Genomic DNA, 144,179 nt, shown 5'->3' on the forward strand with positions numbered 1-144,179 from the left:
TAGATCTACTCTTGTACTACCCATATCATCAATATTAATCAAGCAGGACGTAGGGTTTTACCTCCATCAAGAGGGCCCGAACCTGGGTAAAACTTCGTGTCCCTTGCCTCCTGTTACCATTCGGCCTAGACGCACAGTTCGGGACCCCCTACCCGAGATCCGCCGGTTTTGACACCGACATTGGTGCTTTCATTGAGAGTTCCGCTGTGTGATCGACAAAAGGATCGATGGCTCGCCTGCAGATCAACTGCGGCTTCAGCATCTTCGTCACCAGCTCGACTGGTCACCTTGGTTCGACCAAGAATTGCGCCCCGTGTTCGGATCACCATGTTCGGACGAGGGCCTTTATCAAACATCAACTCCGATCTCTATCAAGATCACGGAGGAATCATCTATGGAGCTCGGGGGCTCAACGTCAACATTGCCCTCAAGCGACCGTGCTGTTTTTTTTGGACAACAAACTCGTATCTGCCGCCACCACCTCCTCGAGTATCGCTTTGACAATCGCTTTGGTGGAATTGTGCGGAATTGAGTCTATACCAACCCTGGAAAATTTCGTCGAGTTCCGATGGAGGAATCTCTGGCAATCCACGATATACCGGAGCCCTGTCAAATCTGAACGGGAATTTGGATGTGTTTAGGGCATGGTGTCCAGCTTCTAGCTCGGACGTCCTTTGGAAGATCCAACCGTTGATTGGCTGCGGAATTCCTATATCTACTACCTCTCAAAATTTCAGCTCGATCCGACCGTCCAAACTCCAGGAACCTTCCGATTAGTGCATCACTTTTCGGATCTATTTTCTGCGTGAAAACGAATCCGATCCGAGTTCATCTTTTTTATGAACGGGATTTCGGACATCCCTTTTGAAGGAAGTTCTGTATGGGGTATTGTGTTTTGTTCCCGAACACATCCCACTAACTTTAAAATCTTTTGAAAATGATCTTCAACATCATGCTGGTGTCAAACTAGTCAGGCAATATCACTCCACGGCTGCCGACCTACGCTAGATACGGCGTCACTTTGTTGAGCCGAGCTCAACTTCTTCGGATCATCATCTCGGCAAGCCGAACAAGTGTCCGGCATCACGAAGGATAAATCATCACCAACATCGCCGCCCCACGGATTACATGGAGCGGGCATACCGGCATCGCCGCACGGTCGCTTCATCAAGCCGGCATCGACCACGTTACGACCTGCATCGGCAGGGCCGCACTATTGCTTCTTCAAGCTGGTGTCCATCACACCGACCTACTTCGACTCATCGGCTGACATCGAGGCTTCGACATCTCGGCTGGACCGGGGGTTTCGCCATCTCTTCATCGACCTAATTCGGACACTTCGGCGTCACTAGCCGACCAGCTCCGTCACGTTAGCTGGGCCGAGGGCTTTGCCTCGGTGAGTCAACCTTTACCAGCATTGTCATGCCGTCGTTTTATCGCCCATCAGACAATGGGTGTGCGGAGCGAGTTCCAATTTTGGGAATCACCTTCCTTCGGATTGCTACAACAAATAAACTAGTTTCCGTACATAGTCCGGTGAACGCCGCATCCGGAGCTCGGACCGACCTGTGAATTCAGACTTTGCCACGCCTTTACCGCATCACGCCGACGCCCTGCATCGACATTGACTTCGGCGCTAGGCCATATTTCTTTTATTACTCACTTTGCATAAATTATTTATTATGCAACGATTTTTTTAATTATCATTATTACTATTATCTTCGGTTTGCACTATTTTTTATGCACAGGAAAATGATCCGGGGACTTCGGCATCACTCTGCCGGTCCGCATTGACTGTGCTATGTCACCACTTCGGCGTGTCGAGCTCTCTGCTCCGCCACCTCGGGACCGGCTTGGGGGATGGAACCTTGCCCCGCATCAAGCTCGGACCGCGTCATCAATACCGAACACATTAACCAGCTAAGTCGCTTTCATACTCAAAGATTTAATTTCTAACTTGTGCTCGGTTCGACCAAGCATTATACTTTTTTGGAAAAAAGTTGCTTGTAAAAAATTTCCTTGTCCAAACTTTGTTTGTGACGCATAAATTCAAATACCCCGTTTACTTGGGGGCTTCCTTTATGAAGCTTTTCCTGTTGCATATGATTATACTTGTACGGCTTCGTTCCTTGTTCGTGTATTACGCCACAATATGCACCATATTGACTTAAGCGATTTGCAAGCTGGGTTGCCTCGCTCCTGTGTTTACCCCTATGTTCTCGATTGTTCGGCTAGGGAGTAAAGGGAGCACCTCTGCGATTATCACGATCGGGTCACCCGAGCCGGACCTCAGACTGGGTGAAGCCGAAAGCTAGCGCTCTTATAGTTTTCAATGATGGTCGGCACACAATGGAACTCATGAGTACAAAAAATCTATTGCACAAGTCTCATAATAACAATGAGCACCGAAGAAAGGTATCAGTGGGGGTACTATTTTCTTTGAAGATGCATTCTTACACTTCGCAGTAATATAGCATAAGTTCCCTGAGCGCGCTTTGTCTGTTACAGCCTTATGACCTGATTGCCTGGTTATTGGAAACACCGTCGATATTCTCGACAGATGGAATACATAACACTTTTCGGTCCTTGACCGAAGAGGGAGAAGCCGACGGTCGGTTAAGACGCGTTTGAAGTTCGGTTGAACATAGATATGATATAAGTACTTCGGTACATGCAATCATTATTTTACCCAAGTCACTTGGGGGCTCTTAAATTTATTTGAGCCGTTTTATAATAAGTGTTCTTCTTCTTAGTCGTTGCAAAGTTTTATTATTATTATTATTATTATTATTATTATTATTATTATTATTATTATTATTATTATTTATCACTCCTTTTTCGACGCGAGTGTGCGGTCACTAGCCGGGGAGCCTAATTTCTCTATCCAAGCCGCTAGAGTTTAGTTTGCTAAACTAGCCTAATGAGAAGTACTCCGCCCTCAGGATAGGAGGTTGAAGCCGTAGGCTGACCCGCTCGAAGTCTTGAGATAGGATGTATCATGTTAAAGCACGACAGAAGCACTTCCTTTTTCTAAGACCAATTTTTGGATTGGCACCGAACACTTGCTCTTGTTCGGACGTCATGTTTTTACTGACGTTTCTTGGTTTTCCAAGCTTTTTGGCACTTTTAAACTATTTGTGATTTTCCAGCATTAGTCTCGCAGTGCAACGCCGGACACCTTTAGGGATTTGGCAAAAACATTCTCAGATATTGCTATATATGCATCGGTTTCGAATTGTGTCTTCGGTCAATAGTTGGGTTGCCCGGCTCCTGCGCTTGCCTCCTACGTTCCGCTTTGTTCGGCTAGGTGTGCAAAGGGAGAACCACTGCGATTGTGCTTCCAGCTCACATGGTTAAGCACCTCAGTGGAGAAAGCCGAAAACTGACTGTCACAATAAGCGTAAACTGGTCAGTGATCCGATGACGGTGTTAAATGATGGGCCATTCATAACAATGGCCGAAGTGTTTACGTCTTCACCTCGACTGTCGCCGAACACTACCGGGGGCTAGTAACTGGCCTCCCACACTAAAATCCTCAATATTTTGCTCTTATGTTAGAGCTGAGGTTTCATGATCATGCTTAGCATGACAACCCAAAGAAAGGGACCGATAGCGGGACTATTTTCTTTGGAAGATATTTCTTATGTTAAACAGTAATATAACATATCTCTCCACGTACCTTTGTTTATAAAACCGTATGGCCAGATCGCCTTGTTTGTCGTAAATCTTTGCCCTCATAAAGGCTTTGTAAAGTAAGACAAACACTCCTCGACTACTGGCCGAGGAGGTGGAAGCCGATGGTCGGTCAACAAAGTTTTGTACAATGCGGATCCGAGCATTAAATGACGTAAAGTACTTGGGTACATAGAGTCATTACACATAATTTGTGATTTTACTACGGATATTGATCCTTAATTCGGCCACCCGTGCCCGCATTAAGTCTCGGGGGCTACTGGGCTTCGGGCTTATTATTTACAAAATTTAAGGGGCACATCGATCCCCTGATCTGGTGTTGCCACCCGACCAGTGTCTCGGGGGCTACTGCATTGCTTGACCAATGCAGAAAATTTTATGTGCAATATAGTTTCCGAGGAGATTTTGATCCTCAGGTTGGTCGGCCGCACCCAACCTGAGTCTCGAGGACTGAGCACACCGCTTTTAGTGTCCCGAAGTATTCTGCCGAGCTTGGACTTGATCCTCAGGCCGATTTTGCAAATCAACCTGAGTCTCAGCGGCTACTGGGATCAGCGGTCTTACGTCATCCTTCAGGTGCATCTCGGGTTTTAGACCGATACACACCTTGAGGGCTACTGGCTATATATCTCGGCAGAGAATAAATTGCACCAATAAAAAATATTCACAAAAATCGGCCCACATTCGAGGTGGTGCACCACCTCGGAAGAAGCCCGGCATAAAGCTCGGGCGCTAGTGGCTGGCTCCATAGAGGGCATTTCCGGCATTAAGCTCGGCTAAACTCCTTCAAACTTCTTTGAACCAAGGTGATTTACGACACCTCGGATATAGTCCGACGTTGGAGCTTGGATATACAGTCCGGCGTTGGACCTCAAATACATAGTCCGGTGTTGGAGCTTGGATACATTCCGGCGTTAGAGCTGGGAAGCGGTCCGGCGTTGGTGCTCGGTTGCAAAAGATACCTCGAATACAGTCCGGCGTTGGAGCTCGGACGCAAGAGGACGCTGTCGCCCGGGAACAACTTCAAACCCGAGGTGTGGCATAAAAATAACAAGGCATTGATAAAGGCCGGAAACTTAAAGGGGCTCCTCGGATACCCGATGTGTAAACCCGTCGAATGCATTTCGGCAATCCTCAAGATCGAAGAAGATTTGTTGAACCAGTTTTCAAGACCGATGACCGAAGATGAAGAACAGTTCGGAAGAATCGAGGAGCGTCCCTAACTTGAAGACCGGTTCAGAGGGCTACTGACGGTGTCCTGGACTAGGGGGGTACTCAACACGTCATCTCCCGATCTGATAGATTGGGCCGAGGACCCCCGTGGCCATATACTCATGGGCCAGTTCGGACAGCTGCCGCATATAAGGAAGAATCCACAAGACTTGGCGATCAAGACAAGGACTTCTCCCCACCGGCGTATTCGGCTAGGACTCTTGTTAACCTAGGCCTCTCGTGCATTATATAAACCAGGGCCAGGCTAGTCGATAGATCATATATACAGAACAACAATCATACCATAGGCTAGCTTCTAGGGTTTAGACTCTCTGATCTCGTGGTAGATCTACTCTTGTACTACCCATATCATCAATATTAATCAAGCATGACGTACGGTTTTACCTCCATCAAGAGGGCCCGAACCTGGGTAAAACTTCATGTCCCTTGCCTCCTGTTACCATCCGGCCTAGACGCACAGTTCGGGACCCCCTACCCGAGATCCGCCGGTTTTGACACCGACATGTACCCAATAGTTTCTTTAGGGTATCCTATGCAGACGGACTTCTCCGATTTAGGTTCGAGCTTATCAGGCTGAAGCGTTTTGACATAAGAATCGCATCCCCAAACTTTAAGAAACGACAGCTTAGGTTTCTTGCAAAACCACATTTCATACAGTGTCGTCTCAACCGATTTAGACGGTGCCCTATTTAACGTGAATGCGGTTGTCTCTAATGCATAACCCCAAAATGATAGTGGTAAATCGGTAAGAGACATCATAGATTGCACCATATCTAATAAAGTACAGTTATGACTTTCGGACACACCATTATGCTGTGGTGTTTCAGGTGGCGTGAGTTGTGAAATTGTTCCACATTATTTTAAATGAAGGCCAAACTCGCAACTCAAATATTTGCCTTCATGATCAGATTGTAGAAACATTATTTTCCTGTTACGATGATTCTCCACTTCACTCTGAAATTCTTTGAACTTTTCAAATGTTTCAGACTTGTGTTTCATCAAGTAGATATACCCATACCTACTCAAATCATTTGTGAAGGCCAGAAAATAACAATACCCACCACATGTTTCACACTCATTGGACCGCATACATTGGTATGTATTATTTCCAATAAGTCATTAGCTCGCTCCATTGTTCCGAAGAACAGAGTTCTAGCCATCTTGCCAATGAGGCATGGTTCGCAAGTACCAAATGATTCATAATCAAGTGATTCCAAAATCCCATTTGCATGGAGTTTCTTCATGCGCTTTACACCAATATGACCTAAACAGAAGTGCCACAAGTACGTTGCACTATCATTATTAACTTTGCGTCTTTTGGCATCAATATTATGAATATGTGTATCACTACGATTGAGATTCGATAAACCATTCACATTGGGTGTATGACTATAGAAGGTTTTATTCATGTAAATAGAACAATAGTTATTCTTTGACTTAAATGAATAACTATATTGCAATAAACATGACCAAATCATAGTCATGCTCAACGCAAACACCAAATAACATTTATTTAGGTTCAACACTAATCCCGAAGGTAGAGGGAGTGTGCGATGGTGATCGTATCAACCTTGGAATCACTTCCAACACACATCATCACCTCACCCTTAACTAGTCTCTGTTTATTATGCAATTCCTGTTTCGAGTTACTAATCTTACCAACTGAACTGGTATGAAATACCCAGGGGCTACTATTAATACTAGTACGCTACACATCAATAACATGTATATCAAATATACATTTGTTCACTTTGCCATCCTTCTTATGCGCCAAGTATTTGGGGCAGTTTTGTTTCCAGTGACCATTTCCTTTGAAGTAGAGGCACTCAGTTTCAGCCTTGGGTCCAGCTTTGGGATTCTTCATGGGAGAGGCAACTTGCTTGCCATTCTTCTTGAAGTTCCCTCTCTTTCCCTTGCCCTTTGTCATGAAACTAGTGGTCTTGTTAACCATCAACACTTGATGCTCTTTCTTGATTTCTACCATCGCCGATTTTAGCATCGCGAAGAGCTCGGGAATCATTTTCGTCATCCCTTGCATATTATAGTTCATCACGAAGTTCTAGTAGCTTGATGATAGTGACTAGAGAACTTCGTCAATCACTATCTTATCCGAAAGATTAACTCCCACTTGATTTAAGCGATTGTAGTACCTAGACATTCCGAGCACATGCTCACTGGTTGAGCTATTCTCCTCCATCTTGTAGGAAAAGTAGTTGTCAGAGGTCTCATACCTCTCGACACGGGCATGAGTCTGAAATACCAATTTTAGCTCTTTAAACATCTCATATGCTCTGTGGCGTTCAAAACATTTTTGAAGTCCTGGTTCTAAGCCGTAAAGCATGGCACACTAAGCTATTAATTAGTCATCATATCAAGCTTGCCAAACATTCATAACGTCTGCATCTGCTCCTGCAATTGGTCTATCACCTAGTGGTGCATCAAGGACATAATTCTTCTGTGCAGCAATAAGGATAATCCTCAGATCACGGACCCAGTCCGCATCATTGCTACTATCATCTTTCAACTTATTTTTCTCTAGGAACATATCAAAAATAGGGGAGCTATATTGCGAGCTATTGATCTACAACATAGATATGCAAAAATTATTAAGACTAAGTTCATGCTAAATTTAAGTTCAATTAATCAAATTACTAATGAACTCCCACTTAAATTAACATCCATCAAGTTATTTAAGTGATACATGATCCAAATAAACTAACCCAGGTCTGATCATCACGTGAGATGGGGTAGTCATCAATGGTGAACATCTCTATGTTGATCATATCTACTATATGACTCATGTTCAACCTTTGGGTCTCCAGTGTTCTGAGACCATGTTTGTACATGCTAGGCTCATCAAGTTTAACCCCAAGTATTCCGTATGTGTAAAACTGTCTTACACCCATTGTATGTGAACATAGAGTCTATCACACCCGGTCATCACATGGTGTCTCGAAACGACGAACTTTAGCAACGGTGCATACTCAGGGAGAACACTTTTATCTTGAAATTAAGTGAAGGGATCATCTTATAATGCTACCGCCATTCTAAGAAAAATAAGATGCATAAAAGATAAAACATCACATGTAATCAAAATACGTGACATAATATGGCCATAATCTTGTGCTTTTGATCTCCATCGCCAAAGCATTGTCATGATCTCCATCGTCACCGTCTTGACACCTTGATCTCCATCGTAGCGTCGTTGCATCGAGGTTGTCATGCCAACTATTTTTTCTATAACTATTGCTAACGCATAGTAATAAAGTAAAGAAATTACATGGCACTTGCACTTCATACAATAAAGAGACAACCCTAAGGCTCCTACCGGTTGTCGACATTACTGAGGGAGTCCTGGATTAGGGGGTCTCCGGACAGCCGGACTATATCCTTTGGCTAGACTGTTGGACTATGAAGATACAATATTGAAGACTTCGTCTCATGTCCAGATGGGACTTTCCTTGGCGTGGAAGGCAAGCTTGGCAATATGGATATGTAGATCTCCTCCCTTGTAACCGACTCTGTGTAACCCTAGCCCCCTCCGGTGTCTATATAAACCGAAGGGTTTAGTCCGTAGGACAACAACAATCATACCATAGGCTAGCTTCTAGGGTTTAGCCTCTACGATCTCGTGGTAGATCAACTCTTGTAATACTCATATCATCAAGATCAATCAAGTAGGACGTAGGGTATTACCTCCATCAAGAGAGCCCGAACCTGGGTAAACATCGTGTCCCCTGCCTCCTGTTACCATCCGCCTTAGACGCACAGCTCGGGACCCCCTACCCGAGATCCGCCGGTTTTGACACCGACATTGGTGCTTTCATTGAGAGTTCCACTGTGCCTTCACCGTAAGGCTCGATGTCCCCTTCGATCATCGGTAACGATGCGGTCCAGGGTGAGGTTTTCCTCCCTGGACAGATCTTCGTATTCGGCGGCTTCGCACTGCAGGCCAATTCGCTTGGCCATCTGGAGCAGATCGAGAGCTACACCCCTGGCCATTAGGTCAGGTTCAGAAACTTAAACTACACTGCCGACATCCGCGGAGACTTGATCTTCGATGGATTCGAGCCCATGTCAGGTGCGCCGCACAATCACGACGAGCATGATGTAACTCTGCCGTCGGACAGTGTTCGGGAGATCGCAACTGCAACTACGCCGGCCTTCAATCCGGAGCAAATTGCACCATCCGAGGGCGGAGGGATAGACCCCGCCATGGAGGACGCACTCTCAGTGGCGATGGAGCCGGATACTGACTTCACCCCTTACGAGAGCCGTATTGCCGAACCACTGGATTCGTCTCCGGCCACGGACTCTGAGCCGCCTGCATCCGTGCCTATCGAATCTGATTGGGCGCCGATCATGGAGTTCACCTCCGCGGATATCTTTCAGCACTCGCCTTTCGGCGATGTGCTAAATTCATTAAGGTCTCTCACCTTGTCAGGAGAACCTTGGCTGAACTATGTCCAGCTAGAATGGGATGCGGACGACGAAGAAATTCGCTGCCCACCCACCACCCACTTAGTAGCCACTGTCGACGATTTAACCGACATGCTTGACTTTGACTCCGAAGACATCAACGGTATGAACGACAATGCAGGAGACGAACAGGAACCACCGCCCACAGGGCGCCGGACCGCCACCTCATCATATGATTTATACATGGTGGACACCCCCAAAGAAGGCAATGGCGATGAGACAGCGGAGGATGACCCCTCCAAGAAGCAACCCAAGCGCCGATGTCAGCGGCGCCGCTCTAAGTCTCGCCATAGCAAAAGTAGTGATACCGGCACAAGAGACAATAACACTCCGGATAGTGCTGAAGACAACAACAATCCCCTGCAGCACGATGTAGAGCGGGAGGGTGAACAAGCTAGCCCTCCAGAGCAGGCAACAGATGGAGAATCGGAGGAGGATAATTAAATGCCTCTCTCTGAAGATGAGGTGAGCCTCGACGACGAAGAATTTATCGTGCCTGAGGATCCCGTCGAGCAGGAGCGCTTCAAGCGCCGGCTTATGGCCACATCACATAGCTTGAAGAAAAAGCAACAACAGCTTCAAGCTGATCAAGACTTGGTAGCAGACAGATGGATCAAAGTCCTTGCGGCCGAGGAATACAAACTCGAGCGCCCCTCCAAGAGTTTCCCAAAGCGCAGGTTGCTACCTCACCTCAAGGAGGAAGCACTGAAACCTACATCACCAGTGTACGATGCGGCTGACCGGCCACCTCGTGGCCGAGCCAGAGAGGCGTTTCAGCCTGAAGTTCAGCGTGCACCCCGCCGCCACTCAAACAAAAATACCAAGGCCCGGGGCAACACACGGGACCCGCGAGACGTATTGGAAAACAAGGCAAAACATGCAAGATCGATCTAGGATCACGGGGGCATGCACCAATACGCGACGATGATCGTCACGCCGGATACACTAAAAGCAAATCCGGCCGAGCCGAACACGGCAGACAAGACTCGTATGAATTGCGTCACGATATAGCCCGGCACAGAGGTGCCGCACACCCCTTATGCTTCACTGATGAAGTAATGGATCACGAATTCCCAGAAGAGTTTAAACCCATAAACATCGAATCATACGATGGTACTACAGACCCCGCGGTATGGATAGAAGACTTCTTCCTCCACATTCACATGTCCCGTGGGGATGACCTACATGCCATCAAGTATCTCCCGCTAAAACTCAAAGGGCCGGCTCGGCATTGGCTCAATAGCTTGCCGGCAAACTCCATCAGAAGTTGGGAGAACCTGACAGAGGCATTCCTGGATAATTTCCAGGGCACTTACGTGCGACCGCCGGATGCTGTCGATTTAAGTCATATAACTCAGCAGCCAGGGGAACCGGCCAGGAAATTCCGGACCCGGTTCCTAACCAAGAAGAACCAAATTGTCGACTGTTCGGATGCAGAGGCCTTAGCGGCATTTAAGCATAATATCCGTGACGAATGGCTCACCCGGCACCTCGGCCAAGAGAAGCCAAAATCCATGGCAGCCCTCACGACACTTATGACCCGCTTTTGTGCGGGCGAAGATAGCTGGTTGGCTCGTAGCACCAATACAACAAGCAATCCTGGCATATCAGAAGCTAGTGATAGCAATGGCAAACCATGACGCAACAAACACAAGCACCATAAATATGGTGAAAACGCCAAAAATATGGAAGTTAATGCCGGGTTCAAGGGCTCAAAGTCCGGTTAGCGGAAAGGGCCACCCAAAAATACAAATCCGGGTCCATCCAGTCTGGACCGCATACTCGCTCGCCAATGAAAAATTCATGGCACCCCAGAAACGCCAGCCACCCATACCAACAGAGAATGCTGGGTCTTCAAACAAGCCGGCAAGGCAGGCACCAAAGACGAAGAGGGGTCTCAAAGCGACGATAGCGACGAAGAGCCCATATCACCGAACACATGAGGGCAAAAGAAATCCCCCCCATATTCAATCGGTGAATGTGGTAAATACCACCCAAATTGCCAACTTGGACCAGATATGCACCCTTAGGTATGGCGGCTCAACAGAACTAGCCGCCCCACAATATAAGCTAGGGCCGGTCACCTTCAACCGCACGGATCATCCGGTTAACGCCAATCAGGGCAATCCAGCCGCACTAATAATCGACCCAATAGTAGACGGGTTCCACCTCACTCGAGTCCTTATGGACGGAGGTAGCAGTTTAAATCTGCTTTACCAGGACATAGTGCGCAAGATGGGTATCAATCATTCAGCGATCACGCCCACTAAAGACACTTTTAGAGGCATCATACCAGGTATGGAGGTTAGCTGTACATGCTCCATTGCCCTCGAGGTAATCTCCGAATCACCAGAAAATTACCGTATCGAAGAGTTAATCTTCGAAATCGCCCCTTTCCGCAGTGACTATCAAGCACTGCTCGGGTGAACCGTGTTCGCTCGATTCAACGCGGTGCCACATTATGCCTACCGTAAGCTCAAAATGCCCGGTCCACGTGGCGTCATCATGGTTCATGGCAAGGCCGAACCTTCCTTCGGGACCAACAAATACATCACTGCCGTAGCAGCAGAAACAATGAGCAACACCTTGCAGCTGAACCTCGAGTCAACGTCCAGGCTCCCGGACACCGTCAAGGGGCTCCGAACTACTTCGCGGAAGGATACCCCGGCTCGTCCAGAGCTCAACTAAAACACTCCGGCGAAAGGCCATGACAGGCCGAACTCAGTGGTTCAACCGCCCTCCGGCACGCAAACATTTCTTATATTTCCTTCGTAGGTTCACCTTTGCACCGGCCAGGACGGACTCCACGGAGGCAGCTTGAACGCGTCAGGGGATCCTTAGACATTCCCCGTAGTGACCGTCCGACTATAATACGGATCCGCACTCAACCTCTTCCCCCTGGTCACAGCAGGTTCTGCTATCACAACTCCTTTTTTATCACATTACTTGTACCCATATGCATAGACGTATTATTCAAATACAACATGTGGATTTATATGACGTTTACCTGCTGATTATTTCTTATCGAAATCATTTCGTCAAGTGGCATCCGTACACAACGATATGCCTTAAATATGCCAGGGGCTTCGTTTGTACCGTAACAAGGCAATAAAAGTCCAAACACCTTCATGGAAGTTCGTCACCCCGAACCTATAGCATTATATGCATCAGCTCCGAATCATGTCTTGCGTCAATAGTTGGGTTTGCCCGACTCCCATGTTTTGGTACCTTACATTCCGCTATATCGGCTAAGGTAGCACTGGGAGAACTACTGTGATTGTGTCCCGGTTCTTCCGGATGAGCACCTCAGTAGAGAAAGCCGAAAACTGACTGTCATGATACGACGAGAGCTGGTCAACTGTTCGAGCGGTCACAAAATCTTTAAGAATTTCTCCCGCATAATGCCATAACCAATGCAGTGTGCGATGGATCGGCTTTTTCTCCGATCAGGTGCTTATAGAGCCCCTAGTACGGTCTTCCGAACACAAGGGGCTGCACCGACCATACTAAAGCTCCTATGGCTAAGTGAGAATGATAAAGCCCTATAGTCCGATTTCCTGGTTCATTGTGCTGAGCACCTCCTTCGGAGGACCCAAAACTGGGATAAAGAGTGCTCAGGTTTATCCTGGACACCCCCGTACTTCTTACGTGAGGGCAGAAGCCGACGACTGGCCAACTCTCAGTTTAACATAAAAACAACCACATAGGAGGGTAAACTTTTATATAACAAGCGACATATAAACGACCTTGTTCAAACATTACAAAGGACAACATGATCGGCATTCATGGAAATATAATGTCCTTGGTGCATAGCTCCGCTGCAAGGTAGGATCCTTTCAGGACACTCTTATAATATAATTCGGGCTTGCGGTGCTCCTTCTCCTCTGGCGGTCCCTCAGTCACTAGCTTTTCGGCATCCATCTTCCCCCAGAGAACCTTTGCGAGGGCGAAGGCCATTCGCGTTCCTTCTATACAGACCGACCGCTTGATGACGTCAAGTCAAGGGCATGCGCTTACATGCCGCCTCACGAGCCCGATGTAGTTGCTTGGAATCGGCTCGGCAGGCCATAGCCGGATAACCATATCTTTCATGGCTAGTTCGGCCGCCTTATGCAGTTCGATCAACTGTTTCAGTTGATCGGCAAAAGGCACCGGATAATTCGGTGCCAAATACTGCGACCAAAAGAGCTTATCAGCGGTGTTCCTTCCTTCGGCTCGGTAGAATTGAGCAGCATCTGATATGCTGTGAGGTAGCTCGGCAAATACACCTGAGAAGTCTGGATTCACAATTAGAAACATAGTTTTCCCTTCAAATACTTGCTTTACATGGGAAAAGCCTTACCCGCCACGATCTTCCTCACCTCTTGGATCCCCTGCAGGGCGCTATGGGTTTCCCCCCAGGCATCGCTCGTGGCTTGACGTGCCTTGGTGAGTTCGGACTCTTTCTCCGTTAAACTCTGCTCCAAGGTCTCACATTTACTTACGACCTCTTGCAGCTCCTGCTCAGCTTTAATAACTCTGGCCTCGTGTTTCTCACGAAGAGTCCGCTCCATGGCCTCCTTTTCCTCGGCCTCGGCAATGGCCCTTTTGAGGGCCTCGACTTCGGTCATAACGCCTAGCACAAATTATGCGGCTTATTTCACACTGAACATTTATTTCACAATAAATGCGCGCAATGCTTGTGCATACCTTGTTTATCCCTCAACTGCATTTTCAATTGGCCAATTTCTTCTATGGCCCGCTCCAGACTTTGATTCAGTCTAGAGATCTCCGCAGTACGAGAGGCAGCAGCCGCTATAGGTATCTGCTTGAAACAGAAGAGAAATCAATATCATTCAATGAGTCTTCCTGTGATCATCAATGCGATCCCCTGTCCGGTTCTTTCTTTCACCGAACAGTGTATCAGGGGCCACTATCTATACTATGACACTCTTCGGCAACTTATAAAACATACCTCAAAGCCTCTTATAAGGTTGATACAGGCTTTGTTCAGTCCACTCTCAGTTGACTGAATCTTCTCAATCACCGCACCCATAAGGGCACAGTGTTCGTGAACGATGGAGGCGTCTTGTAATGCCACCAACAAAGCATCCGACACCTCTAGATGGACAGAGGTCGCCGGCGGAACAGGCACACCCCTCCAGCCGAAGGAGGCTGCCTTCTTCATTCTGGAGCCGTATAGGCCTCTGGAATCACATCCGGTGGGGAGCCGAACTTAGGATCGCCCCCGCCATCAGACCCCATGGGAATCTTTTCCCCCATGTGTCCGGCCCCTGCGGTTTGACCTCCAGGCGCCGCCTTCACGGTTTCTTCCTTTCCTCCTTGGTCGGGGTCCTTCTGGGACAAAGCCTCGGTGTTATGCACCTTTTTGGAGGAAGGGGCCTTTGGGGGCGTCCCGCTCTCCATAGCATTTGAGCTCAGCAGGTCCTCTGATGAGGATTGTTTGGTACGGGACCTCACAGTACTACCAAAAAATATGGCTTAAAGGTTAAAATACTAAGCCACGATGAGTCCGGACGCTTAAACGTACTCGGATTTTATATACTTACGAGTTCACCAGGGGCTGGGCCCTGGGATCCCATGCCGAGCCGCCGTCGGCGGCGGCAGTGGACTCCTCTGGAAGAGAAGCCCTTCCCCTTTTGGGCAGTTCGACCTCCAAGGGTGTGGAGGCTGTCCTCTTCCTTCTCCCCCCACAGGGGATTCATCTTCCTCCTGCTTTTCATCCTCTTCGGAGGCGGAATGGGCATCAGAGCCTTCGGGTATTGTGTCCGAAGTGCCGCGACGACAAAGGCCGCCCCGGGTCTTTTTGGCCTCCTTCTCGGCCGTCTTCTTCGACACCTTGTAAGGCGTCGGGACCAGCATCTTCGTCAGAAGTGGGATGGCCGGGTCTTCGGGCAGCTGGGCCAGACAATGGATCCGCTCCGCCTTCTTCGTCCAGCTCTAGGAGAGTTGAATAAACACGTGTTAAGCGCTTCCTTTGGGTCATGCGGATAGAAAAGTTTGATAAACTCACCGAACTTGCAGGGCGAGACAGTTGGTACCCGCGGTCTTCGGCGGAGTCCGGCCATGATTTGCTGGACTTGAAAAGCACCTTCCAAATGTCCTTGTGCGAGGAGCTAAAGAACCCTCGCAAGGTTTGGTGCCTGGCCGGATCGAATTCCCATAGATTGCAAGTCCGGTGTTGACAAGGCAGTATCCGGCGGACTAACATCACCTGGACTACATTGACAAGTTCAATGTTCTTATCTCCCATATCTTTAACGCGCGTCTGGATCACCGACAGTTCGTCGGACAAGGACCAGTCCAGGCCTTTCTTGACCCAGGATGTAAGCCGCAGAGGGGCGTCGGATCGAAACTCGGGCGATGCGGCCCATTCCTTGCCGCACGGCTCAGTGATGTAAAACCATGTTGTTGCCACTCCTTGACAGAATCATTAAAGGTTCTCATTGGCCATATGATGTTGGGCATCTTGCTCACTATAGCGCCACCGCACTCGGCGTGCTCGCCGCCCACCACCCTGGGCTTCACATTAAAAACCTTCAGCCATAAACCGAAGTGCGGCGAAATGCGGAGGAAAGCCTCGCACACAACAATGAATGTCGATATGTTGTGGAAGGAATTAGGGGACAAATCGTGAAGATCGATCCCATAATAGTACATGATGCCACGAATGAACGGGTAGAGGGGAAACCCTAGCCCACGGACAAAGTGAGGGAGGAATACAACCCTCTCGTGGGGTTCCGGAGTGGGGACGATCCGCCCCGCCGTCGAGAGACGGTGGCTGATTTTCTTGGCCAGATATCCGGCCTCCCGAAGCTTTTTGATATCCTTCTCTCGGACGGTAGAGGCCATCCATTTGCCTCCTGCTCCGGATCCGAACATCTTTGGTAGGCCTTTTGTGGGCAGAGAAGGTGAACGCTTGGGTGCTGGAGCCTGAGCACAAGGGAATGAACCGAGAAGAAGGCATGGGTGAAAAGAGTGAATCCTTGTCCCTTTATAAGGGCAGAAGAGGCGGTGCGCCTCCCCACTCACCTGGTAAAACCTCTTATTCCCCAAGCGCCGTAATTGATGGCGCGGTTGGGTTACCCACATTTGTATTGATGAGAATCTCGTGATAGGGGGACACGATCTCTGCTTTGACAAGACGTGTCAAGAAAATCGCCTCACGATATGTGCAGTGTTGGTTGAGAAAGACGGTTCGAATAATGACCGGGCCATGACATGTTGTCATGTTGCTAAACGTGTCAACAGATTCGATTTGTGGAAATATTATTCTCTCTACGGTGGTATGTGGAACTTATTTTGCAGAGCCGGACACTATCCTCGTGTTCAAGATCTTCTATGGAGTATTCGGAGGAAGGACCCACCTTGCAATGCCGAAGACAAATCTGGGCGCCGGACTCATCGTCATTGAAGCCTGGTTCAGGGGCTACTCAGATAGTCCTGGATTAGGGGGTCTCCGGACAGCCGGACTGTTGGACTATGAAGATACAAAATTTAAGAATTCGTCTCGTGTCCGGATGGGACTTTCCTTGGCATGGAAGGCAAGCTTGGCAATACGGATATGTAGATCTCCCTTGTAACCGACTCTGTGTAACCCTAGCCCCCTCCGGTGTCTATATAAACCGGAGGGTTTAGTCCGTAGGACAACAACAATCATACCATAGGCTAGCTTCTAGGGTTTAGCCTCTGCGATCTCATGGTAGATCAACTCTTGTAATACTCATATCATCAAGATCAATCAAGCAGGACGTAGGGTATTACCTCCATCAAGAGGGCCCGAACCTGGAAAAACATCGTGTCCCCTGCCTCCTGTTACCATCCGCCTTAGACGCACAGTTCAGGACCCCCTACCCGAGATCCGCCGGTTTTGACACCGACAATTACAAAACATGATCATCTCATACATCAACATATATCACATCATATCTTGACCATATCACATCACAACATGCCCTGCAAAATGAAGTTAGACGTCCTCTACTTTGTTGTTGCAAGTTTTACGTGGCTGCTACGGGCTTCTAGCAAGAACCGTTCTTACCTACGCATAAAACCACAATGGTGATTCCTCAAGTTTGTTGTTTTAACCCTTTTCAAGCACCGACCACAGTCAAATTCGATTCAACTAAAGGAGGAGAAACAGACACCCGCCAGCCACCTTTATGCAAAACTAGTTGCATGTCAGTCGGTGGAACCGGTCTCATGTGCGTGGACATGTAAGGTTGGTCCGGGCCGCTTCATCCCACAATACCGCCGAATCAAAATAAGACATTGGTGGTAAGCAGCATGAAAACTCTTTGTGTTCTACTCATGCATATCATCTATGCATAGACCTAGCTCGGATGCCATTGTTGGGAATCGTTGCATGGGGAAAAAGTTCTACGCACACGCAATGATCTATCCATGGAGATGCATAACAATGAGAGGGGAGAGTGTGTTTACATACCCTCGTAGACCATAAGCGGAAGCATTTCACAACGCGGTTGAGGTAGTCAAACTTTCTTCGCGCTCCAACCAATCTTGTATCGAACGCACGGGATCTCCGTGTTCTCCACACGTTCATCTTGGTGACATAGTCCACCTTCTTGATCTAGCAAGATGGCAAGGTAGTAGATGAGTTCCAGCAACACGACGGTGTGATGATGGTGATGGTGAAGTGATCTCTGCAGGGCTTCGCCTAAGCACTTCAAATATATGACCGGGGGTGTAAACGGTGGACGGGGGGGGGGGGGCTGCACACGGCTAGGCAATTGTGTGTTGTGTGCTAGGCTCCCCCTCCCACATATATATAGGTGGGAGGGAGGGTGGAGAAGCCAAAGGAGGCGCCCAAGTAGGACGAATCCTACTTGGGGTCCCTCCCAAGTCGCGCCCCTTTCCTTATTTGGAGTGCGGGAAAAGGCAGGGGAGGATGGCGCCCCCTCTTTCCTTTCTCCCATGAGAGGGACAGGCAGGAGGGGCTAGCCCTCCCCCTTTTCCTTCCCTAGGGCTGGACAAACAAGGGAGGGGGCTCACCACCCCCCTTGTGGGCCGGTCTGTCCCCTCCTTTGGCCCATAAGGCCCATAACTTGCCGGAGGGTGCCCGGAACCCCTTCCAATGACCCGATTCCTTCTCGGTACCTCCCGAAACACTTCCGGTGTCCAAATACCATTGTCCTTATATCAATCATTACCTCTCGACCATTTCGAGATTCCTCATCATGTCCGTGGTCTCATCTGGGACTCCGAACAATATCCGGCCACCAAAACATATAACTCACATAACACTATATCGTCAACGAACATTAAGCGTGCGAACCCTAGCTACGGGTTCGAGAACTATGTAGACATGACCGAGACACCTCTCGGGGCAATAAACAATAGCAGAACCTGGATGCCCATATTGATCCTACATATTCTAGGAAGTTCTTTATCGGTCGAACCGTTATGACAACATACGCAATTCCCTTTGTCCATCGGTATGTTACTCGATCGTCGGTACCTTCATACCTAGTTCAATCTCATTATCGAGAAGTCTCTTTACTCATTCCATAATACATCACCTTGTGACTAACTCCTTAGTCATTTGCTTGCAAGCTTATGATGTGTATTACTGAGAGGGCCCAAAGATACCTATTCGATACTTGGAGTGACAAATCCTAATCTCGATCTATGCCAACTCAACAAACACCCTCGGAGATACCTGTAGAGCATCTTTATGATCACCCAGTTATGTTGTGAAGTTTGGTAACACACAAGGTATTCCTCTGGTATCCGGGAGTTGCATAATCTCATAGTCGAAGGAATATGTATTTGACATGAAGAAAGCAATAGCAATAAAACTGAACGATCATTATGCTAAGCTAACGGATGGGTCTTGTCCATCACATCATTCTCCTAATGATGTGGTCCTGTTATCAAATGACAACACATGTCTATGGTTTGGAAACCTTAACCATCTTTGATTAACGAGCTAGTCTAGTAGAGGCTTACTAGGGACACATTATTTGTTTATGTATTCACACATGTATTTAGGTTTCTGATCAATATAATTCTAGGATGAATAATAAACCTTTATTATGAATAAGGAAATATTAAATAATAACTTTATTTTTGCCTCTAGGGCATATTTCCTTCAATTAGAGCACGCGATTGAGGAGTTAGGGAGGGGATTGAACACATCGGGGCTGGAGGATTGCCATCAATCGATTCTGCATCGACGACTACTAGGGTTCATAGGTTATTTGTCGATTACAACGGGGGTGGGTATTGGGGTACAAACTTTCTTGTCTAGCCATCTCAAAAAAAAACTTTCTTGTCTAGCCGCGGCGACCCTGGAGTCGCGTCGAGCGGCTGGGGGCGTAGCCATCTTCTTTTCTTCCTCATCGTCTTCTTCCAGAATGATGGGTCTTGCACGGTCACCTACCGCCAGCACCCTGGCCACCATCTGCATCTCGTCATTGTCGGCGTCCAGCACCCCGAACGTGCGACTCTAGTATGCCGCAGCACGCTGGTCAGGAGTCAGGACCAAACCACTTCTACAAGGTTATCCTTACTCCAAAGCTGGAGAGTCTGCCATTGCCTCTGGACTTCACGAAGTACTTCCCCGCCATCCCTACAGAGTTTGAGGTCAAGACGAACACGGGCTACGCATGGAGGGTGACGATGAGGGTGATCAACGGCAGGGTCACTGTCGGTGTCAAAACCGGCGGATCTCGGGTAGGGGTTCCCGAACTGTGCGTCTAAGGCGGATGGTAACAGGAGGCAGGGAACACGGTGTTTTACCCATGTTCGGGCCCTCTTGATGGAGGTAAAACCCTACGTCCTACTTGATTTATTCTTGATGATATGAGTATTACAAGAGTTGATCTACCATGAGATCGGAGAGGATAAACCCTAGAAGCTAGCCTACAGTATGATTGTCTGTTGTCCTACGGACTAAAACCCCCCGGTTTATATAGACTCCAGAAAGGGCTAGGGTTACACAAGGTCGGTTACAAAGGAGGAGATATACATATCCGTATTGCCTAGCTTGCCTTCCACGCCAAGTAGAGTCCCATCCGGACACGAGACGAAGTCTTCAATGTTGTATCTTCATAGTCTAACAGTCCGGCCAAAGGATATAGTCCGGCTGTCCGAAGACCCCCTAATCCAGGACTCCCTCAGTAGCCCCTGAACCAGGCTTCAATGACGATGAGTCCCACGCGCAGTATTGTCTTCGGCATTGCAAGGAGGGTTCCTCCTCCGAACACACCACGGGAGAATTTGAATATAAGGATAGTGTCCAACCCTGCAAAATAAGTTCCAGATACCACCGTAGAGAGAATAATATTTCCAAAAATCTAATATGCTGACTTTTTTTTGGCAACATGACATTATGCCATGGCCCGGTGATTATTCAAACCGTTTCCTTTAACTAGCCCCGCACATAACGCGAGGCAGTTTTTTGACACGTCTTGTCAAAGCAGAGATCGTGTCACCCTTATTACGGGATTCTCATCAATACGGGCATGGGTAACCCAACCGCGCCATCGATTACGGTGCTTGGATAAGTGAGTTTTACCAGGCTAGTGGGGGTGCATAGTTTCGGCCGCCCTTATAAAGGGACAATGTTTAACCTTTTTCTACCCACGCCTTCTTCCTCCTTGCTCATCCATTCTTGCCCACTCGAGCTCCAACACCCAAGCCCACATCCTTCCCCTCAACCTTCTCCAATCATGTCCGGAGCGGGAGGTAAATGGATGGCTTCCTCCGTTACGGAGGGACACATCAAGAAGCTGCACGGAGCTGGATACTTGGCCGCGAATATCGCGCATCGGCTGCCCGCTGCGGGGTAGATCGTTCCTACCCCTGAACCTCACGAGAGGGTAGCCTTCCAACACCACTTCCTCCGCGGACTAGGGTTTCCCCTCCATCCATTCGTCCATGGTCTTATGTTCTACTACGAGTTGGACATCCATGATCTGGCCCCGAACTTCGTCCTCAACATTTCGGCGTTCATCGTCGTGTGTGAGGCTTTCCTCCGCATCCGGCCCCACTTCGGCCTGTGGTTAAAGACCTTCAATATCAAGCCGAAGGTAGTGGGCGGCCAACAAGCAGAATGCGGTGGAGCCATGGTGGGCAATATGCCCAACGTTATATGGCTTGAAGGCTCCTTCATGGAGACCATAAAGGGGTGGCAATCGGCGTGGTTCTACATCACCGGGCTGCGCGGCGCCAAATGGGTGGCTGCCCCCAAGTTTCGATCTGGAATCCCCACGCGGCTCACCTCCTGGAAAGAGAAGGGCCTGTCCTGGGGTTCATCAGTGGAGCTGGACAGACTCCAGAAATGTATCCAGAATATGGCAAGCAAGAAGCTCAAGCTTGTCAACATAGTCCAGGTCATGCTCATCCGCCGGATCCTCGTGTGTCAACAACGGGATTCCAACTTGTGGGAGTTTGACCCGGCCCAGCACCAGACTCTGAGCGAGCTCTTCAACACGACGCACAAGGATGTCTGGAAGGTGCTGTTCAAGGGCGCTGAGGTCCCTCCCTCCCTCACCGAGGACCGCGGGCTAAGCGCAAAGTGCCGAGCGCATTCGGTGAGTTCTATACATCCGGTAGGATATTTTATTTCCCCTAGCTTAATCATGTGCGGGGTCTGATCTCCATGCCTTTGACATGATTGGGTGGAGACGTTGGGGCAGATTAACTGTCCGGCCAATAACTCTGCGACACACTCCTCCCCCGAAGACGAGGAGGAGGAAGAAGATGATCCCCCTTCAGTTGGGGGAGACAAGAAAGGAAGGCCGCCCCAACCGGGGGGCCGAAGGGTCCAAGAAGGGAAGGACTCTCCTTCCGGACTACTCCACCACCGCCGTCGAAGGCGAAGGCGAGTGGCTGCTCAGGGCCAAGCCCCTGGCGAAGTCGTAAGTATTCGGATGCCAGAGTAACTCATAGCATACCTTTGTCGCACTGCTTCTCCCAACGCCGAATTATGATTATGCAGACCGCCACGAGCCCGTATCGACGTATCGTCGGACGGCTCCCTGGGCTCGTCGGATATGGATAGCGATCTACTTCTGACCGCCACCTCCCCTAGCCCTACGGACAACGCCGAGGTATTGTCTCAAGAGGCACCGGGTCGAGGGGAGACAGTCCCGGAGGCGTCTTGAGGCGACCTCCCGGATTTTGGGAGCAGAGGGAGCAAGGCTCCAGAGGGCTCCGAGTTCGGCCCTCAGCCAAACACCGCGCCGGAACCTCCAATGGTTCCGGACTCAGGCAGGCGACCTCCTTCCAAAAGGGGCAAGACGCCTATGCTGGTGACCCCTGTCCATCCAGAGGCACCGGGCAATCTGCTGAGAGCGCTTCACAGCGCTTCCATCGACAAAGAGCACCACACTATTATGAGTGCGGTGGTCCAGAAGGTTCAGTACGCCAAGAGCGGACTGGCTGAAGCCTGTGCCAGCCTTCTAACAGGCTTTGAGGTAAGTTTTTGAAATATAGGAAAAATATTACCGCATAGACAGTAGCCCCTGATGCTCTGTTCGGTGTTCAAAAAGAAAAGCCGAACAGAGGATCAAACAATATCGCAGGAGTCTAATATAAGTATGTCTATATGCGTATGCAGGCTTCGCTGTTGGCCTTTGCCGCACTGACTGCGGAGGTCGCCGCACTGAAGGAGGACCTTAAAGGGTCCAAGGACGAGCTCGGCCTTGCCAAGAGGCAGCTCGAGGAGAACAAAGGTAAGTAGTACCTAGTCCATGGATATGTATAAAAAGAATGCGATTGCAAAATTACAGGATCATCGTAAATTTGCCAGGGGCCACAACCGAGGTGGCGACCCTGAAGCAAGCGCTATCCAAGGCCGAAAACAAAGCGGCCAAGGAGCGCACCGAGCGGGAGAGGCATGAGGCTCGGGTGGGCGAGGTGCAGCAAGAGCTCCACGCTCTCATGACAAAGCACGAGGCGTTGGAGCTTGACTTGAAGACGCGAGAGTCCGAGATTGACACGGCCCTAGAGAGTGCAAAGAGTGCCAAGGCCGAAGCCCAAAAGGCCCTCCAGGAAATTGATGCTATGAAGAAGATTGCGGCGGGTAAGGCATTCTATATGCAAAGCAAGCATGTGAAAGTGAATTACTTGTTACTTACCCGAATCCGGAGCTCTCCAGGAGCATTCGAAGATTTTCCCCGCAGCGTGTCAGATGCCGCACAGTTTTACCAGGCCGAGGAGGGAAGCTCAACGGAGAAGCTGTTCTGGTCTCAGTATACTGGGACCGAACACCCGATGCCTCTGAGCGACCAGCTGAAGCAACTGGTCGAGCTGCACAAGGAGGCCGAACAGGCCATGAAGGGCTTTATAGTCCGGATGTGGCCTGGCGATGCCCTTCCCAACAGCTACTTCGGCCTGGTGAGGCGGCTTGTGGATGCCTACCCACGGCTTGAAGTCATCAAGCAGTCCGTCAGCATCGAAGGTGCACGCCGGGCTTTCGCCCGTGTGAAGGTGCAATGGGCCAAGATGGACGCTGTGAAGCTGGTGAAGGAAGGGCCGCCGCAGGGCAAGGAGCATCGCCACCCCAGGATGTACTATGAGGGTATCCTGAAGGGCGCTCGTCTCGTAGCGGACGAGTGTACGAAAGATATAATATTCGAGTAAACTCGCTTGTGCAATCCTGTATTTATGAAAACTTGTTCATATGCGCTATGCAACGCTTGTTTGAATTTAAAATATTACCTTCTGTTCGGCTGTTTATCAAATCTGAGAGATGGCTAGTCATCGGCTTCTGCCCCCATGCCGCGAGTGCTGGGGTGTTTGGGATAAACCTGAGCACTCTTGTTCCCATTGTTGGGTCCTTTGAGGGAGGTGCTCAGCACAATGAACAAGGCAATCAGACTATAATGTGTTATCACTCTCACTTAGCCATAGAATTCTATAATTTTAAATTTTGGCGAAGCCCCTAGTATACGGAAGGCCGAATTCGGGGCGCGATACACGCCTTAAGCCGGACAGGGCCGACTCCTCGCTCTAAGCGGCATAAGTCTTTAGGGACTCAAAAACCTCTCGAACAGCGACCAGTCTCTCGCCTTATCATGACAGTCAGTTTTAGCCTTCTCTACTGAGGTGCTTAGCCCAGTAGAACCAGGGCACAATCGCAGTAGTTCTCCCAGTGCTACCTTAGCCGTTATAGCGGAACGTAAGGTACCAAAACATGGGAGCCGGGCAAACCTAACTATTGACCCGAGACATGATTCGGAGCTGATGCATATAATGCTATAAGTTCGGGGTGCCGCACTGTCGAAAGTGTTCGGACTTCTCACGCCGTATTATGGGGTATGCTTAAGCCCCTAGCGTATTGGCCGTACCAGAGTGTACGGGTGCTGGATGTCATGAATGAACATATATATATATATAAATATAAAAGAAGAATGCAATAATAGTCTTAATGCTATGCATTTTTATTCAAAAATGTGCGTTAAAGCAGAATGATACAAGTAGTGCGATAAGTAAAAAGTAGGACTGTTTAACATGTCCCTTCCAAGGGCAAGCTGAGGAATAGTATTAAAACAAATATTTCACTCGTTATGGTAATCCACCTGGGAGTTCCGAGGTGTGACGTAGCTTTCCGCCTCCTTGGTTGCTGCATCATGGGTTCGGCAATCACGCTGCCAGACAGGGTTTCCAGAGATTAAAGTCCTGAAAGAGAAAAATAACAAAGCCTGAAGACCCTAGTGCGGTTTAAGCCGGACTTGGGGTGTGCCGCCGTCATGCCCCCATCCCCGCCTGTGCCCATGGTATTTTTAATGCGTAATTATGTACGCGTGGCACGGATTTCGCTGTTTGGCTGGGGCCGGGATGGGGGCCGCATTGCTATGTGAGCTCAGGACGTGCCAGGCGGTCCAGTTGCCGATTACTCCGGGCACGCTTGAAGTTGTCCGGGTCCTTAATCATTGAACTAGTGGATTGCCTTAAGAGGCTGCTTTGCGCTTCTCCTGCGAGGGCCGCAGTGTGCTCCTCCATGCGGAGAGAGCGCTCTGTGTTTCCATTGACTGTGATGACCCCCCGAGGCCCTGGCATCTTGAGCTTGAGATATGCATAATGCGGTACCGCATTGAATCTTGCGAATGCGGTTCGCCCGAGCAGTGCATGGTAGCCACTGCGGAATGGGACTATGTCCAAGATTAACTCTTTGCTTCGGAAGTTATCCGGAGATCCGAAGACCACTTCCAGTGTGACTGAGCCTATGCAATGGGCCTCTACACCTGGTATGACGCCTTTAAAGGTCATTTTAGTGGGTTTGATCCATGAGGGGTCTATACCCATTTTGCGCACTGTGTCCTGATAAAGCAGGTTCAGGCTGCTGCCGCCATCCATTAGGACTCGAGTGAGGTGAAATCCGTCAATGATTGGGTCTAGGACCAGTGCGGCAAATCCGCCATGACGGATGCTAACGGGGTGGTCCCTGCGATTGAAGGTGACCGGATAGGAGGACCATGGGTTGAACTTGGGGGCGAGTCGGCGACTGGCTCCAACGCATATACATCCCTGAGTGCACGCTTCCGCTCCCTCTTGGGGATGTGGGTTGCGTATATCATGTTCACCGTCCGCACTAGTGGGGGGAACCTCTTCTGTCCTCCGGTGTTCGGCTGCCGGGGCTCCTCCTCGTCATCTCTATGTGACCCCTTATCTTTGTTTTCAGCATTTAACTTGCCGGCCTGCTTGAACACCCAACAGTCGCTGTTGGTGTGGTTAGCTGGCTTCTCGGGGGTGCCGTGTATTTGACACGAGCGGTCGAGTATATGGTCCAAACTAGACGGGCCCGGAGTGCTTCTTTTGAATGGCTTTTTCCGCTGACCGGGTTTAGAGCCTTTGAATCCGGCATTGATTGTCGTATCCTCGGTATTGTCGCTGTTACTGCGGCACTTATTCTTGTTGCGACGTGACCTGCCATTGCCGTCCTTTGTATCCGAAGTACCATGGTTCTTTGATATGTTATTACTACGAGCCAGCCAGCTGTCTTCTCCCGCGCAAAAGCGGGTCATGAGTGTCGTGAGGGCTGCCATAGATTTCGGCTTTTCCTGACCAAGGTGCTGGGCTAGCCACTCGTCGCGGATGTTGTGCGTGAAAGCTGCTAGGGCCTCTGCATCCGGACAATCGACGATTTGATTTTTCTTTGTTAGGAACCGTGTCCAAAATTGTCTGGCCGATTCCTCTGGCTGCTGAATTATGTGGCTCAAGTCATCGGCATCTGGTGGTCGCACATAAGTGCCCTGAAAGTTGTCAAGGAATGCGGCTTCCAGATCTTCCCAACAGCCAATGGACTCTGCTGGCAAGCTGTTGAGCCAATGCCGAGCTGGTCCTTGGAGTTTGAGTGGGAGGTATTTGATGGCATGTAGGTCATCACTGCGGGCCATGTGAATGTGCAGGAGGAAATCCTCGATCCACACCGCAGGATCTGTTGTGCTGTCGTATGATTCTATATTTACGGGTTTGAAACCCTCTAGGATTTGATGATCCATTACTTCGTCTGTGAAGCATAAGGGGTGTGCAGCGCCTCTGTACTGGGCTATATTGCGATGCAGCTCGAATGAGTCTTGCCCGCTGTGTTCGGCCCGGCCGGACTTACTTTTTACTGTATCCGGCGTGACGATTATCGTCTCGCATAGTGGCGCGCCCTCGTGATCCGTAGATCGATCTTGCATGTTTTGCTTTATCCTCCAATACGTCTCGCAAATCTGGCGTATTTCCCCCTGCCTTTTTATTTGAATGACGTCGAGATGCGGGCTGAGCTTTTGGCTGGAATGTCTCTTTGTCGCGGCCACGAGGTGGCCGATCAGCCGCGTCATACACCGGGGATGTAGGTTTCGGTGCTTCCTCCTCCAATCGGGGTAGCAACCTGCACTTTTGGTAACTCTTGGAGGGGTGTTCGAGTTTATACTCCTCGGCCGCCAGGACTTCAGTCCATCTGTCAGCTAGCAAATCTTGATCAGCTTGAAGCTGGTGCTGCTTTTTCTTGAGGCTATTTGTCGTGGCTATAAGCCGATGCTTGAAGCACTCTTGTTCGACGGGATCCTCCGGCATGACGAATTCATCATCGCCGAGGCTTGCCTCGTCTTCGGAGGGAGGCATGTAATTATCATCCTCCGCCTCTCCATCTGCCGCTCTCTCAGGAGAGCTGGCACCTCTATCCTCCTGCTCTAAATCCTGCTGGAGGGGATTGTTCTTTTCTTCGGCACTGTATGGAGTGCTATTATCTCCGGTGCCGGCATCACCACTTTTGCCTTGGCGGGACTTAGAGCGGCGCCGCTGACGTCAGCGCTTGGGTTGATTCTTGGAGGGTCATCCTCCGTTGTCGCGTTGCCATTGCCTTCTTTGGGTGTGTCCACCATGTATATATCATATGATGAGGTGGCTGTCCAGTGCCCTCTGGACAGTGATTCCTCTTTGACTCCCGCATCGTCGTCCATACCGTCGATGTCTTCGGAGTCAAAGTCGAGCATGTCGCTTAAGTCATCAACAGTGGCTACTAAGTGGGTGGTGGGTGGGCGTCGAAAGTATTCATCATCCGCATCCCAATCCTGCCAGACGTAGTTCGTCCAGGATCCTCCCGACAAGGAGAGAGACCTTAATGAGTTCAGTATGTCGCTGAAAGGCGAGTGCTGAAAAATATGCGCGGAGGTAAACTCCATGATCAGTGCCCAATCGGATTCAATAGGAACGGGCGCAGGCGGTTCGGAGTCCGTGGCCGGAGAAGGATCCGACAGTTTGGTAACATGACTCTCGTGAAGGGTAAGGTCGATAATCGGCTCGACCGCCGCTGAGGGTACATCCTCCGTGACGGGGTCTATCCACCCGTCCATGGATGGCGCAACTGGCTCTGAATTGAGGCTCGGAGCGGCTGCCGGTGCGATCTCCTGAATACGGTCCGATGATAGAGCTAAATCGTACTCATCATGACCGCGCGGCGCATAAGGCAGGGGCTCGAATCCGTCGAAGATCAAGTCTCCGCGGATGTCGGCCGTGTAGTTTAAGCTTCCAAACCTGACCTGGTGGCAAGGGGCGTAACTTTCGATCTGCTCCAGATGGCCAAGTGAGTTGGACCGCAGTGCGAAGCCGCCGAACACAAAGATCTGTCCGGGGAGAAGAGTCTCACCCTGGACTGCATCGCTATCGATGATCGTAGGAGCCATCAAGCCTAACGGCGACGACACAGAGGAACTCTCAATGAAAGCACCAATGTCGGTGTCAAAACCGGCGGATATCGGGTAGGGGGTCCCGAACTGTGCGTCTAAGGCAGATGGTAACAGGAGGCAGGGAACATGATGTTTTACCCAGGTTCGGGCCCTCTTGATGGAGGTAAAACCCTACGTCCTGCTTGATTTATTCTTGATGGTATAAGTATTACAAGAGTTGATCTACCACGAGATCGGAGAGGCTAAACCCTAGAAGCTAGCCTACGGTATGATTGTCTATTGTCCTACGGACTAAAACCCACCGCTTTATATAGACACAGGAAAGGGCTATGGTTACACAAGGTCGGTTACAAAGGAGGAGATATACATATTTGTATTGCCTAGCTTGCCTTCCACGCCAAGTAGAGTCCCATCCGGACACGAGACGAAGTCTTCAATCTTGTATCTTCATAGTCTAACAGTCCAGCCAAAGGATATAGTCCGGCTGTCCGGAGACCCCCTAATCCAGGACTCCCTTAGTCACCCTTGATGAGGGTTGGGCCACCATCACCGACATTCATCAGATCCTGATCAGGTACATGCTGATGTTCAAGCTGCAGACGCCCAACACCATGAAGCTGATCATCTTCAACGACGAGGGTGTGGAGGTGGTCACAAAGTGCGAGGAGCATGACAACACCTTCACCGCGACCACTTGATCTCCTATTGCCCATTCGTTGTTGGTTCTTGCTTTAAGACTTGAATTTCGTTTAAAATTTATCACACTATGTTGGTTTAAAACTTGTGATGCGTGGTTAAGACTTGTGTTTGTGCGTAAGATTGTTCTGTTCCTTCTAGTTTAGTTATTAGTAGTTCATGTGTGCCTTTGGTAACCTCACCACGTCGAGGAGGTGGTTACCACACAAATGTCCTGGATGTAACCAAACAACCGGACTTGTATTTACCCTCAAACAAGTCCGCAACCAAACATCATGCCTTCCGTTTATGTACATGCATGCTAGAGGGGATGCAGGAAACCAATCAATATGCAGATGTTGGTTTTTTGTGCCTGCATATGCTCATCCAGGCCCAACTGGGACAAGTATGCGAAGTGGAAAAAACGATGCAGGTAACCAAATGCGTCGATAGAGTTTCGATGCTTCGCGAATATAGGTCTTGAATGGACATACATAGGATGAAAACCTCTACTTTAGCCCAATTAACATTATGGCTCCTGCCAAAAATAAAAGTAGCTAGGTGGTGCACAGAGAGAGTCGCATGCGAGAGTTCTAGCTTCCCATTCAGCTCTAACTTAGAGCTGATAGTTGAACGTTTCAGACGACGGGGGATGGCTCTCTCCTCCCACCTCTCCTGCCCTCTCGCACCTCCCACCAAGCTCCATGGCGATTCCTAAGCTAGATCACTACGAAGGGCCTATTGGATTGGGATTTTACACCAGGCCTAGCCCTGGCCGATTAGGTGAGAAGAAGGTTTGGCTCCACAATCCATTTTTCACCATCTCGAGACTCCAAGGAATTCTTTTTGGTGGTCTCTTTCTCCTTGGCTTCATTTTCTCTTTCTGTGGATTCGGTTGGCATTGCTCTCCAATGCTGCATTGGAGGTATCAGCTCTGGGTTTAGAGTGCACCAACTTAATTCTCGTTCTCTTTGGTTCTCGGTGGCCAATAACAAAGTGGGTCATTTTATCCATCGTCTGAGAGACCGGGTCTGGCTAGATTTTGTTTGTCATTTCCATCTCTTTAATGGCCATTTTGCTCTAGCACCTATTGTTGACTCTTGTTGGCATGCTGATGAGGAACTAAAGGTTTTATCATGTAGATGCCCTGTGGCTATTAAATCTTCGCTCGAATTCTTGCATTCGGGCTCACAATTGAACTCAAACTCTGAGAAGGTGTTGTGCAAGTTTGGCTTGACTCCTATTCAATCCATGCGGGTTTCCAAGCTGAATGCAGCAGAAACGTCCACCTCCATATTGGACAAGGACATGGATGATCAACATCCTACATTACCTCATTCATATTATTGTTCCTCGGACTCTGGTTCTTTGGATAATTCTTCACGATGATTAGTTCATCCGATTTCAGATAGCAATGATTGCGCCACATTAATTGCACATTTTTTTGAGTCAGACACAATTAGAGGAATCGCAGCAGGTTAATTATATTAAATCGGGTGCTTTTAAATGCCCCCTATTTGTCCCTTATCCCCCGCTGCTCCAGTGCTTCCTCACGTCGGCTTTCAAATATGCCCCCTCGCATGGATCTTGGCCCGCAATGCTCTCGGCCCGTCACAAAACTGATCTGGCCCAGGTGCATTACTCCACGGCAGAAATAATGGATTTATCCACTAATTGGGCGGTTTTATGCTCTCGTTGCTTACAATGGGGGTCATCACAAGGTTTCTTGCCAAGCTAGATTGATTTGCATTAATAACTCAACCCCTGGTCACAAGGCCGCAGATTGCCCATTATTTGCCAAGTCTGAAACTCGCCCTAATTTGCACACAACTTTTGGCAACAAACATCCTCAGGTCGAACAAATTGCGCTTTCCATTTCTAAGGAAAATCAACACAAACACAAGCTTGTCATTCGATGCACTGCATGCGGGTTCTATGTCTACGTGGAGCAATCCTGCAACAAACGTTGATTCAAAGCAAAATGGCAGTGGAGGCCAAAGAATACTCAGTCTTCCCTTTTTACCCCTCACGCTCCATCTTCCACCTCGATTTCTCCCACACCACAGCGCTGCCCAGTCATGTCACCTCACTAGCCACCATCATTTCCCTCTGCCATCTCCCCGACCATGGTGAACTACCCGCTCAATCCGGTGCCATTCCTCCCACCGGGCTTCACCGTGGAGCCCGGTCCAACAGATTGCCTCGTGCACAGTGGCATGGTCGTCGGGCCCATTCCGCCGCTCAACCACGACTTCCTCGCCATCGCAAAAGCCAGTCACTACGTTCCTCTGCATCGCCACGCGGCCATCCGCACCATGGTTGAAGGTCCGCTTCATGAGTCCCAACTTTTACCACTGAATCTAGCGATCATCCTTTCGGCATTGCAATATTTGGATTTGTGGATTCTTCATGAAGGGATACCGCGGTTGCTACTCCTCTTGAGCTTGAAGATGAAGATCTACTTATCACGTTCGTGCGGCACAATGAAGCCCTCAACCGCCGCACCACTTCATTTGGTCCCGAGGTCTGGCTCATGTTCTTTGGATTTCCATACGACGACAGACGGACTACTACATCACAAAAGCCCTAGGTGGTTACAGCTCTCTCGTCAACTGGTACAATCCAAGACAAGATAGAAGGTACATTCTACTCAAAGCCCGTGTCCTATGTCTTCATCTGATTCCGAAGAGCTTTGTTGTTTGGCAATTGGGTGGCGCGAGGGACTGCTGGACTGTCCAGATCACCATCTTGAGAAGCAATGATTGGAATGGTTTGCTTACTGATGTTCTTACTGCTGGTGAAGTACCCCCTGATGCCAACCCGCACCCCCAATTTGGCCCTGAACTTACTGTCGACGAGCTCTATCAGTAGCAGGTCCATAACTGGTTGGTTCAGAATGGTGCCCCTCCTGCTGGCAATGCAAACCAGGGCAATGGACCTCCTCAGAACAATGTTGGTTGGGGGGCATGGCCAATTCCTCCTTCTCCTCCATTTACACCCCTCCCCCACACCTTGTAAACTATCAAGCTTGGTTGGCTGCTCAAGGTCTGACAGTCCAACATAGTCTCGTACCAGAAGATAACATCTCTGATAATGTTATGGAGGCCTGGAATGACACCTTTTCTGCTTCAGATGACAGCTCTGCTTCAGCTGGGGATACTTTGCTTCTGCTACCTGTTGCTGCACCCGCTTACCAGCAGCCTGAAGCACAACATTCAGTTGCAGTTTGTATCAGTCTGAATAACCAGGACATACAGTTTGGCCTTCCTATGCAAGGTTCAGAGTTCATCAACCTCCTCTTGTCATACCCAATACCTAGACAACAACCGAATACCATCATATTTCATGCTATACGCCCAGCAATGGCTACCATTGGCCCTTGGAGCAATGGCTACAGTATGCGGTCCCCCAACATGGAAGTTTCTGTCTTGATCTCCTCTGACACCAATGGCATCTCTCTCTCTCAGCTATCACTACGACCCACTTCTTCAGTGGTGCTAGAAGAAATCCACGACAACCCTCAGCAGATCTTGCAGCCAACATAGCAGAACATTCCTGATCCTACACCAACTGAAGATACGTCTCCAACTGCTACTCTGTCACTTGGAAATGCCAGCTACAACCCTCTTCAGTTGGATGGTCACAACCCCAGGCTTGCACAGGACACGCTTGGCCTCACTGCAGTTAGCTCCATCACAGCGCCTGCTAGCCTTGTTGTGACCTGTGGCCATCGTGCTCATGCCCCTGCTCCCATTTCCACAACTGAGGTTCGTCGTAGTAACAGGTCCAACAAATATAATGGCTTCAAGATAAATCAAGTGACCGACACTCGCCCTACCATCTCTCGGGTGAAACCACGGCTGGCGCCTTCCATTGGTTCTTCCTCCTCTGCCCAAGAGTTACAGTCTGATGAGGTACCACCCACCCCAGTCCGTGTCCTTCAGGAGATCGATATCAATAGATGTGTTGTCCCTGCTATCGAACTAACTGAAGAAATCTTCAATGCGACTCCTGAACCTGCATCTACATCGACCTCTCGCACAGGTACATTGCTCACTGGTGATCAGGCAGGTGAGGAGGACAATTCCAGGATCTAGCTCCTCTTTACCCCATGCCCCTTTTGCGTAGCTAGGAAGTACTTTGTTCAAGCATTCGTGGGTTAAACTCTGAAGATAAACAGTTAGCCCTAAATAATGCCATCTGTACTAGTGGTTGTTCGGTCATTTACCTGCAAGAGACCAAAAACCTCTTTTGAGTTATCTTTCATTAAATCCTATTGCCCTATACAATTTGATCAGTTTGCTTATGTTTCCTCTGAAGGTGCTTCGGGGGGTTTAATTACTATTTGGAAAAGCTCTATCTTCTTAGGCAATGTGGTTTTCTCGTCTGATTTTGCCCTAGTTACTAACTTTTCTAGCACGCTCTCATCACATTCTTGGACGCTAGCTAATGTATACGGTCCATGTTCTTGTGATGCCCGTGTTACGTAAACCAATTAGCTATATGATCTGGATATTCCTAGCACGCAAGATTGGCTCTTAATTGGCAACTTTAATTATATTCGTGCTCCTGATAATCGCAACAAGCCAGGGGGTGTCCTCATGACATGTGCACATTTAATGACATTATCCGCATGCAAAGCCTTATTGAATTACCTCTAAAAGGTTAGTCTTATACTTGGAGCAATATGCAACAAGACCCCCCCTCCAAGAACAACTCGCTTGGTTCTTCACGTCTTTGCATTGGACCAACGTATATCCTAATACACTGGTTAAACCCCTTGGTAAGCCCATTTTTGATCGTGTGCTATGCGTTGTTTCCATCCAAACTACCATCCCACCCTGGAAGATTTTTAGTTTTGAACCCTTCTGGATTTTGCACCCTAGTTTCATGGATCTTGTCCAAGAGGTTTGGAGCAGACCAGTTAGATCCCAAAATGCTGCCACCATACTCTGCCACAAATTCAAAGCTCTTCGCCATGCTCTGAAGATTTGGAGCAAAAACCTCTCTCGTCTATCGGTGGCCATTGCTAACTGCAACGAGACGCTAGCCCACCTAGATGAGTTAGAAAACAGCCGAAAGTTGACCATCCCAGAGACAAATTTTCGCAACATCCTCAAGAAACACCCACTGTGCCTTCTTAATTATCGAAACCAGTAATGGAAAAAACGTTGCACCATTCGATAGATCAAATTTGACGATGAAAATACAAAACTCTTCCAGGCAGTTGCAACTGAAAGATACCGCCATAACAACATTGCTAGTTTTAGAAGGGAGGATGGAGATATTGTTGATAATCATTCTGGTAAAGAGGCACTTCGGTTTCAAACTTACACTGATTTCCTGGGCACCTCGAGACCTAAAAAAAATGAAATTTAACCTCCCATACATTATACAACGTCATGACAATCTAGAACAGTTAACAGACCCATTTACACATGATGAGATTAACATGGTAATTAAAGAAATGTCGGCTGATCGAGCACCTGGCCCTGATGGTTTTAGTGGAGCTTTTCTCAAAGTGTGCTGGCCTATCATCAAACAGGACTTTTACAATCTTTGTGAGAAGTTTCATCAAGGTGAATTGGATCTCACAAGTATAAATGATGGCCTGATAACCCTAATCCCAAAAATCAACTCACCGAAAACTATGAATGACTACAGAACGATCACGCTACTCAACTGTTGCCTTAAACTGATCACTACATCGATACTGTATGCGAGAAGATGCAGCTGATCCAAGACAGCCATTTGTCATTGAAACCCATCCGCTTCATAATGGTTAACATGGGTGTGTGCTCAATTGTATCGAAGGCTTTGGCGAAGTCAAGTTTGAGTAGGATAATCTCCTTCTTTGAAGTGTGACATTGATGAATGTACTGGAAGGTCCATGCCAAGCAGTCATGTATCGTTCGACCTTTGATGAAGCCGTAATGGTTCCTGTGAATGATCTATTCCATCGGGCGCTCATCGGTTTTATTAAATGGAGTCCCGGGGCATCAATTCCACTGCCGCACCGGGATGAGAAAGGGCGACCCACTGTCACCCCTGATCTTTGTGATTGCCGCCGATATCCTCCAAGCCGCCATCAACGATGCTTTCAGACAAGGCAAGATCCAACTGTCGTTTCCTTGCGCGGGACAAATGGACTACCCGGTAATCGAATATGAGGATGACAAGATCTTGGCCATGCCAGTGTGCCCTCGTCAAGCAGCCATCATAAAATAGATCCTCACCGACTATGCGTCCTCCATTTGCCTCTGGATCAACTTTCATAAGTCCACGCTCATCCCTACCAACCTCTCTGCAGAATCTGCCTTTGCCTTTGCGCGCTTATTTGGCTGCTCGGTTGGTTCTATGCCTTTCACCTACCTTGGGCTACCCCTTGGCACGTCCAAACCCACTATCATGAACCTTATGCCGCTTGTTTGCAGTGCCGAATGACGTCTCACCTCTACGATCGCCATGATGTCCTACGGTGGCAAACTCTCTTGGCTTAATGCAACCGTCACATCCCTCCTCATCTATGCCATGTGCGCGCTGAAGTTTCCGCCCAAACTAGTTGAGATGCTTGACAAAATTAGAAGAAGATGCCTTTGGACCCAAAAAATTGAACATGGTGAAAAATGCAATTCTCTTGCTGCCTGGAAATGGTTTGCAAACCCAAGAAACAAGGAGGGCTTGGGGTTATCAACAACAAACTGCAGAATGATGCACTGCTCATGAAATTCCTTCACAAGTTCTACAACAAGCTCGTTATCCCATGGGTTCATCTTATATGGGACACGTACTATGCGAATAAAATTCCTCACGCGATGAACCCTGTTAGATCATTTTGGTGGTGCGACATTCTGAAACTCACCCCCACCTTCCGTGGCATCACGCAAATCCAAGTGGCCTCGGGCACATATGCTCTTATTTGTAAAGATCTCTGGGCGAGTGACGTATGAGGGAGTCCCGGATTAGGGGGTCCTCGGACAGCCGGACTATATACTTTGGCCAGACTGTTGGACTATGAAGATACAAGATTGAAGACTTCGTCCCATGTCCGGATGGGACTCTCCTTTGCGTGGAAGGCAAGCTTGGCGATTCGGATATGTAGACCTCCTTCCTTGTAACCGACTCTGTGTAACCCTAGCCCCTCTGGTGTCTATATAAACCGGAGGGTTTTAGTCCGTTGGACAACAACAATCATACCATAGGCTAGCTTCTAGGGTTTAGCCTCTCCGATCTCGTGGTAGATCAACTCTTGTAATACTCATATCATCAAGATCAATCAAGCAGGAAGTAGGGTATTACCTCCATCGAGAGGGCCCGAACCTAGGTAAACATTGTGTCCCCCGCCTCCGGTTACCATCCGCCTTAGACGCATAGTTCGGGACCCCCTACCCGTGATCCACCAGTTTTAAAACCGACATTGGTGCTTTCATTGAGAGTTCCACTGTGCCGTTACAATCAAGGCTTGATGGCTCCTTCGATCATCGACAACGATGTGATCCAGGGTGATGTTTTCCTCCCCGGACAAATCTTCGTATTCGGTGGCTTTGTACTCCGGGCCAACTCGCTTGGCCATCTGGAGCAGATCGAGAGCTACGCCCCTGGCCATCAGGTCGGGTTTGGAAGCTTGAACTATACCGCCGACATCCGCGGAGACTTGATCTTCGACGGATTCGAACCCATGTCAGGTACGCCGCACAGTCACGATGAGCATGATTTAACTCTGCCATCGGACAGTGTTCGGGAGATCACACCTATAACTACTCCGGCCCTCAATCTGAAACAGATCCCCGTCTGAGGATGGGTGGATGGACCCCGCCACGGAGGCCGCACATTCAGCGGCGATAGAGCCGAATACTGACTTCACCTCCTATGAGACCTGTGTTGCCGGACACTCGGATTCGTCCCCGGCCACAGACTCTGAACCGCTCGCGTCTGTGCCCATCCAATCTGATTGGGCACTGATCATGGAGTTCACCTTCGCAGATATCTATCAGCACTCGCCCCTAGGCGACGTGCTAAACTCACTACGGTCTCTCTCCTTGTCAGGAGACCCTTGGCCGAACTATGTCCGGCTCGAGTGGGAAGCGGACGACGAAGAAATTCGTTCCCCACCCACCACCCATTTAATAGCCACTGTCGGCGACCTAACTGACATGATCGACTTCGACTCCGAAGACATCGACGGTATGGACGACGATGCGGGAGACGAACAGGAACCACAACCCACAGGGCGCTGGACGGCCACCTCATCGTATGATATATGCATGGTGGACACCCCCAAAGAAAGCGACGGCAACAAGGCAACGGAGGATAATTCCCCCGAGAAGCAATCCAAGAACCGGCGTCATCGGCGCCGCTCTAAGCCCCGGCATAGCAAAAACAGCAATATCAGCACAGGAGACAATAACGCAACAAATACTGCCGAAGACAAAGACAATCCCCTCCAGCCAGGCCTTGAGCAGGAGGATGGGCAAGCCAGCCCCAAGGAACATGCAGCAGACGGAGAATCAGAGGATGACGATTACATGCCTCTCTCTGCAGACGAGGTGAGTCTCGGAGACGAAGAATTTATCATGTCTGAAGATCCCATCGAACAGGAGCGCTTCAAGCGCCGTCTTATTGCCACAGTAAAAACCCTGAAGAAAAAGCAACAACAGCTTCAAGCTGAGCAAGATCTGCTAGCAGATAGATGGACTGAAGCCCTGGCAGCCGAGGAACACGAACTCGAGCGCCTAATAAAAAGTTTCCCAAAGCGCAGGTTGCTACCCCAACTTGAAGAGGAAGCATTAAAGCCTGCGCTTCCAGTGTATGATGCGGCAGATCGGCCACCTCGTGGCCATGACAAAGTGGCATATAAGCCCGAAGTCCAACCTGCACCCCGTCGCCAGTCAAACAAAAACAACAAGGCCCGGGGTAACACGCAGGACCTGCGAGACGTATTGGAAAACAAAGCAGGACACGAAAGATCGATCTTTGGATCACGAGGGCGCACCCCAACACATGACGATGACCGTCATGCTGGATATACCAAAAACAAATCCGACCGGGCCGAACACAGCAGACAAGACTCGTACGAACTGCATCGTGATATAGCCCGGCACAGAGGCGCCGCACACCCCCTATGCTTCACTGATGAAGTAATGGATCATGAATTCCCAGAAGGGTTCAAACCCGTGAACATCGAATCATATGATGGTACACTAACCCCGCGGTATGGATCAAGGATTTCTTCCTCCACATTCACATGGCCCACGAGGATGATCTACATGCCATCAAGTATCTCCCGTTGAAACTCAAAGGACCAGCTCGACATTGGCTAAATAGCTTGCCAGCAAACTCCATCGGAAGTTGGGAGAACCTAGCAGACGCATTCCTGGACAACTTCCAGGGCACTTATGTGTGACCACCGGATGCTGATGATTTAAGTCACATAACACAACAGCCTGGAGAGTCAGCCAGGAAATTTTTTACTCGGTTCCTATCCAAAAAGAACCAAATTGTGGACTGTCCGGATGCCGAAGCCCTAGTGGCCATTAAACATAACATCCGTGACGAGTGGCTCGCCAAACATCTCGGCCAAGAGAAGCCAAAGTCCATGGCAGCCCTTGATACGTCTCCAACGTATCTATAATTTTTGATTGCTCCATGCTATATTATCTACTGTTTTGGACATTATTGGGCTTTATTATCCACTTTTATATTATTTTTGGGACTAACCTATTAACCGGAGGCCCATCCCAGAATTGCTGTTTTTTTTGCCTATTTTAGGGTTTCGAAGAAAAGGAATCAAACGGAGTCCAAACGGAATGAAACCTTTGGGAACGTGATTTTCTCACCGAGCATGATCCAGGAGACTTGGACCCTACGTCAAGAAACAAAGGAGGAGGCCACGAGGTAGGGGGGCACGCCTACCCTCCGGGCGTGCCCTCCACCCTCGTGGGCCCCCTGTTGCTCCACCGACGTACTCCTTCCTCCTATATATACCTACGTACCCCCCAACGATCAGATACGGAGCCAAAACCATAATTCTACCACCATAACTTTTTGTATCCACGAGATCCCATCTTGGGGCCTGTTCCGAAGCTCTGCCGGAGGGGGCATCCATCACGGAGGGCTTCTACATCAACACCATAGCCCCTCCGATGAAGTGTGAGTAGTTTGCCTCAGACCTTCGGGTCCATAGTTATTAGCTAGATGGCTTCTTCTCTCTTTTTGGATCTCAATACAGTGTTCTCCCCTTCTCTTGTGGAGATCTATTCGATGTAATCTTCTTTTTGCGGTGTGTTTGTTGAGACCGATGAATTGTGGGTTTATGATCAAGGCTATCTATGAACAATATTTGAATCTTCTCTGAATTCTTTTATGTATGATTGGTTATCTTTGCAAGTCTCTTCGAATTATCAGTTTGGTTTGGCCTACTAGATTGATCTTTCTTGCAATGGGAGAAGTGCTTAGCTTTGGGTTCAATCTTGCGGTGTCCTTTCCCAGTGACAGTAGGGGCAGCAAGGCACGTATTGTATTGTTGCCATCGAGGATAATAATATGGGGTTTTTTATCATATTGCATGAATTTATCCCTCTACATCATGCCATCTTGCTTAAGGCGTTACTCTGTTTTCATGAACTTAATACTCTAGATGCATGCTGGATAGCGGTCGATGAGTGGAGTAATAGTAGTAGATGCAGGCAGGAGTCGGTCTACTTGTCTTGGACGTGATGCCTATATACATGATCATACCTAGATACTCTCATAACTATGCTCAATTCTGTCAATTGCTCAACAGTAATTTGTTCACCCACCGTAAAATACTTATGCTCTTGAGAGAAGCCACTAGTGAAACCTATGGCCCCCGGGTCTATCTTCATCATATTAATCTTCCAACACTTAGTTATTTCCTTTGCTTTTTTACTTTACTTTTATTTTACTTTGCATCTTTATCACAAAAACACCAAAAATATTATCTTATCGTATCTATCAGATCTCACTCTCGTAAGTGACCATGAAGGGATTGACAATCCCTTATCGCGTTGGTTGCGAGGAGTTATTTGCTTTGTGCAGGTATGAGGGACTCGCGCGTAGCCTCCTACTGGAGTGATACCTTGGTTCTCAAAAACTGAGGGAAATACTTACGCTACTTTGCTGCATCATCCTTTCCTCTTCAAGGAAATCCAACGCAGTGCTCAAGAGGTAGCAGCCCTCACAACACTCATGACCCGCTTCTGCGCGGGCTAGGATAGCTGGTTGGCCCGTAGCAACAACACATCAAGCAACCCTGGCACATCGGAGGCCAGAGACAGCAACGGCAAGCCACGTCGCAACAGATACAAGCGCCGCAACAACAGCGATAACGCCGCGGAAGTCAATACCGGATTGAGTGGCTCTAAATCCGGTCAGCGGAAAAAGCCGTTCAAAAGAAATTATACAGGCCCGTCCAGTTTGGACTGCATACTTGACCGCTTGTGTCAAATTCACGGCACCCCCGATAAGCCAGCCAACCACACCAATAGAGAATGCTGGGTGTTCAAACAGGCCGACAAGTTGAATGCCGAAAGCAAGGAAAAGGGGCTTCATAGCAACGACGAGGAGGAGCCCCGGCCGCCGAACACAGGAGGACAGGAGAAATTTCCTCCCCAAGTGAAAACGTTGAACATTATATACACAACCCATATCCCCAAGCGGGAACGAAAGCGTCCACTCAGGGACGTCTACGCGATGGAGCCAGTTGCCCCAAAGTTCAATCCATGGTCTTCTTGTCAGATCACTTTTGATCGCAGGGACCACCCCACTAGTATCCGTCATGGCGGTTCTGCCGCATTGGTCCTCGATCCTATCATTGACGAATTCCACCTCACTCGAGTCCTTATGGACGGTGGCAGCAGCCTGAACCTGCTTTATCAGGATACGGTGCACAAAATGGATATCGACCCCTTGAGGATCAAACCCGCAAAAACCACCTTCAAAGGTGTCATACCAGGTGTAGAGGCCTGTTGGACGGGCTCAATCACACTGGAAGTGGTCTTCGAAACTCCGGATAACTTCCGAAGCGAAGAGTTAATCTTCGACATCGTCCCCTTACGCAGTGGCTATCACGCACTACTCAGACGAACCGCATTCGCTAGATTCAATGCGGTACCACATTATGCATACCTCAATCTGAAAATGCCAGGACCTCGCGGGGTTATAACAGTTAACGGAAACATAGAACGCTCGCTCCGCACGGAGGATCACACGGCGGCCCTTGCAGCAGAAATGCAAAGCAGCCTTTTGAGGCAAACAACCAGTTCAGTGATAAGGTCCATAGACACATTCAAGCGAGTCCGGAATAACCTGCAACAGAATCCCCAGGTGCGTTCAGTGCTCGCCTAGCAATTCGGCCTCCGTCCTAGTCCCACTCAAGCGACGAAATTTACACCGCGCGTACATAACTATGCACTAAAGATACCATGGGTATAGGCGGAGGCATGGCTATGGCACGTCCCACAACGCGGTTCAACCGCCTCAGGACCAGTATATCTTTATCATTCTCTTCCTTTCAGGACCCTATTCTCTAGAGGCCCTCTCCGATAGCTAGATCATCGGACCCATTACGGGAGGGAAGCACCAAGGGAGCAAGAAGCTTTGACGTACAAGGGAATACCCAGGTGGTTTCTCATACCGATCGTTATACGTGTTTTACTTACCCGCACGCAGCTCGCCCTCGGATCAGACATGTCAGATAGTCCTATTTTTGCTTATTGTACTACTTATACACATACGCTTTGACGTATCCTATAAATAACAATGCACAGTGTCAGCTTATTATTACATTTCTTCACCTTCTTTTTTTTTCTTTGTTTGTCTATTCACGATAAGTTGCTCCCATACATTCTGGTACGTTCAGTATGCCACGGGCTTCAGTGTACCCCATAACACGGCAAGAAAAGTCCGAACACTTTCGACAGTGTGGCACCCCAAACTTATAGCATTATATGCATCAGCTCCGAATCATGTCTTGGGTCAATAGTTGGGTTTGCCCGGCTCCCATGTTTTGGTGCCTTACGTTCCGCTGTATTGGCTACGGTAGCACTGGGAGAACTACTGCGATTGTGTCCCGATTCTTCCGGACGAGCACCTCAGTAGAGAAAGCCGAAAACTGACTGTCATGATGCGGTGAGAGCTGGTCGCTGCTTGAGAGGTCCCAAATCCCTAAAGATTGTTTCCGCGTCAGGCGAGGAGTCAACCTTGTCTGATTTAGGCGTTCATAGCGCCCCAAGTCTGGCCTTCCGAATACTAGGGGCTTCGCCAAAATTTAAAATTGTAGACTTCTATGGCTAAGTGAGAGCGATAAAGCCTTATAGTCCGATTGCCTGGTTCGTTGTGCTGAACACCTCCTTCGAAGGACCCAAAACTGGGATAATGAGTAATCAGGTTTATCCTGAACACCTCAGTACTAGCTACATGGGGGCACAAGCCGACGACTGGCCAACTGAGGGAGTCCTGGATTAGGGGGTATCTGGACATCCGGATTATATCCTTTGGCCAGACTGTTGGACCATGAAGATACAAGATTGAAGACTTCGTCCCGTGTCCGGATGGGACTCTACTTGACGTGGAAGGCAAGTTAGGCAATACGGATATGTATATCTCCTCCTTTGTAACCGACCTTGTGTAACCCTAGCCCCCTTCGGTGTCTATATAAACCGGAGGGTTTTAGTCTGTAGGACAACATACAATCATACCATAGGCTAGCTTCTAGGGTTTAGCCTCTCCAATCTCGTGGTAGATCAACTCTTGTACTACTCATATTATCAAGAATAAATCAAGCAGGACGTAGGGTTTTACCTCCATCAAGAGGGCCCGAACCTGGGTAAAACATCGTGTCCCCTGCCTCCTGTTACCATCCGCCTTAGACGCACAGTCCGGGACCCCCTACCCGAGATCCACCGGTTTTGACACCAACATTGGTGCTTTCATTAAGAGTTCCTCTGTGCCGTCGCTATAAGGAAGGATGTCTCATCTCGTTTTTTAAAACAACATTACCGCCGGGGGAGCCCTGGCTGTCGGCCAAAATCTCCGGCTAGGCAGTTTCATCATGACCGCCTGTTCGGCTGCTGCACCGACGATGACTTCTCGGGTCATCGAAAACAGCCTCCACATCGGCTCGGAATTTTCTGAGCAAATAGATCCAATGGAGCTCTCTTCCCTAAACGAGCTCTTGGATCGCATTGCGGCCTTGGGAGTTGCTATAGACTATGATCGGATTGGGCTTAAACCCGATCAAAGGGAGATTAACTCTCCGCCGGTCACCCATCATGTTGCGGTGGTGGAGGAACAATGCAGCGATTCTTCCTCTATCCTGAGGACTAACTATGTCCGGATTCCTGAGCTCTCCGAGCCGGATACCCGTTTATGGGAGGACAACACCCAAGCCCTGAACCTAGAGTCAGGCAGCGGACCAGACTCACCGGGCAACATCCCAAAATCCGAACTTCCAAGATCGGAAACTCCCCGGCCCCTGGGCCTCAGATCGGGTAGGGGTTCGGACTCAAACACACCCACCCACCCAGACATAAACAATCTTTCCCACATCAGGCAAGAGCCCCATGAAACAGTACATCATTATTGGGCCAGATTCCTCCTTGTGATGAACAAGGTTAAGGACTGCCGCGAGGAAGGCGCAGTCTCACTTTTCTGCAATAACTGCACGGACAAGGGAATCCTTAACACCATAAGTCGCCGTGACATATCACGCTTCGCCGACTTGGCGTCCATAGTACGAAAGTACTGTGCGATGGAAAGTGCCTGGAAAACCGAAACAAAATTTTGGGATAATCCGGCTCCGAATACACACCCAGTCCGAAGTAAAAGGGTGCACTATCATAAGACACCTGAGTTAATTACAAAGAAGCAAAAACCCTCTACAGGGCGTGGAACCGTATTGGAGGGATGGCTCAACGGACCCTGCAAGATCCATAGTACAGTGGATACCATACCAACACACAACCTTAGAGCATGTTGGATACTCCGGCAGGTGGCCAAAAGTGGTGAGGATCTTCTCATCCCAAATGCCATAGAGCACCATCCCGTGGATAACAATACAGTATTAACAGTCTTCGAAACCTTTGCATCAAATAATAGGCGCAAGCGAACACTCCGCAGCCTCGCCGAAATCTGCCATGTGGCAGTAATGAATCCATGGAGTGACACGGCTATTACCTTCAATGCCAGTGACGAACCTAAATTCCGAACTACCCGAGCACCAGCTACACTGGTCCTCAGTCCATTTGTGGACGGCTTTCGACTCACCAAAGTACTCATGGACGGCGGCAGTGGATTAAACCTCATCTATGAGGAAACTCTTCAAGAAATGGAAATAGACTGGAACCGCATTGAGCAAAGCAGCACAACCTTCAGAGGAATCATCCCTAGTAGGGAGGCACGCTGTGCTGGGAAAATCACACTTGATGTGGTATTCGGCACGCCGGAGAACTATAGGTCCGAAGAAATTACATTCCAAGTGGCCCCGTTCAGTAGTGGATACCACGCCCTTTTAGGACGGGAGGCGTTCACGATCTTCCAAGCCATACCCCATTATGGGTACATGAAGCTCAAAATGCCCGGGCCCAACGGAATCATCACTCTTGCTAGTGATCTGGACACAACACTCCGTGCCGAAAACGAAACAGCCGCATTGGCCCTCGAGGCAATATCCGCAGCCCTCTCGGCCGAGGAATTAACTGCGCTACGCTCCACGGTGGACAGGGACGACATAATACTTGACAAGAGGTCCAAGTCCACCTCTTTTAAACCAGCGGACAAAATAGTCAAATTCCATGTCCACCCAATGGACCCTACAAAAACAGCCTCCATCGGGGCACAATTAAACCCCGCCATGGATGCCGCACTACGAGAGTTCCTGCGCGAGAATTGGGACATATTCGCCTGGCACCCCTCATACATGCCAGGAATCCCACGCAGGCTGGCCGAGCACAGCCTCAATATCCTAAAGGGATTCAAGCCGATCAAGCAGGCTCTTCGACATTTCTTTGAACCTAAGAGACACGCTATGGGAGAGGAACTAGCCAAGTTATTGGAGGCCGGATTCATTAGAGAAATAAAACACCCGGACTGGCTAGCAAACCTGGTGATGGTACCAAAGAAGGACAAATCCTGGCACCTATGCGTCGATTTCAAGGACCTCAACAAGGCTTGCCCAAAGGATCCCTTCCCCCTCCCCTGCATCGATCAAATTATCGATGCTACCGGAGGACACGAGTCATTGTGTTTCCTCGACGCATACTCCGACTACCACCAAATCAAGATGGTGGAGTCCGACCAAGCCGCAACGGCATTTATCACACCATACGGCCCCTTCTGTTTCAACACTATGCATTTTGGGCTTAAAAACGCCGGCGCAACATATCAGCGCATGATCCAGACATGTCTGGAGAAACAGATCGGCAAAACAGTAGAGGCATACATAGATGATGTGGTCGTTAAAACCAAACACGTCGACTCCCTAATAGACGACTTGAGGCTCACATTTGACAACCTCCGAACATACGACATCAAGCTCAATCCGGAAAAATGCGTTTTTGGCGTACCAACCGGAAAGCTCCTGGGCTTCATTGTCTCCAGTAGAGGAATTGAAGCTAATCCGGCCAAAATCCGAGCTTTGTCACAGTTGGCTACCCCAACAGACCTCAAACAAATCCAGAAATTAACTGTATGTGTGGCGGCTCTAAGCCGCTTTATCTCCCGCTTAGGAGAAAAGGCATTACCCCTTTATCGCCTCCTTCGGCGCACCGAACACTTCGAGTGGACGGACGCTGCCACAGCCGGATTGGAAGAAATAAAATCCATACTGGCAACCAACCCAGTCCTGGCCGCGCCAAACATTGGCGAACCAATGCTATTATACATTGTGGCAACTCATCAGGTTGTAAGCGTAGTGCTCGTCGTCGAACGAGAAGCGGACGGACATAAATTCCCTCTTCAAAAGCCGGTATATTATGTATCCACTGTCCTCACTCCATGAAAATCACGGTACCCACATTATCAAAAGATAGCCTATGCGGTATTCATGGCTTCCCGGAAGCTGCGACACTACTTTCAAGAGTGTTCAATTACAGTAGCCTCGGAAGTGCCACTTAATGATATTATAAACAACCCTGACGCCACGGGCCGGATTGCCAAATGGGCCATTGAGCTCCTCCCGTTCGACATAACATACAAACCTCAGCGAGCAATTAAATCGCAAGTATTGGCCGACTTTGTCGCCGAATGGACGGAAGCCGAACTCCCTAAAGAGTACGGCGCATACTCCAATTGGATCATGCACTTTGACGGCTCCAAAATGCTGGCTGGTCTAGGGGCTGGCATCGTCTTGACGTCCCCAACAGGAGATACAGTTCAATACGTACTGCATATACTGTATACAGACTCCAACAACACAGCCGAATACGAGGCCCTGTTACATGGTCTCCGGATGGTAGTTTCCATGGGCATTCAACGCCTGGAGGTGCGTGGGGATTCGAACCTCGCAATATCCCAAATAAATGGAGACTTTGATGCCAAGGATGTGAAGATGGCGGCCTATCGAAACACCGTCCTAAAGATGTCAGCTCAGTTCGAGGTGCTCGAATTTCACCATGTGGCTCGGGAAAACAATCAGGCGGTGGATATCCTGGCCCGCATCGGCGCAAAACGCGATGCGGCCCCCCCAACATCTTTTTGGAGAGGTTATTCAAGCCATCCGTGGTATGGGAAGGGGACACCGTTAACAATAATCCGGACCCGGACAAAAGGCCCAAAACCGAACACTCTGACACAATCGGAGGCTCTACCACCGAAATAACACCTTCAGCCCACGTAATAATGGCCATCATTGCCCCGTGGACTGAACCATTCCTGGCTACCTAACTAGGAAGGAACTTCCCAAGGACCAAAATGAGGCACGCTGCATAGTGCGGCGATCTAAAGCCTACAGGGTCCACGAGGGAGAGCTGTATAAGAAAAGCACTACTGGAGTCCTTCAAAGGTGTATCTCCGAGGAGGAAGGGCGGAAGCTTTTGGCAGAAATTCACGCAGGACTTGGCGGCCACCATGCCGCAGCCCCGGTCCTCGTAAGCAAGGCCTTCCGTACATGGTTTTATTTGCCGGCGGCCTGGGCAGACGCACAGGACTTGGTCCAACGCTGCGCCGGTTGCCAGCTTTTTGCAAACCAAAGCCACCTGCCACCCACCACCCTCCAAACAATCCCCATTACCTGGCCCTTCACGGTCTGGGGGCTTGACATGGTTGGACCCCTTAAAGGGGGAACCCATAAGAAAAAATATTTACTGGTCATGGTGGATAAATTCACCAAAGGGATAGAAGCCAAACCTGTTAAAACAGCTGAATCCGGACCGGTGATAGACTTCATATCCGGGGTTATACACCGTTATGGCGTCCCCCACAGCATCATCACTGACAACGACACGAACTTTACGGCCGATGAGGTAAAACTCTGGTGCAGCAACATGGGCATCAAGCTCGGTTATGCTTCCGTCTTCACCCACAAACCAACGGCCAAGTTGAGCAAGCAAATGGTCTTATCATGAGCGGAATTAAACCCAGATTAGTGTGGTCCTTAAAGGAGTCTAACACGCACTGGGTAGAGGAGCTCGACTCCGTACTCTGAGGGCTGCAGACCACGCCAAATCGCACTACCGGATATACACCCTTCTTTATGGTGTACGGCGCAGAGGCAGTTCTGCCCTGCGACATAATTCATGACTCACCTCGAGTGCGCATGTACGAAGAAAGAGAAGCCGAGCTCGATCGGCAGGACAGTCTGGACACCCTGGAGGAGGAGCGCGATGTGGCAAAAGCCCGCTCTGCATTGTATCAGCAACAGGCTCGCAGATACCAAAGCAGAGAAGTACGGGCCAAAACTTATAACGTTGGCGAGTTAGTTCTACGCCTGCCGGAGAAGAAAAAGTCCAAGCTCGAGCCCAAATGGGAAGGTCCCTTCATCATTGACCAGGTTCTGACCGGTGGTGCGTACCGTCTGCAGGATGCATCGGATAATCGACTTGAGCTAAACCCATGTAACGCAGCCAGGCTCCAAAGATTCTACGCTTAGCGCCAGACTCTATGTTCGTCTCCTTCCTCTGTCCATTTTTTGCATATACATTATCTGTATTTTTTCTCTTTCTTCCTTTTATTCTTTCTCTAGGCCTTCAAGGGCCAACTTGTGCCTCGCTTGCACGTTATAGATGCGCTAACCGCACTCATTATACCTGAGGGCTTCTTACACAGAAGCTTAATTATCTATATGGGCTTCACGCCCCGCACATGTGTTATTCTTCCGCATGTACCTTTTCTTCGCTACTATATGCATCGATATGACTTAAGTTTTGGCCAAGCTGGGTTGCCTGGCTCTTGTATTTATGCCCTATGTTCCCGTTAATTCGGCTAGGGCATAAGGGGAGCACCTCTGCGATTGTTACTGCCGGGTCAGCCGAATGTGTACCTCAGACTGGGTGAGGCCGAAAGCTAGCGTTCTTAAGGGAATATTCGGTCGGCGAACAAAAGATGATTTTTATTTATTTGTTTTCCATATGTGCCCCCAGATGTTTTTTCCTGCGTTTCCTCTCGCAGTACGGACAAGCACTTTAGGGCATGCATACCCAGGGAAAGGAACCCTTAACGGAACTATTCTCACTGGAAGATGTTTCTTACTACCCATGTAATATAACATAACTAGTTGGGCACTTGTCTGTTCAAGCACTAATGACCCCTACGCCTGGTTTCCACGCATACCCCGGTTTTTATACAACTGGGCGGGTATTCGGAAACACTCCGGACTATCGAGTCCCGAGGTTGAAGCGAAAAGGCCCGCCATGACAAATGATCTACAATCCGGCTAGAAGGCATTATACATGTCACTTCAATTACATAGTCATGTAAACTGACTAAATTCCTCCTCTATACCATCCAACAGGCGGTCTAGCCTACAATCCTATTGGGAATACTTTGCGGCTAATTCTACTTGCCCATACACTAAGCTAACGTGGATCTCTTTCCCATCAGGCCCCACAGGTCTGACCTCGGCCATGTGGTTCGGGTCAGACTTGGTATACCGCATCTTCACCATGGCCCAGGCTTCCCTGACACCTTCATCGCAGGCCGATATCTTCCATAATCGGAAGCACCGCCGTGCTCCCTTGAGCTTGTCTGCAAGCTCTCCAATGCCTTCTGGCAGGGAGACGGCTGGCCACAAGGCCTGGGCAACACCTTGCATCACCTCCCGAACTTGTTCGTGCAGTTGTGAGAGCTCGAATAGAAGATCACCCGCAGACCCGGGCATCTCCTCCGCGGAACGACTCGTCAGCATACCTACAGACATAACTCTGTTAGCCGGCTTCTCCGCCGACCCCTTTTTTATGGGTTCGTTCAAGCACTTACTGAAAATGATGCGTCGAAGCCGCTTATTCTCCTTCTCGGAGTCCGCAAGCTGGGCTCGAACATCTTTCAGTTCCATGTTCATCTTGGTATTGGCGTCTTGGAGATTGTTTTTCTCCCGCCTGACCTCAGTCAGCACGCGTTCGCCAGCCTTTAGCTGTCGTACGACATGCTGCTCCTCCGGATTCTCTCCGGATTCACCTGCAACCTCTACTATTATATCTGCAGCCATGCCGCATGCTATATGGTACCTATCATTCTTTGAAATAAATGTTACCAGCTGGGGACTTTTTAGGTTCCTTCAATGCGGCAACAGCGGCCCGAAGTTGGGTCTTGCATTCCTCCAGCTCCTGTGACAGTCGACTATTCTTCTCTGTAAGAACCTACACAATAAGATGATCCTTAAATCAGTTCTGCTAACTGTTTCAAGTCTCAGGGGCTACTGATACATATATTCGTTTGATTTTCTTACCCGTACATCCTTTACATACTGGTCCGTGGCTCTGGCTAGACCATTTTGAGCAGCACAGAGGTACGCCTCTCCAGAATTGAAGGCATCAAATGCCTCTGGGGAGAAGCAAGCGTCACAGAGTACGGCCCGGCGACGCCTATGGTTCATGGCGCTCTCCACTTCTGAATTTGTAGCGGATAGCCTATCCGCATCCTTTGTAGGGGGAGTATCCGGCGTCCGCCCCATGTCGGCTTCCGCCTCTATGTCCGGTCCTGGAGCCCGACTGGTGGAAGCGTGATCGACAGCCTCACCGGACATATTCCGGCGAGCATTTTTTCTGTTTAAGAAACATGGACGTCATTACATTTCAAGAAAGGCGACAACCACGTGGCGGGGTTTCTGTCATACCTCTGCGCCGGCATCTCCGTCCTGACCGCCTTCCTTTTTGGCCTACCCGGCCTCGGTGCCTCTTGTTGGCGAGTTGCTGTGGGTTCAGCATGGCGTCCCGAATGCCTTCCCTGTAAAAACACCATATGTATATGGTAGGTGAAGTGTCTAAAAGGGGATCCTAGTTTTTGGAGTTGGGATTTTTGATTTTTCTTACGTGCGACGCAGGAAGCAGTCCGGGATAGTCGTCCGTAATAGCCACCATGGCATTATCACAGCTTAATTGATAAAACTATCGGTTTATCAGCTCCACGAATATGTCCGGATCTTCTTCGAGTCCGGGACCGAGGGCCCGGTCAGGGTCCTCTGGTTGTGGAGATGGGCCGCTAACCTCCCTTATGGCTTTTCGCAGTTCCTGCCACAGAATGGCAAGGTGAGTACCTACGACAAAGAATGCGGGAAGAATGGGAGTACGGAGATGCAACTTACCCAGCTTGGAGGGTTGTACATGGAGAATCCATCCCGTGGTTTGATGCGGATGAACTCCTCTTCCTCTCCCTTGAACAATTCGGACATAATTTTTGCCAAAGCGGCATCGTTGTCCGGACCCTTACGCCCGCAACGGGTGGCGTCATCTTCCCCATTAAAACACCACAAGGGGTGCCCTCGATATTGAAGTGGTTGCACTCCCCGCATTATACATATTGACATAACCTCGATTACTGTCAATCCTGATTGAGCCAGCGCTTTAATCCGGTTCATCAGATAAAGGACTTCTCCGTTGTCTTCCTCCTGGGGGCTCTGTGGGCGCCAACTTCGGCGTTTGTTCAGAGGAGCATTGCTGAACTCAGGAAAACCCCGCCGAACAGGGTCCGGAATGGGGACGTCCTCCATATAAAACCATTCCGAAGGCCAGTCTTCGGACGTCTTCTTTGGAGTACCGGACAGGTATCCGGTTTCAGCGATGCGCCATATTTTGGCTCTGCCCACTTGATAAAGTGACCCCTTCTGTGTGCGAGGGACGAGGCAAAATAGCCTTTTCCACAACTCGAAATGAGCCTCGCAGCCCAGGAATAACTCGCAGAGGGAAACATAGCCGGCGATGTGTAAAATGGAAGCGGGGGCTAAATTATGCAGTTGGAGGCCGTAGAACTCCAGGAGCCCACGGAGGAACAGATGAATTAGAAATTCGAGTCCCCTCAATAAATAAGGAACAAGGCATACCCGCTCCCTCGTAGAGGGGCTGGGGAAGCTCTCCGCTTGCTCCCCGCCATTGTAGGTGGCGAGCCCGGCTTGGACGGGCACCATATACGCTGGAGGGAGAAATCCCTTAGTCTGCAGTTCGACTAATCGATTGTGTGGGACTGAACACCTCTCCCAATCACCGGGCTTAGGGCTACGGGGGCAGGAGGAGGAACTGCGGAGGTCGGCCATGCTGGAGTGGATCTTTCCGAAGTGCGCTCCGATGGATTCTCGTTGGGAGAGGATGGTATGGATTGGATCTGAGAATCCCCGTCCCTTTAATGGACAATTTATTTATCTGGCTAGGGGGGCGAACGTAAAAACGCCCTGGCGTCTCGCATTCATTCGACGCGTGGAAGATAGCCCTTATTGGGCACAAAAGCCAAGAGGTTCAACATTTATGGGACCGGACACTACTTAACAAACGTTCGAAATTTGGAGAAGAACCCGCCTTAGAATGCCGAAGACAACACTGCACGCCGGACTCATCGTCATTGAAGCCTGGTTCGGGGGCTACTGAGGGAGTCCTGGATTAGGGGGTATCCGGACATCCAGATTATATCCTTTGGCCGGACTGTTCGACCATGAAGATACAAGATTGAAGACTTTGTCCCGTGTCCGGATGGGACTCTACTTGGCGTGGAAGGTAAGCTAGGCAATACGGATTTGTATATCTCCTCCTTTGTAATCGACCTTGTGTAACCCTAGCCCCCTTCGGTGTCTATATAAACTGGAGGGTTTTAGTCCGTAGGACAACATACAATCATACCATAGGCTAGCTTCTAGGGTTTATTCTCTCCGATCTCGTGGTAGATCAACTCTTGTACTACTCATATTATCAAGAATAAATCAAGCAGGACGTAGGGTTTTACCTCCATCAAGAGGGCCCAAACCTGGGTAAAACATCGTGTCCCCTGCCTCCTGTTACCATCCGCCTTAGATGCACAGTTCGGGACCCCCTACCCGAGATCCGCCAGTTTTGACACCGACACCAACTCTCAGATTTTATAAACGGCCACACAGAAGGTAATATTTTAAATCAACAAGCGTTATATAGCGCAGACGAACTCGTTTTCATATTATAGGACCACATGAGTACATTAATTCAAATATTACATCCTTAGAACACTCCTCCGCCACAAGGCGGGCACCCTTCAGGACGCTGTCATAATAATTCTCAGGGCGGCGATGCTCCTTGCCCTCCGGCGGCCCCTCCTTCACCAGCTTCTTGGCGTCCATCTTCGCCCAGTTCACTTTCGCTCGGGCAAAAGCCCTGTGCACCCTCAATGCAGACGGACCGCTTTATGACTTCAAGCCGTGGGAAGGCATTCACAAGTCGCCTCACCAGGCCAAAGTAGCTACGAGGCAGGGGCTCGCCAGGCCACATCCGGACTATGAGGCCCTTCATGGCCTGTTCGGCCGCCTTGTGGAGCTCGACCAATTGCTTCAACTAGTCGCTCAAGGGCATCAGATGTTTGGTCCCAGTATACTAAGACCAAAACAACTTCTCTGTCGAGCTCCCTTCTTCGGCCCGGTAAAATTCGGTGGCATCGGATACACCGCGGGGAAGATCTGTGAACGCTCCTGGAGAGCTCCGAACTCAGGTAAGTAAAAGGAAAGTTTCCTTCACATGCCTGCTTTGCATAATGAATTCCTTACCCGCCGCTATCTTCTAGACTGCCTGAAGCTCCTGGAGGGCCTTGTGGGCTTCGGCCTTGACATTTTTTGCGCTCTCAAGGGCCTTCGCAAGCTCAGACCCTTGCGTCTTAGAGTCATCCTCCAAGGACTTGTATTTTTTGACAAAATCCTGGAGCTCTTGCCGCACCTCGCCGACTCGAGCTTCTTGCTTCTCACGCTCGGTGTGCTCCTAGGCCGCTTTGTCTTCGGCCTCGGAGAGCGCCTCCTTCAAGGCCACCACTTCAGTCGTAGTCCCTAGCAAAATTCATGATGATCCTGTGACTTAACAACCACATTCCTTTTTATTCCTTATCAATATACGGATGGGTATTACCTACCTTTGTTCTCTTCGAGCTGCCTCTTGGTAAGGCCGAGCTCTTTTTCGGACCGCTCAAGGTCCTGCTTCAGTGCGGAGACCTCTCCAGTGCGAGCGGCAGTGGCCGGCAGTGAAGCCTGCTTATTCACATAAGACACATTCTGATTAGACTCCTGTGATTATTATTTGTTCCTCTGTTCAGCCTTTCTTTGTGAACGCCAAATAGAGCATCAGGGGCTACTGTCTATGCTATAGCATTTTCTTATAAATTGATTACTTATGTCAAACCATTTAAGAGGCTGGCACAGGCTTCAGTCAGTCTGCTTTTAGCAGACTGAACCTTCTCTACCATCACACTCATGACAGTGCGGTGCTCTTCATCAATGGAAGCACCACGAAGCGCTTCCAGCAAGTTGTCCGGTGCCTCTGGATGGACAAAGGCCATCGGCACAGACGGCTCGCCCCCTTTGTGAGGGGTCGCCCGACAGAGTCCGGAACCACGGGAGGTTCCGGCGCAGTATTCGGTCGGGGGCCGGACTTGCTGCCCCCGTCCTTAGGGCCCATCGGAGCCTTGCCTCCCATACACCCGGCGTCTGGGAGGTCGCCTTGGGGCGCCCCCAGAACTACCTTTCCTTGGCTTGGTGCCCTTCAGGACAACACCTCGGCGTCGTCCGTAGGGCGTGGGGAGGAGGCGGTCGGGAGCGAATCACTTATCATCTCCGACAAGCCCAGAGACCCATCCAAAGAGGATACGTTGAGACGATCCTTGGGTGGGCTGCATGATCATATGCGCCATGATAAGAATCAATGAAACAAAATATACCATAACGGTTATGGTATCTGGATACTTACGACTTCGCCAGGGGCTTGTCTCTGGGCAACCACTCCTCGTTGTTGAACGCGACCGTGGTGGAACAGTCCGGAAGGAGGGATCTTCCCTTCTTGGACCCTTCGGCCTCCCCGGATGGGGCGGCCTTCCTTTTCTTATCCCCCCCGGCTGGATGGGGAGAATTTTCCTCTTCCTCCGCCTCTTCTTCGTGGGAGGAGGGCGTCTCGGTGTTATCAGACGACGATTCCGATACAACCTTGCGCCAGAGACCTTTCCTGGTCCCCGCGGCCTTCTTATTGGCCTTCTTCTTCGGCGCCTCATAGGGCGCCGGAACCAGCATCTCCATCAGGAGAGTACTTGCTGGATCTTCGGGCAGCGGGGCCGGACAGTCGATCCGGTCCGCTGTCGCGACCCATTCCTGTCAAAAAAATGTGGAGGCTCAGATCCCTCACATAACTATACTAGGTAAAGAAACACCTTATGAGATATAAGGAGCTTACCGGATTAGCAGGGCGCTTTGCGCTGAGTCCACGGTCCTCGGTAAGGGGAGGAGGAACCTCGGCAGACTTGAATAGCACCCTCTAGATGTCCTGGTGCATCGTGTCGAAGAGATCTCACAGCGTCTGGTGCTTTGCTGAGTCGAACTCCCACATATTAAATGCCCGTCTTTGACATGGGAGAATCCGGCGGAAGAGCATGATCTGGACCACGTTGACAAGCTTGATTTTCTTGCTTATCATGTTTTTAACGCAGTTTTGGAGTCCGGTCAGCTCCACCGATGAACCCCAAGATAAGCCCTTCTCTTTCCAGCAGATGAGCCACATGGGGATGCCGGATCGGAATTTGGGGGGCGCCGCCCAGTTGATGTCGCGCGGCTTGGTGATGTAGAACCACCCTGATTGCCACCCCTTTATGGTCTCCACATAGGAGCCTTCGAGCCAGGTGACGCCGGGCATTTTGCCCACCATGGCACCTTCGCACTCCGCTTGCTGGCCGACCACCACCTTTGGTTTAGCATTGAAGGTCTTCAGCCACAGGCCGAAGTGGGGCTTGATGCGGAGGAAGGCCTCGCACACGATGATAAACGCCGAGATGTTGAGGATGAAATTGGGGGCCAGATCATGGAAGTCTAGCCCGTAGTAGAACACGAGCCCACGAATGAATGGGTGGAGGGGAAATCCCAGTCCGCGGACGAAATGGGTAAGGAATACAACCCTTTCGCGGGGCTCGGGGGTAGGAACGATCTGCCCCGCGCCTGGGAGCCGGTGCCCAATATCTACGGCCAGGTATACATCTTCCCGGAGCTTTGTGATGTGCTCCTCCGTGACGGAGGAGGCCATCTGAGGGAGTCCTGGATCAGGGGGTCTCCGGACAGCCGTACTATCTCCATTGGCCGGACTGTTAGACTATGAAGATACAAGATTGAAGACTTCGTCTCATGTCCGGATGGAACTCTACTTGGCGCGGAAGGCAAGCTAGGCAGTACGGATATGGATATCTCCTCTTTTGTAACCGACCTTGTGTAACCCTAACCTTCTCCGGTGTCTATATAAACCGGAGGGTTTTAGTCCGTAGGACACAACAACTACAACATACAATCATACCATAGGCTAGCTTCTAGGGTTTAGCCTCTCTGATCTCGTGGTAGATCTACTCTTGTACCACCCATATCATCAATATTAATCAAGCAGGACGTAGGGTTTTACCTCCATCAAGAGGGCCCGAACCTGGGTAAAACATCGTGTTCCCTGCCTCCTGTTACCATCCGCCTTAGACGCATAGTTCGGGACCCCCTACCAGAGATCCGCCGGTATTGACACCGACACCATCCACTTACCTCCCGCTCCGGACATGTTTGGAGTGTTTTTGCGGAGAAAGATGCGAACTTGGGCGCTGGAGCTCGAGTGCGCGAGAATGGATGGGCAGGGAGGAAGAAGGCGTGGGTAAAGAAGGGGAGTCCTTATCCCTTTATAAGGGTGGTAGAAACTGCGTGCCTCCCCACTTGCCTGGTAAAACTCACTTATTCCCCAAGCGTCGTGATTGATGGCGCGGTTGGGTTACCCACACCCGTATTGATGAGAATCCCGTGATAAGGGGACACGATCTCTGCTTCGACAAGACGTGCCAAGAAAACCGTCTCGCAATATGTGCAGTAGTTGGTTCAGAAAAACGGTTCGAATAATAACCGGGGCCATGGCATGATGTCACGTTATGAAAAGTTGTCAATAGATTAGATTTGTGGAAATACTATACTCTCTACGGTGGTATGTGGAATTTGTTTTGCACAGCCGCACACTATCCTTGTGTTCAAAATCTTATATGGAGTATTCGGAGGAGGAACCCGCCTTGCAATGCCGAAGACAATCTGCGCGCCCGACTTGTTGTCATTGAAGCCTGGTTCAGGGGCTACTGAGGAAGTCCGGATTAGGGGGTCCTCGGATAGCTAGACTATATACTTTGGCCAGACTGTTGGACTATGAAGATACAAGATTGAAGACTTCGTACCGTGTCCGGATGGGACTCTCCTTTGCGTGGAAGGCAAGCTTGGCGATTCGGATATGTAGATCTCCTCCCTTGTAACAGACTCTGTGTAACCCTAGCCCCTCCGGTGTCTATATAAACCGGAGGGTTTTAGTCCGTAGGACAACAACAATCATACCATAGGCTAGCTTCTAGGGTTTAGCCTCTCCGATCTCGTGGTAGATCAACTCTTGAAATACTCATATCATCAAGATCAATCAACCATAAAGTAGGGCATTACCTCCATTGAGAGGGCCCGAACCTGGGTAAACATTGTGTCCCCCGCCTCCTGTTACCATCCACCTTAGACACACAGTTCGGGACCCCCTACCCGAGATCCGCTGGTTTTGACATGGACAACGTACTTGAATCATCACACCCTCATGCGTTCACTTATGCCGTGCACGAAGATGCGTCCATCAAAGCTTTCTTGCAGAGCACGACACTGTCGGTAACCTTTCATCTGCCCTTCTCCCCACAAGCCTTAAATGAGGTGCGTGACATTCAGCTGATCTCCTCGCACATGCACCCGACCACCTCCACAAATGATGTCTGGTACTACACCTAGGGCAAGGCAGAATACCGACCAGCCGATTACTACAGGTTCTACTTTAGAGATGCGAGCGCCCACCCAACCTTCACTTGGCTTCGTCGCTCTCATTGCATCATGCGGATCAAAGTATTTGGTTGGCTTATCATGCATCATAGATTTAACACACGTAACATGCTGAAATGACGCCACTATGACATTGGAGATGGACACAGTTGCTTGCTTTGTGGCACTCCGGTCGAGGAGATAGTCAATCACATGATTTTCATGTGCCCTTTTAGCCGATCCTGTTGGCAAAAACTTGGCATTGACTGGCCCTCATTCACCTGCCGTCTCCAGCTACTCGAACATGGAAAAGAAACTTGGGGGCACCCGCTCTTCTTTGATATATTCCTAGTGGCTGCTTGGATTTTGTGGAAGGAAAGAAACGACAAATATTTCAGAAGAATTGCACCGAGCATCGATGATTGGATGAGAATATTGAAGGAGGATTTTGGCCTCCTCCAACATAGGACAAAGGGGGCTCACCCTGCCTTTATTTCTTCTTTTATTTCTGAACTACACTAAAATGGTTTCCTCTGTCGACCCCCCCCCCCCACCATAACCCAAACTTGTCTGGGTTGGGGAGGAGATTGTACATAAGATGTAATTGTGTAACACCCTTTATATATATATATATATATATGAAAACACAGTAGGAGCCTCTCCTACTGTTCATTCCTCAAAAAAACTTTTCAAACGACTTGAAATAAGAACTCTTTGGTATAACCCCTTGCATAGTCTAATATTTGCTTATTATGCAATAGTGGTGCATCTATAAGGATATATATACAGGAAGGATTAATCATCCTTTTTGAAGAAAATAAAGGCCAATGTGTCAATAATATTTGTTGCATAGGCCTCGTTAGGAAATGTACGTTACCCAAAGAGAAAAATAAAAAATAATCCTCGAATCCATAACGTCGGACGAAATCGAACATTGACCTCATGGTCCCTCAAATTATAATCCTTTATTCCTTGATCTTGGTTCCGGACAACTTTCCAGTGAAAGCTCATTCGGGTCACGAGGTTGCTGATGTGGCATATGTTGGTTGTCGGGCGGTTACAAGCTGCGCTGGACAAGCTGTAGGCCCCATTCCAGATTCACTTCATTTAGGCCTAGGAAGAGAATGCCATTAGGTCTTTGGGTAGGATGGGAGTCGATTGGGGTAGGACGGGAGGACTTGAGGCGGTAAACGGAGGTGAATCAAGGACGAGAGGCAGCACGCGGGTTGCAAATTGAGGATTTCGTCATCCTTCGGTGCATCTTATTCACACAAAGGGTGCGATCAGGGGATGCCACAATCATTATAATGTGTTCCTTGACGGGAGAACCTGACGGCTTACCATCTGTCGAAGGAGTGCCGCTGCAGAAAGAAGCCCCCCCGTTGGATATTGTGGAGTGGAGACAAACCGAGAAGAATATATTAGCGATGTATGGATGAATAAGTAAGCTTCTATGGGGTTGGGCTAAACCTACTAGTGGTGAGTACAACAAAGAAAAAGATTGTCATATCTCAATTGTTAGTTCTTTGGACATTAAGGCGAAATCTGTTCCCCTCTTCGCAGTAGATCTTGAGGTTAAGCAAGATGCAACGAATTCTTTCCCAAGCTTTTGTGCGAGGAAGAAATCAAATGGGCTCAGGGGCAATAGTAAGATTGTCCGGGGAGGTGATAATAATACAAAGTTCTTCATTTGATTGCAAATGGGAAACATTAAAAAAAGGGTATTTCTAATTGTGTGCCACTTCTTCCTTAGTCCTGCTCAGTTTTGCCCCGTCCATCTAACATTGATCACTTTTCCCCCTCTACTCACCTCTGCCTCACAAAAGGCCAAATGTTGTCGGGTCAAAGCCATTGACCGTTACATCGCCCGGTACCGATGCGTGAGACCACTGAAATGCTGACAGGTGGGACCGGCTAGTAGACAGCTGGGTCATTTGTCTAAAAAAGGGGGGCCGAAATATCTCTCTCTTGTTTCGCACCCCCCGCACACCGAGCAGCCCACCTCCACCTCCCCCTTCCCCACCCCCAATACCGCAGCCACCATCGACGATGACGATGTCGTTGGAGATGTTCTGCGCTGGTGATGTTGCCTTACTGGAGAAGTGCAAGGAGATCTGCTCCTGGTTTCCAACCACCAAAGTTTAGGTGCAACATTAATAATTGTTGATAGATGCGAGGGTGGATGAGATCCGGTGAATAATTCCAGATCGAGACAAGGGGGTGACTTGTATCGGGGTTTTCGTCTTGGCGATGTGTGAAGCAATGGAGTCACCGGATCCTCAACAGCGAGTTCGTTGTATTCATACCAGTCTCGATACAGCCCACCTGGTCCAGAGGTCAAACAAGAGCTCATTGGTATTCCAGGGGTGATCTACGTGCAACCACCCCCTGTATGTCTAGGCATAATTATGGTTGATAATGTGGAGGGGTTTCTAGGGACCATCAAAAGGCCTACGTCGACGACGAAAAAATGGTGGAGGAGGATGAGGATGAGGATTGGTTGTCAAAGCATTCTCCGGCCACCGACGAGCAGATGGTGGAGAAGCATGAGTATGTAGAGGAGGATAGGTGGTCATTCATCATAAAGCCCATGACGGAAGCCGGCGACGTTTTAGGGGTTCTCACGTGCAAAACGAAGTCGGAGGATAGGTGGTCGTTCATAGTTGTGTAATCGCAGTTGTCATGTACTGAAATCTCTGTTGTTTACCGATGATTGTTGCAATGTTGTAGATCCGATATGTGGATGCTACATACTGAAGTTTGTTTTTTTATCCTCGATTCTTCCAATGTTCTGGATCCGAGATGTGAAAGCTACCTCATGTATTGAAATTCATAACATGCAAGCTAAAAATATAGCAAGAACATCTGAAATTTCTCGCACTTGGTTCACAAAAAAGCCATCGTGTGCCTAGGAAAAGGGAGAAATATTTTTTTAACCAAACCAGCAAAGTTTTTTTGGAATTATTTATCACAAAGTAAAACCCTTGTTGGTCCAAAACATGGTCATGTTATCAAGTACGATGCCACGAAGATGCCCATGGGCATGGTCATATGAGATGGACCATTTTGTGATATTTTTTTAAGTTTATGATATTGCCAGTTTATTATTTTCGCCACAAGCTAGTGCACATAAAACGCGCCCATGCAAAAGGATTTCAATTTTAGAGGTGCTTATCATTTTCTATAATTTCTTTCAGATTGTTGTCAAAATTGCATGGATGCCTAGCTATTCATATGAAGTGGTTGGGAATTTGACCTTTCCTTGTGGCTACTACCTACACTCCTAATGTGCAAGCTAAAAAATTATTTTCTAGAATTTATAGGACGAAACTAAAACACACTTGTAGTTCAAACTTGAATTACTTGATGTATATCACTAGAAATTCAATAAATCAATGAAATATAGCAAAAACACTCTTAAATTCATGAAAATTTGGCAGTTGGAATCCCATGTGGTATACTTTAGGTGCAAATTTAAAGGGCGCCATTTACAATCTTATTTCTGACACTTGGTTCACAAAAAGTCATCTTGGGCATTAAAAAAATAAAAATAACTTTTAGTTTATGGTATTGTCGGTTTATCATTTTTCCACAAGATGGGCATGGTCATCTTGGTTGAAAACCATTGATCTTCATATGAGATAGGCCATTCTGTGAAATTAAGTTTATGGTATTGTCAGTCTATGATTTTTCACACAAGCTAGTGCACATTGAAAGTCCCCCATGCAAAAGGGTTTCAATTTTTGAGGTCTTTTTTATTTTCTATAATTTCTTTCAGATTGTTGTCAAAATTGCATGATTTACTAATCATATAAAGTGCTTTGGAATTTGAACTTTCTTTGTGTCTACTGCCTACATTCCTAGTGTGCAAGCTAGAAATTATTTTACAGAATTTATATGACCATACTAGAACACACTTGTAGTTCAAATTTGAATTACTTGATGTAAATAGCTAAAGAATCAATAAATCAATGAAATAAAGCAAAAACATTCGAAAGTTCATGAAAATTTCACAGTTGGAATCCCATGTGGTCTACTTCAGGTGTAAATTCAAAGGCCACAATGTACAGTCTTATTTTTGGTACTTTGTAACGCCCTCGATGCGGCTATATCTCCCACGTGTCGAGGCACGACTTAGAGGCATAACCGCATTGAAAGCAATGTCGCAAGTTAGGCAATCATCACAACATCCAATGTAATACATAATAATGGGATGAGTAACATAGTTGGCTTACACTTGCCACGTCACTCAAAGTACATAAATAGCATTACATCAACCAAACACTTATGGCCCGACTACGGCGCCAAAATAAAAGATAAACCCAACATGCGACACGGTCCCGATCACCCCGACTGGGCACCACTACTGATCATCAGGGAAAGAAACATAGTAACGGCGTGAGTCCTCATCGAACTCCCACTTGAGCTCTAACGCGTCATCTGGAACAGAGTTGTCTAGCCCTGCATCTGGTTTGGAAGTAAACTGTGAGCCACAGGGACTCAGCAATCTCGCACCCTCGTGATCAAGACTATTTAAGCTTATAGGAAAGGCAAGGTAATATATGTGGAGCTGCAGCAAGCGACTAGCATATATGGTGGCTACCCTGTTCGCAAAAGAGAGCGAGAAGAGAAGGCAAAGCACGAACGAATAACTAGAGAACAACCTGCGACAAGCATTACTCCAACACCGTGTTCACTTCCTGGACTCCGCCGAGAAGAGACCATCACGGTAACTCACACAGTTGATACATTTTAATTAAATTAAGGTTCAAGTTATCTACAACCGGATATTAACAAATTCCCATCTGCCCATAACCGCGGGCACGGCTTTCGAAAGTTCAATCCCTGCAGGGGGTCCCAACTTAGCCCATGACAAGCTCTCACGGTCAATGAAGGAATAGACCTTCTCCCGAGACGTTCCGATCAGGCTCGGTATCCCGGTTCTACAAGACACTTCGACAAGTCAAAACAAATCCAGCAACACAGCCCAAATGTGCCGACAAATCCTGATAGGAGCTGCACATATCTTGTTCTCAGGGCACACTCAGATGAGACTAGCTATGGGTAAAACCAAACCTCAAGTTGCCCCGAGGTGGCCCCGCAGGCAGCTCAGTGGGACCAACACTCAGAGGAGCACTGGCCCAGGGGGGTTTAAATAAGATGACCCTCGGGCTCCAGAAACACAAGGGAAAAAGAGGCTAGGTGGCAAATGATAAAACCAAGGTTGGGCATTGTTGGAAAAGCTTTATTCAAGGAGAACTATCAAGGGGTTCCCATTACCACCCAACCGCGTAAGGAACGCAAAATCCGAGAACATAACACCGATATGACGGAAACTAGGGCTGCAAGAGTGGAACAAAACACTAGGAAAAAGGCCGAGCCTTCCACCCTTTACCAAGTATATAGATGAATTAATATAACATGGCAATATAATGATATCCCAACAAGTAAATAGTGTTCCAACAAGGAACGGTCTCCAATCTGCACCTGCAACTAGCAACGCTATAAGAGGGGCTGAGCAAAGCGGTAACATAGCCAAACAACGGTTTGCTAGGACATGGTGGGTTAGAAGTTTGACATGGCAATTTGGGAGGCATGATAAGAAAGTGGTAGGCATCGTAGCATAGGCATAGCAAAAGAGCGAGCATCTAGCAAAGCAAAGATAGAAGTGATTTCGAGGGTATGATCATCTTGCCTGCAACGTTGTCACAGTTGACTGGATCCTTGAAAGCAAACTCAACGGGCTCCTCGTTAGCGAACTCGTCTCCCAGCTCTACCCAAACAGGACAAAACAAGCAACAAGGACACAATCAACCACGTGCAAACTCAAGCAACATGATGCAAAGATGGTATGCTATGCGGGATGCGATGCGAGATGCATATGCAAGATTTGACAAGAGATGCATAAACCTGGCCTCAACATGGAAATCCAAGTGTTCCACTGGAAATATGAGATGAAATCGCTTGAAAACGATATAAAGAACGCCGGAATCGGAGTTACGGTTTGGAAATGGCAAGCGATTCAAAAATGACACCGGTCTGCGATTTACAGCAAGTAGTCACCTAAATGCAATGAGATGAACATGCTACAGCTCACAAGCATGGCAACAAAATACATGGCAGGAATACATTCATGATGCTTAACAAAAGACTAGCACTGAGCTACAGCCAATTCATCCATTCACAGGTTCAAACAAGCATGGCAAAAATGCATTTGGTAAACAGATTTCAGACTTAGTGAAATTAACACTTGTCTGGAATTTCAGATCAGATAACAGTCTTTGGAGCATCAAAACTATATGCTACAGGACCTGAACATGGCAAAGTAAAGCATTGCATGGAGCTACTCAAAGAGCTTAACAAAAGTCCCTTAGTGACCTTGAGCCAAAAGGGATCAGAAAATACATTTGTAAGCATGTGAACATGGCAAAATATAATCAGTTCTTAGAATTAGTGAAAACTGGAGCTTGCTGAAATATATATCAAGTAGGCATGTTTACGAGCTCGATGCACTCACTACAGAGCAAGTCATGATAATCTAAGCATACACCCATCAAGAATACACATTATGCAAGCTAGAAATGGCAAGAACAATAACATGTCATGCACGGATCAACTACAACATCATCGGCAAAATCGCTAACAAGTAGACAATCTGCCCAGATTCACGAAATGGCAAAAGTAGAGCTGGATTGACTCAAGCTAGGGTGCTCCATAATTTCAAATAAAGACATGGATGGATAGAGCACTACAAGATTAACAAATTATCCTTACTAATCATCCTCAAAAGAGGCACGGATCACTAGGAAACAACATGAACATATGGCATCATGAGATAAACAGACCAAGGACTTCGTGGAAATGCTAAGTCCCTGAAATCAGCATTAACAAGTGCACCACTTTGCAAGCTTGTGCTAGTCACCACACACATCACACAAATACATGGGTTGCACCTCTGGATAGATGGCAAAACATATAACAAAACTCATGTAGAGCTCAGGGGCATATGATGCACACAATAATCATGGCAAAAATGACAAATATCTAAATGCAGCAGCAGATCTGACAATTATCTCAACTAGCATACTTCCAACAGCATTTCGGGCATCAAGATGAACTCAAATGAAAATGATGCATTGAGATGAAATGATGTACTCTCTTAGACGAACATTTTGATATGCTATATGCCCAAAACGGAGCTACGGATGCAAAGTTACGGCACGATGAACATGGCAATATGAACTAGGGTTTTGGGAGAAAGTCAACCGAGTTTTGGATCTCAGATCCAGATCGGGATCCGGGCATGATTTACAAGGTTCGCCGGAGCTGTGGGAGACGGCGGCCGGACTTGACGCTTGGAGGATCCTGCGAGGAGGGGAGGAGGAGGCCGGAGCCGGCGGTGGCGGTGGCGGCATCGGGAGGCGGCGGACGGCGGTGAGGCGGCGCGTCGGGCGGGCGTGCGGCGGCCGGCGTCGGGTGGCGGGGCGGCTGGCGTCGGCGGCCGCGGTCGGCGGCGGCTTGTGGCGTGCCGATCGGCGAGGCGGCGTGGCGGCCGGGCGCGGGGAAGACGCGGGCGGCGCCGGCTGGGGCGGCTCGGCCCAGTCGGGCGGCGAGAGGGCCGGCCACGGGCCTTGCGGGCCCGCGCGGCGCGGCGATGTGGGCACGGGCGGTGGCGAGAAGGGTGGCGACACGTGGCGGCGGCGGGGCTGGGCGGACATGTCCGGCGCGCGGAGGGAGAGGATCTGAGGTTTTTTTAGGGTTTCGAGGAGGGGATCCGAGATTTCAAATGAGGGGGGGGTCTATATATAGGCATAGAGGGAGCTAGGAGTGTCCAAATGAGGTGCGGTTTTCGGCCACGCGATCGTGATCGAACGCTCTAGATGATGGAGTGGGTTTTGGTGGGTTTTGGGCCAACTTGGAGGGGTGTTGGGCTGCAACACACACGAGGCCTTTTCGGTCCCTCGGTTAACCGTTGGAGTGTCAAACGAAGTCCAAATGGTACGAAACTTGAGAGGCGGTCTACCGGTAGTAAACCAATGCCGCTTGGCAAGTCTCGGTCCAATCTAGGAATGTTTAATCCCCACACACGAAAGGAAGGTAGAAATGACCACCGTAGGAGAACAAAGCGCCGGAATGCAAAACGGACAACGGGGAAAATGCTCGAATGCATGAGATGAACAAGTATGCAAATGCAATGCACATGACGACATGATATGAGATGCATGACAACAACAACAACACACGGAGACTAAAACCTGAACCCGAGAAAAATAAAATAACTTAACGCCGGAAACGGCAAGAGTTGGAATACATAAAGGGTAAATCATATCCGGGGTGTTACAACACTCCACCACTACGAAAGGATCTCGTCCCGAGATCTAGGACCAAAAGAACGTCGGGTACTCAGAATGGAGGTGATCCTCGCGTTCCTAGGTGACTTCACGGTCGGAATGGTGTGACCACTTGACTTTGAGGAATTTGATTGACTTGTTGTGAGTCTTGCGTTCAGTCTCTTCAAGAATAGCAACGGGGTGCTCACGATAAGAGAGATCTGCTTGGAGATCAATGTCTTCGAAGTTGACGATGCGGTCAAGAGTCTTGGAGCACTTTCGAAGCTGAGAGACATGGAACACGTCATGCACATTTGCAAAGTTTGAAGGAAGCTCGAGTTGATAGGCGAGATCGCCTCTCTTGCTGACGATCTTGAAAGGTCCCATGTATCTAGGGGCAAGCTTCCCTTTGATACCGAAGCGACGAGTACCTTTCATAGGAGAGACACGGAGGTACACATGATCTCCGATCTCGAAAGCCAAATCATGGTGCTTACTATCATAGTAGCTCTTCTGGCGCGATTGGGCTGCTTTGAGGTTATCTCAAATGACTTTGCACAATTCCTCTGCCTCTGTGATTAAGTCATTTCCCAAAAGCTGACGCTCACCGGTTTCAGACCAGTTGAGAGGGGTACGGCACTTCCTGCCAAACAGAATTTCAAATGGGACCTTGCCCGAACTTGCTTGAAAACTGTTGTTGTAGGAGAATTCAACATATGGAAGACAATCCTCCCACTTCATGCCGAAGGAGATCACACAAGCCCTGAGCATATCTTTAAGAATCTGATTGACACGCTCGACTTGACCGCTAGTCTGAGGGTGGAAAGCTGTGCTGAAGTGGATGTTGGTGCCCATAGCCTTCTGAAAAGAATGCCAGAACTTGGATGTAAGGATGCTGCCACGGTCTGAAGAGATCACTTGTGGAATACCGTGCAGAGAGACAATTTGAGAGGTATAGAGCTCCGCCAATTGAGCTGCAGTGATAGACTCTTTGATAGGCAGAAAGTGAGCCACTTTAGTGAGTTTGTCGATAACAACGAATATAGCATCATTGCCACGTTTGGACTTTGGAAACCCAGTCACGAAGTCCATCTCAATGTGGTCGAACTTCCATTCTGGAATGGCAAGAGGTTGGAGGAGACCAGCTGGCCTTTGGTGTTCTGCCTTCACTCTTCTGCAGACATCACATTCATTCACGAATTGAGCAATCTCGCGCTTCATTCGAGTCCACCAATAAGCCTGCTTGAGGTCCTGATACATCTTCGTACTCCCAGGGTGGATGGAGAGGAGAGAATTGTGAGCCTCGTTCATGATCACTTTATGAAGTTCACCTTTGGGCACAACAATACGATCCTCGAAGAAGAGAGTATCCTTGTCATCAAGGCGGTAGCACTTGTACTTGGGTTGACTCTTGGCAATCCGAATCTTCACCTTCTTCACCATAGCATCAAGAAGTTGAGCTTGGCGAATCTGATCTTCCAAAGTAGGAGAGACTTGAAGGTTGGTGAGGAAACCTTGAGGAACAACTTGTAGATTAAGTTTGCGGAAAGCTTCACAAAGCTCGGGTTGATAAGGCTTGAGAATCAGACTGTTGCAGTAAGCCTTCCTGCTCAAAGCGTCAGCAATCACATTGTCCTTGCCTGGAGTATACTCGATACTCGGATTATACTCTTGAATCATTTCGACCCATCGAGTCTGCCTGAGGTTGAGATTAGGCTGAGTGAAGATGTACTTGAGACTCTTGTGGTCAGTGAAGATGTCCACTTTTATTCCCAATAAGAGATGTCTCCAAGTCAAAAGAGCATGCACAACTGCCGCCAACTCGAGGTCATGAGTGGGGTAGTTCTTCTCATTGGGCTTCAACTGGCGAGAGGTATAAGCAACAAATTTATTCTCTTGCATCAAAACTGCACCAAGACCTTGGAGAGAGGCATCACAAAAGACCTCATACGGTTTGGATTCATCAGGCGGAGTCAGAACTGGAGCAGTGACCAATTTCTCTTTCAAAGTGTTGAAAGCGATGTCACACTCCGGAGACCAAATGTACTTGACGTGCTTTTGGAGAAGATTTGAGAGAGGCTTCGCAATCTTAGAAAAGTTCTCCACGAACCTTCTATAATAGCTTGCTAGACCGAGGAAGCTACGGAGTTGCTTCACGTTTTGAGGAGGTTCCCAATTCACAATTGCAGACACCTTCTCGGGATTCACCGCAATGCCCTTGGCAGAGATGATATGACCAAGGTAAAGAACCTCATCGAGCCAAAATTCGCACTTGGAGAACTTGGCGTAGAACTGATGTTCCCTCAGCTTATCGAGCACCAAACGTAGGTGCTTGGCATGATCTTCCTTGTTCTTCGAAAAGACTAGAATGTCGTCGAGATAGACCAAAACGAAGTCATTGGTGTAGGCGTTGAAGATGAAGTTCATCATGCGAGAGAAAGTCGGAGGAGTGTTGACGAGGCCAAAAGACATGACAGTGTATTCATATGAACCATAGCTTGTTCTAAAAGCCGTCTTGGGAATATCTTGTTCACGGATTCGAATCTGGTGATAACCTATACGGAGATCAAGATTGGAGAATACTTGGGCACCCTTGAGTTGTTCGAACAGCTCGTTGATGTTGGGAAGTGGGTATTTGTTCTTGATAGTCTTCTTGTTCAATGGACGATAATCAACACAAAGTCGGTCCGTTCCATCCTTCTTCTTCACAAAAAGAACACCACAACCCCACGGAGAAGAACTAGGTCGGATGAGACCCATTCTCTCTTGAATATCGACTTGCTTCTTCACCTCCTTCAACTCTTCAGGTCCGAGCATGTAAGGACGTTTGCAAACAGGTTCCGTGCCAGGTTCAAGTTCGATGACGAATTCAACTGGCCGGTGCCGACGCATTCCTGGAAGCTCTTCTAGAAAGACGTCTTGATATTCGCAAACGACTGGAATTTGAGAGATGGCATCCAGTTCACCCTTCTCATTGAGAGAAAATAGACGGATGGTATTATCCCGAGCGGCAAAGACAATAACATCCTCAAACGAATGAGTTAATTGAATCTGCCTGGCTGCACAATCAAGCTGAGCCTTGTGCTTAGAAAGCCAATCCATCCCGAGAATAAGATCAATATCCGAGTTACCAAGAACCATTGGAGAAGCCAGAAACTTGAAATCACCCATCATGATAGAAATATCCGGAACCATCATACTAGAACTCAGACGCTTAGTCGGAGAGACGACTTGCATAGCTCTAGGTAAAGCCTTAGTACTAAAATTGTTCTCCGATGCAAATGGGAATGACATGAAGGAATGCGATGCACCAGAGTCAAAAAGTACTTTAGCTGGAATATCGTTAACAGGAAGGTTACCCATGATGACATCTGATGAGTCCTCTGCCTGAGCTGCATTCACCATGTTGACCTTGGCGTGCTTGGGGTTATGCTTGACCACAGCTGTACTTGCCGATCTCACAGGAGGAGGAGGAGGAAGACGCCTCTGATTGAAGCACTTGTTGGCATAGTGACCCTTCTATTGGCACTTGTTGCACGTGACCTCCGAAAGCGGATGGTGGTACGGAGCACTCGATCTTGGAGCTTGAGACGAAGTCTTGTTCTGAAAGCCAGGGTTGGGTGGGTGGGAAGATCCACTGCCACCTTTGCTCTTCTGATACGGCTGACGAAACGGAGGAGGAAGCCAATACTTCTGCTGCTTGGCCACTTGAGTAGAGGAAGACGTAGTAGCATCTCGGACTCGCTTCTTGGAAGCATCACACCTCAGTTGAGCAGCCTCTTGCTTCAATGCCATGTTGTAGAACTCATTGTACCTCGAGGGCTCAAAGAGAACAAGAGCTAGCTGGATTTCTTCTCTGAGACCACCCCTGAACTAATATATCATGCTCTTCTCGTCAGGGACGTCCTGCTTAGCAAAGCGGGCGAGCTTCTGGAACAACATGTTGTAGTCATAGACAGACAAACAGCCTTGCTTCAGGTTGCGGAATTCCTCACACTTGCTTTCAACCACGCTCTGAGGAATATGGTGAGCTCTGAAATCTTGACGGAATTCATCCCAGGTAATCACACGTCCACCTCTGGAATCCTTGTACTGCTGGAACCATTCTGCAGCTTGGTCTTTGAGTTGGAAGGAAGCGAACTTGACAAAGTCCTCAGGCCTGACGTTACTGCACTCAAAATGCTTGCACAGATCCACGAGCCAATCGTCAGCATCAGTTGCCTCAACACAATTGCTGAAAGTCTTTGGCCCGTTAGCAAGGAACTGGTTGAGTGTAGCAAAGTGATTCTGATTGTTGCCTTGGTTGCCTTGGTTGCCTTGATTCGCTTGATTGTGCTCTTGAAGAATTTGCATGATCAACCGTGTGTTTGCATTAATAGTGGCCATCACAGCTTGCCATGCCTCCGGAGGAGGTGGAGGTGGTGGCGGATCAGGATTCGGAGTCGTGCGCGTTGGAGGAGCCATCCCAAAGAGGTTGACATCCATTAGCACATTGATAGAGAAATATTGAAGCTGAATCCAACGGAATGAAAATTGCAATGTAGAGTCTTCACATCCGAACAAAATGAACGAATGCATTCCACTTGAAATGGTCACATATCCATAAATTGAGAAGCCACTTAGAATTTAGGTAGAGAAATAAATCAACAAGGTACGGATCAAGAACGAATACTCGGTAAGAAATCCCAATCTCAAACCAAATATCCGTTGAAGAAGAACTAGAGCTACAAGAATTCCCACCTATGAAACTCCCGAACCTTTCCGGTTATGCAATCAGGTGTTGGGGATACAGGGGAAGCATAATATCTCACCCAAATCTAGCAAATCCTACATCCAACTGTATCCATCCTTCAACACATAACTGAGAAAAAACTTCGGAAACCATCTACCTCAACCTTCGAAAAGCATCCGTTATACAAGTTATGACAATACTCCCGAACTCCCGCCCCAGTACTGGGTGGCGTCGAGGTTATCTCACCAACGAACTGCATAAAAGAGATTTTCGATGTCGGCGTACTAAATTTAGGTATTCCAGAACTGGAACGATAAAATTGTGACGACAACACCTCAGAGCTCAACTCCCCGGGACACTGCCACAAAACCCCTGACAGGAGGCACCAAGACAATGCTCTTGTCACAAAACCATCTGAACGATTCCAAGATACACGCGTGATCCTAAATTTTTTTTAGTGAAATTTGAGGAGAGAAGAGTCAAAACTCTACGTCAGGATGCCTCACCAGAGCGATGAAGGGACTGGGGAGTAAAAAGAATTCCTAAACTCTCCGATATATAATTCCTAAATGACTCAAAACATTTTTCTAGACTCAACTCGGCCGCTAATAACGATCAAGCAATGGGGCTCCTAAGGTCGGGATGGCTCTGATACCAACTTGTAACGCCCTCGATGTGGCTATATCTCCCACGTGTCGAGGCACGACTTAGAGGCATAACCGCATTGAAAGCAATGTCGCAAGTTAGGCAATCATCACAACATCCAATGTAATACATAATAATGGGATGAGTAACATAGTTGGCTTACACTCGCCACGTCACACAAAGTACATAAATAGCATTACATCAACCAAACACTCATGGCCCGACTACGGCGCCAAAATAAAAGATAAACCCAACACGCGACACGGTCCCGATCACCCCGACTGGGCACCACTACTGATCATCAGGGAAAGAAACATAGTAACAGCGTGAGTCCTCATCGAACTCCCACTTGAGCTCTAACGCATCATCTGGAACGGAGTCGTCTGGCCCTGCATCTGGTTTGGAAGTAAACTGTGAGCCACAGGGACTCAGCAATCTCGCACCCTCGCGATCAAGACTATTTAAGCTTATAGGAAAGGCAAGGTAATATATGTGGAGCTGCAGCAAGCGACTAGCATATATGGTGGCTACCCTGTTCGCAAAAGAGAGCGAGAAGAGAAGGCAAAGCACGAACGAATAACTAGAGAACAACCTGCAACAAGAATTACTCTAACACTGTGTTCACTTCCCGGACTCCGAGGAGAAGAGACTATCACGGTAACTCACAGAGTTGATACATTTTAATTAAATTAAGGTTCAAGTTATCTACAACCGGATATTAACAAATTCCCATCTGCCCATAACCACGGGCACGGCTTTCGAAAGTTCAATCCTTGCAGGGGGTCCCAACTTAGCCCATGACAAGCTCTCACGGTCAACGAAGGAATAGACCTTCTCCCGAGACGTTCCGATCAGGCTCGGTATCCCGGTTCTACAAGACACTTCGACAAGTCAAAAAAAATCCAGCAACACCGCCCGAATGTGCCGACAAATCCCGATAGGAGCTGCACATATCTCGTTTTCAGGGCACACTCAGATGAGACTAGCTACGGGTAAAACCAAACCTCAAGTTGCCCCGAGGTGGCCCCGCAGGCAGCTCAGTCGGACCAACACTCAGAGGAGCACTGGCCCAGGGGGGTTTAAATAAGATGATCCTCGGGGTTCGGAAACGCAAGGGAAAAAGAGGCAAGGTGGAAAATGGTAAAACCAAGGTTGGGCATTGCTGGAAAAGCTTTATTCAAGGCGAACTATCAAGGGGTTCCCATTACCACCCAACCGCGTAAGGAACGCAAAATCCGGGAACATAACACCGATATGACGGAAACTAGGGCGACAAGAGTGGAACAAAACACTAGGAAAAATGCCGAGCCTTCCACCCTTTACCAAGTATATAGATGCATTAAGATAACATGGCAATATAATGATATCCCAACAAGTAAATAGTGTTCCAACAAGGAACGGTCTCCAATCTGCACCTGTAACTAGCAACGCTATAAGAGGGGCTGAGAAAGTGGTAATATAGCCAAACAACGGTTTGCTAGGACATGGTGGGTTAGAGGTTTGACATGGCAATTTGGGAGGCATGATAAGCAAGTGGTAGGCATCGTAGCATAGGCATAGCAAAAGAGCGAGCATCTAGCAAAGCAAAGATAGAAGTGATTTCGAGGGTATGATCATCTTGCCTGCAACGTTGTCAGAGTTGACTGGAATCTCGAAAGCAAACTCAACGGGCTCCTCATTAGCGAACTCGTCTCCCAGCTCTACCCAAACAGGACAAAAGAAGCAACAAGGACACAATCAACCACGTGCAAACTCAAACAACATGATGCAAAGATGGTATGCTATGCGGGATGCGATGCGGGATGCATATGCAAGATTTGACAAGAGATGCATGAACCTAGACTCAACTTGGAAATCCAAGTGTTCCAATGGAAAGATGAGATGAAATCGCTTGAAAACGATATAAAGAACGCCGAAATCGGAGTTACGGTTTGGAAATGGCAAGCGATTCAAAAATGACACCGGTCTGCGATTTACAGCAAGTAGTCACCTAAATGCAACGAGATGAACATGCTACAGCTCACAAACATGGCAACAAAATACATGGCAGGAATACATTCATGATGCTTAACAAAAGACTAGCACTGAGCTACGGCCAATTCATCCATTCACAGGTTCAAACAAGCATGGCAAAAATGCATTTGGTAAATAGATTTCAGACTTTGTGAAATTAACACTTGTCTGGAATTTCAGATCAGATAGCACTCTTTGGAGCATCAAAACTATATGCTACAGGACCTGAACATGGCAAAGTAAAGCATGGCATAGAGCTACTCAAAGAGCTTAACAAAAGTCCCTTAGTGACCTTGAGCCAAAAGGGATCAGAAAATACATTTGTAAGCATGTGAACATGGCAAAAACATAATCAGTTCTTAGACTTAGTGAAAACTGGAGCATCCTGAAACAGATATCAAGTAGGCATGTTTACGAGCTCGATGCACTCGCTACAGAGCAAGTCATGATAATCTAAGCATACACCCATCAAGAATACACATTATGCAAGCTAGACATGGCAAGAACAATAACATGTCATGCACGGATCAACTACAACATCATCAGCAAAATCGCTAACAAGTAGACAATCTGCCCAGATTCACGAAATGGCAAAAGTAGAGCTGGATTGACTCAAGCTAGGGTGCTCCATAATTGCAAAAAAAGACATGGATAGATAGAGCACTACAAGATTAACAAATTATCCTTACTGATCATCCTCAAAAGAGGCACGGATCACTAGGAAACAACATGAACATATGGCATCATGAGATAAACAGACCAAGGACTTCGTGGAAATGCCAAGTCCCTGAAATCAGCATTAACAAGTGGACCACTTCGCAAGCTTGTGCTAGTCACCACACACATCACACAAATACATGGGTTGCACCTCCGGATAGATGTCAAAACATATAACAAAACTCATGTACAGCTCAGGGGCATATCATGCACACAATAATCATGGAAAAAATGACAAATATCTAAATGGAGCAGCAGATCTGACAAGTATCTCAACTAGCATACTTCCAACAGCATTTCGGGCATCGAGATGAACTCAAATGAAAATGATGCACTGAGATGAAATGATGTACTCTCTGAGGCGAACATTTTGATATGCTATATGCCCAAAACGGAGTTACGGATGCAAAGTTACGGCACGATGAACATGGCAATATGAACTAGGGTTTTGGGAGAAAGTCAACCGAGTTTTGGATCTCAGATCCAGATCAGGATCCGGGCGCGATTTACGAGGTTCGCCGGAGCTGTGGGAGACGGCGGCCGGACTTGACGCTTGGAGGATCCGGCGACGCGAGGAGGAGGAGGCCGGAGCCGGCGGTGGCGGTGGCGGCGCTGGGAGGCGGCGGACGGCGGTGAGGCGGCGCGTCGGGCCGGCGCACGGCGGCCGGCGTCGAGTGGCGGGGCGGCTGGCGTCGGCGGCCGCGGTCGGCGGCGGCTTGCGGCGCACCGACCGGCGAGGCGGCGTGGCGGCCGGAGTGGCCGAGCGCGGGGAAGACACGGGCGGCTCGGCCCAGTCGGGTGGCGGGAGGGACGGCCACGGGCCTTGCAGGCCGCGCGGCGCGGCGATGTGGGCACGAGCGGTGGCGAACAGGGTGGCTACATGTGGCGGCAGCGGGGCTGGGGGGACACGTACGGCGCGCGGAGGGAGAGGATCTGAGGTTTTTTTAGGGTTTCGAGGAGGGGATCCGAGATTTCAAATGAGGGGGGTCTATATATAGGCATAGAGGGAGCTAGGAGTGTCCAAATGAGGTGCGGTTTTCGGCCACGCGATCGTGATCGGACGCTCTAGATGATGGAGTGGTTTTTGGTGGGTTTTGGGCCAACTTGGAGGGGTGTTGGGCTGCAACACACACGAGGCCTTTTCGGTCCCTCGGTTAAACGTTGGAGCATCAAACGAAGTCCAAATGGTACGGAACTTGACAGGCGGTCTACTGGTAGTAAACCAATTCCACTTGGCAAGTCTCGGTCCAATCCGGAAATGTTTAATCCCCACACACGAAAGAAAGGTAGAAATGACCACCGGAGGAGAACGAAGCGCCGGAATGCAAAACGGACAACGGGGAAAATGCCCGAATGCATGAGATGAACAAGTATGCGAATGCAATGCACATGATGACATGATATGAGATGCATGACAACAACAACAACAACAACAACACACGGAGACAAAAACCCGAACCCAAGAAAAATAAAATAACTTAACGCCGGAAACGGCAAGAGTTGGAATACATAAAGGGTAAATCATATCCGGGGTGTTACATACTTGCTTCACAAAAAAGTCATCTTGGGCACTAGAAAAAATAAAAATAACTTTTAATTTATGGAATTGTCAGTTTATCATTTTCCCCACAAACTAATGGACATAAAAGGCCCCCATGCAAAATGATTTCAATTTTCTAGGTTGACTATTTTTTATAGTTTCTTTCCGATTGTTGTCAAAGCTGCATGGCTAATCATATCAAGTGGTTAGGAATTTGACCTTCCTTTGTGGCTACTACATACATTCCTAATATGCAAGCTACACATTATTTTCTAGAATTTATATGATGAAGCTAGAACACATTTGTAGTTCAAATTTGAATTACTTGATGTAAATCCCTAGAAATTCAATAAATAAATGAAATATAGCAAAAGCACACTGAAATTCATTAAAATTTGCCAGTCAGAATCACATGTGGTCTACTTTAGGTGAAAATTGAAAGGGCACAATTTCAAGCTTATTTGTGGCACTTGCTTCACAATAAAAGTCATCTTGGGCACTAGAAAAAAAAGGAAAAGTAACTTTTAATTTGTGCTATTGCTAGTTTACCATTTTCCCCACAAGCTAGTGCACATAAAAGGCCCCCCATGCAAAAGGATTTCAATTTTTGAGGCTTTTTTATTTTAAAATTTATTTTATATTGTTGTGAAAATTGTATAGATGACTAACCATATAAAGTGGTTGGGAATTTGACCTTTCTTTGTGGCTACTGCCTACATTCCTAATGTCCAAGCTAGAGTTATTTTTCCAGAATTTATAGGACCAAACTAGAGCATACTTGTAGTTCAAATTTGAAATACTTGTTGTGAATCGCTAGAAATTAAATAAATCAATGAAGTATAGAAAAAGCAATCTAAAATTCATAAAAAATGGTAGTTGAAATCTCATGTCATCTCCTTTAGGTGAAAATTAAAAGGGCGCAATTTACAATCTTATTTCTGACACTTGATGGACAAAAAAGTCATCTTGGGCACCCATTTTCTGATTTATAAACATTCAAACGAAATTTACACAAATCATGGTTCATTCCAAGTGCATACAAACTAATCGGAATACACTGCAATTTTAGCATACAAAATTCACACAAATCATAATTTATGCAAATAACATGACAACTTCACAACCCTATTCCCAAATTTGAATCGAATCTTTTTTGTCAACCTATGAGTGGCATGCGGCAATGACGTCCTCGAAGCTAAGGCCATCCTAGAAGGCACATTGCCCCGAGATGTTTTTGCACGACAGCGGGTTGGGGCCGCCAAGTGTTGGATCCGAGCGGTGCGGTACTGTTCGAGGATCTGCTGCTATAATGGGTTGTTTGGCTTGAAGTTCGGATGAAGCCTCTCCTCCAGCATCATACCTGCCCAAATCCTATGGACGATGCACACAAAGGCGACCGAGCTGGTGGCAGGGACTAGCGCCACTAGAAGACCGCCTGACTCACAATCCATCCCACTAGCAGGTGTGTATCCGGCGGCACCGGGATGTCGCAGCTAGCGAGAAGCTCATCTTCATGGATAGTGATATTGCACGGCCACGCCATGGATGAAGAAGGGGAGGTGGGAAAGAGGGCTATGGTTTGTACTATAGTGGAACCGGCGGCGCATACATTTGTGGAGGCAAGCAATGAAATGTGATGGGGGCTGAATACATGGTACGGGATGGCAGGGGTGGGTTGCGGTGTTAAGCCACCATTAATGGGCACTAGTGACGTGACTCCCTGTGTGTGAAAACACGAGCGTTTGCCATGTGGAAACAACAGGCGAGGCTAAGTCAGTTTTGCATACCCAGTAGTGCAGAAAAGTCTAGCTATGGCATGGAAAAAACGGCCTTGCTCGCGTGGACACATGGAGCCAACAATATGGCACCATTGTTAAAAAATAGTGGTGGCGTTGGAGCCCACATTAGCAGTATTTCACATACTCATGGCGTGTCACATGTCCAACACCAGCTAGGTGATTTTTTTTCTAATAAAAATGCATTTAAACCATCAACTAATTTAAGATATAATGCTGCATCAACTTGTTCAACTCCACAAAACTACATATAGGTACTCCGCAACTTAACTAGTTCAACTCAATAAAACTACATAGGTACTCATGTACTAGCTAGTTCAACTTCACAAAAGTTACTAGTTAAAAGAACTAAATAATTATTCAACTTCCATATCGAGCCTTGTAGTTGGTCGATCATATTTCTTGATCTAAGGTTAACTTCAACTGATGAATCTTGTGTCTACCGTTCTCTCCATCTTTTTTGAAATGAGCTACCTCCATCCTGAGCTCATTCCACTTCGCCCTAAGGAGCTTTCTCTCATTCTTCAGCTTATCCATCTCCTCGATCAAGTGATCTCTCTCGTCCTTCATCCTAAGAGTCTTCCTTAGGATATCAGCCCCCTCGTTCAGCAGCTGACCGCTCTCTGCCTTCAGCGAGGCATTCGCCTCCTGCAGGGCCTTAATGGTATATTGATGAGACTCTAAGAGCTCACAGTTAATCATATCCTCATATACCTCCTCCTGGTTGGGAGGTGGTGGCGGCGACGGCGCTCGTCAAGAGGGGGATGACATAGTGAAACAGATGGGGTGAATCGGACTTGGGTTTCTTTGATTGGATTCTGTAGCTAGAAGATGGACTAGTGCTCGCATGGACCTAATGGTCTACGCCATAATAAATTGTTACAAACAGAAAAAGTACCTACGACGTGACAAAAAAACCTACGCCAGGACTAAGGTCATACCAATGTCATACCAAATATGCCGACACTATCACTATTTGAAAAAATAGTGCTGGCATTGATGGAAAATGGCGCTCCACCAACCGAAGTTATGGATAGCCATTTTTCCACTAGTAACTGATGGGTCCCACGCATTAGTCGCAGACTATGTCGGAAACAACTGGCGACGCGAAAGCTGTAACGCATGCGGTGAAATGGTGGGTCCCATGCGACTGTTTGCAGAAACAGTTGGCGATGCGAATGCATGCGGCCGTACAGCTCGGTCGCATGCGTCAGTACCGACGTAGTAACGGTCAACGACTTTGACCCGACAACAAGGCATGGTTTGGCCTTTTGTGAGGTGGAGGTGAGTAGGGGACGGCTGAAAGTGCAACTATCCCTGGGTGGTTTAGGTAATTCCTAACAACATATAGCTCATTGAGCTAATGCTATTTTAAGATAAATATTTCAGGAAAGCTCAATGATTGGCATGACATGGATTAGAAAGTGGACCCCTCAAAATGCTAATGACAAAAGATTGGATCAAGCTCAAAGCACAAGACTCTACATTTTACTTTTAGTGATCCAAGATCACATTGAGTCCATAGGAAAAGCCAATACTATTAAAAGCGGGTGAGGTGTTGCTTAATGAGTTACTTGCTCAAAATGCTTAGTGATGTGCTCCAAAAACCCTCAACTACTTTCTCATGTCCACATATGTCGCAAACCAAAATTCAAACTCAGCCCCACCGAAATCTTCTATCCGGCGCCACCGAGTTCACTTGACATAGCCACTGCCACAAACCCTAGTCACTTCGGTCTCACTGATAGGGATCTCGGTCTCACGGAGATGGGATTGCAACCTCTTTGTTTCCCTTCGTAACATTTCGGTCCAACTAAGATGAGCGATCGGTCCCACCGAGATTGCAATCCAAACTCTTTGTTTCCCCTTCGTAACGTTTCGGTCTAACCGAGATGAGCGAATCGGTCCCACCGAGTTTGCCTGACCAACTCTCTATTTGTCTATTACCAAAATCAGTCCCACCGAGTTTGTGTAATCGGTCTCATCGAGATTACATTATGCCCTAACCCTAATGGAATCTGTCCCACCAAGTTGACATGTCGGTCCCACCAAAAATCCTAACATTCACATTTTGAACTAAATTGGTCTGACCGAGTTTTATAATTCGGTCCCACCAAGTTTGGTGATTTGTGTGTAACGGTTAGATTTTGTGTGGAGGCTATATATACCCCTCCACCCACTCTTCATTTGTGGAGAGAGCCATCAGAATATGCCTACATTTCCAACATACATTTTCTGAGAGAAAACCACCTACACTTGTGTTGAGGTCAAGATATTCCATTCAAACCACATAAATCTTGATCTCTAGCCTTCCCCAAGTTGCTTTCCACTCAAATCATCTTTCTACCAAATCCAATCCTATGAGAGAGAGTTGAGTGTTGGGGAGACTATCATTTGAAGCACAAGAGCAAGGAGTTCATCATCAACAGACCATTTAATACCTTTTGGAGAGTGGTGTCTCCTAGATTGGTTAGGTGTCACTTGGGAGCCTCCGTCAATATCGTCGAGTTGAACCAAGGAGTTTGTACGGGCAAGGAGATCGCCTACTTCATGAAGATATACCCTAGTGAGGCAAGTCCTTCGTGGGCGATGGCCATGGTGGGATAGACAAGGTTGCTTCTTCGTGGACCCTTCATGGGTGGAGCCCTCCGTGGACTCGCGCAACCGTTAGCCTTCGTGGGTTGAAGTCTCCGTCAACGTGGATGTACGATAGCACCACCTATTGGAACCACGCCAAAAATCTCCGTGTCCACATTGTGTTTGCTCCCTCCAAACACCTCCCTTTACCTTCATATGCAATTGTTTTACATTCCGCTGCTATACTCTTAGAATTGCATGTGTAGGTTGATTACTTGAATTCTGCTAAGTTGCTAAAATCTGCCAAGGCTTAAAATTGGGAAAAGGCTAGATTTTATTAGGTCAAGTAGTCTAATGACCCCCCTCTAGACATACTTTCGATCCTACAAGTGGTATCAGAGATTTGGTCTCCATTTTCTTTGATTTCCATAGCTTTTGGTGATCATAGCCTTGGTTTCACAACCTAGGAGAGTATGGCGTCTAGTGAGGGAAATTACCACCGTAGAGGTCCTTAATTTGATGGTACTAATTTTGCTAGTTGGAAGCATAAGATGAAAATGCATATTCTTGGACATAACCCCGCTGTGGGAGTCCTGGATTAGGGGGTCTCTGGGCAGCCTTACTATATCCTTCGCCCGGACTGTTAGACTATGAAGATACAAGATTGAAGACTTCGTCTCGTGTCTAGATGGGACTCTACTTGGCGTGGAAGGTAAGATAGGCAATACGGATATGTATATCTCCTCCTTTGTAACCGACCTTGTGTAACCCTAGCCCCCTCCGGTGTCTATATAAACCGGAGGGTTTTAGTCCATAGGACACAACAACTACAGCATACAATCATACCGTAGGCTAGCTTCTAGGGTTTAGCCTCTCTGATCTTGTGGTAGATCTACTCTTGTACTACCCATATCATCAATATTAATCAAGCAGGACGTAGAGTTTTACCTCCATCAAGAGGGCCCGAACCTGGGTAAAACATTGTGTCCCCTGCCTCCTGTTACCATCCGGCCTAGACGCACAGTTCGGGACCCCCTACCCGAGATCCGCCGGTTTCGACACCGACATTGGTGCTTTCATTGAGAGTTCCTCTGTGTCGTCGCCGTTAGGCTCGATGGCTCCTACTATCATCGATAGCGATGCAGTCCAGGGTGAGACTTCTCGCCCCGGACAAATCTTTGTGTTCAGCGGCTTTGCAATGTGGGCCAATTCGCTTGGCCATCTAGAGCAGATCAAAAGTTATGCCCCTGGCCATCAGGTCAGGTTTGGAAGCTTAAACTACACGGCCGATGTCCGCGGAGACTTGATCTTTGACGGATTCGGGCCTCTGCCTTGTGCATCACGCGGTCACGATGAGTACGATTTAGCTCTACCGTCGGACAGTGTTCAGGAAATCGCACCGGCAGCCGCTCCGACCCTCAATTCGGAGCCAGTTGCGTCGTCCGCGGACGGGTGGATGGACCCCACCACGGAGGCCCTACCCTAAGCGGCGATCGAGTCGAATATCGACCTTACCTTGTACGAGAGCTGTGTTGATATACTACCGGATCCTTCCCCGGCCACGGACTCCGAACCGCCTGCGCCCGTTCCTATCGAATCTGATTGGGTGCCGATCATGGAGTTTACCTCCACGGATATTTTCAGCACTCGCCCTTTGGCAACATACTGAACTCGTTAAGGTCTCTCTCCTTGTCAGAAGGATCCTGGTCGAACTATGTCCGGCAGGACTGGGATCCGGACGACAAAGAAATTCATGACCCACCCACCACCCACTTAGTAGCCACTGTCGATGACTTAACCGACATGCTCGACTTCGACTCCGAAGACATCGACAACGATGCGGGAGACGAAGAGGAACCACTGCCCACAGGGCACTGGACAACCACCTCATCATACGATATATACATGGTGGATACACCCAAAGAAGGCAATGGCGACGAAATAGCGAAGGATGACCCCTCCAAGAAGCAACCCAAGCGCCGACGTCAGCGGCGCCGCTCTAAGTCCCGCCAAATCAAAAGTGGTGATACCGGCACATGAGATAATAACACTCCGGATAGTGCCGAAGACAACACCAATCCCCTCCAGCAAGATTTAGAGCAGGAGGATGGAGGAGCTAGCCCTCCTGAGACAGCGGCAGACGGAGAGGAGGAGGATGATAATTACATGCCCCCCTCCGAAAACAAGGCAAGCCTCGGAGACGACGAATTCGCTGTGCCAGAGGATCCCTTCGAACAAGAGCGCTTCAAGCGCCGGCTTATGGCCACGGCAAATAGCCTGAAGAAAAAGCAGCAGGACCTTCAAGCTGATCAAGATCTGCTAGCTGACAGATGGACTGAAGTCCTCGCTACCGAGGAATATAAACTCGAGCGCCCCTCCAAGAGTTACCCAAAGTACAGGTTGCTACCCCGACTGGAGGAAGAAGCGTATGACACGGCTGATCGGCCACCTCGTGGCCGCGATAGAGAGGCATTCCAGCCAAAAACTCAGCCCGCACCCCGACGCCATTCAAATAAAAAGGCATGGGGAGATACGCCAGACCTGCGAGACATATTGGAAGACAAAGCAAAGCATGCAAGATCGATCTATGGATCACGAGGGCGCGCCACCATGCAAGACGATAAACGTCACGCTGGATACAGTAAAAGTAAATCCGGCCGGGCCGAACACAGCGGGCAAGACCCATTCGAGTTGCGTCGCGATATAGCCCAATACAGAGGCGCCACACACCCTTTATGCTTCACAGATGAAGTAATGGATCATCAAATCCCAGAAGGTTTCAAACCTATAAATATTGAATCATACGATGGCACTATAGGTCCTGTGGTATGGATCGAGGATTTCCTCCACCACATCCACATGGCCCGCGGTGATGACTTACACGCCATCAAATACCTCCCACTAAAGCTCAAAGGACTAGCGCAGCATTGGCTTAACAGCTTGCCAGCAGATTCCATTAGCTGTTGGGAAGATCTGGAAGCCGCATTCCTCGACAACTTTCAGGGCACTTATGTGTGACTGCCAGATGCCGATGACTTGAGCCACATAATTCAATAGCCAGAAGAGTCGGCCAGACAATTCTAGACTCGGTTCCTTACAAAGAAAAATCAAATCGTCGACTGTCCGGATGCAGAGGCCTTAGCGGCTTTCAAACACAACATCCGTGACGAGTGGCTAGCCCGGCACCTTGGTCAGGAAAAGCCGAAATCTATGACAGCCCTCATGACACTCATGACCCACTTTTGTGCGGGAGAAGACAGTTGGCTGGCTCGCAGCAATAACATGTCAAAGAACCATGGTACTTTGGATACCAAGGACGGCAATAGCAGGTCACGTCACAACAAACATAAGCACCGCATTAACAGCGATAATACCGAAGATACGGCAGTCAATGCCGGATTCAAAGGCTCTAAATCCCGGTCAGCGGAGAAAGCCATTTAAACAATGTATGCCGGGCCCGTCCAGTTTGGACCGCATACTCGATCGCTCGTGTCAAATACACGGCACCCCGACAAGCCAGCCAACCACACCAATAGGGATTGTTGGGTATTCAAGCGGGCCGTCAAGTTAATTGCCGAAAACAAAGATAAGGGGCCACATAGCGATGACGAGGAGGAGACCCAGCAGCCGAACACCGGAGGACAGAAGAGGTTCCCCCCACAAGTGCGGACGGTGAACATGATATATGCAACGCACATCCCCAAACGGGAACGGAAGTGTGCGCTCAGGGACATATATGCGTTGGAGCCAGTCGCCCCAAAGTTCAACCCATGGTCTTCCTGTCTGATCACCTTCGATCGCAGTGACCACCCCACCAGTATTCATCATGGAGGATTCGCCGCACTGGTCCTAGACCCAATCATTGACGGATTTCACCTCACTCGAGTCCTTATGGATGGCGGCAGCATCCTGAACCTGCTTTATCAGGACACAGTGTGCAAAATGGGTATAGACCCCTCAAGGATTAAACCCACAAAAACGACCTTTAAAGGCGTCATTCCAGGTGTAGAGGCCCATTGCACATGCTCAATTACACTGGAAGTGGTCTTCGGATCCCTGGATAACTTCCGAAGCGAAGAATTAATCTTCAATATAGTCCCGTTCCGCAGTGGTTATCATGCACTGCTCGGGAGAACCACATTTGCTAGATTCAATGCGGTACCGCATTATGCATACCTCAAGGTCAAGATGCCAGGACCTCGCGGAGTTATTACTGTCAATGGAAACACAGAGCGCTCTCTCCGAACAGAGGAGCACACCACGGCCCTCACAGCAGAAGCGCAAAGCAGCCTCTCAAGGCAATCTACCAGTTCGGCGTTCCAAAACCCGGTCACCGTCAAGCGCGCTCGGAGCAATCGACAAACAGACTGTCTGGCGTGATCTGAGCTCGCGTAGCAATGCGGCCCCCACCCCAGTCCCAGCCATATGGCGAAACTCGTGCCACGCGTACATAATTACACATTAAAAATACCATGGGCGCAGGTGGGGAGGGGGGCACAACTACGTCACGCCCCAAGACGCGGCTTAAACCGCACTAGGGGCTCCCCGCTTTGTTATTTTTTCTCTTTTTCAGGACTTTAATCTCTAGAAACCCTGTCCGGCAGCACTATTGCAGAACACATGATGCAGCAACCAAGGAGGCAGAAAGCTTCGTCACACCACAGAAATCCCAGGTGGATTACAGTAACAAGAGAAATATTTGATTTAATATCATTCTCAGCTTGCCCTTGGAAGGGACATAGTCCCACTCTTGGCTTATCGCACTATCTGTATCATTCTGCTTTAACGCAATTTTTTTAATAAACAATGCATGACATTACGACTATTATTGCATTCTTGTTATATATTTATATATGTGTGTGTGTGTGTTCACTAATGACGCCTTGCAACCGTACACTTTGGTACGACCAATACACCAGGGGCTTACGTACCCCACAACACGGTGTGAAAAGTCCGAACACTTTCACAAGTGCGACACCCCAAACTTATAGCATTATATGCATCAGCTCCGAATAATGTCTTTGGTCAAATGTTGGGTTTGCCCGGCTCCTATGTTTTGGTACCTTACGTTCCGCTCTATCGGCTAAGGTAGCGCTAGGAGAACTACTGTGATTGTGCCCCGGTTCTGCTGGGTTCAGCACCTCAGTAGAGAAAGCTAAAACTGACTATCATGATAAGGCGAGAGACTGGTCGCTGTTCGGCGAGGTTTTCGAGTCCCTAAAGACTTATGCTGCTTAGGGCGAGGGGCCGACCCTGTCAGATTTCGGGTTCCGGTAGACCCTTGAGGTTCGAACACTAGGGTGCGCGCGGAGATTTCGCCTCCTACCTACCTGCACCCCTCCGCCATGCTAGGATCAAAGCTATGAAAAGAACAACACAAGGGACACAGGGTTTATACTGGTTCGGGCCACCGTTGTGGTGTAATACCCTACTCCAGTGTGTGGTGTGTGGATTGCCTCTTGGGCTGATGATGATGAACAATACAAGGAAGAACAGCCTCGCGAGGGTCTGTTCATGGCTGGGGCGATGAACTAATGGGGGGAGTTCAGCCACCTTTCTCTCTCTCTTTCTCTCGGCTTCTCACCTCTCTAACGAGCCTCCTTCTTCCTACCACCCAACCCCCTTTTGCTCTGTGGGTGGCTGGTCCTATTTATAGAGGCCCTGGTCCTCTTCTCAAATATTGAGCGGGAAGGGAGCCAACAATGGCGGGCTAATTTGAAAGGGGACAGCAAGTATCAGCTATCCTGACAAAAGTAGTCTTTGCCTGCGCAAAGCTCTGGTGATGACGCCGTCTTGGGCTCCACGGTGACCTCCTTCTCGTAGTCCTCCTGGTCTTGGTCTCGTTGCACCGAAATGGCAACCTTTGCCTAATGCCTCGGTACTCCGCAGCTGCGCTTGCCCCCTTTGCACCAAAGAGGAAAGGAGGACGCTGCGCGGGCTGGCACCCGCCTGGCGCCCTGAGTCGTCATGGCTTGCATCACAGGCACCTCATGAGGTACCCCGCCTTGATCTCTCCGCCTACTCGTGAGCCAGCCTGACGAGGCCGTGCCTGAGGAAGCTCTGTGTCGTCCGCCCCGCGAGGCTTGGCCCCTCGCGAGGGTCTTGAGTTTGTGTTGGTGAAGATGGGCCGTGCTGGGCCCCCCTTTGAGCCACGCCGCAGGCCGCAGGCAGGCAAGTCTGGGGACCCCCGTTCCCAGAACGCCGACAGTAGCCCCCGGGCCCAAGGCACGCCCGGACTTGGCCGTGCAGGGAGGCGGAAGGGCAAGAGCGAAGCGCCGCGGGCCCTAACAGCCTGCAGCCTTGGGCTCCGCGTGGCGGTTGACTGGACGTGAGCGCCTCAGCAGCCGCGCGAGTTGATAAGGGAGTGGCGTCCGCCCAGGCCCTTCTTCTTGCTTTCCCCGGTTGCTGTTCAGATCCCCTTTCCTGCGCTTCTCCTTCCTTCCTCCGAAATCTCCAGATCTGCTCTAACCGTGCGACCCAAGAGGCCATGGCGCCTCGCCAGCCCCCGGCCGCAGCTTGGTACTCGTCTACCCTGGACTCGCCGAACGTGTCGGAGGCGGACCTTGCCCGGTTGCGCCGGATAGCGACGGCGCGAGGCATCGACGGGGTCAAGGCCGGCTCCGCCACCCCTGAGGGCCAGAGGAGCACCTTCTATCCACTCTTCGTAAGTGCCATTGTTGCTGGCCTGGTGCCTCCCTTCTCCAAGTTCTTCTTCTCAGTCCTCCTCCATTTCAAGCTGCAGGCTCTGCATCTCCATCCCAACTCCGTCCTTCTCCTCGCGATCTTTGCTTATTATTGCGAGGCCCACGTCGGGGTGCAACCCTCAGTGGCCTTGCTGCGCCACTACTTCTCCCTCCGGACCTCTCGCGGTCCTGCTTCCACGTGCGCGAGCTTCGTCGCGTACGGTGGCGCCATTGCCATCTCGAACTCTGGGAAGAGGATTGAGGGCTTCAGGAGCAAGTGGGTCTTGGTGGACGCTGAGCGCATCCACCCTCGGCTGATCTTGCCCACCGAGCAGCCCACGAGCTCCAGCAACTGGGGTCGAGTGGAGCTCATGGATCCCCGCGCGAAGATGGTGTTGGAGAAGATGGGAGCGGATCTGAGGCCGGCCGACATGGCGGTGGCGAAGCTGACCGGCGCGTCGTTGCTGAGGGAGTTCCTGGAGCACCAGCTGGCTCCGCTTCGGCAGTACTCGCTTCCAATGTGGAGGCCCCGTCCGAGCCCCACGGCCTGGGCCGACGGAGACTTGGCTGCGGTTCTCCAATCTCTGGTCGGGGGTAATGTGGCGAGGTTGGAGGGCGCTCCTACGCCCTTGTTTCTCCACGACGACTGGGAGCGGGTAGTGAAGTCCATGCCCGTCTTCAACGGGGAAGGGCCCGTTCCCCTGGAGGCTCCCGAGGGACCGGTGGACGTGCCCTCCGGCGACTCCAGCGAAGAGGAAGAAGGAGGGGATCGCAGAAAAGGGCCTGACTCCGAGGCGACTGACGGAGAGTCGAGGGCTCCTCTCCCCCGGCGCAGGTCCCGCGTTCTCCGCCTCTCTCTGAGCGATGACGATGAAGACGACGACGTGTAGGACGTCGGGAGCTCGCCCCGGATCCCGAAGAAGGACAGGACCGGGCTGATCTCCCGCGGGTCTCCCCCGGCCCCGGGGCGAACCGCGGACGCACCTTCCGCCTCCAAGCTTCCCGAGGTTGACCCTTCCAGCCGGCTTTCAGGCTTCAAATTTGGCTGGAGGCCGCTTGAGCTCACTGGCGACGACCCATAAGCATTCGATTCTTGTCTTTATCTCTCGCTCTGCTTCTGAGGCTTGACGTCCGCATCTTTGGATAGGTTGGCGCCCGCAACAAAGAAGTCAAAGGGGGCTCCTGAGGTTTCGTTCGTGACAGCGCCCCTGAAGGAAGGTGACCGTGACGCACAAGCTTCTCCGCCCGGTCGTCCTCGCGGGGCCTGACTGAGCCGGCTGGGGCGAGCTCAGCCCCCACGGCCCAAGTGGCTCCCGAGGTGCTCCCGTCTGCCGCCGCTGCTACAGCTGTCGGGGCGCGGCCGACTCCGCCTCAGGATGCTGCGGCCGTGCTGCCGCCTTCTCCTCCTACTCCACCGGCTGCTATCTCCCCGACTCCTTCCGCCGTTCTGGACCGCGCTGTTGCTGAGATGGACCTGCTGCGGCAGGATCTTCTCGGCGCCGACCCTCACCTGGTGGCCGGGCGCTTGGAGCTGGTTTCTAGATGGGTTCGCTCCGATGCTTCAATTTTGGCGGCGCTAGTCCAGGCCTCGACGTCATGCGACGAGGAGAAGCAGGCCGTCCTTGAGGCGAAGGCTGCTCGCGATGCAGCCCTGGGAGAGGTGGTCGACGTCCGTGGTCGCTGCAAGGTGCTGGAGGACGAGCTGCAGGGCCTGCGGGATCAGCTCGCGAAAGAGGTTTGCCTTCGCCAAGAGCAGGAACAAGGCGTGAAGGCTCGCGAGGCGGCCGTCGAGGGCCGGGAGGCCAAGCTCAAGAAATGCCGCGACCGCCTAGGCGCGCTGGAGCAGGAATTGGGGGCGAGGGAGGCCGAGCTGGACCGCAAGGCCTTGGTCCTTGCCGAACACCGCGCGGCCTTCACGGAGCTGGAGGCGAAGGCTCGCTCCTCACTGAGGACGCTTTACGACAGCGGCCTGGAGAGCCCGCTGGCCGGCGCCGAGGACGCCCCCGCCAAGCTGCTTTCCTTCTTGGTCCACGCTCTTGAAGATGTCGCCCTTGGCCTCGGCCCCACGGCCGAGGCCGAGGCGCGTGTCCTGTCTTCTGCAGCACTGACGCGGGTTCTCACCCACATCCACCTTCGCGATCCCGGGTTCGACCTCGACATCCTGCTGGAGCCCGTGAGCGGCAAGCGTGCAGCGGCTGCTGCCGAGGCCATGAAGGGTCGCGCAGAGGCTCTGTTGGGGAAGTTCCAGGCCTTCAGCACCAAGCCGGAGCAAGGCGCTGCCTACCCCGCTGCTCCGTGAGGCGAACCCACGCCACGCTGCTCCCCCGCCGCCAAGTGACTCCATCGTGGCTCCTGTCCTGCTTTTAATTCCTGCACATGTATCATGCCTCGGGGAGGCGTTTAAACTTGCGCCTGATATTGGGATAACAGTGTGGACTGTAATATTTGCTTTCGAATTCCTTTGAAACTTGTGCTTTTCCTTCCTACTTGCTTATGTTCTACACCGGCACAGCCCGGCCCCGCGCGTACCTCGCCCCGCAATAGCCCTGACCGGAAACCAGGACAGGACCAAGGAGTGAGGGGCTACGTGACAAGTTAGGCTCCTGAGTCGCGATGCTCAGGAGTCCCCCTTGGCGCACGAACAGCAAGTAGGGAGGTGTGATGTGGGTGGATCCACCGTTCTACGTCTGCAGAGCCCGGCCCCGCGCGTGCCTCACCCAGCAATAACCCCGACCGGAAACCAGGACGGGACCAAAGGAGTGAGGGGCTATGTGACCAGTTAGGCTCCTGAGTCGCGATGCTCAAAAGTCCCCCTTGCCGCTCAAACGGCCTTCATACCTTGGCTCCTATCGGGGAGAGGCCCGCGACGAACCAGGCCCGTGGGGACCTGGCTAGGCGGCGTGCGTCTGGGCGTGACCCTGGCGCAGCCCCCGTGCCCAGCCCCCTCGCGCAGCACTCCCGAGGGGAGGCATTGCGATGAGGCTAGACACTGAGCACTGGGCTCCCTGAGGTTGATGCGGCCTGGAGGCCACCCTCAGTTGTTTATCACTAGCGCGGAGCATAGCGCTTCCGTATGAGTACGGGCATAGCCGCTCCTCGGCAGTGTCGTCAGCCAGCGCGGAGCATGGTGCTTCCACTGGTGCGTGGGAGGGGGCCCCCTCCGGGAGGAGCCCCGGGGCATGTACATCCCCGCCCTGACACGTGGCTGGCACGGTAGGGCCTGGCGAGGTGTATCTAGGCACCCGTGAGCCAGCGCGGGACTCACGGGGCCGTACCTCTAGGCGGGTTGCGCCTGGCACTGGGCCTTATCTTGTGTTGTGTCCCTGCAAGTTCGGTTAGATGCCTGCACTCTACGTCCTTGGGTCCCGGCCCTCGAGCTGGTCTCAGCCGTTGCTCGTATGCCAGGTCGCGATGCCGTGGTCAAGGCCAGAGGGTGAGGGCTGGAGAGCCAGTAAGAGCCCTGAGTCGCGATGCTCAGGTACCCCCCCTTTAACATGCAAGTGGTCAACATGGAGAAGAAGAGGCGCCGCGGACCGGCATCAAATAATCAAGCATGGTGGTTCTAATGCATAACCGGGGATGAAAGCAAATGGGGTACATGTCGCTGAGCCTGGCCCGAGCGGCTTGGGGATCATGCAGCCCGAGGGGCGCCCCCAACAAGGTAAGCCAACGAGACGAGATAAAAGGGATACACGCCGCAGGGACGGACCCACGCGGCCTAGGAATAATGCAGCCCTGGGGGCGCTCCCAGCTGGAAGTGAAACTTGAAAGATGTCACCTGATGACGCTGGAGACGAAGGGGTGTTGGTGTAGCCGGCTCGGTGGGCTGCGGAAGCCGATCCTCATGAGCCCCCAGGCCCAGGGGCCTCGGGGGGCTCCGGAGGCGCTGGCGGTTCCTCGCGGGCCATCTTCATCTCCGCCAGGGCTGCGGAGCACCTGGCCTCTTGTGCCTCCGTGATGCCCCTCATGAGGCGAAGGTACGCGTCAGCCGCGCTCGGCAAGCCGTAAGGCATTCGAACGTAGCTGTGGGGTGGACCTCTGTAGCGCCCCACTCGCGAGGGCCAGAGGCGCTCCAGGGAGGCGACTTGGTTGAGCCCTGGTACGTCGACGCAGACGCGCAACCCGCCATCCTCGCCCGGTAGGGGAGCCACTGCTGGTAGGCGGCGGGCGCCTCTCATGACCCTGGACTCCTGCAGCTCCTGAATGGCCTTGCTGACGAACTCCTGTGGATATGGATATCCTTGCCTTGCTCCTCCTTGAGGGAAACATGCTTCGAAACATGCCTCCATGTGGTACCCCCAACGCCTCCCTCGTGACCCTTGCTAGGTCCGTGGCCCTCCAGGGGAGAGCCCCCGATCCCTGCTTGAGGAGGGCGCCGGGCGCGCTTTCCTATGCGATGGAAGGAGGTTCCCCCTGGGCAGGCACGGGCCCAGAGGGGCCTACCTCCTGAGGGGCCAGGCCGGATGATGTCTTCTTCTTCTAGGGGGCGGCCTCGGGAAGCCTCCTCCTTCCGCGATCCGGGTCTTCCAGTGATGCGGCCTGAAAGGCTCGCTCCAGGGAGCACACCGCGTCCTTCTCTTCATAGGGCACCGTGATGACTTCGCCGCTTCCTGGCATCTTGAGGACGTTGTAGCCGTGGTGAGTCACGTCCATGAACTTGGCCAGCGCCGGGTACCCGAGGATGGCGTTGTACGGCAGGCGGATGTGAGCGACGTCCAAGTCGATGAGCTCGGTGCGGTAGTTGTCGCGTTCCCTGAAGGTGACGGGGAGGTGGACCTGCCCGATCGGGACCGTGGAGCCTTCGGTGATACCGGAGAAGGGCTTGGTTGGCTGAAGCTGGCTGTAGGGCACTTGGAGGTTGTTGAATGTCTCTACGGACAGGACGTTGAGCCCTGCCCCGCCATCGATGAGGGTCTTGGTGACCACCACGTTGCTGATGATTGGGGAACAAAGCATCGGGAGGACTCCGGCTGTAGCCGCACACTTGAGTTGATCTGCTGAGCTGAATGTGATGGCGCACGCCGACCACCTGAGAGGGCGCGTGGCTTCGAGCCTGGGGAGGGCTGCATTCACTTCGCGGGTGAACTGCTTGAAGATGTGCTGAGAGGCTGGGGCCTGAGCTCCGCCCAGGATGCAGGCAATCGCGCGCGGCTCCTGGAAGCCCCCAGCCTCCTCGTCCTGGTGGCGGTCCTCGTTTCTCCTTGGCTGCGGCGGCAGCGGTGGGAGGCCTGAGTTGCCTTGCGGGCGATCCCTGCGAGGCTGATCCCTCCAGCCTCCCTCGCGAGGTGGGTCATGCCAGCGATCCTCACGAGGTTGGTCGCGCCACCGCTGGCGCGGGCCACGGTCTTCCGAGCGCCCTGCGTTCCTTCCTCCTCCTCGGCCGTATCCCCGGTCACCACGGTTAGGGCGACGACCGATCCTTCCTTCACGCACGGCTCGGAGTTCTTGGCATTCGCTGGTGCTGTGGGTGTGGAGGTCGTGGTACACGCAGTACCGGCTGCCCTTGGGAGGTTCAGGCTTATCTCTGCCCCGCTTGGTGTCTGGTTCTGCCACGAGCACGGCAGCCCCCTTGCGCTTCACTTCCTTGGCCTTGAGCTTCTTCTCTTCTGGGTCTGCGGCAGGCAGCTCAAGGAGGAAGAGACGCCCTTCCTTAGCCCTGGCGCACTTGTTCGCCAAGTTGAACAGCTCCAAAGAAGTGCACAGGTCTTCATGCATCGCCAGCTGCTCCTTCATCTTGACTTCGCGCACGCCGTTGGAGAAGGCTGAGATGATGGCCTCTTCAGTCACCTTGGGAATCTTGAGGCGTGCATTGTTGAAGCGCTGGATGTACTTCTGCAGGGTCTCCCCGGGTTGTTGCTTGAGGCGGCGCATGTCGCTCACGGCGGGTGGCCGGTCGCGAGTACCTTGGAAGTTGGCGATGAAGCGGGTGCGCATCTCTTCCCAGGAGGAGATTGTGCCTGGAGCCAGTTTCAGGAGCTAGGTGCGGGCCCCGTCCTTGAGCGCCATGGGAAACCAGTTCGCCATGACCTTCTCGTCTCCGTTGGCAGATTCGATGCCCAGCTTGTAGAGCTGGAGGAACTCCGTAGGGTCAGCCATGTCGTCGTAGCGAGGAGGCAGGTCCGGCTTGAACTTGCCTGGCCACGCGACGCTGCGCAGCTTGGTGGTGTAGGCGCGGCAGCCTGCTGTGGCCATGGGAGGCCTTGGGTGATGGAGAGCCTGGTATTGCATGTCCCCACGTGCCGGAGCATGAGGATGGTCGCGACGTGCTGGAGCAGGGAGCGCCCACGCAGCTTCTGGCGGGCGAGGGACTTCTTGGCAGCTCTGCTTTTGCCGCGCTGGCACCTGATGGAGCGGGTTCCGCCCAGGGGCCACGCGCCTTGGAGCCATGGCGTCTTCTTGGGGAGGAGGCGGCCGGGGCGTCGCCCGCGCGGGGCGGGGTGCGGTGCAGCAGAACAGACGGCGCGGAAGAACCCCCTGCAGCGCGGACGAGCTCGGAGACGCTTCTGAGCCATTCTTCGTAGACGTCGTCGACGGGATGGTAGCGCGGGAGCTCATTCGCCACGATGAGTGCAGTCCGAGCCTCCATGGGCGCACGGAGCGCGCGGGACGAAGATCCAGCTGGGGCGAGCGAGGGAGTCGCGGTGCGGCCGTCTTGGCGCACGGATGGATGCTGAGACGATGCTTGCTGCTCGTCCCCCGCCGGGCCGGTGGCGGCGTTGACGGCATGTGACGGGGAACGGCGAGGACGCCCGCCGACAGGGGCTGTCTGGGCGACGCGGGAAGCGAGGGCGGCCCGGCGATCCACGCGGGCCCGGCGATCCGCGCGGGCCCGACGTGCGTCAGACATGAGCGTGATGGTGGGAGGAGAGCGGGGCGGTGGAAGACGAATTCCGGCGCCCCCCTACCTGGCGCGCCAAATGTCGGATTTCGGGTTCCGGCAGACCCTTGAGGTTCGAACACTGGGGCATGCGCGGAGATTTCGCCTCCTACCTACCTGCACCCCTCCGCCACGCTAGGATCAAAGTTGTGAAAAGAACAACACAAGGGACACATGGTTTATACTAGTTTGGGCCACCGTTGTGGTGTAATACCCTACTCCAGTGTGTGGTGTGTGGATTGCCTCTTGGGCTGATGATAATGAACTATACAAGGAAGAACAGCCTCGCGAGGGTCTATTCTTGGCTGGGGCGATGAACTGATGGGGGGAGTTCAGCCACCTTTCTCTCTCTCTCTTTCTCTCGGCTTCTCACCTCTCTAACGAGCCTCCTTCTTCCTACCACCCAACCCCCTTTTGCTCTGTGGATGGCTGGTCCTATTTATCGAGGCCCTGGTCCTCTTCCCAAATATTGAGCGGGAAGGGAGCCAACAATGGTGGGCTAATTTGAAAGGGGACAACAAGTATCAGCTATCATGACAAAAGTAGTCTTCGCCTGCGCAAAGCTCTGGTGATGACGCCGTCTTGGGCTCCATGGTGACCTCCGTCTCGTAGTCCTCCTGGTCTTGGTCTCGTTGCACCGAAATGGCAACCTTTGCCTGATGCCTCGGTACTCCACGGCTGCGCTTGCCCCCTTTGCACCAAAGAGGAAAGGAGGATGCTGCGCGGGCTGGCACCCGTCTGGCGCCCTGAGTCGTCATGGCTTGCGTCACAGGCACCTCGTGAGGTACCCCGCCTTGATCTCTCCGCCTCCTCGTGAGCCAGCCTGATGAGGCCGTGCCTGAGGAAGCTCCGTGTCGTCCGCCCTGCGAGGCTTGGCCCCTCGCGAGGGTCTTGAGTTTGTGTTGGTGAAGATGGGCCATGCTGGGCCCCCCTTTGAGCCACGCCGCAGGCCGCAGGCAGGCAAGTCTGGGGACCCCCGTTCCCAGAACGCCGACAGACCCTGTCCGGCTTAAAGGCGTGTATCGCGCCCCGAATTCGGCCTTCCGGATACCAGGGGCTTCGCTGAAATTTAAAATTATAGAATTCTATGGCTAAGTGAGAGTGATAAAGCATTATTAGTCCGGTTGCCTTGTTTGTTGTGCTGAGCACCTCCCTCGAAGGACCCAAATATGGGAACAAGAGTGCTCAGGTTTATCCCGAACACCCCAGCACTTGGGGCATGGGGGCAGAAGCCGAGGACTAGCCATCTCTCAGATTGGATAAATGGCCAAATAGAAGGTAATATTTTAAATTCAAACAAGCGTTGCATAGCGCATATGAAACATGTTTTCATAAATACGGGATCACACGAGCAAGTCTTACTCAAATATTACATCTTTTGTACACTCATCTGCTATGAGACGGGCACCCGGCAGAACACCCAAGTAGTACATCTCGGGGTGGCGGTGCTCCTTGCCCTCCGGCGGCCCTTCCTTGATCAGCTTCACGGCGTCTATCTTGACCCACTGCAATTTCGCACGGGCGAAAGCCCGGCGTGCACCTTCAATGCAGACGGATCGCTTGACGACTTCCAGCCGCGGGCAGGCATCGACAAGCTGCCTCACCAGGCCGAAGAAGCTGTTCGGAAGGGCGTCGCCAGGCCACAGCCGGACTATGAAGCCCTTCATGGCCTGTTCGGCCACCTTATGTAGCTCGACCATCTGCTTCAGCTGGTCGCTCATTGGCACCGGGTGTTCGGCCTCAGTATACTGAGACTAGAACAGCTTGTCTGTTGAGCTTCCATCCTCAGCCAGGTAAAATTGTGCGGCATCGGACACGCTGCGGGGCAAATCTATGAATGCTCCTGGAGAGCTCCGGATTCGGGTAAGTAATCGCTAATTTACTTTTACATGCTTGCTTTGCATATAGAAAGCCTTACCCACCGCTATCTTCTTCATTGCGTCAATCTCCTGGAGGGCCTTTTGGGCTTTGGCCTTGGCACTTTCTGCACTCTCGAGGGCCACGGCAAGCTCAGACTCTCGCGTCTTTGAGTCAAGCTCCAACGCCTCGTGCTTCGCCACGAGAGCCTGGAGCTCTTGCTGCACCTCGCCCACCCGAGCCTCATGCTTCTCTCGCTCGGTGCGCTCCTTGGCCGCTTTATCTGCGGCCTCGGATAGCGCTTGCTTTAGGGTCGCCACTTCGGTCGCGGCCCCTGGCAAATTCATGATAATCCTGTCATTTTGCAATCGCATTATTTTTATACATATACGTGGACTAGGTACTACTTACCTTTATTCTCCTCGAGCTGCCTCTTGGTAAGGTCGAGCTCGTCCTGGGACCCTTTAAGGTCCTGCTTCAGTATGGCAACCTCCGCAGTCAGTGCGGCAGACGCCAGCAGCAAAGCCTGCATATGCATATTGACATACTTCTATTAGACTCCTGCGATATTGTTTGATCCTCTATTCGGCTTTTCTTTGTGAACACCGAACAGAGCATCAGGAGCTATTGTCTATGCGGTAATATTTTTCCCATACTTTAAACACTTACCTCAAAGCCTGTTAGAAGGCTGGCATAGGCTTCAGTCAATCCGCTCTTAGCGGACTGAACCTTCTGGATCACCTCACTCATAATAGTGCGGTGCTCCTCGTCGATGGAAGCGCTGCAAAGCGCTTCCAGCAGATTGTCCGGCGCCTCTGGATGGACAGAGGTCATCGGTGCAGGTGTCTTGCCCCTCTTAGAAGGAGGCCGCCTGCCCGAGTCCGGAATCACTGGAGGTTCCGGCGCGGTGTCCGGCTAAGGGCCGAGCTCGGAGCCCTCAGGGGATTTGTCCCCTCTACTCCCAGAGTCCGGGAGGCCGCCTTGAGGTGACTCCAGGACTGTCTCCCCTCAACCCAGTGCTTCGTGAGACAGCACCTCGGCATCGTCCGCAGGATGAGGGGAGGTGGCGGTCGGAATTGGATCGCTATCCATATCGGACGAGCCAAGGGAGCCGACCGATGATACATCGATACTGGCTCGTGGCGGCCTGCATAATCATGTTCGGCGTTAGGGAAAGCAGTGCGGCAAAGGAATACTATGACTTACTCCGGTATCCAAATACTTGCGACTTCCCCAGGGGCTTGGCCCTGGGCAGCCACTCGTCTTCGCCGTGGGCGGCGGTGGTAGAGTAGTCCGGGAGGAGAGTTCTCCCCTTCTTGGACCATTCGGCCTCCCCAGTTGGGGCGGCCTTCCTTTTCTTGTCTCCCCCGTCTGGAGGGGGAGCATCCTCTTCTGCCTCCTCGTCTTCGGGGGAGGATTGCGTCGTGAAGTCCTCGGAAGGTGAGTCCGATGACATCTGGCGTCGGGAACTCTTTCGGGTTCCCTTGGCCTTCTTGGTCTTCTCCGGCACCGTATAAGGAGCCGGAGTCAGCATCTTCGTCAGAAGAGCGTTTGCTGGGCCTTCGGGCAATGCAGCCGGACAGTCGATCTGCCCGGCCGTCTCCTGCCAATCCTGTCAAAGGTACGGGAGTTTAGATCCCGCATGGAGTCAAGCTATGAAAAAACATCTATCCTGTAAGAGGTAAAGCAGCTTACCACGCTGGCTTGGCGCTTCGCGCTGAATCCGCGATCCTCAGTAGTAGGAGGGGGGACCTCGGCGCTCTTGAACAGCACCCTCTAGGCATCTTCGTGAGTTGTGTCTAAGATCCTATTCAGAGTTCGGTGTTGCGCCGGGTTGAACTCCCACAAGTTGAAGGCCCATTGTTGGCACGGGAGGATCCGGCGGATGAGCATAACCTGGAATACGTTGACAAGTTTGAGCATCTTGTTCACCATGTTTTGAATGCATGTTTGGAGTCCGGTCAGCTCTCCCGAACTACCCCAGGACATGCCCTTCTCTTGCCAGGAGGTGAGCCGTGTGGGGAAGCCAGATCGAAACTCGGGGGCCGCTACCCATGTAGGGTCACGCGGCTCGGTGATGTAGAACCACCCCGACTGCCACCCCTTTCTTGTATCCACGAAGGAGCCCTCGAGCCATGTGATGTTGGGCATCCTGCCCACCATGGCGCCTCCGCACTCCGCCTGGCGGCCGCTCACTACCTTCGGCTTGACATTAAAAGTCTTCAGCCATAAGCCGAAGTGGGGCTTGATGCGGAGGAAGGCCTCGCACACGACGATAAACGCTGAGATGTTGAGGATGAAGTTCGGGGCCAGATCGTGGAAATCCAGGCCGTAGTAGAACATGAGCCCCCGGACAAATGGGTGGAGATGAAATCCCAGTCCGCAGAGGAAATGGGTGAGGAACACTACCCTCTCATGGGGCTTGGGGGTGGGGATGAGCTGCCCCTCATCTGGGAGCCGGTGCGCGATGTCGTCGGGCAGGTATCCGGCTCTCCTCAGCTTCTTGATGTCTCCCTACGTGACGGAGGAGACCATCCACCTGCCTCCCGCTCCGTACATGGTTGGAGAAGGTCGAGGTGGGAAATGCGAACTTGGGAGCTGGAGCTCGAGTGTGCGAAGGTGGATGAGCAAAGGAGGAAGAGGGCGTGGATGAAAAGGTAAATCCTTATCCCTTTATATGGGCGGACGAAACTATGCGTCCCCACTAGCCTAGTAAAACTCGCTTATCCCTCAAGCGCCGTAATCGATGGCGCGGTTGGGTTACCCACACCCGTATTGATGAGAATCCCGTAATAAGGGGACACGATCTCTGCTTGGACAAGACGTGTCAAAAAACTACCTCGCGTTATGTGCGGGGCTAGTTAAAGGAAACGGTTCAAATAATTACCGGGCCGTGACGTAATGTCATGTTGCCAAAATAAGTCAGCAAATTGGATTTGTGAAATATTATTCTCTCTACGGTGGTATGTGGAACTTATATTGCAGGCTCGGACACTATCCTTATATTCCAAATTCTTCCGTGGTGTATTCGGAGGAGGAACCCGCCTTGCAATGCCGAAGACAATACTGCGCACCGGACTCATCGTCATTGAAAGCCTGGTTCAGGGGCTACTGTGGAAGTCCTGGATTAGGGGGTCTCCGGACAGCCGAACTATACCCTTCGGCCGGACTGTTAGACTATGAAGATACAAGATTGAAGACTTCGTCTCATGTCCGGATGGGACTCTAGTTGGCGTGGAAGGCAAGCTAGGCAATACGAATATGTATATCTCCTCCTTTGTAACCGACCTTGTGTAAACCTAGCCCCCTCCAGTGTCTGTATAATCCGGAGGGTTTTAGTCCATAGGACACAACAACTACAACATACAATCATACCGTGGGCTAGCTTCTAGGGTTTAGACTCTCTGATCTCGTGGTAGATCTACTCTTGTACTACCCATATCATCAATATTAATCAAGCAGGACGTAGGGTTTTACCTCCATCAAGAGGGCCCGAACCTGGGTAAAACATTGTGTTCCCTGCCTCCTGTTACCATCCGGCCTAGACGCACAGTTCGGGACCCCCTACCCGAGATCTGCCGGTTTTGACACCGACACCCGCCGTTTGTGCTATTGTGTGTATTGGATTGCAAGGTAAATTCTTTGATGGGATAAAACCGAACCGTGAAGCTACCGCGGAAGAGTTGAAGATGTTGCAATACAATTGTCCGTGTCAAAACCGGCGGATCTCGGGTAGGGGGTCCCGAACTGTGCGTCTAAGGTGGATGGTAATAGGAGGCAGGGGACACGATGTTTACCCAGGTTCAGGCCCTCTCGATGGAGGTAATACCCTACGTCCTGCTTGATTGATCTTGATGATATGAGTATTACAAGAGTTGATCTACCACGAGATCGTAGAGGCTAAACCCTAGAAGCTAGCCTATGGTATGATTCTATGTTGTCCTACGGACTAAACCCTCTGGTTTATATAGACACCGAAGGGGGCTAGGGTTACACAAAGTCGGTTACAAGGGAGGAGATCTACATATCCGTATTGCCAAGCTTGCCTTCCACACCAAGGAAAGTCCCATCCGGACATGGGACGAAGTCTTCAATCTTGTATCTTCATAGTCCAACAGTCCGGCCAAAGGATATAGTCCGGCTGTCCGGAGACCCCCTAATCCGGGACTCCCTCAGTAGCCCCTGAACGAGGCTTCAATGACGATGAGTCCGGCGCACAGATTTGTCTTCGGCATTGCAAGCCGGGTTCTTCCTCCGAATACTCCATAGAAGATTTTGAACACCAGGATAGTGTCCGGCTCTGCAAAACAAGTTCCATATACCACCGTAGAGAGAATAATATTTCCACAAATCTAATCTGCTGACACGTTTCACAACATGACATCATACCACGGCCCGGTCATTATTCGAACCATTTTTCTCAACCAGCACTTTAGATATCGCGAGGCGGTTTTCTTGACACGTCTTGTCGAAGCAGAGATCGTGTCCCCTTATCACGGGATTCTCATCAATATGGGTATGGGTAACCCAACCGCGCCATCAATTATGGCATTCAGGGAATAAGCGAATTTACCAGGTAAGTGGGGAGGTGCATCGCCTCCTCCGCCCTTATAAAGGGACAAAGATTCACCCTTTTTACCTATGCCTTCTTCCTCCTTGCTTATCCATTCTCGCACACTCGAGCTCCAGCGCCCAAGTTCGCGTCTTTCTCCTCAAACCACTCCAAGCATGTCCGGAGCGGGAGGCAAGTGGATGGTCTCCTCCGTCACGGAGGAGAATATCACAAAGCTATGGGAAGCCGGATATCTGGCAGCGGACATTGCGCAGCGGCTGGCAGATGCGGGGCAGATCATCCCTACGCCTGAACCCCATGAGAGGGTAGTTTTCCTTACCCACTTTGTCCGCAGACTGGGATTTCCCCTTCACCCATTTGTCCGTGGGCTCATGTTCTACTACGGGCTGGATTTTTATGATCTGGCCTCCAATTTCATCCTCAACATCTCGGCGTTTATCGTCGTGTGCGAGGCCTTCCTCCGCATCAGGCCCCACTTTGGCCTGTGGCTGAAGACCTTCAATGTTAAACCGAAGGTGGTGGTTGGCCAGCAAGCAGAGTGCGGAGGCGCCATGGTTGGCAACACAACATTATGTCATGGCCCGGTGATTATTCGAACTGTTTCCTTTAACTAGCCCCGCACATAACGTGAGGCCGTTTTTTGACACGTCTTGTCAAAGCAGAGATCGTGTCCCCTTATTACGGGATTCTCATCAATACGGGCGTGGGTAACCCAACCGCGCCATCGATTACGGCGCTTGGGGGATAAGCGAGTTTTACCAGGCTAGTGGGGACACATAGTTTTGTCCGCCCATATAAAGGGATAAGGATTCACCTTTTCATCCACGCCTTCTTCCTCCTTTGCTCATCCATTTTCGCACACTCGAGCTCCAGCGCCCAAGTCCGCACTTCCCACCTCAACCTTCTCCAACCATGTCCGGAGAGGGAGGCAGGTGGATGGTCTCCTCCGTCACGGAGGGACATATCAAGAAGCTGAGGAGAGCTGGATACCTGTCCGACGACATCGCGCACCGGCTCCAAGATGAGGGGTAGCTCATCCCCACCCCCAGGCCCCATGAGAGGGTAGTGTTCCTCACCCATTTCCTCCACGGACTGGGATTTCCTCTCCACCCATTTGCCCGGGGGCTCATGTTCTACTACGGCCTGGATTTCCACGATCTGGCCCCGAACTTCATCCTCAACATCTCGGCGTTCATCGTCGTGTGCGAGGCCTTCCTCCGCATCAAGCCCCACTTTGGCTTATGGCTCAAGACTTTCAATGTCAAGCCGAAGGTGGTGGGCAACCGCCAGGCGGTGTGCGGAGGCGCCATGGTGGGCAAGATGCCCAATGTCACATGGCTCGAGGGCTCCTTCGTGGAGACCATAAAGGGGTGGCAATCAGGGTGGTTCTACATCACTGAGCCGCGCGACACCAACTGGGTGGCAGCCCCCGAATTCGATCCGGAATCCGCACGCGGCTCACTTCTTGGAAAGAGAAGGGCCTATCCTGGGGTTCCCCGGTAGAGCTGACCGGACTCCAGACCTGCATCAAGAACATGTTGAGCAAGAAAATCAAGCTCGTGAACGTGGTCCAGGTCATGCTCTTCCGCCGGATCCTCCCGTGTCAACGACGGGTATTCAATTTGTGGGAGTTCGACCCGGCCAAGCACCAGACGCTGCGAGAGATCCTCGACACGACGCACAAGGACATCTGGAAGGTGCTATTCAAGGGCGCCGAGGTACCTCCTCCCCTTACCGAGGACCGCGGACTCAGCGCAAAGCGCCATGCCAATCCGATAAGTTTTTATATCTCACAGGATAATTATTTGCCCCAGTTTAATCATGTGTGGGATCTATGCTTCCATGCCCTTAACAGGACTGGGTAGAGACAGCGGAGCAGATCGATTGCCCAGCCCCCCTGCCTGAAGATCCTGCAGATGCTCTCCTAGCGGAGATGCTGGTTCCGGCGCTTTTACGAGGTGCCGGTGAGGAAGGCCACGGGGACCCGAAAGGGTCTCCGGCGCAAGGTTATATCGGACTCATCATCTGATAACTCCGAGGCGCACTCCTCCCATGAAAACAAGGAGGAGGAAGAGGAAAGTTCTCCCCCCAGTCGGGGGAGACAAGAAAAGGAAGGCCGCCCCAACCGGGGAGGCCGAAGGGTCCAAGAAGGGAAGGACCCTCCTTCCGGACTGCTCCATGACGGCCGACTACAGCGGCGACGAGTGGTTACCCAGGGACAAGCCCCTGGCGAAGTCGTAAGTATCCGGATACCATAGTAATTCATGGTATGTTTTATTGCACTGCTTCTTCTTATGCCAAATATGATTATGCAGTCCGTCCCGAGCCCGTCTCGACGTATCTTTGTCGGACGGTTCTTTGGACTCGTCGGATATGAATAGCGATTCACTTCCGACTGCCTCCACCCCTTGCCCTACGGACAGCGTCGAGGTGTTGTCTCAAAAGGCACCAAGCCGAGGGGAGGTAGTCCTGGGGGTGCCTCGAGGCGACCTTCCGGACCCTTGGCGCAAAGGGAGCAAGACTCCCACGGGCTCCAAGTTCGGCCCCCAGCTGAACACTGTGCCGGAACCTTCGGTGGTTCCGGACTCCGGCAGGCGATCCCCCGTTAAGAGGGGCAAGCCGCCCGTGCCGGTGGCCTCTGTCCATCTAGAGGCACCAAACAACTTGCTAGAAGCACTTTGCGGCGCTTCCATCGAGAAGAGCACCACACTATCATGAGTGCGGTGATCAAGAAAGTTCAGCCCGCCAAAAACGGACTAACCGAGGCTTGTGCCAGCCTCCTAACAGGCTTTGAGGTAAGCAATCAAAATATAGGAAAATATTACCGCATAGACAGTAGCCCCTGATGCTCTGTTTGGCGTTCGTGAAAATATGCCGAATAGAGGATCAAATAATGACTGAGGAGTCTAATCAGAATATGTCTATGTGCATATGCAGGCTTCACTGCTGGTCGCTGCCACACGTACTGCGGAGGTCGCTGCACTGAAGCAGGACCTTGAGCGGTCCGAGGAAGAGCTCGGCCTAACCAAGAGGAAGCTCGAGGAGAGCAAAGGTAAGCAATACCTTGTCTATATATTAAAATAAATTCGGTTGTAAAGTAATAGGATCATCATGAATTTTCAAGGGGCCACGACCGAGGTGGCGACCCTGAACAAGGCGTTGTCCGAGGCCGAAGACAAAGCGGCCAAGGAGCGCATTGAGCGGGAAAAGCAAGAAGCCTGGGTAGGCGAGGTGCAGCAAGAGCTCGAGCCTCTTGCCAAAGAACACAAGTCCTTGGAGCTTGACTCTAAGACGCGAGAGTCCGATCTTGCGAAGGCGCTCGAAAGTGCACGGAGTGCCAAGGCTGAAGCCCACAAGGCCCTCCTGGAGATTGATGCGGTGAAGAAAATAACAGCGGGTAAGGCATTCATTATGCAAAGCAAGCATGTGAAGGAAACTTTCCTTGTACTTACCCGAGTTCGGAGCTCTCCAGGAGCGTTCGCAGATCTTCCCCGCAGTGTACTGGATGCCGCGGAGTTTTACCGAGCTGAGGAGGGGAGCTCGACGGAAAAGTTGTTCTGGTCTCAGTATACCGGGACCAAGCACCCAATGCCCTTGAGCAACCAGCAGAAGAAACTGGTGGAGCTTCACAAGGCGGCCGAACAGGCCATGAAGGGTCTTATAGTCCGGATGTGGCCTGGCGATCCCCTGCCTAGCAGCTACTTCAGTCTGGTGAGGCAGCTTGTGGATGCCTGCCCATGGCTTGAAGTCATAAAGCGGTCCGTCTGCATCGAGGGTGCGCGCAGGGCTTTTGCCCGGGCGAAGGTGCACTGGGCGAAGCTGGACACTGTAAAGCTGGTGAAGGAGGGGCCGCCGGAGGGCAAGGAGCATCGCTACCCCGAAATGTATTATGACAATGTCCTGAAGGGTTCCCGCCTTGTGGCGGAGGAATGTGCTAGAGATGTAATTTTTGAATGAACATGCTCATGTGATCCTGTAATGTGAAACGACTTCATTTGCGCTATGCAATGCTTTTTGAATTTAAAATATTACCTTCTGTGCGCCCGTTTATAAAATCTGAGAGTTGGCTGGTCGTCGGCTTCTGCCCCCATGTAACTAGTATTGGGGTGTTCGGGATAAACCTGAGCACTCTTTATCCCAATTTTGGGTCCTTCGAGGGAGGTGTTCAGCACAACGAACCAGGCAATCGAACTATAATGCTTTATCACTCTCACTTAGCCATAGAAGTCTACAATTTTAAATTTTGGCGACGCCCCAAGTATTCGGAAGGCCGAATTTGGGGCACTATATACGCCTAAGTTGGGCAAGGCCGACTCCTCGCCTGAAGCGGAAAAAGTCTTTAAGTACTTGAGACCTCTCGAACAGCGACCAGCTCTCGCCTTATCATGACAGTCAGTTTTCGGCTTTCTCTACTGAGGTGCTCGTCCGGAAGAACCGGGACCGAATCGCAGTAATTCTCCAAGCGCTACCTTAGCCGATATAGCAGAACGTAAGGTGCCAAAACATGGGAGCCTGGCAAACCCAACTATTAACCAAGACATGATTTGGAGCTGATGCATATAATGCTATAAGTTCGGGGTGCCGCACTGTCAAAAGTGTTTGGACTTTTCACGCCGTATTATGGGTAAACGAAAGCCCCTGGCGTACTGACCGTACCAGAATGTACGGGTGCAAGTTGTCGTAAATGAACATATAAGAAAAAAGGGATGGATAATGCAATAAGAGGCTAATGCTATGCATTGTTATTTAAATAATACATCGAAGCGTATTGATACAAGTAGTGCAATAAGCAAAAAATAGGACTATTTGACATGTCCTATCCAAGGGAAAGCTGCGTATGGGTAGTAAAAAGCGGGTATATCGATTGTTATTAGAGACCACCTAGGGGTTCCCTTGTACGTCTTATCTTCTTGCCTCCTTGGTTGTTCCTTCCCGTAATGTGTCCGGCAGTCATACTGCCGAAAAGGGCTTCCGGAGAGTAAGGTCCTGAAAGAGAAAAAATGATAAAGGTATGGAGCCCCTAGGGCGGTTAAGCCGCATTGCGGGACATGCCCTGATCGTGCGCCCACCTAGGCCCATGGTATTTTCAGTGCGTAATTATGTGCGCGCGGCATGAATTTCGTCGCTTGACTGGGACTGGGACGGGGGCCGAATTGCTAGGCGAGCTCTGAACGCGCCAGGCAATCCTGTTGGAGGTTACTCCGGACTCGCTTCTACTGCGAGGGCCGCATTGTGCTCTTCCATGCAGACCGAGCGTTCTGTGTTTCCATTAACTGTTATGACCCCCTAGGTCCTGGCATCTTGAGCTTGAGGTATGCATAATGCGGTACCGCACTGAATTTTGCAAATGCGGTTTGCCCGAGCAGTGTGTGATAACCACTGCGGAACGGGACGATATCGAAGATTAACTCCTCGCTTCGGAAGTTGTCCGGAGATCCATAGACCACTTCCAGTGTGATTGAGCCCGTGCAATGGGCCTCTACACTTGGGATGACACCCTTAAAGGTGGTTTTGGTGGGTTTGATCCTCGAGGGATCTATACCTATTTTGCGCACTGTATCCTGATAGAGCAGGTTCAGGCTGCTGCCGCCGTCCATAAGGACTCGAGTGAGGTGAAATCCGTCGATGATGGGTTCTAGGACCAATGCGGCGGATCCGCCATGCCGGATACTAGTGGGGTGGTCCCTACGATCGAAGGTGATCGGACAAGAGGACCATGGGTTGAACTTTGGGGCGACGGGCTCTATCGCATAGACGTCCCTTAGTGCACACTTCCGTTCCCTCTTGGGAATGTGTGTTGCGTATATCATGTTCACCGTCTTCACTTGAGGGGGGAACCTCTTCTGTCCTCCCGTGTTCGGTGGCTGGGGCTCCACCTCCTCATCACTATGCAGCCCCTTGTCCTTGTTTTCGGCATTCAACTTGCCGGCCTGCTTGAACACCCAGCATTCTCTGTTGGTGTGGTTGGCTGGATTATCGGGGGTGCTGTGGATTTGACACGAGTGATCAAGTATGCGACCCAAACTGGACAGGCCCGGAGTACTTCTCTTGAATGGCTTTTTTCGCTGACCGGATCTAGAGCCTCTGAATCCAGCATTGACTACCGTATCATCGGCGTTATCGCCGTTGTTGCGGCGCTTGTGTCTGTTATGACGTGGTCTGCTGTTGGTATCTTTAGTATCCGAAGTGCTCAGATTCCTCGATGTGTTGTTTCTGCGAGCCAGCCAGCTATCCTCGCCCACGTGAAAGAGGGTCATGAGTGTCGTGAGGGCTGCCATAGACTTCGGCTTCTCCTGGCCGAGGTGCCGGGCGAGCCACTCGTCACGGATGTTATGCTTGAATGCCGCTAAGGCCTCTGCATCCGGACAGTCGACAATTTGGTTTTTCTTAGTTAGGAACCATGTCCAGAATTGCCTGGCCGATTCCCCTAGCTACTGAGTTATATGGCTCAAGTCATCAGCATCCGGTGGTCACACATAAGTGCCCTGGAAGTTGTCAAGGAATGCATCTTCCAAATCCTCCCAACTGCCGACGGAGTCTGCTAGCAAGCTATTCAGCCAATGCTGAGCTGGTCCTTTTAGTTTTAGTGCGAGGTACTTGATGGCATGCAGATCATCACCGCGAGCCATGCGGATGTGGAGGAGGAAATCCTCAATCCATACATAGGGATCTGTTGTACCATCATACGATTCGATATTTACGGGTTTGAAACCCTTCGGGAATACGTGATCCATAACTTCATCAGTGAAGCATAGGGGGTGTGCGGCGCCTCTGTGTCGGGCTATATCACGACTCAGTTCATATGAGTCTTATCTGCTGTATTCGGCCCGGCCGGATTTACTTTTAGTGTATCTGGCGTGACGGTCATCGTCCTGCGTTGGCGCGCGCCCCTGTGATCCGTATATCGATCTTGCATGTTTTGCCCTGCTTTCCAATACATCTCGCAGGTCCCGCATGTTGCCCCAGGCCTTGGTATTTTTGTTTGAGTGGCGGCGGGGTGCAGGATGAACTTCAGGCTGAAAGGCCTCTCTGGCTTGGTCACGAGGTGGCCGGTCAGCCGCATCGTACACTGGTGATGTAGGTTTCAGTGCTTCCTCCTCGAGTCGGGGTAGCGACCTGCGCTTTTGGTAACTCTTGGAGGGGCGCTCGAGTTCGTATTTCTCGGCCGCAAGGACTTCGGTCCATCTGTCTGCTAGCAGATCTTGACCAGCTCGAAGCTGTTGTTTCTTTTTCTTCAAGCTATTTGTTGTGGCCATAAGCCGGTGCTTGAAGCGCTCCTGGTCGATGGGATCCTCAGGCACAATAAATTCTTCGTCGCCGAGGCTCACCTCGTCTTCGGAGAGAGGCATGTAATTGTCCTCCTCCGATTCTGCATCTGCTGCCCGCTCTGGAGGGCTAGTTTGTTCACCCTCCCGCTCTAAATCGTGCTGGAGGGGATTGTTGTCGTCTTTGGCACTATCCGGAGTGTTATTGTCTCTTGTGCCAGTATCACTACTTTTGCTATGGTGGGACTTATAGCGGCGCCACTGACGTCGGCGCTTGGGTTGCTTCTTGGAGGGGTCATCCCCCGCTGTCTCGTCGCCATTGCCTTCTTTGGGGGTGTCCACCATGTATATATCATATGATGAGGTCACGGTCCAGCGCCCTGTGGGCAGTGGTTCCTGCTCATCTCCTGCATCGTCGTCCATACCGTCGATGTCTTCGGAGTCGAAGTCAAGCATATCGGTTAGATCGTCGACAGTGGCTACTAAGTGGGTGGTGGATGGGGAGCGAATTTCTTCGTCGTCCGCATCCCATTCTAGCCTGACATAGTTCGGCCAAGGTTCTCCTGACAAGGAGAGAGACCTTAATGAATTTAGCACGTCACCGAAAGGTGAGTGCTGAAAGATGTCCATGGAGGTGAACTCGATGATCGGCGCCCAATCGGATTCGATAGGCACGGACGCAGGCAGCTCGGAGTCCGTGGCCGGAGACGAATCAATGGTTCGGCAACACGGCTCTCGTAAGGGGTGAAGTTAGTATCCAGCTCTATCGCCACTGAGAGTGCGGCCTCCGTGCCAAGGTCTATCCACCCGTCCTCGAATGGCGCAATTTACTCCGGATTGAAGGCCGGAGTAGTTGCAGGTGTGATCTCCCGAACATTGTCCGACAGCAGAGCTAAATCATGCTCGTCGTGATCGTGCAGCGCACCTGACATGGGCTCGAATCCGTCGAAGATCAAGTCTCTGCGGATGTCCGCAGTGTAGTTTGAGTTTCTGGACATGACCTGATGGCCAGGGGCGTAGCTCTCGATCTGCTCCAGATGGCCCAGTGAGTTGGCCCGTAGTGCGAAGCCGCCGAATACGAAGATTTGCCCGGGGAGGAAAACCTCACCCTGGACCGCATCGTTACCGATGATCGAAGGAGCCATCAAGCCTTATGGTGACGGCACAGTGGAACTCTCAATGAACGCACCAATGTCGGTGTCGGTGTCAAAACCGGCGGATCTCGGGTAGGGGGTCCCGAACTGTGCGTCTAGGCCGGATGGTAACAGGAGGCAGGGGACACGATGTTTTACCCAGTTTCGGGCCCTCTTGATGGAGGTAAAACCCTACGTCCTGCTTGATTAATATTGATGATATGGGTAGTACAAGAGTAGATCTACCACGAGATCAGAGAGGCTAAACCCTAGAAGCTAGCCTATGGTATGATTGTATGTTGTACTACGGACTAAAACCCTCCGGTTTATATAGACACCGGAGAAGTTAGGGTTACACAAGGTCAGTTACAAAGGAGAAGATATACATATCCGTATTGCCTAGCTTGCCTTCCACGCCAAGTAGAATCCCATCTGGACACGAGACGAAGTCTTCAATCTTGTATCTTCATAGTCTACCAGTCCGGCCAAAGGATATAGTCCGGCTATCCGGAGACCCCCTAATCCAGGACTCCCTCAGTAGCCCCCGAACCAGGCTTCAATGACGATGAGTCCGGTGCGCAGTATTGTCTTCGGCATTGCAAGGCGGGTTCTTCTCCGATCTTCAAGTGTGCGTAAGCAGTGTCCGGCTCCATAAATGTTGAACCTCTTGGCTTCTGTGCCTAGTAAGGGCCATCTCCACGCGTCGAATGAATACAAGGCGCCGGGGTGTTTTTTACATTCGCCCCCCTAGCCAAATAAATAAATTGTCTATTAAAGGGATAGGGATTCTTAGATCCGATCCACACCTTCCTCCCCCCTAGGGAGAATCCATCAGAGCACATTTTGGAAGATCCATTCCAGCATGGCCGACGTCCGCAGCTCCTCCTCCCGCCCCCGTAGCCCTAAGCTTGGTGATTGGGAGAGGTGTTCAGTCTCACACAGCTGATTGGTCGAACTGCAGACCAAGGGATTTCTCCCTCCAGCGTATATGGTGCCCGTTCGAGCCGGGCTTGCCACATACAATGGAGGGGAGCAAGCGGAGAACTTTCCCTGCCCCTACATGGGGGAACGGGTCTGCTTTTTTCCTCATTTATTAAGGGGACTCGGATTCCCAATTCATCCGTTCCTCCGCGGGCTCCTGGAGTTCTACGGCCTCCAACTACACAATTTCACCCCTGCCTCCATCCTACACATCGTTGGCTATGTTGTCGTCTGCGAGTTGTTCCTGGGCTGCGAGGCTCACTTCGAGCTGTGGAAAAGGCTATTTTGCCTCGTTCCTCGCACACAAAGGGAATCACTTTATAAAGTGGGCGGAGCCGAAGTATGTCGCATCGCCGATACCGGATATATGTCCGGTACCCCGAAGAAGCCGTCCAAAGACTGGCCTTCAGAATGGTTTTATATGGAGGACGTTCCCCTTCCGTACCCTGTTCGGCGGGGTCTTCCTAAGTTCAGGAATGCTCCTCTGAAGAAGCGCCGAAGTTGGCGCCCACAGAGCCCCTAGGTGGAAGACGATAGAGAAGTCCTCTATCTAATGAACCGGATTAAGGCACTAGCTCAGTCAGGATTGACAATAACCGAAGTTATGTCGATTTGCATAATGCGGGGAGTGCAACCACTTCAATATCGTGGGCACCCCTTTGTGGTGTTTCAACGGGGAGGATGACGCCACCCTCTACGGGCGTAAGGGTCCGGGCGATGCTGCCGCATTAGCCAAAATTCTATCCGAACTGTTCAAGGGAGAGGAGGAGGAGTTCACCCGCATCAAGCCATGGGACGGATTCTCCATGTACAATCCTCCAAGCTGGGTAAGCTATATCCCCATATTTCCATCTTCCCGCATTTGTCATTGTAGGTATTCACCTTGCCAATTTACGGTAGGAACTACGAAAGGCCATAAAGGAGGTCAGCAGCCCTTCTCCACAACCGGAGGTCCCTGACCGGGCCCTCGACTCCGGACTCGAAGAAGATCTGGTTATCTCCGTGGAACTGATAAACCGGCAGTTCTATCAGTTGAGCTGCGGCGATGCCATGGTGGCCACTACGGCCGACTATCCCGGACTGCTCCCTGCATCGCAGGTAAGAAAAGTCGAAACATCCCAACTCCAAAACTAGGATCCCCTTTTAGGCTCTTCACCCACCATATATACATGGCATCTTTTATAGGGAAGGCATTCGGGACGCCCTGCCGAACCCGCGGCAACTCGTCAACAAGAGGTGCCGAGGCCCGGTAGGCCAAAAAGGAAGGCGGTCAGGACAGAGACGCCGTGCAAAGGTATAGGAAAAACCCTGCTCCGTGGTTTTCGTCTTTCTCAAAATGTAATGACGCCCGCGTCTCTTTAACAGAAAAAACGCTCGCCGGAATATATCCGGTGATGTTGCCGATCATGCTTCCACCAGTCAGGCGCCAGGACCGGACATGGAGGCAGAAGCCGATATGGGGCAGGCGCTGAATAATCCCCCTACAGAGGATGTAGACAGATTATCCGCTACAAATTCAGAAGTGGAAAGCTCCATGAATCATAGGCGCCGCCGGGCCGTACTCCGTGACGCTTGTTTCTCACCAGAGGCGTTTGATGCCTTCAATTCTGCAGAGGCGTACCTCTGTGCCGTTCAAGATGGTCTAGCCAGAGCCACGGATCAGTATGTAAAGGATGTACGGGTGAGTGAATCTGACGATATATATATATCAGTAGCCCCTGAGACTTGAAACAGTTAGCATAACTGATCTAAGGATCATCATTATTGTGCAGGTTCTTACAGAGAAGAATACTAGACTGTCCCAGGAGCTGGAGGAATGCAAGACCCAACTGTGGGCCACTGTTGCTGCATTGCAGGAACAGAAAAACCCTCCTGCTGGTAAAATTTTAAAGAATGATGGTTACCGTATAGTGTGTGGCATGGCTGCAGATCTAACAATAGATTTTGCAGATGAATCCAGAGAAAATCCGGAGGAATAGCATGTTATGCAGCAGCTAGAGGCTGGCAAACGCGTGCTGACTGAGGTTAGGCGGGAGAAAAACAATATCCAAGACGCCAATATAAAGCTGAACGTGGAACTAAAAGACATGCGGGGCCAGCTTGCAGACTCCGAGAAGGAGAATAAGAGGCTTCGGTGTGGCATTTTCAGTAAGTGCTTGAACGAATCCTTGTAAAGGTATTCGGCGGAGAAGCCAACTAACAGCGTTATGTCTGTAGGTATGCTGACGGGTCGTCCCACGGAGGAAATGCCCGGGTCCGCGGGTGATCTTCTGTCCGAGCTGTCACATCTACACGAACAAGTTCGGCAGGCCTTGTGGCCGTCCGTCTCCCTACCAGAGGGCATTGCAGAGCTTGCGGAGAAGCTCAAAGGAGCACGGCGGCGCTTCCGATTATGGAAGATATTAGCCTGCCGACAGGGTGCCAGAGAAGCCTGGGCTATGGTGAAGACACGGTATACCAAGGCAGACCCAAATCACATGGCCGAGGTCAGACCTATGGGGCCCGACGGGAAAGAGATCCCCGTTAGCTTAGTTTATGGGCAAGTAGAATTAGCCGCAAAGTATTCCCAACAGGATTGTAAGCTAGACCGCCTGTTGGATGGTATAGAAGAAGAATTTAGTAAGTCTGCATGACTATGTAATTAAAATGACATGTATAATGCCTTCTAGCCGGATTGTAGATCATTTGTCGCTGCGGACCTTTTTGCTTCAGCCTCCAGGCCCAATAGTCTGGAGTGTATCCGAATACCCGCTCAATTATATAAGAACCGGGGTATGCGTGGAGACCAGGCGTAGGGGTCATTAGTGCTTTATCAGACAAGTGCCCAACTAGTTATGTTATATTACATGGGTAGTAAGAAACATCTTCCAGGGAGAATAGTTCAGTTAGGGGTTCCTTTCCTTGGGTAAGCATGCCCTAAAGTGCATGTCCAGACTGCGATAGAAAATGCAGGAAAAATATCTGGGGGCAGATATGGAAAAATAAAAATCACCTTTTGTTCACCGACTGAATATTCCCTTAAGAACGCTAGCTTTCGGCTTCACCCAGTCTGAGGTACACATCCGGCTGACCCGGCAGTAACAATCGTAGAGGTGCTCCCCTTATGCCCTAGCCGAATTAACGGGAACATAGGGCATAAATACAAGAGCCAGGCAAGCCAGCTTGGCCAAAACTTAAGTCACATCGATGCATATAATGGTGAAAAAAGGTACATGCGGAAGTATAACACATGTGTTGGGCCTGAAGCCCGGATAAATAATTTAAGCTTCTGTGAAAGAAGCCCCCAGGTATGAAGAGTGCGGCTAGCGCATCTGTAATGTGCAAACAGGGCACAAGGTGACCCTTGAAGGCCTAGAGAAATAAGACAAGAAAGAAAGAAAGGAAAACAAGACAGATAATGTATTTTTGAAAAAATGGACAAAGGGAGGGGACTAACATAGAGTCCGGTGGTAGGCGTAGAATCGTCGGAGCCTGGCCGCGTTCCATGGGTTCGGCTCGAGTCGACTAGTCGATGCATCCTGCAGTCAGTACGCTCCACCGGTCAGAACTTGCTCAATAATGAAGGGACCTTCCCATTTGGGCTCGAGCTTGTTCTTTTTCTTATCCGGCAGGCGTAGAACTAGTTTGCCAATGTTATAAGTTTTGGCCCGTACTTCTCTGCTTTCGTATCTGCGAGTCTGTTGCTGGTAAAATGCCGAACGGGCTTTGGCTACGTCGCGCTCCTCCTCCAAGGTGTCCAGACTGTCCTGCCGATCGAGCTCGGCTTCTCTTTCTTCGTACATGCGCACTCTAGGTGAGTCATGAATTATGTCACAGGGCAAGATTGCCTCTGCGCCGTACACCATAAAGAAGGCTGTATATCTGGTACTATGATTCGGCGTGGTCCGCGGCCCCCAGAGTACGGAGTCGAGCTCCTCTACCCAGTGCGTGTTAGACTCCGTTAAGGAACGCACTAATCTAGGTTTAATGTCGCTCATTATAAGACCATTTGCTCGCTCGACCTGGCTGTTGGTTTGTGGGTGATAGACTGAGGCATAATCGAGCTTGATGCCCATTTTGCTGCACCAGAGTTTTACCTCATCGGCCGTGAAGTTCGTGCCATTATCACTGATGATACTGTGGGGGACGCCATAACGGTGTACAACCCCGGATATGAAATCTATCACCAGTCCGGATTCAGCTGTTTTAACCGGTTTGGCCTCTATCCATTTGGTGAATTTATCCACCATGACCAATAAGTATTTTTTTTCTTGTGGCTTCCCCCTTTAAGGGGTCCAACCATGTCAAGCCCCAGACTGCAAAAGGTCCATGTAATGGGGATTGTTCGGAGGGCGGTGGGTGGCATGTGGCTTTGATTTGCGAAGAGCTGGCAACCGGCGCAACGTTGGACCAAGTCCTGTGTATCTGCCCAGGCCGTTGGCCAATAGAATCGTGTACGGAAAGCCTTGCTTACAAGAGCCCGGGCTGCGTGATGACCGCCGAGTCCGACGTGAATTTCTGCCAAAAGATTCCGCCCTTCCTCTTCGGAGATGCACCTTTGAAGCACTCCGGTAGTGCTTTTCTTGTACAATTCTCCCTCATGAACCCTGTAGGCCTTGGATTGCCGCACTATGCAGCGTGCCTCATTTTGGTCCTCCGGAAGTTCCTGTCTAGTTAGGCAGGCCAGGAATGGTTCTGTCCACGGGGCAATAATGGCCATTATTTCATGGGCTGAAGATGTTATTTCGGTGGCGGAGCCTCCGATTGTGTCAGAGAGTTCGGTATCGGGTATTTTGGCCGGGTCCGGACTGTTGTTACCGGTGTCCCCTTCCCATGCTACGGATGGCTTGAAGAGCCTTTCTAGAAATATGTTGGGGGGACCGTGTCGCGTTTTGCGCCGATGCGGGCGAGGATATCCGCCTCCTGATTGTTTTCCCGAGCCACATGGTGAAATTCGAGTCCCTCGAACCGAGCTGACATTTTTAGGATGGCATTTCGATAGGCCGCCATTTTCGGATCCTTGGCGTCGAAATCTCCGTTTATTTGGGATATTGTGAGGTTTGAATCCCCACGCACCTCCAGGCGTTGCATGTCCATGGAAATTGCCATCCGAAGACAATGCAACAGAACTTCGTATTCGGCTGCATTGTTGGAATCTGTATACAATATTTGCAGTATGTACCGAACGGTATCTCCGGCTGGGGACGTCAGGACGACGCCAGCCCCTAGACCGGTCAGCATTTTAGAACCGTCGAAGTGCATGATCCAATTGGAGTATGCGCCGTACTCTTTAGGGAGTTCGGCCTCCGTCCATTCGGCGACGAAGTTGGCCAGTACTTGCGATTTAATGGCTCGGCGAGGTTTGTATGTTATGTCGAATGGGAGGAGCTCAATGGCCCATTTGGCAATCCGGCCCGTAGCGTCATGGTTGTTGATAATATCATTAAGTGGCACTTCCGAGGCTACTTTAATTGAACACTCTTGAAAGTAATGTCGCAGTTTCCGCGAGGCCATGAATACCGCATATGCTATTTTTTGGTAATGCGGGTACCGTGATTTGCATGGAGCGAGGACAGTGGATACATAGTATACCGGCTTTTGAAGAGGGAATTTGTGTCCGTCCGCTTCCCGTTCAACAACGAGCACCGCGCTTACAACTTGATGAGTTGTTGCAATGTACAACATCATTGGTTCGCCGATGTTTGGTGTGGCAAGGATCGGGTTGGTTGCCAGAATGGTCTTTATTTCCTCCAATCCGGCTGTGGCCGTGTCCGTCCACTCGAAGTGTTCGGTGCACCGAAGGAGGCGATAAAGGGGTAAAGCCTTTTCTCCCAAGCGGGAGATGAAGCGGCTTAGAGCCGCCATGCATCCAGTTAGCTTCTGGATTTGTTTGAGGTCTGTTGGGGTAGCCAACTGTGACAACGCTCGGATTTTGGCCGGATTAGCTTCAATACCTCTACTGGAGACAATGAATCCCAGGAGCTTTCCGGCTGGTACGCCAAAAACGCATTTTTCCGGATTGAGCTTGATGTCATATGTTCGGAGGTTGTCGAATGTGAGCCTCAAGTCGTCTATCAAAGAGTTGACGTGTTTGGTTTTGACGACCACAGCGTCTATGTATGCCTCTACTGTTTTGTCGATTTGTTTCTCCAGACATGTCTGAATCATGCGCTGATATGTTGCGCCGGCGTTTTTAAGCCCAAAAGGCATTGCGTTAAAACAGAAGGGACCGTATGGTGTGATGAATGCCGTTGTGGCTTGGTCGGACTCCGCCATCTTGATTTGGTGGTAACCGGAGTATGCGTCGAGGAAACACAATGACTCATGTCCTGGAGTAGCATCAATGATTTGATCGATGCGTGGGATGGGGAAGGGATCCTTTTGGCAAGCTTTATTGAGGTCTTTGAAGTCGGCACAAAGGCGCCAGGATTTGTCCTTCTTTGGTACCATCACCAGGTTTGCTAGCCAGTCCGGGTGTTTTATTTCTTTGATGAATCCGGCCTCCAATAACTTGGCTAGTTCCTCTCCCATGGCCTGTCTCTTAGGTTCAGAGAAATGCCGAAGAGCTTGCTTGACCGGCTTGAATCCCTTTAGGATATTGAGGCTATGCTCGGCCAGCCTGCGTGGGATTCCTGGCATGTCTAAGGGATTCCAGGCGAATATGTCCCAGTTCTCACGCAGGAACTCTCGTAGTGCGGCGTCCACAGCGGGGCTTAGTTGTGCCCCGATGGAGGCTGGTTTTGTAGGGTCCGTTGGGTGGACTTGGAATTTGAATATTTCATCTGCTGGTTTAAAAGAGGTGGACTTGAATCTCTTGTCGAGTATCACGTCGTCCTTGTCCACTGTGGAGCGTAGCGTAGTTAATTCCTCGGCCGAGAGGGCTTCGGATAGTGCCTCGAGGTAGTTAATTCCTTTGCTACAAAAAGTATTGGGCCATCTTGCTGCACCTTATTTAGTTTTATTACTTGCTACTCGTTACCAATTACCTTATCACAAAACTATCTGTTATCGATAATTTCAGTGCTTATAGAGAATACCATGCTGAAAACCGCTTATCATTTCCTTCTGCTCCTCATTGGGTTCGACACTCTTACTTATCGAAAGGACTACGATAGATCCCCTATACTTGTGGGTCATCAAGACTCTTTTCTGGAGCCATTGCCGGGGAGTGAAGCGCCTTTGGTAGGTGGAATTTGGTAAGGAAAACCTTATATAGTGTGCTGAAATTTACTGTCACTTGTTACTATGGAACATAATCCTTTGAGGGGTTTGTTCGGGGTATCTTCACCTCGTCCGGAACCACAATTAGTTACCCCTTAACCTACTGAACCTACTGAAAATGTTTACTTTGAAATTCCTTCGGGTATGATAGAGAAACTCCTAGCTAATCCTTTTGCAGGAGATGGAACATTGCATCCCGATTTGCACTTAAACTTTGTGGATGAAGTTTGTGGATTATTTAAGCTTGCAGTTATGCCCGATGATGTTATCAAGAAGAAGGTCTTCCCTTTATCTTTGAAGGGATATGCATTGGCATGGTATAGGCTATGTGATTATATGGGATCATGGGACAATAAGCGATTGAAATTGGAATTTCACCAGAAGTTTTATCCTATGCATCTTGTTCGTCGTGATTGTAATTATATATATAATTTTTGGCCTCGCAAAGGAGAAAACATCGCTCAAGTTTGGCGGAGGCTTAAGTCAATGTTATATTCATGCCCCAATCATGAGCTCTCAAGAGAAATTATTATTTAAAAAAATTATGCTCGGCTTTCTGACAACAATCGCTCCATGCTCGATACTTCTTGTACTGGTTTTTTTATGATGAAGACCATTGAATTCAGATGGGATTTATTGGAGAGGATTAAACACAACTCTGAAGATTGGGATCTCGACGAAGGTAAGGAGTCAGGTATGACACCTAAGTTTGATCGTGTTAAAAATCTTTTATGGATACTGATGTTTTCCGTAAGTTTAGCACTAAATATGGACTTGACTCTGAGATAGTAGCTTCTTTCTGTGAATCTTTTGCTACTAATGTTGATCTCCCTAAGGAGAAATGGTTTAAATACAATCCTCCCATTGAAACAAAAGTAGTTGCACCTATTAAAGTTGAAGAAAAAACTATCACTTATGATGATCCTGTTCTTCCCACTGCTTATGTTGAGAAACCACCTTTCCTTGTTAGAATTAAGGATCATGCTAAACCTTCAACTGTAGTCAACAAGAGTAATATTAGGACACACAAACCCCTGAGCAAACTAAAGTTGAACCTAATATTGATATGGTTAAAGATCTCTTGGCCGATAATATTGATGGGCATGTTATTTTTTTCTGTGAAGAAACTCCTAGAATTGCTAAGCCTGGTGCTAAGGATAAACATAGACCTGTTATAGGCATGCCTGCTATTTCTGTTAAAATAGGAGATCATTGTTATCATGGCTTATGTGATATGGGTGCTAGTGCTAGTGCAATACCTCATACCTTATACAAAGAAATTATGCATGATATTGCACCTGCTGAGATAGAAGATATTGATGTTACCATTAAGCTTGCCAATAGAGATACTATTTCACCGATTGGGATTGTTAGAGATGTTGAAGTCTTGTGTGGGAAGGTTAAATATCCTGCTGATTTTCTTGTTCTTGGTTCCCCACAAGATAGCTTTTGTCCCATTATATTTGGAAGACTCTTCTTAAATGCTGTTAATGCTAGGATAGACTGCGAAAAGGATCTTGTTACTATTGGTTTGGGTGATATGTATCATGAGTTTAACTTCTCTAAATTTCGTAGACAACCCCGTGATGAGGAAATACCTAGTAAGGATGAAATTATTGGTCCTGCTTCTATTGATGTGCCACCTAATGATCCTTTAGAACAATATTTGCTCGACCATGAAAATTATATGTTCATGAATGAAAGAAGGGAAATAGATGAAGTATTCTTTAAACAAGGACCTATTCTGAAACACAACTTGCATGTTGAAATCCTAGGGGATCCTCCTCCACCCAAGGGTGACCCCGTGTTCGAGCTTAAACTGTTACCTGATACTCTTAAATATGCTTATCTTGATGAAAAGAAGATATATCCTATTATTATTAGTGTTAACCTTTCAGAGCATGAAGAAAAGAAATTATTGGAAACTCTAAAGAAGCACCGTGCTGCTATTGGATATACTCTTGATGATCTTAAGGGCATTACTCCCACTCTATGTCAACACAAAATAAATTTGGAAAAAGATGCCAAACCAGTTATTGATCACCAACGACGGCTAAATCCTAAGATGAAATAAGTGGTAAGAAAGGAAATATTAAAACTCCTTGAGGCAGGTATAATTTATCCCGTTGCTGATAGTTAGTGGGTATGTCATGTCCATTGTGTCCCTAAGAAGGGAGGTATTACCGTTGTTCCTAATGATAAAGATGAATTGATCCCAGAAAGAATTATTACAGGTTATAGGTTGGTAATTGATTTCCACAAATTAAATAAAGCTACTAAAAAAGATAATTACCCTTTTCCTTTTATTGATCAAATGCTAGAAAGATTATCCAAACATACACATTTTTGCTTTCTAGATGGTTACTTTGGTTTCTCTCAAATACCTGTGTCAGCTGATGATCAAGCAAAGACCACTTTTACTTGCCCTTTCGGTACCTTTGCTTATAGACGTAAGCCTTTTGGTTTATGTAATGCACCTGCTACCTTTCAAAGATGCATGCTGGCTATATTCTCTGACTTTTGTGAGAAGATTTGCGAGGTTTTCATGGATGATTTCTCAGTTTATGGATCCTCTTTTAAGGATTGTTTGAGCAACCTTGATCGAGTTTTGCAGAGATGTGAAGAAACTAATCTTGTCTTGAATTGGGAGAAGTTCCACTTTATGGTTAATGAAGGTATTGTCTTGGGGCATAAAATTTCTGAAAGAGGTATTGAAGTTGATAAAGCTAAAGTTGATGCTATTGAAAAGATGTCGTGTCCCAAGGACATCAAAGGTATAAGAAGTTTTCTTGGTCATGCTGGTTTTTATAGGAGGTTCATTAAGGACTTCTCAAAACTTTCTCGGCCTCTGACTAATCTACTACGAAAGATATTCCTTTTGTCTTTGATGATAATTGTGTAGACACATTTGAAATACTTAAGAAAGAATTAATTTCTGCACCTATTGTTCAGCCACCTGATTGGAATTTACCCTTCTAAATTATGTGTGATGCTAGTGATTATGCTACAGGGTCTATTCTAGGACAAAGAGTTGATAAGAAATTGAATGTTATACAGTTTGCTAGTAAAACTCTCGACAATGCCCAGAGGAACTATGCTACTACTGAAAAGGAATTCTTAGCAGTTGTATTTGCTTGTGATAAGTTCAGACCTTATATTGTCGATTCTAAAGTAACTATTCACACTGATCATGCTGCTATTAAATACCTTATGGAAAAGAAAGATGTTAAACCTAGACTTATTAGATGGGTTCTCTTGCTACAAGAATTTGATTTGCATATCATTGATAGAAAGGGAGTTGAGAACCCTGTTGCAGACAACTTGTCTAGGTTAGAGAATGTTCTTGATGACCCACTACCTATTGATGATAGCTTTCCTGATGAACAATTAAATGTCATAAATGCTTCTCGCACTGCTCCGTGGTATTATGATTATGCTAATTACATTGTTGCTAAATTTATACCACCTAGTTTCACATACCAGCAAAAGAAAAGGTTCTTCTATGATTTAAGGCATTACTTCTGGGATGACCCACATCTATATAAAGAAGGAGTAGATGGTGTTATTAGAAGTTGTGTACCTGAGCATGAATAGGAATAGATCCTACGCAAGTGTCACTCCGAAGCCTATGGAGGACACCATGCTGGAGATAGAACTACACATAAGGTATTGCAATCCGGTTTTTATTGGCCTACTCTCTTCAAGGATGCCCGTAAGTTTGTCTTGTCTTGTGATGAATGTCAAAGAATTGGTAATATTAGTAGACGTCAAGAAGTGCCTATGAATTATTCACTTGTTATTGAACCATTTGATGTTTGGGGCTTTGATTATATGGGACCTTTTCCTAACGGGTATACACATATTTTAGTTGCTCTGGATTACATTACTAAGTGGGTAGAGGCTATTCCAACTAGTAGTGCTGATCATAACACCTCTATTAAGATGCATAAAGAAGTCATTTTTCCAAGGTTTGGAGTCCCTAGATATTTAATGACTGATGGTGGTTCACATTTTATTCATGGTGCCTTTCGTAAAATGCTTGCTAAGTACGATGTTAATCATAGAATTGCATCTCCATATCACCCACAGTCTAGTGGTCAAGTAGAATTAAGTAATAGAGTGCTCAAATTAATTTTGCAAAAGACTGTTAATATATCTAGAAAGAATTGGTCCAAGAAACTTGATGATGCATCATGGGCTTATAGAACTGCATATAAAAATCCTATGGGTATGTCTTCATATAAAATGGTTTATGGCAAAGCATGTCACTTATCTCTTAAGCTAGAACATAAGGCATATTGGGCCATTAAAGAGCTCAATTATGATTTCAATCTTGCCGATGAGAAGAGGTTATTTGACATTAGCTCACTTGATGAATGGAGAACCCAGGCCTATGAGAATGCCAAACTGTTTGAAGAAAAGGTTAAAAGATGGCATGACAAAAGGATACAAAAACGTGATTTCAATGTAGGTGATTATGTATTGCTATACAACTCTCGTTTAAGATTTTTTGCAGGGAAACTTCTCTCTAAATGGGAAGGTCCTTACATTAACGTGGAGGTCTATCATTCCGGTGCTATAAAAATCAACAACTTCGAAGACACAAATCCGAGGGTGGTAAACGGTCAAAGAATCAAACATTATATCTCAGGTAATCCCATAAATGTTGAAACTAATGTTATTGAAACCGTAACCCCAGAGGAATACATAAGGGACACTTTCCGGAGCATTTCAGACTCCAAAAAGGAATAGGTATGTGGTACGGTAAGTAAACCGACTCCAAAACAGTAATGGCAATATTTCTTTGTTTTGGAATATTTAAGAAAATAGGAAAATAAGAAGCAGACCGGAAAGGACACGAGGCTTCCACGAGGGTGGGCGCGCCCCCTGCCTTATGGGCACCTCGTGCGCTCTCCAGACTCCGTTTCCTTGCACGATACTTCTTTTGGTCGGTAAAAATTCATTATATAACCTCCCGAATGTTTTGACCACCATATCACGGAAATATCCTCTGTCTTTGTTTCGAGCTGTTCCTGCTGCAGATTAGAGCAATATGTCATCCCAGGATTCGGAAGGAGAAAGCTATGTGGCTGATTATCTTGTAGATCCTAAGGTCTATGGGTATGTGGAGCATTGTGGTTGGACTACAGAAGAAGAAGAGGACTATGCACCCAAGGGAAAGGAGGAGACGAGATCAGATGAAGATGAAGTCCCATTACCTCAACCTAGGGACATGCATGTGGAGTTCAAAAAGTCAAGCCTCCTTGATAGAGCAAACAAACCTAAGATCGAGTTTATCCCTTTTCGCCTCTTGCAGGAAAACAAACAGGAATTATGCAAGAAGATATTAAGCCTTGAGCAGGAGATCGACGACCTAAGGGATCAAAATTTTGTCCTCAAGCACAAATTAAGGAAGAAGCCTACGCCATCAACAACTCCACCTTCTTCACCAACAAAGAAGAACTGAGTATCTGGTATGGGCACTCCCCTTAGCGACCGCCAAGCTTGGGGGAGTGCCCCGGTATCGTATCACCATCACCTTTTATATTTACCGTGTTTCTTAGTTTGATCCTTTTGATAATATCTTGATCCAATATAATAAAGCTTTAGTATGATCTAGTTGTGAGTTTTGCTTTATGATCTTCCTATGTAATCGAGTCCGTGAGCTATATATAATAAAGATTAGTGTTGATTCAAGGGCTTCATTATTTTCTATGATCTTGAGGGAATAAAATAAAAGAGAAGAAATAAAAAGAAACAAAGAGATCATATGGATCTTATGGAGAGTAATGAGCTCACATATAAAGAGTATGATGAATAAAAGTTGTTGAGAGTTGACAAACATAGTTTTCGTCATTGTTGCAATTAATAGGAAGTAATAAAGAAATAGAGGTTCACATATAAATATACTATCTTGGACATCTTTTATGACTGTGAGCACTCATTAAAGTATGACATGCTAAGAGTTGACGTTGGACAAGGAAGACAACATAATGGGTTATGTTTTCTTACATCTGAGATAAATTATATTGTCATGGATCATCCAACATGTTGAGCTTGCCTTTCCCGCTCATGCTAGCCAATTTGTTTGCACCAAGTAGAAATACTACTTGTGCTTCCAAGTATCCCTAAACCCATTTTTGCCATGAGAGTCCACCATATCTACCTATGGATTGAGTAAGATCCTTCAAGTAAGTTGTCATCGGTGCAAGAAATAAAATTGCTCTCTAAATATGTATGACTTATTAGTGTGGAGAAAATAAGCTTTATACGATCTTGTGATATGGAAGAAATAAAAGTGACGGACTGCATAATAAAGGTCCATATTACAAGTGGCAATATAAAGTGACGTTGTTTTGCATTAAGATTTCATGCATCCAACCATAAAAGTGCATGACAACCTCTGCTTCCCTCTGCGAAGTGCCTATCTTTTATTCTTGTCTTATACTTCATGCAAAGAGTCATGGTGATATCCACCTTTCCTTTTTACATTTTATCCATTGGCAAGCACAATTTTTTGGAAAGATCCTGATATATATAGCTAATTGGATGTGAGTTTTCATGAACTATGATTGTTGACATTACCCTTGAGGTAAAACGTTGGGAGGCAAAACTATAAGCCCCTATCTTTCTCTGTGTCCGATTAAGACTTCATACTCATAAATATTGCGTGAGTGTTAGCAATTGTGAAAGACTAAAAGATGATTGAGTATGTGGACTTGCTGAAAAGCTCTTATATTGACTCTTTCCTATGTTATGATAAATTGCAATTGCCTCAATGACTGAGATTAGAGTTTGTTGGTTATCAATGAAGTTTATGATTCATACTTGAAATTGTGATTGAATTGTTACTTTATCATAAGAGATCATATGGCAATATATATATATATTGTTGTTGTTCTAAGAATGATCATGATGCCCTCATACCAGAGGGGGGCCACCCACCAGCCATGAGGGTGGGGGGAGCCCCCCATGCCTTGTGGGCCCCCTGGTGGTCCTCTGATGCCCATCTTTGGCTATATGGAGTCTTTCGTCCGAGAAAAATCATAAGAAAGCTTATGGGACGAAACTCCACCACCATGAGGCAGAACCTTGGCGGAACCAATCTAGGGCTCCGGCAGAGCTGTTCTGCCGGGGAAACTTCGCTCCGGGAGGGGGAAATCATCACCATCGTCATCGCCAACGATACTCTCATTGGGAGGGGGTCAATCTCCATCAACATCTTCACCAGCACCATCTCATCTCAAACCCAAGTTCATCTCTTGTATCCAATCTTTGTATCCAAACCTTAGATTGGTACCTGTGGGTTGCTAGTAGTGTTGATTACTCCTTGTAGTTGATGCTAGTTGTTCACTTGGTGGAAGATTATATGTTCAGATCCAATATGCATATTAATACCCCTCTGATTATGAACATGAATATGCTTTGTGAGTAGTTACGTTTGTTCCTGAGGACATGGGAGAAGTCTTGCTATTAGTAGTCATGTGAATTTGGTATTCGTTCGATATTTTGATGAGATGTATGTTGTCATCCCTCTAGTGGTGTCATGTGAACGTCGACTACATGACACTTCACCATTGTTTGCGCCTAGAGGGAGGCATTGGGAAGTAATAAGTAGATGATGGGTTGCTAGAGTGACAGAAGGTTAAACCCTAGTTTATGCGTTGCTTCATAAGGGGCTGATTTGGATCCATATGTTTCATGCTATGGTTAGGTTTACCTTAATACTTCTGTTGTAGTTGCGGATGCTTGCAATAGTGGTTAATCATAAGTGGGATGCTTGTCCAAGTAAGGATAGTACCCAAGCACCGGTCCACCCACATATCAAATTATCAAAGTACCAAATGCGAATCATATGAACGTGATGAAAACTAGCTTGATGATAATTCCCATGTGTCCTCGGGAGCGCTTTCCTGCATATAAGAGTTTGTCCAGGCTTGTCCTTTACTACAAAAAGGATTGGGACATCTTGCTGCACCTTATTTACTTTTATTACTTGCTACTCGTTACCAATTACATTATCACAAAACTATCTCTTACCGATAATTTCAATGCTTACAGAGAATACCTTGCTGAAAACCGCTTATCATTTCCTTCTGCTCCTCGTTGGGTTCGACACTCTTACTTATTGAAAGGACTACGATAGATCCCCTATACTTGTGGGTCATCACAAGCTCATGTTGGTGAATGGGTATCCGTCTCCGACTCCGACAATCACTCCGAAAGAAGTTATCACTCCAACTCCGAATATACTCAAGATGAAGGTGTTGCCGGTCTAGCACTTGTGTCAACCAACTCCTATGACATATTTGACTTACCAAATTAAGGAACTGGAAGATGCTTCATGGCTAAAGGTCCAAAGGTAACACACCCCGAGTATATTATTTTAATAGTGATGAAGATGATTTGCTAGGAGATGATGATTTGCTTGTTGACAACTCTAGTTATGAAAACTATGATGAACTTGCTATTAATCTTGATAATCAAGATAAAATGAATGACGATGATAAGAAGGAGATTGGGCATCTAACTAAAGAACTAAAAACTCTTAAGTTAGCTCATGAAAATGCCTTGGAAGATCATCGAGAACTTTCAAAGACTCATGAGAAGCTACGCTTTGAAAAGGTCAACCTTGAGCAAGAGCATGAGTTCTTAAAAGCAATCAATGATGATCTTCACAAGAAAAGTTCTTCTAACATTGCCAAGCATTTACTCTTGTCTACTTACATGCCACAAGTTAAATCTAGCAACAAGAACAAGAAAGATTCTTCCTCTAGTAGTAACAACAATCATGCTAAATCCGATGTTGTTGCTTCTAGTAGTTCTCTTGATTCCACAAATGAATCTCTTAGCCAAGTTAAACTTGAGCAAGAAAATAGCTTATTGAAGGGAATCATAGAGAAAGGTGTTTACAAGAGTCTTGCCAGAAGTAAGAAATTTGAGGAAATTGTACGCAAGCAAGGAAGACACCGGAAGAATCAAGGTGTTGGTTTTGAACGAAAGTTCAATGCAATGGAGTTGAGTGGGAAGAAGATCAATACCCCAAGACGAAGTTTGTTCCTTAATAAGAGAAGTATGATCCTACTTATTTCCAAGGAACACAAGCTCAAGATGATCTTCCACCACAAGAACACAAGCTAAAAGGCAAGGACAAGCTTCAAGAGGAGATTGATGCATTTGAAGAAGCACCTAAGGCCTTGGTCAAGTGGGTTCCCAAGACTACATCAAGTTCCACTTCATCAAGTACGACTACAACTCCAAGGATTCCCATCAAGATGGTGTGGATCCCGAAGAAATAGAACTAGAGAGTTCTTGAGGGTGACTCCGCCAACATACTTCACTCATATCATTTTGGCAAGGACAAGTGCAAAGAACTTCCATATCTTGCACTAGTTCAAGGAGTCACAAACCCTCTTGTTGGTAAGACAAGGGACAAGGTAACCTAATGCATTCATGGACATCATCTCATGTGAATATCACTCTATGTCTATGGATATCCTTGTTTGTTCCTTGTGGGACTAACCCGTGTAGGTATTGAAAGTGCAACTCACTCCAAAGGATTGCTCCGAATGATCTACATCAACATTGAGCATCTACATCTTCAACACCTATGTGAAGTCATCATTGACAAAACCCAAGGTTAGTTCATCCCTCTTAGGGTGGATATCACATCTACGGGGAGCTTTACTCTAATCAATTGAGCTAAAAACAACTCTAATGATGTGAGCACAACAATGCTTTATGTAAAAGTGGCAACCCCATTTGTGCTTAAACGATGAGTATGACCTATGATCAAATGTTCTCGTTTGACTCCTAAGTCAATATACTCATATATAGATGACCTAGTCATCGCCAAATTTCTTGATAGATGCTAGAGTGATTGTGCATGCTTTGTCACATATTTCATTTGTCATTTTATTGTGTGAGCATGTTCAATGCATATTTTACTCATTCGAGGACATCCATTTGTTGCATTGATTGTTTGGCTTTTTCTCTTTTGCCAAATGGATGGAAAAGAATGCCTAAGAACTCCCTATAGCTATCTATGCTTTTCTCGTCTTAAACTCTATTCATGCTACATCACAAAGTTTGATCAAGTCAGATTCGAACCACTCTGTGTGAGGAGCACTTGGAGTCCCCGATTCGTCATAGACCTAAACTTCCAAAACCTCTTTGTGGATTTCGGTATGACCGAGTCATCCATTTCGGTCACACCGAGATCACTAAGTTGATCTAGGTTTTCAATCTCGGTTCAACCGATTTGAACTTTTCAGTCACACCGAGTTGCAGTAACCGCTTGTGATTCTGCATCTCGGTGCCACCGAGTTGTTCCACTCGGTCACACACACAGGGTCGGGATATATAAACCCACGGGTGAGATTTTGGAAATTTCTTCGAAACCTCTAAGCCCGCGCGTATCCTGCTCTGCCGCCTCGGGTCTCCGAGATCGTCTTCTCGCCGCCAGCGACGTCCCGCCGTTGGTTTCCATCACCGTCAACGGAATTCTGCCCCTCCGTTGCCGCTGTAGCGAACTCCGCCGAAATAGGGTACGAGTTCGAACCTTTGTCCTATTCTTTTAACTCCAATTCGTAGCACATTACTTTTCCATGATCATGACCACGTATGCAAACAATCCATCCACTGAAAACTTCCTTTAGATTAGACTGGATTTGAAGATTTAGAGTTAGGTCTCCGCCGAACTCATCTCGGACCGACCGAATTGTAGAAATCAGTCTCACCGATTTGGCTTAGGCCATTGCACTTGCACTTTCAGTCTGACCGAAAAATGCAAATCGGTGTGACCGATTTTGATTCTCTATGAAACCCTAGCAGTCTCGGTGCCACCGAACTGTGACTCGGTCTGACCGAGTTCACTAGTTTAGGTTCCAAATGCTGCTTTTGTATCACCGAGTTTATGAATCGGTAGCTCCAAAATGCTTTCTGTGGAGATCTAAAACTATGTTTTTAAGTCATCTATTTGGTAAAAATTCTGCACTTTGTGATGCTCATCCACTCTACCTCATCTATATCTATTTACAGGGTCTGCTGTCAGAAAGTTTGCAGAGATGTCTGATCAAAGTGACAGTCGGAATAGGTCTGAGGAACATGTGCAGATGAGTGAGCGCTCAGATCCCTCCAGCACTTCTGATGATGGCAGCAGGAGCACACCAAGTAACTTGCCCAAAGCAGCAACCAGGTCAAGGAACAAGAAAATCTCAGATTCTGAAGATGAGGACTATGTGGCTGTTGAGGAGGAAGTCGGCTCCAAGAAGAAGGTGCTGAAGAAAGAATATGGGTCAGCTACTACAACTAAGCCTGGCTTGCACAAGAAGGCTGAGGGAGTCCTGGATTAGGGGGTCTCTGGACAGCCGGATTATATCCTTTGGCCGGACTGTTGGACTATGAAGATACAAGATTGAAGACTTCGTCTCGTGTCCGGATGGGACTCTACTTGGCGTGAAAGGCAAGCTAGGCAATATGGATATGGATATCTCCTCTTTTTGTAACCGACCTTGTGTAACCCTAACCCTCTCCGGTGTCTATATAAACCGTAGGGTTTTAGTCCGTAGGACACAACGACAACATACAATCATACCATAGGCTAGCTTCTAGGGTTTAGCCTCTCTGATCTTGTGGTAGATCTACTCTTGTACTACCCATATCATCAATATTAATCAAGCAGGACGTAGGGTTTTACCTCCATCAAGAGGGCCCGAACCTAGGTAAAACATCGTGTTCCCTGCCTCCTGTTACCATCCGCCTTAGACGCACAGTTCGGGACCCCCTACCCGAGATCCGCCGGTTTTGACACCGACATTGGTGCTTTCATTGAGAGTTCCTCTGTGTCGTCGCCGTTAGGCTTGATGGATCCTACTATCATCGATAGCGATGCATTCCAGGGTGAGACTTTCCTCCCCGGACAGATCTTTGTGTTCGGCGGCTTTGCACTGCGGGCCAATTCGCTTGGCCATCTGGAGAAGATTGAAAGCTACGCCCTTGGCCACCAGGTCAGGTTTGGAAGCTTAAACTACACAGCCGACGTCCGCGGAGACTTGATCTTCGACGGATTCGAGCCTCTGCCTTGTGCGTCACGCGGTCACGATGAGTACGATTTAGCTCTACCATCAGACAGTGTTCAGGAGATCGCACCGGCAGCCGCTCCGACCCTCAATTCGGAGCCAGTTGCATCGTCCATGGACGGGTGGATGGACTCCGCCATGGAGGCCTTACCCTCAGCGGCGGTCGAGCCGAACATCGACCTTACTTTGCACGAGAGCCGTATTGTTAAACTGCCGGATCTTTCTTCGGCCACGGACTCCGAACCGCCTGCGCTCGTTCCTATCGAATCCGATTGGGCGCCGATCATGGAGTTTACCTCCGCGGATATTTTTCAGCACTCGCCCCTTGGCGACATACTGAACACATTAAGGTCCCTCTCCTTGTCAGGAGGATCCTGGCCGAACTATATCCGGCAGGGATTGGGATGCGGATGACAAAGAAATTCGCCGCCCACCCACCACCCACTTAGTAGCCACTGTCGATGACTTAACCGACATGCTCGACCTCGACTCCGAAGACATCAACGGTATGGACGACGATGTAGGAGACGAACAGGAACCACTGCCCACAGGGCACTGGACGCCCACTTCTCCACATGACGTATACATGGTGAACACACCAAAAGAAAATGATGACGAGGAACGGAAGGACGCAACGAAGGGTTGTCCCCTCGAGAAGCAGTCAAAGCGGCGGCGTAAGCGCCGCTCCAAATCTCGCCTCGATAGAAACAACGATCATATAGACCCAGCGTTAGAGCAGGGTGAACCATCGTCGGATCACGGCAATACAGAGAATCAAACCGAACAACCTAACTCTGTCAAAGATAATAGTCCGGACGACCTCACACCGGACAGACACCCAGAGCAACAGAATGCCCATCAAAGGCTTGTTGCCACCACGAGAAGTCTAAAAAAGCAGAAGCAAAGACAAGGCTGCACAAGACACACACGGAATCAGATGGAGCAAAGTACTCAACGCAGCAGCGAAGTAGGGCGGTAATCGCCCCACCAAGAGCTACCCGAAGCAGAAGTTTCTACCAAAATTTGATGAGGAGGCCTTAGATCCCTCGCAACCAAAAATCAAAACGGCCACCTGGCCGGATAGACGACCTCACGGCCAACATAGAGCGGTAAACAACGCCACACATAAGCCAATACGCGATCCACGCGAGGGCTCGCATCAAAAGGATGGCGCAACCAGATCCATCTATGGACCACGCAAGCACGCTCCAGCATACGATGCAACACAACAAACATCCGAACAACGCGGTACACCCAGATACAGGGGTGCTGCACACCCCCTATGTTTCACCGATGAGGTGCTGGACCATGAATTTCCAGAAGGATTCAAACCCGTAAACATAGAGGCATACGACGGAACAATAGACCCTGGGGTCTGGATTGAGGACTATATCCTCCATATCCATATGGCTCGAGGAGACGATCTCCACACCATCAAGTACTTACCCCTCAAGCTCAAAGGGCCAGCTCGGCACTGGCTTAAAAGCCTCCCCGAAAACTCCATTGGAAGCTGGGAAGAGCTTGAAGACACTTTTCGGGCAAATTTTCAAGGGACTTATGTCCGACCCCCGGATGCGGACGATTTGAGTCATATAACTCAACAGCCCGGAGAGTCAGCCCCGAAAGCTTTGGAATAGGTTTCTTACTAAAAAGAACCAAATAGTTGACTGTCCGGACACCGAAGCCTTGGCAGCTTTTAAGCATAGCGTCCGCGACGAATGGCTTGCCAGACACCTCGGCCAAGAAAAGCCGAGAACAATGGCAGCATTAACAAGCCTCATGACCCGCTTTTGCGCGGGTGAGGACAGCTGGCTAGCCAGATGCAACACCAGTGACCCAAGTACATCCGAAGTTAGAGATGAAAATAGGAAATCACGACGCAGCAAAAATAATAAGCGTCGGAATAAAGAAGACAACCCGAAGAGCACGGCGGTAAACGCCGGATTCAGAAGCTCTCGGCCAGGTCAGCAAAAGCCGCCCTCTAAAGGCGCCAGAGATGAACTGTCCAGCCTCAACAAAATTCTGGACCAAATATGTCAGATCCATAGCACCCCTGATAAACCCGCCAATCATACCCACAGAGAATGTTGGGTTTTCAAGCAGTCCAGCAAGCTCAACGCCATACACAAGGGGGAGGATACACCAAGTGAAGACGAGGATGTGCCTCTCAAGCAAGACACTGGGGAACAAAGAAATTTCCACCAGAAGTCAAAGTAGTAAACGTGTTACACGTGATCAAGGGGAGAAACAAAGCGGCATTCCCAGATAAATACGCCCAAGGGCCTATCACTGCGGAGTCCTGCCACTGGTCGTTTCAACCGATCACTTTTGACCATCGAGATTACTCAGCAAGTATCCGACGTGCAGGATGGGCTGCCTTGGTATTAGACCCAATAATTGACGGATACCACTTCACACGAATCCTGATGGACGGTGGCAGCAGTCTAAACCTGATATATCAGGACACAATCCGCAAAATGGGGATAGACCCAACGAAAATTTTCCTCAGCAATACTACCGTTAAAGGAGTAACGCCAGGCCCAGGGGCTCATTGCACGGGCTCCCTGCTACTAGAAGTTATATTCGGCTTCCCTGATAACTTCCGTAGTGAAAATTTAACCTTCCACATTACTCCGTTCCAAAGTGGCTATCAAGCACTACTTGGACGCGAAGCTTTCGCTTGCTTTAGTGCAATACCGCATTACACTTCCCTCATGCTTAAGATGCCCGGTCCACGTGGCATCATTACGGTAAATGGAAATATTGAGCGATCCCTGTGCGCTGAGGAGGGTGCAGCTGCCGCGGCAGCCGCACACTAAAACGACCTCACCAACTAAAGTATTCGATAGGTAGTCAAGACCACGGACGCGGTTAGACGAGTCCGGCGCAACTATATGAAATCCGTATAGGTTTGATGGCCACACCCCTATCATAATCACAAGGGGCTCAACGCGCACAGACAAGTGGCAATTTTTACTCATCTTGAAATTTACATGGTTTCTTTAAAACCTACCTTTTTGCACGACAACTTTTCACCTAAGTTCCTCTCTTTTATAGATGACCACCGTGCTACACCCGTCCAGGAAACGGCACAACGGAGACACAGGCGCAGACGTGCAGCAGGGACCCGTCCGAAGGATTCTTTTTAGATTAAGACCCTGCGTCAACCTTTTTTACTGTCTCTTGTTGATACACATCTCTTGGATTCTCAGTACAATTGAGAAGGATGATGGCGTCTTCGCATGTGGCCACGTCAGAATAATGCACGTACCTGGACACTAGGGACTTCTTACAAAGGGCACTATTTAGGCCCGGTTTATACCATAAAGACCGAATACCTTAGGGAGTGTTCAGCGTCGCGAGTTTGGCCTTATATGCATCAGCTCCGAATCATGTATTTGTTCAAATGTTGGGTTTGCCCGGCTCCTATGTTTTGGTACCTTACGTTCCGCTCTATCGGCTAAGGTAGCACTAGGAGAACTACTGCGATTGTGCCCCGGGTCATTCGGATGAGCACCTCAGTAGAGAAAGCCGAAAACTGACTGTCATCATATAGCGTGAGACTGGTCAACCACTCGATGACCTATCAGAATTTTAAAATTCCTCCGCCTTAACGAAGGGCCGTTTTCCGGCCAGGCATGTACACGCCTCGAATTCGGGAGAGTGCGGAGCCACCAGGGGCTATATAGTAGCCCCACCGTCAAACTCCTATGGCTAAGTGAAAGTGTTAAAGCATTATAGTCTGGTTGCCTCGTTTGTTGCGCTATCACCTCCTTAATAGGGCCAAGACGTTGGGTTAAGTGTGAACATGCGTCTTCTGCGAACACCTCCGCATTATATGCGTGGGGGCTGAAGCCGATGACTGCAATCTTTCAGGTTATACACATGTATACATAAACGGCCGCACATGAGGCATCATAATTACTTTCAGGCAAAGTAGTATAAACACAGCCTTAATAAATTTCATAAAAACATTGTGTTTACAATGGGAATACATGTCACTCAAACATAATATTCTTCGAGCTATGGGCCTCTATCAAACAAGCACCCTCGAGAACCTCTTCGAAATAGTGCTCGGCAGCAACTCGGCCTATGGCCGAACCCTGCGCCGCAATAGTGGTAGCATCCACCTCCGCCCAGTATGCTTTAACACGGGCAAGGGCCATCCGCGAGCCTTCTATGCATGCCGACCTCTTCATCGCATTGATGCGCGGCACCGCACCAAGGAACTGCTGCACTAAGCTGAAATAGTTGTTCGTCTTCGGCTTTTCCGGCCACAGCTGATCCACGATAGACCTCATGGCGAGTCCGGACAACCTATTGAGTTCGGCCCATTCGGCTAGCTGATCAGTCAATGGAAGAGAACGCTCTGGAACGTTGAATTGCGACCAGAACAGCTTGTCCACTTCGCGATGTGTTTGACTTGGAAGTATTTGGCCGCATCGGGAGCGCTCGCCGCCAAGTCCATATATGCGTCTGCCAAACTCCACAGCCGACCCAGAGGGGCATACCGTGGATCTCCGAACTTCCTCCACAACATGAAGGGCTTCCCAGCCGCAATATCCCCGGCTTCATGCAGTTCCTCGTTCTTCGCTCTCATAGCGGAGCGGATGTCTTTGGTTGTCATCGTGGCCTTTTCAAGGTCGGTCGCTTTCACTCGGTTTTCTTCTACAAGGAATTGGCAACGTCAGCGGTGTTTTTTAACTTTACAGCCATCTTGGCCATTTTTTCTTTGCTCTCGCAATGCGCGCCCTTCTCGGCCCTCAACTCTCCGGTCGCCTTCAAAGCAGCCGCATTACTACTCTTTGCTTGTTCTTTTGCTCGGGCAAGTTCCGCCCGAAGGGTCTCCACGGTGGCAGCTCCATCTGCAGTCACAACATATTAAAGATACTGGCATCATGCTGCTCTTACTATGTGACATTCACCAAAAAGCATTACTTACCCTGTGCCCAATCAAGCTGCTTGTTAACAAGCTTGATGTCGGCATCTACCACATCCAGTTGCCGCTTTAGTTCGGCAAACTCATTAGTCCGGATAGCCACCGGAGCTTCCACCACCTGCACATAAAGGCGGTTTGGTTACTACCTGGAACTACGATCCTCTGTTCGCCGCCGTTCTCGACGACAACCAGAGTCTTAGGGGCTACTATCTACACAGGGCACACTTAAAAATGTGCGGTACTATCAAAAAGTATCACGTACCTCAAAGCCTGTCAGTAGACTCATAAAGGCTTCATGCAATCCGCTTTCGGCGGACAAAATTCTTTCCATCACCGTACCCATTAACGAACAGTGTTCTTCTGAGATGGCCGCTCGCTCCAACAGCTCCCTCAGTGCGTCCGACCGCATACCAGACGGTGCCAGACTCTTTTGTTTGCTCTCTTCAAGAGCCGGACGCTGAGGACTTCGGGCGACTATAGGATTATCTTCTGGCCTCACCGGAACTGGAGAGGCCCTCCGTGACGACACTTCAAGGTCGCCCGCTTCTTGAGCGGGGGAGTCCGGGGGAGGCGTTTCGCTCTCCATCATCTCCGGAAGAAGATCCCCCGAAGACGAGCTCTGCTGAGAAGGGCTAAGATCTGAACTGCAAGATAAATGCTTCGGTTATTTTCCTCAGAAGTGAAGTAATAATATCTTCACTATTAAAGTACTTTTTTATTACTACAGCTCGTTAGAGGGCAGATCCCCGTGTGGACTTTGTGCGGCAAGAGCACCTATCAAAGCGGGACCCCTGGTAGAAACTTCTTCTCCCATTTGGAAACCGTGGTTTCCGGATCTTCAGGGGTAGTCCTCTTCCTTCCCCGGGGTGAGAGAATGCCAGATTCCTCCCCTGGGTTATCCTCCCTCACGGAGGTGCCCGTTCCCTCGGTCGGAATGGGTAGCGGTGGAGGCCCGCTTTCGCCCCCTTTATTCCCCCCTTTATCTTCCTATGAGGGCTCCGGGAAAGGTGCTAGCTCGAGCATCTTTTCCAGCACCGGATTCTCCAAGCCTTTCGGAAGGGGGGCCGAACACCGGATCATCTTCGCCTTTGTTATCCAGTCCTGGTCAAAGAGCGATTTCTCAGAATGACGTCATGATAAATGAAAGACGGTGTGTTCGGCTAGAGGATAACTTACTTGGTCGGCGGTGCGGTTGCTGCTCAGGCCCACATCCTCGGTAGTGTCCAGACACTCTATCTGGGATCCGAACAATGATTTATACATCTCCTCGAGCGTCAGGCCGAGGAAATTCTGAATAGCGCGCGGTCCTTTTGGGTTGAACTCCCACATGCGGAGGGGCCGGCGTTTGCATGGCTAGATTCGTCAAACCAGCATGACTTACATTACCATAATCAAACTAAAATCTCCTTCGAAGAGATCTCGAATGCGGCTCTGCAGTATAGGCACGTCCTTGGCTGGACCCCAGCTCAGCCCTCTGCTAATCCATGACATCAGTTGTGGTGGAGGGCCTGAGCGGAAAGCAGGGGCAGCTGCCCACTTGGCACTTCTAGGAGCTGTGATGTAAAACCACTCCCGTTGCCATAATCCGGACACCTTTGGAATGGAACCCTTTGGCCATGGAGCTCTAGCGATCTTGCTTATTAATGCGCCTCCGCATGCTATATGCTGCCCCTCGACCATCTTCGGCTTCACATCGAAGGTCTTGAGCCACAGGCCGAAGTGAGGGGTAATGCGGAGGAAGGCCTCACATACGACAATAATTTTCGAGATATGGAGAAAGGAGTCCGGGGCTAGATCGTGGAAATCTACCCTGTAATAAAACATCAACCCCCTAACGAAGGGATCTAGAGTGAGGCCTAGACCTCGGAGGAAGTGGGAGATGAACACGACGTCTTCGTTGGGTTCAGGAGTAGGGACGACCTGCCCTCGGGCAGGCAGCCGATGCGAAACCTCGGCGGTCAGGTATCTGGCCTCCCTCAACTTCCTGATGTCTTCTTCCGTAATGGAGGAGGGCATCCATCGGCCTTGAAGGCTAGATCCGGACATGATTGAAGGTCCGGAGCACCTCACCTGGGCTTTGGGTGTTAGAACTCGAGGCGGGGGAAGGATTCGATTGAGCACGGGAGGGAAAAAAGTAAAAGCCTTATCCCTTTATAAAGAGGGTGAATATCAAGCGTCCTCTTCGTAGCCGTTTGGGACTTGCCTATAATCTAGGAGTCCTAGACACGGTTGGGTTACCCACGACCGTATTGATAAGAATCCCGTAATTAGGGGAACATGATCGCTGCTTTGACAAGACGTGTCAAAAAATGCCTCGCGTTATGTGCGGGGCTAGTTAAAGGAAACGGTTCGAATAATCACTGGGTCGTGGTACAAGGTTGTGTTGCTAAAACAAGTCAGCAAATTAGATCTGTGGAAATATTATTCTCTCTACGGTGGTATGTGAAACTTATTTTGCAGGGTCGGACACTATCCTTGTATTCAAATTCTTCCGTAATGTATTTGGAGGAGGAACCCGCCTTGCAATGCCGAAGACAATACTGCGCGCCGGACTCATCGTCATTGAAAGCTTGGTTCAGGGGCTATTGAGGGAGTCCTGGATTAGGGGGTCTCCGGACAGCCGGATTATATCCTTTGGCCAGACTGTTGGACTATGAAGATACAAGATTGAAGACTTCGTCTCGTGTCCGGATGGGACTCTACTTGGCGTGGAAGGCAAGCTAGGCAGTACGGATATGGATATCTCCTCCTTTTGTAACCGACCTTGTGTAACCCTAACCCTCTCCGGTGTCTATACAAACCGGAGGGTTTTAGTCTGTAGGACACAACGACAACATACAATCATATCATAGGCTAGCTTCTAGGGTTTAGCCTCTCTGATCTCGTGGTAGATCTACTCTTGTACTACCCATATCATCAATATTAATCAAGCAGGACGTAGGGTTTTACCTCCATCAAGAGGGCCCGAACCTGGGTAAAACATCGTGTTCCCTGCCTCCTGTTACCATCCGCCTTAGACGCACAGTTCGGGACCCCATACCCAAGATCCGCCGATTTTGACACCGACAAAGGCCCCTGCCAAGAGGGTGCCAACCTCAAAGGTTAGAGCCTCAACTACTGAAACCTCCAAGCCAACTGGAGAGGCAGTTGGAGAAGGAAAGAAGAGGAAGGAAAGGGTCAAGAAGACCACTACCAAAGTGCTTGGTAGATCCTCCATTATGAGAGATCCAGAAGGAGAGGAAGAGGAACAGAATGCTGCTCTAGCACCCAAAGCTCAGAAGCTTATGGGAGATGCAATTAAGTCAGGGGCTGCAACATCTAAGCCCAAGTCTGCTCCCAAATCTCAAGCTCAGAAACCCCCAAAGCCCAAGAGAAATACCAGAAGTATACCTGCTAAGGAAAAGAACAAGGCCCTAGTGCCTCAAGATGAAGAAGAGGAAGATGATTCACTTGTTTTGAGGAAGTTGAAGCCCAAGATTCCTGACCATAATGATGCTCATCCAGTCGCTGAGGACATGCACATCACGAAAGATGCACGACTAAGATTGTGGAGAGAGACTGATCCCTATGCTATTAGGAGGAGGACTGCGGTTGATTATAGGTTTCACACAAAAGAATAGCAAGACTTCTATGAGACAATTTTGCTCGACAAGAAGCCCATTGTTTGTGACATGAGATGGGTTGATTGGGAATACATCAAGGAGAATGAAGATTACTTCCCAGGAGTATATGACAGCTTCAAAGCATGTGGAGTAGATGAGTTTGTTGGACAAAAGCTCACAAAATGGAATGATGAGCTGATCATGCAGTTTTACTCCACTTCTCATTTCTATCCAGATGGGAGGATAGTTTGGATGTCTGAAGGTACTAGGTACCAATCCACTGTTCAAGAATGGGCCAAGCTAATCAATGCCCCAGAGGAACATGAGGATGACTTGGATGTGTATGCCAAGAAGAAGAAAGACAACAACTCCATGGCAAACATGTACAAAGAGATCCATGATAAAGCTTTGGAGACTCACAAGTTTGGATCTATACATTTCCTGTTGTATGGTCTGCCTACCATCAACTGGATCTTAAGGCACACATTGCTACCCAAGTCAGAAGATCACAAGATGATCAGAGGACACTGAGGAAGTCCTGGATTAGGGGGTCTCCAAACAGCCGGACTATATCTGTAGGATCGAAAGTATGTCTAGAGGGGGGTGATTAGACTACTTGACCAAATAAAAACTTAACCTTTTCCCAATTTTAGTTCTTGGCAGATTTTAGCTATGTTAGGACAAGTCAAGCAATCATCACACAATTCAAGCAAGCATATAAAGAGTATATTGGCAGCAGAAAGTAAAGCATGCAACTTGCAAGAATGTAAAGGGAAGGGTTTGGAGAATTCAAACGCTATTGGAGACACGGATGTTTTTCCCATGGTTCGTATAGGTGGTGCTATCCTACATCCACGTTGATGGAGACTTCAACCCACGAAGGGTAACGGTTGCGCGAGTCCACACAGGGCTCCACCCAAGGGCAACGGTTGCGCGAGTCCACACAGGGCTCCACCCACGAAGGGTACACGAAGAAGCAACCACCCACAACGGGTCCACGAAGAAGCAACCTTGTCTATCCCACCATGGCCATCGCCCACGAAGGACTTGCCTCACTAGCGGTAGATCTTCACGAAGTAGGCGATCTCCTTGCCCTTACAAACTCCTTGGTTCAACTCCACAATCTTGTCGGAGGCTCCCAAGTGACACCTAGCCAATCTAGGAGACACCACTCTCCAAGAAGTAACAAATGGTGTGTAGGTAATGAACTCCTTGCTCTTGTGCTTCAAATGATAGTCTCCCCAACACTCAACTCTCTCTCATAGGATTTGGATTTGGTGGAAAGAAGATTTGAGTGGAAAGCAACTTGGGAAGGCTAGAGATCAAGATTCAGATGGTAGGAATGGAATGTCTTGGTCTCAACACATGAGTAGGTGGTTCTCTCTCAGAACATATGAGTTGGAATGGTGTGTGTGTTCTGATGGCTCTCTCACTAAATGGGAAGAAGGTGGAAGGGTATATATAGCCTCCACACAAAATCCAACCGTTACACAGTTTTCCAATCTCGGTGGGACCGAATCAACAAGCTCGGTCGGACCGAAAATGTAAACCTAGTGACCGTTAGTGATTTTCGGTGGGACTGATATGCAACTCGGTAGGACCGATATGGTTAGGGTTTGGGCATAACGTAATCTCGGTGAGACCAATTACACAAACTCGGTGAGACCGAATTTGGTAATTAGCTAACCAGAGAGTTGGTCAGGCAAACTCGGTGGGACCGATTTGCTCTTTCGGTGAGACCGAGTGGAACTCGGTGAGACCGAAAAGTTACAAAGGGGAAACACTGAGTTTACATTGCAATCTCGGTGGGACCGATTCGCTCTTTCGGTGGGACCGAAAAGTTACGAAAGGGAAACAGAGAGTTTGCAACCCCATCTCGGTGAGACCGAGATCCTTATCGGTAGAACCGAATTGCTAGGGTTTGGCAGTGGCTAATGACAAGTGAAACTCGGTGGCGCCGGATAGGAAGAATCGGTAGGACCGAGTTTGGCTTAGGTTTTAGGTCATATGTGGATATGGGAAAGTAGTTGAGGATTTTGGAGCATATCATTAAGCACATGAAGCAAGAGGCCCATTAAGCAACACCTCATCCCTCCTTAATAGTATTGGCTTTTCCTAAAGACTCAATGTGATCTTGGATCACTAAAATATAAAATGAAGAGTCTTGAGCTTTTGAGCTTGAGCCAATCCTTTGTCCTTAGCATTTTGAGGGTTCCACTTTCACATCCATGCCATGCCAATCATTGAGCTTTCCTGAAATAATTATCTTGGAATAGTATTAGCTCAATGAGCTATATGTTGTTATGAATTACCAAAACCACCTAGGGATAGTTGCACTTTCAATATCCTTCGGCCGGACTGTTGGGCCATGAAGATACAAGATTGAAGACTTCGTCCCGTGTCCGGATGGGACTCTCCTTGGCATGGAAGGCAAGCTAGGCAATACGGATATGTATATCTAATCCCTTGTAACCGACTCTGTGTAACCCTAGCCCCCTCTGGTGTCTATATAAACCGGAGGGTTTAGTCCGTAGGACAACATATAATCATACCATAGGCTAGCTTCTAGGGTTTAGCCTCTACGATCTTGTGGTAGATCAACTCTTGTAATACTCATATCATCAAGAACAATCAAGCAGGACGTAGGGTATTACCTCCATCAAGAGGGCCCGAACCTGGGTAAACATCATGTCCCCTGCTTCTTGTTACCATCCGCCTTAGACGCAATCAAATAGATTGTCCCAAGGGCGCCATATTCTAGGAGCCCAAGTTATGCTATTGAAAATTCGTTCCTCTAGCAGTTCCGGTTCGGGACCCCATACCCGAGATCCGCCGGTTTTGACACCGACATTGGTGCTTTCATTGAGAGTTCCACTCTGTCGTCACCATAAGGCTTGATGGCTCCTTCGATCATCGATAGCGATGCGGTCCAGGGTGAGGTTTTCCTCCCCAGACAGATCTTTATATTCGGCGGCTTTGCATTGCGGGCCAATTCGCTTGGCCACCTGGAGCAGATCCAGAGCTACGCCCCTGGCCATCAGGTCAGATTCGGAAACTTAAACTACACTGCCGACATCCGCGGAGACTTGATCTTCGACGGATTCGAGCCCGTGTCAGGTGTGCCGCACAGTCATGACGAGCACGACGTAACTCTGTCGTTGGACAGTGTTCGGGAGATCGCATCTGCAACTACTCCGGCCTTCAATCCGGAGCAAATTGCGCCATCCAAGGACAGAGGGATAGACCCCGCCATGGAGGCCGCACTCTCAGTGGCGATAGATCCGGATACTGACTTCACCTCTTACGAGAACTGTGTCGCCGAACCACTAGATTCACCTCCAGCCACGGACTCCGAGCCTCTTACATCTGTGCCCGTCGAATTTGACTGGGCGCCGATCATGGAGTTCACCTCCACGGATATCTTTCAGCACTCGCCCTTCGGCGATGTGCTAAATTCATTGAGGTCCCTCTCCCTGTCAGGAGAACCTTGGCCGAACTATGTCTGGCTAGAATGGGATGTGGACGATGAAGAAATTCGCTGCCCACCCACCACCCACTTAGTAGCCACTATCAACGACTTAACCGACATGCTCAACTTCGACTCCGAAGACATTGACGACATGGACGAAGATGCAGGAGACGACCAGAAACCAGCGCCCACAGGGTGCCGGACAGCCACTTCATCACATGACATATACATGGTGAATACACCCAAAGAAGGCAATGGCGAAGAGACAGCGGAGGATGGCCCCTCCAAGAAGCAACCCAAGCACCGACATCAGCGGCGCCGCTCTAAGTCCCGCCATAGCAAAAACAGCGATAACAGCGCAAGAGAAAATAACACTCCAGGCGACTCCAGAGGAAACGACGACCACATTGCCCCAACGGCAGAGCACGATGAGGCTGCAAGCGGCGAACATAGTACGGATCCGACGTCCGAACACGGCGACGCCGAGGATAACCCTCATCAAACCCCATCTGGGGAGGAAAACAGTCTGGACGAAGATGCACACATCATCCCGGAAATGCACTTGGAGCAAGAGAACCTCTGCATAAGGCTTATTGCCACAGCGAGGAGTCTGAAGAAGCAGAAGCAGAGGCTAAAGGCCGCACAAAACACACTCAACAGCAGGTGGAACAAAGTGCTCGACAGCAAAGCAAAGTATGGTGGAAGTTACCACACAAAGAACTATCCAAAGCGCAAGTTGTTATCTGAATTCGACGACGAGGCCCTAGAGCCCACACAGCCAAATAATGAAACGGCCAACCGGCCGGATCCACCACCTTGTGACCACGATAGAGCGGCTCCCAAAGTCACACATAAGTCAACACCCGATCTAAGTGAGGACTTGCGCCAAAAATCCGGTATGACCAGATCCTTCTATGGATCTAGGAAGCGCCCTCCAGCACAAAATCAAAACCGAATATTACAACCGTCCGAACTCCATGGTACGTCCAAGTACAGGGGTGCCGCACACCCCCTATGTTTCACCGATGAGGTGCTGGACCACGAATTCCCAGAAAGATTCAAACCAATGAACATAGAAGCGTACGACGGGACCACAGACCCTGGGGTCTGGATTGAGGACTTTATCATCCATATCCATATGGCTCGAGGAGACGATCTCCATGCCATTAAATACTTGCCCCTCAAGCTTAAAGGACCAGCTCGTCACTGGCTGAAAAGCCTCCCCGAAAACTCAATTGGAAGTTGGGAGGAGCTTGAGGACGCTTTTCGGGATAATTTTCAAGGGACCTACGTCCGACCTCCAGATGCAGACGATTTAAGTCATATAATTCAATAGTCCGGAGATTCCGCCCGAAATCTTTGGAACATGTTTCTCACCAAAAAGAACCAAATCGTCGACTGTCCGGACACCAAAGCCTTAGCAGCTTTCAAACACAGCGTCCGAGACGAATGGCTCGCTAGACACCTCGGCCAAGAAAAACCGAGAACAATGGCTGCTCTAACAAGTCTCATGACCTACTTTTGCGCGGGCGAAGACAGCTAGTTAGCCCATAGTAGCACCAGCAACCCAAGCACATCCGAAGTCAGGGATGGCAATGGAAAACCACGACGCAATAAAAGCAAGCATCGAAATAAAGAAGATAGCCCAGATAATACGGCGGTAAATGCCGGATTCAGGGGCTCTTGAGCAGGTCAGCAGAAAAAGCCTTTCAAAGGCAGCGGAGACGGACCGTCTGGCCTAAACAAGATTCTTGACAAAATATGTCAGATTCATGGCACCTCGATAAACCTGCAAATCGCACCCACAGAGAATGTTGGGTCTTCAAGCAGGCCGGTAAGCTAAACGCTTAACACAAGGGGGGGAGACACCAAGCGAAGACGAGGACAAGCCTCGCCAGCAAAGCACCGGAGGAGAAAAAATTCCCACCAGAGGTTAAAACAGTCAACCTGATCCATGTGACGAAAAGGAGAAGCAAACATACACTCTGAGACACAGGCGCCATAGAGCTCGTCACCCCTAGGTTCAACCCCTGGTTGGCCTGCCCGATCACTTTTGATCGCGGGGATCTAGAAGGATTGGCTGCCTTGGTGTTAGACCCAATAATAAATGGATACCATCTCACACGAGTCCTCATGGACGACGGCAGTGGTCTAAATCTGATATATCAGGACACAGTCCACAAAATGGGGATAGACCCGACAAAAATAAGCCACCATACTACTACCTTCAAGGGAGTAATACCAGGCCTAGAGGCCCGCTGCACGGGCTCTCTATTACTAGAGGTTGTATTCGGTTCTTCCGACAACTTCCAAAGCGAAAGGTTCACTTTTTACATCGCTCCATTCCGAAGTGGCTATCAGGCACTACTCGGAAGACGGCCTTCGCTCGTTTTAATGCAATCCCGCATTACGCTTCTCTCAAGCTTAAGATGCTCGGTCCACGTGGCACCATCACAGTTAACGGAAATACTGAGCTTGCTCCACACGCGGAAGAATGTGCGGCGGCTTTAGCCGCCGAGCACTAGACGACCTCTCCAACCAGAAAAAATGATAGGTCGTCAAGACCACGGACATGGTTAGACGAGTCCGGTGCACCACTACATATACATGAGATTGGTTTGATGATCAAGCCCTCGTAGACGGTACCAGGGGCTTCCCGCGTGTAATCAGGGCTAGTCCGGCTCAACTTTACTTGTCTTAAATTTTAATGGTTTGTTGACAATAACCAATTTTCTAGCACGGCAACTTTCACCTAAGTTCTTCTCTTTTACAGATGACAATCGTGCTACACCCGTCCAGGACACGGCACAATGGAGACACGGGCACAGAGGTGCAGCAGGGACCCACTCAAAGGTTTCTTTTTAGATTAAGACCCTGTGTAAACCTTTTTTACTGTCTCTTGTTGTTCACATCCTCCGGATACTCAATACAACCGAGAAGGATGGCGACATTTGGCATGTGGCCACGTCAAGATATTGCATGTACCTGGACACCCGGGGTTTATTATTAAGGGCATTGTTCAGCCCGGCATATGTTATAAAGACTGAATACCTTAGGGAGTGTTCGGCGTCGCGAGTTTGGCCTTATATGCATCAGCTCTGAATCATGTCTTTGGTCAAATGTTGGGATTGCCCGGCTCCCATGTTTTGGTACCTTACGTTCCGCTATATCATTTAAGGTAGCACTCGGAGAACTACTGCGATTGTGCCCTGGTTCATCCGGATGAGCACCTCAGTAGAGAAAGCCGAAAACTGACTGTCATGATATAGCGCGAGACTGGTCAACCACTCGATGACCCAGCGGAATCTTCGGGATTCCTCTGCATTAACGAAGGGTCGTTTCCCGGTCATGTACGTATGCACCCCGTATTCGTACGAGCGCAGTAGTACCAGGGGCTATATAGTAGCCCCACCGTCAAACCCCTATGGCTAAGTGAAAGTGTTAAAGCAATATAGTCTGATTGCCTCGTTCGCTGTGCTACCACCTCCTTAATGGACCAAG

The sequence above is a fragment of the Triticum urartu genome, chromosome 3 (assembly GCF_003073215.2).
Source record: "Triticum urartu cultivar G1812 chromosome 3, Tu2.1, whole genome shotgun sequence".
Classification (NCBI taxonomy): domain Eukaryota; kingdom Viridiplantae; phylum Streptophyta; class Magnoliopsida; order Poales; family Poaceae; genus Triticum; species Triticum urartu.